At 50.8% G+C, this 140,115-nt stretch overlaps 4 protein-coding genes across 11 annotated transcripts; all 4 read left to right on the top strand.

Annotated features, from left to right (window-relative positions):
- Nucleotides 1-33,214: 33,214 nt before the first annotated feature.
- OAF (out at first homolog) lies at nt 33,215-52,161 on the top strand. The gene is made up of 4 exons (XM_090027357.1): nt 33,215-33,519; nt 49,025-49,159; nt 49,639-49,819; nt 50,455-52,161. Exons 1-4 carry the CDS (start codon nt 33,301-33,303, stop codon nt 50,727-50,729), a joined length of 810 nt encoding a protein of 269 aa, XP_089883483.1. The 5' UTR covers nt 33,215-33,300; the 3' UTR covers nt 50,730-52,161.
- Nucleotides 52,162-54,366: 2,205 nt separating this feature from the next.
- On the top strand, nt 54,367-107,748 carry POU2F3 (POU class 2 homeobox 3). Of its 2 annotated transcripts, XM_090027146.1 has the most exons (14): nt 54,367-54,583; nt 63,233-63,286; nt 64,071-64,139; nt 75,479-75,513; nt 87,555-87,659; nt 90,362-90,464; nt 94,741-94,823; nt 95,738-95,920; nt 97,294-97,435; nt 98,061-98,197; nt 99,151-99,312; nt 103,388-103,454; nt 104,291-104,423; nt 105,495-107,748. In XM_090027146.1, the coding sequence occupies exons 1-14, from the start codon at nt 54,367-54,369 to the stop codon at nt 105,532-105,534; spliced, it is 1,530 nt and encodes a 509-aa protein (XP_089883272.1). In that variant the 3' UTR covers nt 105,535-107,748. The 2 variants fall into 2 exon arrangements, with proteins under 2 accessions (XP_089883272.1, XP_089883271.1); XM_090027145.1 differs by lacking the exon at nt 54,367-54,583 and having other exon boundaries at nt 63,249-63,286.
- A 10,892-nt stretch (nt 107,749-118,640) lies between these two features.
- Nucleotides 118,641-122,171, top strand: LOC149853471 (TLC domain-containing protein 5-like). The gene is made up of 3 exons (XM_090027609.1): nt 118,641-118,845; nt 120,656-120,855; nt 121,625-122,171. The coding sequence occupies exons 1-3, from the start codon at nt 118,817-118,819 to the stop codon at nt 122,158-122,160; spliced, it is 765 nt and encodes a 254-aa protein (XP_089883735.1). The 5' UTR covers nt 118,641-118,816; the 3' UTR covers nt 122,161-122,171.
- Nucleotides 122,172-122,274: 103 nt separating this feature from the next.
- On the top strand, nt 122,275-134,764 carry TLCD5 (TLC domain containing 5). 7 transcript variants are annotated; one of them, XM_090027605.1, is made up of 4 exons: nt 126,060-126,243; nt 127,489-127,593; nt 130,139-130,341; nt 131,228-134,764. In XM_090027605.1, exons 3-4 carry the CDS (start codon nt 130,143-130,145, stop codon nt 131,764-131,766), a joined length of 738 nt encoding a protein of 245 aa, XP_089883731.1. In that variant the 5' UTR covers nt 126,060-126,243; nt 127,489-127,593; nt 130,139-130,142; the 3' UTR covers nt 131,767-134,764. The 7 variants fall into 7 exon arrangements, with proteins under 7 accessions (XP_089883728.1, XP_089883731.1, XP_089883734.1 ...); XM_090027603.1 differs by having other exon boundaries at nt 126,224-126,316; XM_090027602.1 differs by lacking the exons at nt 126,060-126,243; nt 127,489-127,593 and adding an exon at nt 122,275-122,899.
- Nucleotides 134,765-140,115: the final 5,351 nt, after the last annotated feature.

The raw sequence follows: 140,115 nt of genomic DNA, 5'->3' as shown, positions 1-140,115 counted from the left end.
GGTTGCTTTTCTCCTCTTTCATTTTTCCAATTTGGATTTTGCGGTGCTCGCTCTCATTCGGCAGCAAACTCTTTGTGGCTGTTCATACTGCGGCAGGACCTAGAAACACCCATCCTGGGCCCAAAACCACGTGTGCTAAGTGCTGTCCAAATGCATGCATGCAGGGTTGCTTTTTTATTTTGTTTCCATAAGGGACATGTTTCTTAGGGACATGCATTTTTAGTTACTGTTTGTATAAAAGAAAAAAAAAACCCATGGGGAGCCAGACCAGTGACAGATCAGTCTGGTTTAAACTGAAGGGAATGAAAAGAGTTGACAAACTCCCAGGCTGCCTTAGAGCTAGCTCTCCTCCCCAGAGCAGATTTGCAGACACCAAGGCCAGATAAAGGCAGTGGGAGGCTGGGTGCCAGTCTAATCCATAAGCCCCTGGCCTGGGTCTTTTAACAACTCAGTGGCAAAGTTCACCAACTTGGGCTACTCATTGCCTCTTGTGCATTAGTCATTAGACAAGCTCCCCATACACCCGTGTCTCTGAAGCACCTAGTGCAGCCTCTGAGCTGTGAATCCCATTCAGGAAACCTAATATACAGATTACAGAGCTATCCCCAACACAATTAGGGAGTATATAAACCAGGCACTGATGATCAATGACTGCTTTTCTGAGATCCGTGGCACAGTGTCTACTTCTGCACTACTGCTCAGAGAACAAGTCCAGAGGCCTTATTTTGCCTTCCCTCCATCGGCGTCAACTGGGAGTGAATTACTCTGGCATGGGACGTGTGTGAGGAGTACTCGGCTTAGTGTGTTTCTATCTAAATGTTTAGTGAGCTGTGAATTACTTTAAAGTATATCTGACCTCTACAATCTGCAGCAAGTCAAGGGCAAAAAAGCCATGCTTGTTTAAAATTTACCGTAGCTCCTGGCAAGAGGCAGCTAGAAAAGGAAAGGAAAACTTAATTGTCTGTGCAAGGGGCATGTTCAGTGTCACTTGCTTAGCTTTGGTAACAGGTGAGTTTGCAAGGTGAGGGGGAGGCAGCAGGGGAATGTAAAGGAAGGGGTGGAGGTTTGTAGTCTGGGAGGTGGGGGAAGGGGAGAGTATTTGATCCCCGGGGTCTCCTCACTTAGTGATGCTAAGTGTCCAGTGGGGCATAAGAGTTTGGCCTGCTGCTCCATTGCCAGTGTTTCTAGCAGTAGCACTTGGGATCTGGCTTGCACCCGTTGGGACAAGTTATGCCCTTTGGGACAATGGTGCAAATACCCTTTAATAAAAAGGACAATGCCCTCTATTAAATGAACTGCAGTTAATGTAGAGGCTGCATCAAGCATGCTTCTCTCGGCAGTGCTGGGACATTGCAGCTGATGACTGGAAATTGTTCCTCGTCACCTTGCAGCAAAGAAGGATTAGCTCTTGAGCAGGGTGGGTTGGAGCCTTGTGGGTTAGTTGTCCAAAGGTGGACAACTAATTAAACTGCCTGACGATGATGGGAGACAGGGCGGTGGTTTCCTGTCCTCCCAATGGGAAACCACGAAGCACAAAAGTGGCAGGGTTTGTTGCACATACAAGGATGGGAGGCTGAACAATTCACCCCCAAAGCCCTCTGGTTTTTTTCTCTAGGTGTGAAAGGAAGGCATGGGGGGATCGGTTGGCCACAGATGAGACGGGAGATTTGTTCTTCCGATGGAGCTGGAAGAAGGAGCTCCTGAGTTTGGTACCAGACTATATAATGGGGCAAGGAGAGGACTGAGGAGGCATCACAGCAAACCACCTACCCCCGCTTTTCCCCATGATCTCTGGCCTGGTATTAAGGGGTGCTCTATCCCCACTCTGTCCCACGCCCGTGCCAGGCTCCAGTGCTGTCAGCAGAAGGCTGATGTCTCTCTCTCTGCACAGAGGAAACAAATGGGCCAACTCACTAATTAAATCAGGGAGTGAAGACAAGCGAAGCTGATGACATGGGCTGTGATTCATGGCACAAGAAGCCAGGAAGGAGAAGTGAAGTGGGGACAGCGTGAATCAGAGCTTGAGAGGTGGCTGCCAAGAGGGGGAGCGATGGTCGGGAGAGAACGGGGGACAGGTCAGAGACCGCAAGAAGGGCAAAGAGAAGTGGGGGGAGCCCTTCATGGGACTCCCTAATGCCCGCGGGATGCTACGCCGTCCTCCTAGGCACGCTCAGCCACCGGCTGGCTTCCCTGCCGGAGCGTCCGTCCTTGGCCAGCCGCACCCCTGGCAGCCACCCCCCTCCCTGGCTCCTGCTTTCAGAGGCAGAAGAGTGTGGCTGTCCCCTCCCTGAGCTGTCAGGGCCTGGGCAAGGAGGAAGCAGCCCACCCCCGTGGGTGTGGGGAGGGCTCAGAGAGGCGCTGTTGCCCGCCTTCGAGCAGTGGGTGGGGAGCGGAGGCAGGAGGTGCCCAGCCCCGCCGGTGCCTCGGGAGCGCAGGCTCCAACAGGCTGATGGAGACTCCCTTCCCCACCCGCCTGACTTCCTCTCCTGCTGCTTGCCAGCCCTTGGCACAGCGGCTGGACCTGCCCCTGCCCTCCAGGCTCGGCAGTGCTGAAGAAGCAGAGCCAGGCTCCTGATAGCACTCAGTAACCCAGAGTGGCCCTGCGAGGCCAGTGGGTCCCTCCACATCTCTGCTTCACTTGCCTTGGGACGCCCAGGGTGGCCCATCAGTGTCCTGGAAGCCACTGCCCCACGGTGCCATGGCGACGCCCTTGCATAGCGCAGCCCCCAGGCGCGCTGGCCCCGCTGCCCTGCTCCGCTACAGCATGGCCTGGCGATAGGGATGGGGGTGGAGACGAGGGCAGCGGCTGGAAATCCTGCATGAGAGGCTTTGCGAAATGGGGCCGCGGCGCACAGTAAGCAGCTGTGAGCTCAGCTCTTGCGACTCATTGTTCTGTGAAGTTTTCAGCCGTCAAAGCCCCTGGGAAGTGAAATGGGGAAAACATGTTGGAACAAGGGCACTTATTCACTGTGTGACAGAGCAAGACAAGCATCCAGCCTCACGCTCTTGGGGCTGGGTGTTTTACCCTCCCCGTTCTCCTACCAAATGTCTGAGTGCAGCAAAAGTGGCAGAGCTGGGGAGGGAGGCAAAGGGAGATGGGAAAGCCGGGGGAGAAAACCAGGAAGAGAGGGAAGGCGCAGCCAAGTGATGATAGGAGGCCAGAGGACGGACCCCATGGGCCTGGTGACTCCCCAGGGTGTAGATCAGGAGTGGCTGAGCTCAAGTCAGTGGCATTATGCTGGGGTAAAGGCGAGATCAGAAGTGGACCCTGCATGTGCCCGTGTGAACACTACAGCCAGCTCCCTCGCTCAGGCTAGCACCAGGGATGGGTCTGGGCCCTTGTCCACAGGGGCCTTCTAGGTACCACCGGCTTTGCGCAGCCAAAGAGAAGCTCCCTGGCTCTCCTGATGCCTACAGGCCGGGAAGGTGCTCGGTCTTCCCTGTGGAGCTCTCTCTCGCATGGGGCCACGGTAATTATCTGCTCACCAGATGCACGCCAGCATGTTGGTGCAGCTGAGTCCATTAGGTCCAACACATCCATTGATAGAGAACTGTTCTTCAGTGGTCGAGGAGCTCCCAGCATCAATGCTGTAGCCTAGCCAAGAAGAGATGGTCATGCTGATGCCTTCTGGCTTTAAATGCATAGGAGCCAGACCTCCTGGGTTCTGCAGTCATTTGTGATGGTCTTGTTGTATGTCCCGAGGCAAACTCCTTCCTCTCTTTGTGCCTCAGTTTCTCTAGCTGGAAAATAGGAAGGATAATTCCTTCCTTGCTTGCAGAGATGCCATATGCCCCACTGTTCCTCTAGCACTTTCCAACCAATGCACAAAGCACGCTTAATCTGTGTTGGCTAGTGGAGATGGACCACACACCTCCACCTTCAGCTTCTCTACTCCGAGCTGCATCTCTCCTCCCTACGCGCTGACCAGGAGGAGGGGTTCAGCTGGGAGGGGGCCCAGGATGCAGATGCATCTCCATTGGGAGCCCAAGGCTGCACAATGGGACAAATGCCCCTTAATAAAAAGGGCAATGCCCTTTTACTAAATGAATTGCAATCAACTTAGAAGCCGTGTCAAGTCTGAACCCAGCTCAGCATAGCGTCGCGGGCCTGCCTGACACCGGGAGAGAAGGTGAGGGGAAGAGCGCATAAGAAGGACCAATGCCCTAAAATGAGCAGAGGTGTGGGTGTGCCCTTGTTGGCCATCGCTCCCTACTGCCATCCTGGGCCCCCTCCTAGCTGAGCCCCTGCCCCTGGTCAGTGCAGAGGGAGGAGAGATGCATCTCAGAGCAGAGGAGCTGGAGGTGGGAGGCGTGCGGTCCGACTCTCGCTGGTCACAGCCTGGCGTTCCCAGCTATGGCACGCGGAGACGGGGCTGGAAGCCTGGGTGCAAACACTGGGGACGAGGCAACAGGCTCTCCTCTGGTGTTGTATCCTCCATGTGATTTGGAGACCGCGTGGTGACTTTGCCCTGCTTTGTGCACGCGACTCTATCCCAGCTGTGGAGCAGGAGGGAGGACATGCCTGGCTGGACGCAGCGTGTCCCGGCAGGAGCAGGGAGAGAGCTGTTCAGGTGAGTGGCAGGGGTGGTAGCAGAGGGGCACTGCTGGCAGAGCCAGGCTTCCTGCGCCTCTCGCCCCAGGGCCTCTGGCACCCGCTTCTCCCTGCAGCTCGCCTCCCTGCTCCCCTCGCCTGCTGCGAGTAGGGACAAAGCAGCGAATACAGCGCCGCCACCCCCGTGTGCCTGCCTCGGCTGGGATTTACAGAGCAGGCCCCTCGCTCTGCTCAGAGCACGGGAATCAATGCTCTGCCCCAGAAATCACCCCAAATCCAGCACCAGCAACCTCCCCATAGGGGCCGGTGAACCAGGCATCCCCCACAGCTTTGGGGGCAGTTCACAGTGGCAGCACGAGGGGCTCTCGCTCCCCGTGGTAGACGGGGCATCCCTCACAACAGGATCGTGGCATCTCTGAGTCCCAGGCGTGTGAAAGTGCCTGGCCCCCTACACTCCCTGTGCAATGGGCACTGCAGGGGAGGTGGTGGGGAAGAGGGCTTGGGTGAGGATCTCAAAGAGGACAAGAGCACCGGAGAAATGTCAAGAAACGTGGGACAGGGCGGCCACTGCTCCATCTTCCCTGCAGCCCCTTCCCTGCTCTGCATGCACCGGAAAGGCAACGGAGGGTGTCTGGGTCTCTCTGCTCACGTGGCCTGGGTGAGGCCTGGGCCTCCCACAGGGAACAGGCACCTGGGATTGCCCAGAGCAGCCGCTAGGTGTCCCCCGTGGCCCACGGGAGGGCTGCGCCTGGTGCTGTTCAGAACTGGACGTGCAAAACTTGCTGCTGGGAGGAGGCGGGGGGGTTGCTGCTTTCCCCAGGCATAGGCTGGCTGCCTCCCCCATGCCAGCACATGGGCAGTGCCCGGAGGGGATGGGCTTTGCATAGTTTCACCATGCTGGGACATGGCACGCAGCTCGGCTCAGTGTCCTGGCCGGGATGCAATGTGCCACGCCCCTGGTGGGCTGGCTACAGGGATGTCCGGGGGCCTGGGGGTTTCCTTTCTTCTGTAGCCCTGAGCAGAGTCATTGCTTCAGTCCCTGCCTTTGCAAAGGGCTCCTTCTCAGCATTACTCCTTCTCAGTTCCTGGATGTGCCAGATGGAGTCACTAGAAGTCTTCTTTTCTCCCCTTCTGCCACCAGCAAGCAAGGCAAGCAGCAGCATTTCCCATGCCTGTGCTAGGATGGCCCCCGCCTGATCCTGTGAAACCTGCTACAGAAACTTTATTGGCGCAGTTCATGAGCAGCAGAGCTAAGGATCAAATACCATGACCTTTAGCATGTCTCTGTATCCAGCAAGCACTGAATATTTCCCAAATATCCCAGGAGAGGCTCAGCCCCAGCCACACCAGCTCGATTGCAAACCATCTTATCAGATGCTGGCTGTCGAGAGCAACGCTCCCGAAGGCCGTTCCTTCCCTCCGGAGGCTGGCTCTGTGAAGGGACAGGGGAGCAAGGTTGGGGTTCGAGCAGGGAAGGAAGCCAGCAGAGTCCCCTCTCCCCAAGCCTTGCACACGTGCATTTGCTTCTGCGGGGGGGGTTGTTACTTGGGGTGGGGCAGCACTTCATTGCTGCTTTGAGGAGTTTCTAGCCTGGAGTTTGGTCAGGATAATTGTTTGCACAAGAGCAGGTTAATTTTTACATCCCGGGTTGTCAGACAGGTGGTTTTGTTCAGGGGGTGGCAGCCTGGCTCGTGCAAGTCCCGTTGCCAGCACACTGGGGCACTGGCTCAGGTCATGCTGAGAAGAGCACCCAATAAATGGCTACGGGTTACAGTACTGTCTCCTCCAACTTTTGTGCTGTGTTCTGTGTCCCCCCTAGCCTCACAGAGAGCCATTACCTGATATCTGTTTTTCCAGCCTAACCAGCCTTCCAGAGTCCTTGGTATCACCACTGCTTTGCTGCTCCTGTCTAAGGGAGGGGGCAGACAGGGATAAAATCACATAAATGAGCTGCCCAGCTGGCGTCTACGTTCCTGTGCACCAGTTCCAAAAGTCTGTCCAGTTCCTTCTCTCGTTACACCCTCTGCTTGACGGTCCATGCAGCCTGGCTTTGGGATACCGTGCGTCTCTAGCCCAAGGCTGTGTTGATTTATTCTGCAGCCTGCCTTCGATTGCTTTCTCACATGGGTTTGCTACCCGCCTGGCTCCTGCTGTGCTTGCTTTTCTCCCTCCCTGAACTCGTATTTCACAGAGATTTTTCCTTCTCGGTATAAATAATGCCACGTATGGCTGCAAACAGGGTGTTCTGCCAGCCGGGCTCGTCCTGACGCAAGCCAGAGCTAAACTCGGCCATTACTCAGGGATCTGGTGTGGCCCCCAGCTAAAGGAGCAATGCCTGAAAGATGCCTGGGAGGAAAAGCAGAGGGGCCAGGGGGACTTTAAAGGGGGTTTCAAATGCAGTATGAAGAAAGAAAAAATCACCTCTAGCCTGTTTCTTGAGCTACAGGGGTGCAAACCCATGCTGCAGTGGTATAAGCTGCGTGCCCCCGTATGAGTGGGTGTAGTGAGTTAGCGGTGCATTGCGCCCGCATTAGTTGTCCAGTTTGCCCAGGGCTAGGTGAGCCCTCATCAACAGTGACCAAATGCAATATTAAAGAGCAAGATCAGACAATTGTAGAAAATGAGGAAGGGACCTCAGGAAGTTGCATCTGGTCCAACCCCCTGCTTAAAGCAGGACCGTCCCCAACTAGATCATCCCAGCCATGGTGTTGCCTATCCAGGTCTTCAAAACCTCCAAGGATGGAAACTTCATCACCCCTCTGGGTGGCCTGTTCCACTGTTTTACTACCCTCCTTGTGAGAGAGCTCTCTTCCCATTTACCAGTGAACTGTAATTTTCTACCAGGGGTGGCTGGTTTTTAGCTACTTAGTCAGACACTAGATAACCCAAGGAACAGAACGAGACCAGTCTCCAGTGCCTTTTTGTCCTGAGTCTGGTGGGACTCTTCACTGTGTGGACCCACACAGCAAACTGCAATATGCCATGCTTTGCTGCTTACGGTGGTTTGAACTGATAATGCAAAGCAGCTTTTACCCATCAACGCTGAGGGTGGCCCAGCCACTGGACCTCGAGCAGATGGGACATACTACCCGACATATTGCAAACATAGTCCTGGAGGTCTTGGCCCCAAGTCAGCCCTGTAGGATTGATCAGTACCCATTAAAATGCACAACCCCCCTTTCTTCTATGGAAGAGAGAAGCTGCATATCCTATGGGGGTGAAGGAAGGCAGAGCTAAGCAGTGCACACAGAGAAAGGCTTGCACCTCATCAGCCAGGAGCCTGGGGCGGGGGAGTTGGTCAGGACCACCTGACATGGATGTATATTGATACTAGGAGCCCAAACAACAGGATGGAGGAACTAGAATGACTCTTGTGGGGTATTAACGGGGTAACAGAGATGTGGTGGATTAGCCATCATGACTAGAAAGACGAGAATGGAGGTGAAGGCCTTGGGGTAGCATTGTACTTTCATGATGTGATGCCCAGGGCAAAAATGCAAAGGGTGAGCAGGGATACAACATGTCTGAATGCAAATTGCCTGGGAAAAGGATGGACTTCCAGTTCTGGAGTTTGCTCTAGGCTCCAGGTCGGCCGTGGTGTGGACAGCGATCTCTGGATGCCGCTCGAGAGAGAGATGCTCCCGGGAAACGTGCCATGATGGGAGACTTGAACTTCCCATGGGCAGATGAGAAAACAAAACCCGCTAGCAATCAGTACAGCCAAGATATTCCTGGATGCATTAGAGCTGACAAGATTTCTTCACCAAATAGTCACAGAACCAACAATAGTTGATGCTATTTTGGGATTTGGTTCCAGTAAGCCATGAGGCCCTTGCAGCCGAGCAGCTCATAGAAAACAGCCTAAACATGAGCGCTCCTGAGGGGATTCAGTTGAAATGGCAGAATAAACACAAATTGGAGAATAGGATTCTCAGTTTCGTAAGGGGAAACTTTGATCTCGGTATTGAAGCCGGTTGGACTGAGGAGCTCAGGGGCTGCAATGTGGAGGAGGCTTGGAGTTTCTTATTTCATATCCTGAGTAAGGGGCCAAGGGCTCCGGATCTGACTAGCCACCTTCAGAAGAGTATGAAGAGTAAGGAGGAGGCCTGAGGAGCATGCAAAAAGGACCGATCTGCAACGAAGGCTTTGCTTGAGAGAGAGAGAAGTGTAGGGATAAAGTGAGACCTGATGCAAGGGTTAGATCTTGCACGGGGTAATAACACAAACAGCAGAAGGACATGGCAAGCCCAAGCCCACCAGCAAGGACTTCCAACAAAGCTGTTAGGCAGGGTGTAGTCTCCTCGCTGAGTGGCACACAACAAATCTAACACCTATATTTAAGAACAGGTGGGGAGGAGAGAGGAGTAGCTTAGACAACCACAGGGCCATGAGTCTGACCCCTACACACGCACAAGGCTTTAGAATAAAATTCAAAGCATAATTAAGGAAATAGAGGTAAATGGAAAAAATGCACTGTGAGTTTACCAAGGCTATATTACATGCGATGGCTTTCTTTGGTAGGATACTGTTTTTCTAGCTCCAGCAATACGCAGCAGGTCTCCTTTAGATGGACTCCAGTGAAGTCCGCCTAAAGGATTAGTGATGTAAACTGTCCATGAGTTCACTTGAGAATAAAATTTGAAACATAATTAAGGAAATGGGGGTAAATGCCAACTGCACGAATTGTAAGATGGGGAACGAACTGTCCAAATGAACGGCGATAACTGGCAGTTGAAGGGGAAGTATTGGGCTGGAGGAAGGTTCGAGCATTGGTTGGGGACCAATCTGTCTTTCCTATCTGCGTTATTGGCCTTGGCATAAAAAGTAAGAGTGGGTTCATGTTAGTGGTGTTGGCTAATAAAGCAAAGCTGAGAGGCCCCGTCAATGCCAACGAGGCTGAGGTATTTAGCAGGGACAACTGGATGACCTGGAGGGCTGCAGTAATGGAAATGGGATGAATGTCGAGAATGCAGCATGCCGGGCCATGCACCTAGGGGCAAAGGAAACCTGGCTAGTGTCAGGATGGAGCCCGACCTCTTTCTGAAAGGGGCGGTGGAGTGGCCTTCAATAGACGAGGACTAGACTTGACCCAGCCTCATGTTGCTGGTGGATGGAGTCAGGACTCCTGGGTTCCTGTCCAGGCTCCACCACCGAACTGCTGTTGCAGAGATGCAAGTAGGGATAGCCAGTGTGTAATGTAGCTAATAATCAGACCCTTTCCTATCTATGACTGTGGCCAGGTAGGTTTTTCCCTTGAGCTTTCCCTGTACTTGTTCCCAGCTCACGGACTCAGCCGTGTGCTCGCTGTATGGCTCCCTTCACCGGAGCTGTAGATTAGGGTAGGGATGGGGCTGGTAATTTAGTTCTTATCGGTATGGCAGGTCAGAGCGGTGGGGGAAAGGGGACAGTATTGGCTGCTGAGGTTGAAGTACGGTTCAGTGGTCAGAGATCTACAGAGACTACACCTGTAGGTGCAGTTTCAGGATGGGAGCAAGATGCCTGGGCTCTCCCCCACGGATGTGTTTTGTGGCTTGGGCAACCTGTGCCCCCTCAGTTTCCCTGTTAGGCTAACCATGTTGATCTCCCAGGGGGATTGTGAGGATTTGGGATGTGCAGACAATCGGGGTTAGAGTGGTGCCAGGCATCATTAAGGTATTAATTATTGCATGCTCCTCCTATCCAGCCTTGACACACGCTCACTCCATCTCTTCTTCGCGATGCCGCAGCCTGCTCCGGTACCTGACCCTCCACTTATTCCTCCCTTTCCATTCACTCGGGCAAAGTGTTGTTTGCTGGGGCGACGGGGTGCTGTGTCCCCAAGCCTTGCACTATCAACATTGTGGGAACCATCTAACTCTTAGGAAGGGAGGCATGTGGGAAAGGGAAGGGGAGTGAGAGGCAATAACAGGGAGGGGAAGAGAGTGACCTTCCCCAAGTGGGAGAGCTGGAAACGCTCTCCTGCGTCTGCCCTTACCCCTGCATCCGGGACTGTTCCTCCAGCCCCGGCCCCTCGGCTCCCGCAAGGACAGGGCAAGTAAGAGGAGAGGTGAGGAGATGCAGGAGCTCTTGCCAAACAGCTGAGATGTGAAATCCCCAGAACTTGCTGTCAGCAGTTTTCTCTTCCCCTCGCATTTTACTGCTTGCCTGTAGGGTTTTTGGGGCCTGGTGGCAAGTTAGAGCGTGGGATGGAGCAGGGAGAAAGCTGGGGGGGAGGAAATGAAAGCAGCGTGCAGGGGAAGGGAAGTCTTGTGGCCAGAGACTTCCAGGAGCTCTGCAGAAACATCAGGGCTCAGAGGCATGGGAGGCTTACAAAGCATTCCCTGAGAGCCCTTGTTTGCCAGGGCTTGCTTCTCTCTCGGCCCGGGCTGCTGGGGACACAGAGCTTCTTCCGAACATGCTCCAGCTGTCAGGGAGGAGCTAGACTAGGGCTGGGTTTTGCCCAAATGCAGGGGTTGACCTTGACCGGTGTCATGGAGAGGAGCACAGACACCTGCGCTGGCCATGCAGAACCAGGAGGGCTGGCTTTGGAGACATCCCTGCGGTGTAGGGAATGGGGTGGGCGGCTGCAGGAGAAGCCAGGCAGCCCCGGTCATTCCAGGACCTAGTTCAGTGTTGCTGCCTCTGCCAGCTCCCTGTCTCAGGGATAGTCCCCAGGTCCTTCCCCATTCAACAGGTAGGGAAACAGAGGCATGGAAGGGTTAAGTGAGTTGACCAAAGACCTTCAAGGAAGCAGTGTCAAGCCGGGATAAGCTTTTCCCCTCAGCCCTGCCCTGCCCCCCACACTCTCGGCCACTTCTCTGGCCTGTTTTCTGCCCCAGGTGTGTTGCGAGGTCTGTGTGCAATGCCCCATGCAAGGCTGCCTCTGGGGGGGGTAGGGGTCTTAGGGAGGTCACTTCTTTGTGACCATCATCTTCCTCCTTTTATGAGATGCCGGCCTCTTTCATCTGCCAGGCTCCATTTCCTGCCCGGCAGGGCTCTGGCTTGTTAGTGCTCCTTGGAGCAATTCCCTTTGAACTCAGCTGGAATTAACATCTCCATGGCAATGGGAGCAGGGCTTTGTCTGGGGCAACCTGCCTTCACCACCAGCCAGAGGTCGGGGGAGAGCAAGGGGATAAGGCACCGTCCTGGCCGACACCACTGCCTCCAAGCGGAGAAATGCCCGTGCATGACCGGAGTCAGCGGGAGGGGAATTAGGTCTTCACGAACCCTGCTCTGGCACGAGGACGGTTCGGGGGCGAGAAGGGGGTTCAGTCTTTGCAGCCACCGTTGAGCAGAGGGCTGCAGCTGCGGGAGTCCCTCGGAGCCCCCCTGTGCCACCCCAGTGCAGGGTGCAGATCTCTTCCCAGCCCCCTCCGTCGTCTCCGGGCTTCCCAATCGGGGGACGTCGCCCCCCTTCCTGACCAGTCCCGTACGTGACCTTTCCAGCTATGCTAACAACGCGCCACCCCGGGTGATGCCAGGCCCCGGGATAAAGGCCCCCTTCATCCCTCCCCGCCGCTCTCCCACTCCCGGCTGGGCCCAGCCAGCCCCGCGCTGTCGCTTGCTCACAATGTGGCTTGTTTTCTTGGGGATGGAGGCAGCGCCTGGCATCCAGGCCTGTAGGTGGGGAGGGCAGGCCTTCGCGGGGCTTCGGGGAGATCAAATCCCAGCTTCTTTCTGATGGGTGAATTTTATAAAGGCCACTTCCCTTCCTCCTCCTCTGTTCAGTTCCCTGTTTCTAAACTTGCGGGCAGGGAGCTGTCCCCCCCCCCACCCCCATGCATGCACACTCGCTCCTAGGATGCAGACACAGAGGGCAAGAGCAGAGTCAGGAGCAGCTGGGCACTGGCTCATAGCCGGCTGGAAAGCAGAGGTCTCGTGTGGGTGTAGTACTGCAGTCAAGGTCTTGGCAGCTGCCTTCCCCATGCAGGGGCCAAGCTCCTTCCTATGCGCCCTGCTCTGGGGAGTTGCATGACAGTGGAGGGGAGAGACGCGGGTCCGCTGGCACGGACGTGGCATGTGTAGGGGGAGAGCTGGGTTTTGGAGGCAGTCGTGCTCCTCTGGTTCCCCCCTCGGCCTCCTGGCCCTGCTCCACCCCCAGCCACTGTAGCTGGCTCGCAGCAGGCCCTGCTCATTCTCTGTTAATGAGAAACTCCTGCACTTTGTGCCTTGAAACGGAGCCATGTTCCCCACGTGACTGTGAGGAAGGGCCCAGCTGGGGCTGCCTGGAGAGAGCAAGGCAGCTGACGATGTTGGCGCAAGCCTGGGTACCAGGGCAGGATGCCTAGCCCCCCACCCCCCCACCCCAGCCAGGGGACCCGCAGCTTGCTTTGCAACGTCCCTGCTGACCCGCCTGACTCAGCCACTCCTACGCTGTCTGGTGCCCTTCCCTTGACAGCAGGGAGTGGAAATTCACCCCCATCTCCCACTGCCGTGACTGGGACGCACATGGCTGGGTCCTTGCTGTGTACCCATCCTGGCAGCCTGGGGGGTGGGCTACGAATCATATCGGGGGGGGTCCCTGGGGTTGTGCCATTCTTGTGGCAAGGCCTCCCCCCAGCAGACAGGATGTGGCTGTGGTTTAAGCCTGAGAGTCAGGGGGTCGTCACTGAGAGCGGGACGGGACTGTGGCATGGAAACGCATCCGTGCCGTGCAGAGGGCTGCAAGCCCCGAGCTGGGGGGGATTTCTGCAGCCTGGCCGCGTGGCTCAGAAGCACCAGTCCCTGGCTCTCGGCTTCTTGCCCCATTTCCCAGGGTCTCGCTGGGGCAGTGAGCAGTAGCTGCCCGGCAGTCCCCGGTGCAGCGCAGGGTGGGGGGTATCCCAGGTGTCCAGCACCTCTGTAAACTAAGCTTTTTACTGGGTTGTAAAAACCTGCTCCCTCTGGGCGCTGAAGTCCTGCCTTGCCTTCACGTGGCCCCTTCGCCTGCGCCATCAGACCTGGACTCTTTGACCCCTATCCCCTTGCACCCAGGGGCCAAGTCACCCCATGCTGTGAGCCTCCGCCCCTCAGTAACGTGGGGACATTAGCAAAAGCCCCCTCAGTGTCTCCCCTCTTTCTCAGCCTGTTTTGGTCTCCTGCAGTCTCCCTAGGTGAACAGGGCATAGCTCCATTGGCCCAGGCCTGGGAAGGGTCCCATTAGGTGCAAGGTGTGCCACACCGTAAAAAACACGGGGCCCTCCTGAACCTGGCTTTGGTGGGGGCAGCCCTCCGAGAGAGCCCCTAGCAGAGGGAGCCTTGGGCAGGATGCAGCGCACTGACTGTCAAGTGTCGCTATGAGGGGCGCTTGGTCTTTCCCTTCCCTCCTCCCCTCTCCCGGGGAAGAGAGCAGAACAGGAAACTCTCAGCCAGCTGGGATGTTTCGCTGGAATCTGTGGCGCTGACCTGAAATCCACAGCTGGGCTTAATAAAGCAGGGCCCTGGAGACCCCGCTGCAGCCGCTCTGGTGTTGCGGCGCTCACAGAGGAGTGGCAGGAGTTTAGGGAGGATGTGGGGAGCCCTCAGGATGAAAGAACTGGAGGCGCTGGGGAGACCCCATGTGAAACACCCCATCCTGCGGAAGAATGAGAAGGAAAAGATCCCCCTGAAATCCTGGCCCAGCTCCGAGCTGGTGACTGCCATGCATTTTAACCGCGGCCCGTGGCCTGGGAGGGAGCAGGGAAGCTACCTGGCATTGGGCTTCCTCCGCTGGCACGGTGCCCCCTCTCATCATCAGTCCTGCCCGCGCGCTGGCTTTGCAGGCCTGCGCGACGAAGGGGTCTTTGAACCCGTCTCCGCAATGCCACATCAGCAGCGTGCTCGGGCCGCTAACGTGACCTTAATGAGGAACAGATTGTCTCCTGGAGGGGTGCCAGCTCCCCTGCACAGGGACAGGGAAACCTTGAACTCGGACAGAGCTGGGAATGGGAAGGCGAGACGCCCCGTGGGACTGGGCGCAGGCGGGAGAGGGGGCAGGCAGGGCCGGGGCGGGCTGAGCAAGCACGCAGGGTCAACCAGAAGGGTTAATTCTCACTCTCTCATCTCCAGCTAGCTGGATTGCTGCAAGACTGGTAACAGAAGCTAGCCCAGACCTGTGATCAATCCACAGAGCAAGCATAGAGGCTGGACCAGCTCTGCCCCTCCCTCTGCTGTTAACCCTGCAACAGCTGGACTATGAGCCATGTCAAAGGCTGCTCCCATCCTCCTGACACTAGTAGAAACCAACAGTGACCCCACCATGGGCAAGAATCCCCACCCTCGATTGCTCTGTCCTTTCCCAGGGGTGTATGGTTGAGGCTGCCTTTATCCTCCCAGTTCAGTGGGGTTGCAAAGCAGCCTGCCAGTCCCCAAGATAAGACAGAGTATCCAAGAGGCTGCTCTAATGTGCACCCTGCTCTCATGGCCCCTTACAGATGCTGGGAAACAGCGGACTGTTGTAGTGCCCTGAAGCTGGACACCCTTCCTTTTCCTCCACCTGCCCCCTGTACTTCAGCTGGGAACAGGGCTGATGTAGCACCCTTATACCAAGTAGCACCTTCATACCTAGCAGGGCAGCTGTCCGCAGGAGGGATATACTCAGGGGTCTGTTCCCATGTTTTAAGACAGGGGTGTTGGTATTGCAGGATCTGCAGTACCCACATAGGTAAAACACTAGGCACTTGAACTTAACTTGAAACACGTGCCTTAACTTGTCATTTAAATGATATGCTCGTGCCTGGCATGGCCTGCCTGGGTTCTTAGTCCAAATGTGGCTTGGTTTTCTTCTCATCTTCTGCCCATGAGTTACTTTGCCCTCTGGATTTGTGCGTGTGTGTTTCTCTGGACTTTTTCCCTATAAAACCCCAAAAGTCCAAAGAAAAAGGAAGCTGTGATGCGTTTGTGGCCAACAAGCATTTCTTTCAGATGTTCGGTTATTTTATTTGCCAACCCTCAACTTCTGAATAAAAGCAGGCTCCGTTCCACAGAAACGCTCTTTCTGTCTAAGAACATAAAGAAGCAAGGTCTCGAGGCAAATCCCCCCCGGATCTCCCCCCTCCGTGGTCTTTGAGGTCTCATTGTCAGGGTGCTTACCTTAATAGACAAACTAAGGGCTATGCAGGGAAAATAGATCATTGTGGAGTGACCTTTACCAAGACACCTCCCCCCCGGGGATGCTCTTTTGGATTGAAATGGCTTGTATTCTGGAATAACCCCTGTGCTCTGGAAACACACCTAGAATAAGGGGAGTTTCAGTCCAAAACAGAGCATCTGTAATCCCTGGAGCCTTTGTCTCATCCTTTCCAGTCCACTTCCCCCTTCAGACAAGCCCAAATGGTTCCCCTCTCCACTTAATCCTGTTCTTTATAAATAAATGGATCCATTTTAACGGGTCCCCTCCCAGGTCTGCACCTTTTCCACTCCAGCTCCTGGGAATGGGCCCTACTGAAGTCACGGGAATTACTCCCGTGAGTCCAGCCTACAATTGGCCCATGAAGGCCAGGCCTCTTCAGCTACATCTGATTGCCCTTCCTTTCTTAGCATGGTTCTCAGTCCCCCATGCCAAGCTATACTTGCTTCATCTGATCCCATTATATCCGTGCTTCCAGCTCCCGAATCAGGTGTTTGACCGCTTGTGCTAGGACCCTGCTGCACTAGATGCTGCACAAACACAGAACAGAAAGACAGCTCCTGCCTTAAGCTGTAGTTTGAGCCAGGTCCTGTTAGACGAAGGTCACAGCAGGTCCCAGAGCAAGAGATCAGCCCCAGGTAAAGGTGCAGCCCGTATGAACTTCCTTCTAACGGTGTTGTCGGGTCCCCCATCTCTGCCCCTAACCAGAGCTTCCCACCCTCTCTTAATCCTACCACCTCCTTCACATGCTTGAATTAAAACTCCCAGGGTTTGATCTGCCTGCACATTGATGCCCTAGAGCCAGGCTTCCCATGCCCAACCTCTAAGGCCAGCAAGATCCAGGCTTCATCCCCTCTAAGAGGTGAAGATGTGCATCGCACACATGACTTTCCTATGTTTGCTTGCTGCTGGTATGAGTGGGTGGTCATCATTGTTTCACAAGTAGCCAGGCCTACCATGGTAACTTCCCCGTTTGGCCATTGCTGTCTGCTTGGAAAGGATGACTCCGTGGCCAGGATGCCTGCCTGCATGTATGTGAATCGCCCTGTGGGTGCGAAGTTGGATATTAGGAAAAACTTTCTCAGCAGGAGGGTGGTGAAGCTCTGGAACAAGTTACCTAGAGAAGTGGTGGAGTCTCCATCCTTGAAGGTTTTTAAGGCCTGGCTTGACAAAGCCTTGGTTGGGATGATGTAGTTGGGGCTGGTCCTGCTTTGAGCAGGGGGTTGGACTAGATGTGACCTCCTGAGGTCCCTCCCAACCCTCATTTTATAAGATTTTATGAATATTAGCAGAGAAGAGGGTAGCCAGTTCCCACGTGTTCAAGGTGAGTTGTGCTTAGCAGATCATGGGAGATACCAAAATCTGCTGCTTACCATGACCTGAGGATGGCTGTCTTGCATTCAAAAGCTTGCCTAACTTTATCCCAACTACAGGGTTGGTCCAATAAAAGATATCACCCTAAGAAGTCCTTGTCTCTTAGCAGATCAAATGCTCTTAATAAAGCAGGGCAGGCGTGGCACTGCCTGGTAATATAGCATGCATCGTGTCCCTCCTGGGAGCATCTGAGCATTGCCTAAGGATGGAGCCCAGCTTCTGGAGGCAGAGACTGTTATCTGGAGACGAGATGGAGGAGCAAATGGTACATGCTTGGTGGGGGGGCTGCTCTATAGATGAGTGTTGTTGATCTCCAGGATTTATTTTGTATGTACCAATGTTTGTGTGGCAGCTGCACGTGGATCTATGTTGTGTGCACCTTTGTGCCATGCACAGTGCACCACATCTCTTGCTGTAGCTCTCTGCGCACACGTGGGTCACAGCAGTCCCTGTGAGCATGCTTTTGTGCCTTTCTCTTTGCAACCAAGAGGCTCCAGATCCTCGCATGCTCCAGTTCCCTAGTTTAGCCCTGCTTGGCTCCGGCACGGACCTATGTGCCTGCTCTGTGCCTGGGCAATCAGCAGACCTCCCAGAATTTTTCCAGGGGAAACAGTTAGAAATGTGTAAGTCGCTGCACAGTGGAGGGGTTTGTACTGGAGCATCAGCGCACTGACTGCAAACACAGGGCTGTGACTCTCAGCAAACAGGCTGAGCCGTCTGGGGCTTTGGGAGGGCCTAGCACAGTGTGTTAGCGCAGAACACATGGAGTAGCTGCAAGCAGTCCCAATAGGGCCCTCCTTAAAGAAACCCTAATCCCACTTTAGTCAACTGAAAACCTTTTAATGAGGGCGTAAAGGGGGAGCTTCTGGCTCTAGCGCTTCATTTGCTGATTATATCCCAGTGACTGTTTCAGCGTCTGTCTCTAAGCCTGTACACAGCTCCCCTGGTGAAACCTGGATAAGAAGCAGCTTGGCTGTGAATTTTGCTAGACGCAAGGGGCTGAAGCCAGATCTCAGCTGCACCGGGGTAAATCTACAGGGCCCAGATTCGGACGGTCCTGTCTGCAGTGACTAGCGCTACACCCAGCTGAGGGTTGCATTGATTTCAAGACTCCTTAATGTGGACAGAAAGATGCTATGCCGTGTGGGTACGGGTATGGGAATGAAGCCCGTAGTAGTAACTCTGCTGACTTGTGGTTTATGCTCCACTGTAATGAAGAGTGAAGGTGAGCCTTGTAGTGGTGTTTAAGTGCTTGGGAAAGTTATTTGCAGCCACAGGATAGGAACATAGGAGGCCTTGACTGAAGATCTGGGGGTTGGGGGGGTCTCAGGTCCTGGCTAATTCGATGTGTAGCTCTGGGCCACGTTTTCGCAAGTCCTCACTCGTCTTGTCCAGTTTGTGCCTGTTGCCCAGACTCCAACATGCCTGATTTAGGAGGCACCATCCACCCCGACGGCCCGCTTGGCTTCAGTTGGCATTGCGAGGGCCCAGCAGCTTTGACAGCCGTGTACCTGGCGTTTCCAAACAGGCGCCCAAACACGGAGTCTCAACGGGAATGCTTTGGAGAAAGTTGCCTCCCCATCAGAGCTGGGGAAACCAAAGCAACGGCCATGGGAGGATCCAGGATTTGGAAAAGGGGATGCAGATGCTGTGGTGCATCGTCACATATAAGAGAATACGCATTTTGCTTTTCCTTCAGCTAAAAAGAAATTAGAAGCTCGACTAATATACTAGTGGCTGAGGGCTATATTATTCAGTACAAGATCCAAGAAAAAAAAATGTAACTTCATTAGGATCTACATTCATTTGTCAGATCGTGTAAAACAACGCAACAAACTAAGCAAAAATAATCCAAAGATGCTGTTTCTTCAGTCCTGTTGTCGTTAGAATTAAAAGTTCATCACCTTCAGATGCGTAACACAAAATCTAGCCACCTTCGTGGGCATCTTGACAGCTCATCCAGTGCTTCACTGAAAGGTATTTCCACAGCTGAGTTGATGTTCACCTAAATGAATGTTTCTATGCCTGAATTAATATTTTAAACTAAAATTAAAAACAGTCTGCGGGGCTGTGAAATGGGAGCTGCATCAAGAGGACCTGCTAACAAGACAGCAGAGTTGCAGAGGGATGGTTTAAACAGTGGGACGTCAAGACCATTTGAAAAAGGAGAGAGGGTCGAACACCTATGAAATGAAGAGTTTAGTAAGAATCAGGTAGATGACAATGAGCCACAGTCAAGAGCCCCCCTCAGTGCTGCCTGAATAGAAATGCTCCTGCTGCTGCTTGCACTGCCTGGCAGCTGGTTTTAAAATTTGGGTGGAACAGGTATCAAAGGAGGGGGGTGCAACTGCACCACTGCGCACCCCTGGCAACAGCTATATATGCCACATGGGTGTGAGGTTTAGTTATGATTCTCAAGGAGCTGTAAAGACAGATGAGAGAGTACAGATGGGAACATGGCCCTGTGGACATGATATGAGTAAATGTTACAGGTTCAGTCTTAACGGGCGCATTGGAGTTGATGAAGACGGCAAATCAGATTCCCAAATCTGATACAAGTGTTCTGCAAAAGGGCTGAAAACCTTGTCAGCAAATTGTGCACGTAAAGATACTGTGGTTTCTTCTGGGCTGTTTTGCGTAGGGTTGGGTGTTGGACCAGTCAAATAATATTCGGTCAATTGACCGGCCAAATATCAGTCAAAAATGGTAAAAAATGGTCGATACAGTCAAATATTAAACGGAAAAAGCACACATTTTCCATTAAAAAACGAGAAAAAAAATCATATTTCTGTCAAAAAAAACAAAAAAAACCTGCAAAAATATATATTCACTCCCCCCTACAATTGCCATAATTTTTAACTGGTCAAAAAACATTCAGTCAATTGATGGGTTTGCCAACCCTAGTTTTATGACCTGGATTTCTGTGTTGGTCCTGAGAAATCTTCAGGAAATGGGTATTAAATAGAAGATTTATATTCAAACTGTTGCATGTTTTCAAAAGGGAGCCAGTTCTCAGCTACGGGGAGATGTTGCAATTACAACTATAACACGTATGGCCCCCTCTCTGACAGTCGGATAGTTCCCTGGAGGGAAGGGCTTGTTTTCCTAGTTAATCCCTGCAAAATAAAATTCCTCAGATTATTTGTAAGAAAACCTGACTTTGGGGCAGTTCTGAACACAGCCGTTCAGTCTTTCTGAAAGCCGTTCTTTTTAAATAAGCGATGACTCAATTCTGTCGTTATTTATTCGTTCGTAGGGTGGCACTTCGAGTCATGGGTCCCCGTGGTGTTAGGTGCTGTACAAGCCTGGCACAGCAGCTGATGAAGTGAGCTTGGGGTCACTTCAAGCCTATATATCTCAGACTGAATTAGACTAGAAGATGCATCTCTACCCTGCTTTCAAATACAGTGGTAGCACATGCTTCAAGGAGGCTGCGTTTTAAAAGCAGCTTTAAGTCCTTTTTTAAATACATAGGGGGCATCTTCTCTGTGTGTATGAGGCACCCTCCCAGTGAGGGCTCTTTGGCCAGTGTTAAATGCCTAGAAGTGCAGCTTTTAAGAAAATAGTAGGGAATTAAACTTTCTTTCTATGAATAAAGTTGAGGAAAGGAAAATTTCCACCTGAACTCAACGGTGGCTGCAAAGACAGAACCCCCTTCTCGCCCCCGAACCGTCCTCGTGCCAGAGCAGGGTTCGTGAAGACCTAATTCCCCTCCCGCTGACTCCGGTCATGCACGGCAGATAGGTAGCAGAGCTGGGAGTAAAACCAGAGTCCATAACCATTGAGCACACTGCCTCCCTGCATGCTAACGGTCTGCAAGTAGTGGCTTTCTCACAGCAGTGGGTACACCCACAACAGAAGTGTCCATCTATTGATAAGTGCATGTCTCTACTTCAGCCTGCAGTGCAGCACAGAGCTCCATGTTGCCACAGCTAGATTGCCACCAGTCACCTACCTGGCTAGTTTAAAGCTAGCTTCAGTACCTTTGAGCTTACTCCGTGCTTTACAGTGCATGACAGGAGGCGTGGCAAGGTTTTACAAACTATGAAATGGTACAGAGAAAGTAGATCGGGATTTATTGTGTGCTATCTCTCACCATACAAGAACAGGGGTCACAAATGAAACAAGTAGGTAGTAAGTTTAAAAGGAAGGTGTTTTTTTTTTTTTCCATACAGCGGGTCATTAATGTGTGGAACTCATTGGCACGAGATGATGATGAAGCTGACAGTTTAGCCAGCTTCAGAAAGGGATTGGACATATTTTTGGAGGAAAGGGGCATGATTAGGTGTTGAAAGCGGGTATTAGGGATACAGTCAGAGCTTCCAAGACCTTAAACGCTGGACACTGCAAGTGATAGAGAAACGGTGGGAAAACTCCCGGTGAGACGCTGCTCACTCTCCCCTTCAGCATCTTCTCTCTGCCACTGTGACAGGAGACTGAGCAAGACGGACCCAGAGACTGACCCAGTAAATGGCAGTTCTTATGTTAAAAAATGTGTGAATTGAGATGCGGACCCCTTTGAATGGTAAGTGCAGCTATTCACATATTTTAATTGATCATAGTCATCTTGTAAAGATTCCTTAGACACAGGCTGCAGACCGTAGGGGTCCACGGACCACAGGTTACAAACCGCTATTCTAAGAACATGATGATGCTCATTGCCGGAGGCGCATGTGAATTCAGACGTGTGCAAATATCACAAGGGACAGAAGTCAGTGTACATTGAACTCTGCACAACCCGGATCAATCTATTAGATTTAATTTAGCTCCTCTACAACATGCACAAGCACCAAGGCTGGAGCTTTCTCCCATGTACCCATTTAATCAGTTGTCCCCTGAGAGGTTACATTGTGAGTGTAAATAGAGATTGCTGGTCACCTGACGGTCTCAGGATAAGAATTGCTCTAAATGGCACTGTTCTCCTCCTGTACCATTAAGCTTAGCTGCTGTGTACCCCATGCAGATTAAATGAGCCTGAATGATGCAGTCTCATGTCCAGGGAGCCTTCCTGACCCCTCTTGCTAATGCCCTACAGGATGACAGCTGATTAACCTGTCTGTAGTCTTCCTAGCTGCAGGTGTTATCACTGCAAATAAACCCATCCAACCCCTTGTTTCCAGCACTTGGCATCCTTTTGCCCAGGCTTCTTTTCCAAACATCCATTTTTATAAATCACTTTGGTTTTATATTGCTTTTTGTTATATTTTTATTGCTTGACTTAGTCTTCAGATGGCTTTCATTATCCCTATATATATTGCTTTGAAGTTATTTATGGTGCTTGCATTGCATTTGCATTACTTCCCTCAGACGGGTATCATTTTGCCTGGATTTACAGTGTATTACTTACTGAGATTTATATCACTTTAATTAGATTTATATCCTCTTAGACTGCAAGGGTTTCACTTAGATTTATACTGTTTCTTCTGTTAGGCTTGTTGTGCTGGGAAAATGTATGCCCATTTTTGTTAAATGGTTATTGTTTAACTTAGCAATGCTATTGCTTTAGTTAGTTGTGTTCATCTACAATTGGAGGTCTCCAGCAAGTGCTCCCTGGCTTTCCATGACTCTCCAGCGCAACTCTGCTCATTTCAGTCGGTGAAATGAGAAGATCATTGACTCCTCTGTGCTCAGTGATGAGAGCAGTGACTTGGGCATCTCAGCTTCTGGGACTCAATTTGCAAAGAGGACTGCACTGAGTTGCCTCTTGAGGCATTTGGGTCCGAGATACAGGTTTTCAAAACCCCAGCTCAGCTACCAGCTAACCTAAAAGCACCTAGCTTTCCTCCACTAAAGGCTGGTAGGCATCTGTGGTTGTCCCTACGTCCCAACAGCGCTGAGTTGCCTGGCACCTAAGCCCTGGCAGAAATTTGTAAGTGTTTTTTTTTGGCCTGCAGGGGTGCTTGGAGCACACGTACCCCTAGAAAAAGGCAGCTAGGAAGAAATGGTGCCGGTTCTCCCAGAGGATACAGAGTTCAAATCCTTCCTCTTGCCTGATTAAATGCAGATCTCCTACAGCCAAGAGGATGCCCTAATTCCCAGGCTATAGAGTCTGGGCATCTCTGGCTCAAGTTGCCATTGTTCCACATGGTAGAAATAATTAATTATTGATTGGAGAAGGGCCTGGAGCTTGACTGTCCCACTGGCTTTCTCTCCCTAGGACCCAATGGATATATAATTTTTATAAAAAGTGGAACAGCTTTCACAGGAGAGTAAGAGCCAGCCAACAACCAGAATGGATAAGGCTTGGGGTGCCTATAAGAGTCAACTGTAGCCCTGAGATCACGACAAAAAATAATCTCTTCATAATGAGATGCTGAGTTCTACCGTTCTCTCAGGTCCTTTTATAGATCTTGCTTCCCAGGACTGATGCGTGTGAGTTTGAACAGGGCTGGGGTTTTTCCCTTCCAGGATTACAGTGTGTTTGTTCAGAGTGGGAGTATCTGCCATCACACAGACGGGCACCAACTGGGACTCAGGAAGGACAAAGAGAAACAGATTTCACCTGTCTGGACTCGCTGTCTCTTTCTCTTTGCCCTGCAGGACTTGAGGTCTCTGAACCGTGATGCCATGGGGGAGGCAGGCGGCCAAATACCACGGCTAAACAGAAACCGTTGTTTGATAGTTAGATCCAGATGTGAAGAGAGGCGCGTGAGCGGCTGGAGTGGAATGGAAACCAGCTGGAGAAACAAAGCAAGAGAGCAGTCGCAGTGCAACAGTTGAAGCCGACATAGTTGCACCACTTGAAATCAGAATTTAGCCCGCTGAGCGTTAGCTGCATTCAGTCCCCAGAGCACATGTAAGCTTTGCCTCAGCATAGATCATGCTCCTATTCAAGCCCTATAGCTATTCAATTCAGCTAGGCTGTGCCCTCAAGTTAGCATCTGTCAGCATGACTTAGCTGCCTTTAACAATGCCATGCCACTTTACCCAGCTGCAAGTCTGGCTTCGCTGACTGGAGGGGAAACAGGACTATGGCCTTGTATCTCCTTTCTCGCCATCATGTGAGCAGCTTTATCACAGGCTTCACTTAGTGTCTCAATTAACCTGTGTTTAGTCGGGACCCGGGCATCTCAGAGAGGCCACACCTAGGACCTTTAGCTGCAGAGGCTTGAGCGCTACCCTCCTACAGCTAGAAAGCGTTTGTTTAATTACGCCCGGTCCATTGTGCCTCTCCACGCTTTGACTTCCTGCCTCAGAGAGGGTCAGTAAAGAGGTCAGAGATGCAGAGGACCGGGTGCTCAGAACCTCGTTGTTTGATATTGCCGAGCAAGCAGGGCACAGGAGCATCGGGGGATAGTGAATTTATTTCACTTAACAGAAGAATACTTGAACTCTGCTCCCCCCTGTAACGGTGGGGTTTCTATCAAAGGCTGGAGCAGCAAATTTTACCTGTGATCTTTATGCCCATCACCAATGCAAGCTTGGGACTAAGCCATCAATTTAAACAATGGGGTGTAAGGTCAGAGAGAGCCCAGCTCATGCTCTCCCCCCTGACCCTGATGGCTCCACAGTCCTGGAAGCATTTAACCAGGCTGGGGGCGGGAGGGTGTCAGAGAAACCCACCGATGCAACCCAGAGACAGGGCAAGGACACAGCCTGATCACAGCTGCACATCTGTGTTAGTCCAGGTTCACACCAGCATCTGGCTCCATACCTTTGTGTGAGGTTTTTAATGGGCAGCTTGTTAAAGTGTGGCTAAGAGGGAATGCGAGTCGCTAGCTCAAGCCTGCGCTCCTGGGACAGTGATTTCTTTGCCAGCGGCTCATGGGTTCAAGTCCAGGCCAGGCATCAGTGTTGCTGTTTGGCGGTTAATAGAAGCCGAATGGTGGTTCTTGCATAGTAAATGAAAGTTGATGTCCCAAGAGCTGGCCCCTGCACGGCAGTTTGTAGTTGGGAGTGAGCTTTCTCCTGGAGCCTTGCGGATCTGGGTGGAAGCATTTGCACATGGGGAATGTCCACAGCTGTCTCTGCTTAGTGGAGGCACTGAAAGCCTTCAGCCTCTGGTACTGCCCCTGCCACAACCCAACCCTCAATGTGGAGCTAGACAGGGGGGTTCTGGAGCACTGGAAGATGCTGGGCCTTTCTTCCCCTGGCCTGAATCTTCAGGATTGAGGAGAAAGAAGCCATCCCAAGGTGTGGGTAACCTGAAGTATACCTGTATGGTGCTCTCCACAGACAGGGCAGCAGAAGGAACCTAATGAGCCCAGAGCAGCGGAGCTAAACTCCTGGTAAATGCAAGGCAAGGTGCCCAGTGGAGGAGAAAGTGGGTGGTTCGAAATATGAGCTAACTGGGTTAGTCTGGGGGTGGGGGGGAGCGTTTCTCAAGAGGCTTAAGTGCTATAGCAGAAACAGTGTTTAAATACTGCTTCTGCTGGGGAGCTGAGAGGGTAGAGGAGCCAAGCGCTTGCAGCTGCTGCTGCTTCAGAAATGCTAAATCTGAAGTCACGATGCCCAAAGAGCGCCAGGGAAGCCCAAGTCTGGACAGCCCCCGTGCAACACAGTGGGCACGCTCCCCAGCTGCACCAGATGGCACAAGTGAATGGACCCATGTCTTCCCTGTGCTGGCTTTGGAAAAAGCCAAGCAGGAATATTTGCAAGAGACCTCCCCTCCTGCCTCCCTGTCTTAGTCAGGCATAATCTACCCCTAAACCTCTTGCTCGATGTGATTGTAATGGAAGAATGGATGTCTACCGTCACCTGGAGTTACAAGCCATCCATCTCCTTTATGCCTTAACAGAGCAAAAGCAATGTGACTGGCATACAGTTTATTAAGGACAGGCCAGTAAATTGGATGTAAAGAGTGAAGCAAATGCCAGTGGTATTTTTACCCTGCATCTGTTCTGGTGGTGGCTGCTAGAAGCATGGCTCTCATCAGCACCCTTCTAATAATCTATTTGGGTTGAAATGTGCAGTTTCCCTGCTTTCTGGGGGGGAAAAAAGCCTGAAGAGATAATGCCTGGCTGACGACTTAAGGACATAGGTCCTGGCTGTTTTCATTCTTCCTTAATGCTGTTTGCGAGCAGGGATAAAGCTTCTAAACTGAATACAAAATGGAACCGGTTCCTCCCCCATCTCGGTGTTCAGGCCATGTCCTGGAGCATGTGGCTTTGCTCTACTCAGTTCAATCACGAGAGAAGTGGAGGGTATTGGCGGGTTTCTCCATCCACACCCAGTTCCAAAGGTCCCTGTTTCAAATCCTGATTAACACCTGCCGGGAAGTTGGAGAAAGTTTCCAGCTGAGCCCTTGCACAAAGGTTTGGTCTGAGTCAGAGGGGAATTTGCCACTCGGTTGAGAGCCAGCACTTGTACTCTGTTGGGAAAGGGACTGAATAATCACATAGGTATTAGTGTCGGCTCTCCGCATGGGAGAGTTTCACCTTAATAGCTGGGCTTCCTGGCTGCTGCATGCAATTCCCAATCCACAGAGCGTGTGCTACTCTAATATTCCTTCTGAGCTGACCTATCTGTAGCTAAATTGTTGGCAGTGGGGAGGAATTGCCCATTTATCTATGCAGCCAGCAAAAGAGAGACCAAAACACCAAATGAAGGAGAAAGCAAAATGACTTTTTAAGCTTAAGACTAATAACATTTAAGTTGGTTTAATGAAAGATTTCAGATTCACCCAAAGAACCTGAGGGACTGTGGAGTCAGCACCCACACAGTCGGATGTGTCGCCAACCGGCTGGAGGGCCGCGCCAGTGGTGGACGGGTCTTATTGGGCCTGGAGGGATGTAGGCAGTGGGGTCCCCCAGGGCTCGGTCCTCGGGCCCGCACTGTTCAACATCTTCATCAGCGACTTGGACGAGGGGGTGAAAAGCATCTGTTCAAATTTGCTGATGGCACTAAGATGCGGGGGGACGTGGGCACACTGGAAGGGAGGAATAGGCTGCAATTGGACCTAGACCGGTTACAGGGGTGGGCAGATGAGAACAGCATAGGATTCAACACCGGCAAGTGCAAGGTGCTGCACCTGGGGAGGAAGAGCCAGCACCATACCTACAGGCTGGGGAACTCCCTTCTTGTCAGGGCAGAGGCAGAAAAGGATCTTGGAGTTGTCATTGATGCCAAGATGAACATGGGCCGGCAGTGTGGGGAGGCAGTCAGGAAGGCCAGCCGCACCTTGTCCTGCATCCACAGATGCATCTCGAGCAGGGCCAAGGAGGTGATCCTCCCCCTCTGTGCGGCACTGGTCAGGCCGCAGCTGGAGTACTGTGTACAGGTCTGGGCGCCGCACTTCAGGAGGGATGTGGACAGCATGGAGAGGGTCCAGAGGAGGCCACTCGCATGATCAGGGGCAGCAGGGCAGGCCCTACGAGGAGAGGCTACGGGACCTGAACCTGTTCAGCCTCCACAAGAGAAAGCTGAGGGGGGTCTAGTGGCCTGTTACAAACTAATCAGGGGGGATCAGCAGGCACTGGGGGAGTCCCTGTTCCCCCGAGCACCGCCAGGAGTGACCAGGAATAACGGTCACAAGCTGGCAGAGGGGAGATTAAGGCTAGATATCAGGAGGTGCGACTTCACGGTCAGGGCGGCTAGGGTCTGGACCCAACTTCCAAGAGAAGTGGTGCTGGCTCCTACCCTGGGGGTCTTTAAGAGGAGGCTTGATGTACACCTTGCCGGGGTCGTTTGACCCCAGCACTCTTTCCTGCCGTGGCAGGGGGTCGGACTTGATGATCTGCTCAGGTCCCTTCCGACCTGACCAACTATGAAACTATGAACTTTGTCTGCATATGTCCTTAAACCAACATGGCTACAACCTACGCGCCGGAAAAAGTAAAAGACACTTAAATGCACACCGGGGTTAGTTTCTTGGCCATTTTCTCATGACCTTGAGTTGCATGATTCAGCAGTCTGGGGTGGGTAACCAAAAGCAGTGAAGCACAAGGTTATAGCAGGTTCCTGCAGGACTCAGGTTAGCGCGGACCTGAAAGGAAAGGTGTGGTGCTGCCTCTGCCTGCAAAGGGCAGTCAACGCTTTGCAGCTGTACAGTCTGTTCACACAGATGAGCCGATTGGATTTAGGATGTGGGAGTGGGAATCACTTTCTTGCACACCTGAGGATGTGGGATGGGGATTGTTATGCAAATAGCTGGCTCTTCCAGAAGCAGAGATCTCCAACTTTCAGCAACAGGATGCTTGCCTTGTAACTCTGGCTGCTGAGTCAGAGGTGCTTTCCTAGAATAAGCAAAGCAATCACCAAGATCCTTCACTCTTTGCCTAGTAATAGTTGCAGCTGCTGCTTTGTCTTTTAAAATACTTTGGTTTTATGATCATTATGGGAAAATTGACCACAGAGTCTTACTGTAATATAATGTAAAACTAGGCGTGGACGGGAGGAACGTCAGACTGTAATGGCCTTGGGGATCCTGACTGAGCACTTACTTTAGGATGAGATTGAGAGGTGGGGGCCTGATTCTGATCTCCTGTAGACCAGAGAAATCCTTCCTTTTATGTGGGGGGGAAAGGGCATCAATTGAATCATAGAGAAATAGGGTTGGAAGAGACCTCTGTAGGTCATCTAGTCCAACCCCTTGCCTGGGGGTCCTGGAACGCAGAGGAAGTTGGCTGCAGTCACCTGTACACTGTGCTTCATTTAAGGATTTAGCCCCAGGACTGAAAGAAATGTTCTGCCCTTTCCCAGGGTCTGGGCTTTATCCAAACCATATTCCTTTGCCACAGGCACAGCCTGCACTTTGGTAGGGCTCCTTTCCCTTTTTCTCTGAGCATCTTATGCCTCCAAGAGCAGGCTTGAAATCTGCAGGTCTTCATCAGCTCAGGGCTGCATTAGAGGCCTTGCAACTGATGGCTTTTGGTCTTTTTTTTTCACCAGTTGTGTAGTGAGAGAGACTATACTTGCACTGCAAAATAAATGTAGGACCATAAAAACTCTCCTGTGCACATAAACAGGTCATGAATTTAATAACTCTTTGGTATCACAAGTGCTAAACACTGATGAGGCTGGCATCATATGCAATGCAGGTAAATGAATGATCTGCTACTTATACAAGTGAAGTAGTAGAAAGTTGGTTTGGAAAGTGAAAGCAGGGATGAAAGGTTACTTATAAGCTCTGTGCTTGTCTTGCTCTCCTGTTTGTTTCTGTTCCTGTCTTATCTGTTTAGATAAGTTCTTCCAGGCAGAGACCATCTCCTATATGGGTACGATGCCAGGATGCAGTGATTCTGTTACCTGCCTGATGTTAGTATGGTATGCAAAGAAATACTAATTGAAGTCTGTGGTGTTCTAGTGCTGCAGATAAGAAGGGATTTAAATCATATATATGCACACACAAGCACACTATATATAGTGTGTGTACCTATATGTGTGTATATATCTCTATATATGTATTATATTACAGATGTGTATATATGTGTGTGTGTGTATATAATGTCTGTGTATTATATTACATATATGTGTGTGCGTGTATTATGTTACATGTATATAGATAGATATACAAGTCATATAATAGTATATACTATAATATTAATGTTTTATACTAAAAATTGGCTAAAGGAATGTTAAAGTTGGACCGTCCAGGACTCAAAGTGATGCCCGAATTAAGGTGCAACCTTGATTGTAGTCCCTTTGTGCACATGCATTACAAGTCAGACTTTAATGACATGAACACATACAATTACTGCAAAAATTGTAGCCTGTGGAGCTATTGTGATGCCTACTGTGGGTCAGCAATAGGGACTGGACCTGTAGATCTGTAGCCCAGACTTCTGCTGCTAGGAGTAACAGTAAAAGGTAGCCGTGTTAGGCCGTTATCCTCTATACAGACTGGTCTTTGGAGCAAGGATAAGATGCGTGTGTTTGCTCCAAAGCACGGACACGTTGGAGTTGCTCCGTGATACAGCTGTGAGACGGTTTCGAAACGGGAATTCATATGTTTCCTGACCCTCCTTCTCAAAAATGGCTGAAGTATTAAATTCCCCCCCGCCCACCAATCATTGGCGGATAGCAAGCAGGGAGAGCAGCAGCCCAGACTTATTAAAGTCTGGCAAACTTGTAAGCAGCTGGAAACAGGGTCTTATGAGAACCATCAGGCAACCTGAACTATTAGTTCCCTCCTCGATTTTATCATTCAAGAAAGGGGGTTGCTACTCCCAGCCAGATCCTCAGGCGGTGTAAATCAACATGAGGGCCGTGGGACTCTGCCAGTTTACCCGGTGAGGAATTGGCTCAATGTTTCTAAGTTTGGTCCCACATGCTCCAAAGCTTTGTTTGTTCTTCTCCCTCCTCTTCCTAGCAGGGAGCCACAGGAAAGCTCCAGCTCCCTTCCCCCCCCCAACTAGTCCATTCGGATGCCCCTTGCTGGGATAACTGCTATAATTGCCCATTGTCTCTCTACCTCGTCAGCTTTCTGTCTCTTTTGAAATCTCAGCAAAAAAAATAGGCCTTTCCTCCCATGGCTGGGCCTCTCAATTACTCTCACTCTCTGCTGTCGTTCGCTCTTTTCTCCGGTTATCTGCCAGTGTTTGGAGGCGCCCCATTTTACAAGCCACGCGAGTGCAGTCAGGCTACAGGGTTTGCAGTGTAGCCTGCCCTTCCTGAGCCAGATTGCACCTCCCTGGTGTAAAATGGCATAGACCATGCCCTGTTGGCATCGTGACCAGCAGGCTAAGCCACCCCAGCAATTGGGGCATGTCAGAGCCATAGTCCTCTCCCTGGCTTCCCCCTGGCTGGGGGAGATGCTAGCAGGAAACTTTACTTTTATTGCAAAATATATGTATGCTAGCAGGAAACTTTTTTTTATTGCAGAGAATGTATATTATGGTAGCCAGCAGTGTTCCTCCTGCTTTGTGCTGAGGGTAGCACACAACCACCTAGTTTTGAGATCCCTCAGGGACATGTCAGCCAGCCTCACACATCTTCTCTCTCCTCCTCCTGCTTGGTTTCCTTCCCAGCCTTTGGCCTGACCACCCCACGGTTCTCGCAGGGGTCTTCCCTGCAGCTCCCAGCATGTCGAACAGCCTCCCAGTGTCTTTCCATGTCTGTGGACACTCCCTCTCTTTTCACATCTGAGCTGAATCAGGGGTTTTTGTTTTATTTAACTCCCCAGTCTGTGCCTCTTAATTTCTCTCCCCTCTGCTATTATTTTAGCTCTGCTATTGTACTGCAAATCGTTCCCAGGATACAGGTTGCCTGAACAATGTTATATGAAATTAGGGCCAAATCTCTTCCGCCTTTTGCATGCGAGTCGTCCTCGGGACTGCCACGGAGCTGTGAGAAAGCAAGGAGGCTCTCACCCTGCGGTTGCGTTGTGATCTGAGACTTCAGGGTTCCCCTGATGCTGTCCCCCCATGCCTGTTGTTGGAGCAGGTTGTTGTCTGGGGTAAGCCCCAGTCCTGCAGTCCATTTCCAGGCTGCTGCTTCTGTTTGCAAGGGGCCTCCTCTCCATGAGCACGAGCATCCTGCCCATCTGGAACCAATTGCCAGGCAGGCGGGTGGGACGCCTGGCAGAACTGGAGGCTTCGAGCATCACCGGGGCAGGGCTGGAGACCCAGAGCCAGCCTGGGGAGTGGGGTGCAGGCTTGGGCACTGGGCACCCTGGGGAGCAGATGCAGAGACTCTGTCGAGTGAACCAGAATCAGTGACACTTAGATCTCAGTTTGCTCCCTGGTTGACAGGGCCAGAAAAAAAATATGTATATATTTGGCAGAGTGTGGTTTATCATCATCAACCATCACTGTCGTTATCATCATCACCATCATAATTATTTATTACTATGTATTATTGTTGTGTTTTATTATCATTTCATCACCCTTATTGTGGATGTTATCATTTATTATTTATCATTATTTATCGCTATCATCATCATCTCTCCATCATTATGATGGTTATATATGATTATTTATTTATTATTAATTAATGCATTTATTCTTATTGCTCATCCCCATCACTGTCATTGTCCTGAGGGTGCATTTCTGGTTGGATGATGTTTAAGCCCAACTGTGCAACTGTGACTTGTTTATGGTCCCAGGCCAGGGGGACCCAGTCCTGGCTGCAAGAGAGGAGGAGGGTGTTAGAGTGTGTGAGATGGTGACAGCAAGGAGAGGGGTGTGTGTGTGTGTGTGTGTGTGTGTGTGTGTGTGTGTGTGTGCAGTGATAGCAAGGAGAGGATTGTGTGCAAGTGTGGATGGTGACAGCAAGGAGAGAATGATGTGTGTGCGCGTGTGCTAATAGCAAGGAAAGGATCGAGTATAGTGCCTGTTCATGACCTGGCAGGGGAAATACTATGCATCTGTGTCCGTAAAGTGCACCCGGGGAGAGCTGCTCTTCTGGCATGGTGCAGTACCCACCGAGGTGTAGCGGCTTGAAGCCCACTTTGTGGAAATGGGAGTCTCCTCCCTAGCTTGCTCGGAGGGCCTTATGGCTGAGGGCAAGTGAATCTTGGAGGCATCTGAACCCCAAGTCTCTGGGCTTGGGCCTGCAAGTAGGATGCCTGCCAAAGGTTTTGGGAACATCTGAAGCCCCGGCGGGGGGCGGAGGATGTTTGCTGGTAGCAGGGCCACGGATGGGTCTGGACTCTCGGATTTTGAATTAGTTTTGGCTAATTTGGCCTGGGATACATCAACAAATTAAAAGAGAAAAGGGGGTGTGTGTGGATGGTGACAAGGAGAGGATAATGAGTGTGAGTGCATGTGCGTGTGTACTGATAGCAAGAAGAGGTTAATGAGTGTGACAGTGTGAGAGAGTGTGTGTGGATGGTGACAGCAAGAAGAGGATAGTGTGTGTGTGTGTGCTGATAGGAAGAAGAGGATAAAGAGTGTGACCGTGTGCGCGTGAGAGAGAGAGAGAGGGAGAGTGTGTGTGTGTATGGTGACAGCAAAGAGAAGATGCGTGAGCATATGTGTGTGGTGCTAGCAAGGAGAGGATGAGAGTGAGCATGTGTGACAGCAAGGACAATGTGTAAGCGTGTGTGAGCTTGATAGCAAGCAGAGTGTTTGTGAGCGCGCGCGCGCGCGCGTGTGTGTGGATGGTGACAGACAGGAGAGGATAGTGTGTTTGTGAGCATGGGTGCGTGAGTGCGCATGCACACGTGTGCGCGGACGGGGGCGGCAAGGAGACATGCGTGTGCGTGGCAGCACGGCCAGAGTAGCGTGTGAGCATACGCGAGTAAGCGAGCGTGTGTGCGCGCGGGCTTGCGGCGGTTCCCGCACGCCCGGCGGGGCGGGGCCGCGGCCGGGGGCGGGGGCGGGGCCGCGGCCGGGGGCGGGGCCGGGAAGTTGGCGGGCGGCGGCGGCGGCGGCGGCGGCGGCGGGACGAGGTGAGGCGAGGCGCGGCGCGGCGCGGCGCCGGCCCGGGGATGCCCGCCGCGGGCTGCGGGCTGCTGCTGCCGCCGCTGCTGCTGCTGCTGCTGCTGCCCGGCCCCGCGGCGCCGGCGGAGCTGCGGGTGCGGGTGCGGCTGCCCGACGGGCAGGTGACGGAGGAGAGCCTGCAGGCGGACAGCGGCGCCGACTGCATCGGCCTGGAGCTGCGCAAGGGCGACGGCACCCTGCTCTCCCTCACCGCCGACTTCCGACGGGTAGGGCCGGCTCGCGGGGGAGCGTCCGCCGGGGGGGTGTGCGGGAGGGGGCGGCTCTGGGCTTGTGGAGTCCGCCTTCGTTCCCGAGCCGCCCTCCATCGCCTCTGCCTCCGAGCCAGGGCTTCTCACTCCCGCGCCCCCCGACAGCTCTCTAGAGGCAGGTGTGTCAGGTGTCGCTGTCCCAGCGGAGGGCTGGAGTGCCGCCACCCTGGACAGACGGTGGCCTGGGTCCTGTTAGCGTAGCCGCGGCAGCAGGTCTTGTCCAGGAACCGGAGTGGTACCTGGGCCTTCACCCCCGCTGAGCTCAGTCCTGCCTCAGCTCAGCTGCTCTCGCTACCGGAGTTGCAGACACAGCAGCGACTGTCGTGTGCCCTGCCCCCGGGGCGCGGGGACGGCGGTGACTGTCGTGTGCCCTGCCCCCGGGGCGCGGGGACGGCGGTGACTGTCGTGTGCCCTGCCCCCAGGCCCAGGGACAGGGACTGACTGTCATGTACCCTGCCCCCGGGGCGCGGGGACAGCGGTGACTCTCGTGTACCCTGCCCCCGGGGCGCGGGGACGGCGGTGACTGTCGTGTGCCATGCCCCCGGGGCGCGGGGACGGCGGTGACTGTTGTGTGCCCTGCCCCCAGGCCCAGGGACAGGACTGACTGTCGTGTACCCTGCCCCCGGGGCGCGGGGACGGCGGTGACTGTCGTGTGCCCTGCCCCCGGGGCGCGGGGACGGCGGTGACTGTCGTGTGCCCTGCCCCCGGGGCGCGGGGATGGCGGTGACTGTCGTGTGCCCTGCCCCCGGGGCGCGGGGATGGCGGTGACTGTCGTGTGCCCTGCCCCCGGGGCGCGGGGATGGCGGTGACTGTCGTGTGCCCTGCCCCCAGGCCCAGGGACAGGGACTGACTGTCATGTACCCTGCCCCCGGGGCGCGGGGACGGCAGTGACTGTCGTGTGCCCTGCCCCCAGGCCCAGGGACAGGACTGACTGTCATGTACCCTGCCCCCGGGGCGCGGGGACAGCGGTGACTCTCGTGTACCCTGCCCCCGGGGCGCGGGGACGGCGGTGACTGTCGTGTGCCATGCCCCCGGGGCGCGGGGACGGCGGTGACTGTCGTGTGCCATGCCCCCGGGGCGCGGGGACGGCGGTGACTGTCGTGTGCCATGCCCCCAGGCCCAGGGACAGGACTGACTGTCGTGTGCCCTGCCCCCGGGGTGCGGGGACGGCGGTGACTGTCGTGTGCCCTGCCCCCGGGGCGCGGGGACGGCGGTGACTGTCGTGTGCCATGCCCCCAGGCCCAGGGACAGGACTGACTGTCGTGTGCCCTGCCCCCGGGGCGCGGGGACGGCGGTGACTGTCGTGTGCCCTGCCCCCGGGGCGCGGGGACAGGACTGACTGTCGTGTGCCATGCCCCCGGGCCCAGGGACAGGGAAGGCACTTGGTCTAGTCAGGGATGTGTTGGTGCCCTCAGAGTAGTACCCCTGGGCACACGTAAGTCTGTGGCTGGGAAGTAACAGGTCCTGCAATCTCTGCCTTTGGGGCTCGGTTGGCTCTGTCGTTTAGGGGTAATGCATGGTGGAGACGCAGCCTCCCTTCTGTTCACAAGGCACAACCTGGCCAAGACGGGCTCCTTCCCCTTTCTCTGTGTGGCAATCCCGGTGTCCCATGGCTGCATCCGTCCCCTGTGGGATTAGCCGCTGCCTCTCATCCCTGTGGCACGGATGTTGAAGGGATGGGCGCTGAGTTGGGAGCAGGGTCTGGGCGATCACCTCTGGGATCGAGGGAAGATGTCCAGTCTCCATGACGGAAAATCCTTCACTTCTCATCCCAACCCCTTTGGGTGTAAAGTGGTTCATCTGCCAGGAAGATGAATGGCTCCTGGGGACTGGAGGCGGAGGGGGCAGCGGTGGCCAGTGGAATTTGCTGGCATCTGCCAGGCCTGTGTGGATGCGGCGAGTTTTCCATTGCAGTTGAGCCTCGGGAGAGCCCGATTCTCTCTGCTCTGTGTGTGGCACGGCTGTTGTTACAGCTTTCCGTCCCAGCCCTGTTTACTCGCATGGACTTGACTGCTTCCAAGCAAAAGGAGGTAAAAGCCCAAGAAGCCTCTTCGGTAGAGGCGGTAACTTTTATTAGACCAACTGAATAGTTGCACAGAAGTTGTTCTTTGCGAGCTTTCAGACACGCACATCCTTCTTCAGGCAAAAAAAAGAACTTGCAAATGGTCAGAGAAATTAAAGAGGGTCAGAGATCTCTCGGGTATGAAAAGAGTCGAGAAGCAGATGGAGATTGTGCCCAGACCTGCTGCAAGCCATGGAGCCCTGCAGCCGATCCGCCTGGGTAGTCCTGGCCTCTGCCCAGTGTGCCCGTCATGGCCAAGGCTTTCTTAACCCTCTCCCAGTTGGTTACAGGCCCCTTCTGTCTCTCCAGTTGCCCCAGCTCAGCCACTGGCCTCTTGGTCCAGTTCTTCAAAGGATACCACTATACTTTCTCCCTCTCAAGCTGTTCCAAGTTAAGCCACCTACTGCCAGGGGCTATAAGGCCAAAATCCCCTCTTGTCCCTAAAGATGGTCTTCTCAGATCGAGGCTGGAGCAAGTGGGCAGGGGGACAAGGGAGGGAGGGAAGTTCACAGATTTTCTTCCCTTGCTGCGCAGAGAAAACTTCACTTGACAGAGCAGGCAACCCAGCACCTCTCCTTCAGCACCAGCCAGCGTTAGAGTAACTCTCATGTCAACGAAGTACCAAAATACTCCCTGCTCGGAGGAAATTGGAGTGCAAAGGCGGATGCAGAGAGAAAGGGAAGCCCAGAGGAGGGAATAAAAATCTGTCTTGGCTCCAAATTATGTCGGCACAAGCGTTTGCCAAGGAAAACCCGAGCGCTTCTCGGCGCCTCTACCCAAGCTCTGGGGGCGCTGCTGATGCTGGGTTGCGAACTAGGGACGTGCAGATGCTGCCGTCCTCCTGTCGACCCCCGAGGATTTGCACTCGAGGCTTGTTCTGCAGAGCTGAGGCCTGCGTGTGCTTGCGGGGAGGAGAGCAGTTACTCCGGAGGTCTCCTTCAGGTTCCGCTTTGCTTCTAAAGCATCAAATCCAAGAGGCTCAAAAAGTCCTCTCCATGTGGGAATGCCCTGACGTAGACATCGCTGTTAGGCACCGTTGACTGCGCAACGCCTGTTTCTTGCTACAGCAGCTCGGGGCTTGCAGGGGGGCAGTTGTTTGGTTTAATGACTTTGCTGGAACGTAGTTAAAGGAAAACCAGAGAAACATAAAGGCCCGTGAGGTAGACTTTAAAGTGCGGCAAGGGAACGAGGAGTGCGAGCTGCATCCTGGCTCGGGACCCTGTTCAGACCCGGCCTCCTGGCTTCGCCCAGGCATTACTGTGTTGAACTCCGTTCTGCTCCGGCACTCTGCTCCGTGCCACTGCCCAGTGTCCCTCCTCCTTAAGGGCAGAGGTCTCTGGGCTCTTCGCCTCTGGAAACGCAGCTGGAGGTGTTTATCCGGGTTTCTCAGGCTACTCCTGTGGTCATGCTGTGGCCAGGACGCCAGCTTCCTGCACAAATGATTTGTCCAGCTCCTTGGCATGAACTGGGGAGGCTTAGCTCTGAGGCAGAGGCTTTTTTTGCCCCTCTGAAGGGAGAGGGCTGCTGAGCGGTACAATAAAGAGGAAAGACGATCCAGGCCTGAGGTGGTGAGCCGGGGGCTTTGGGGAGCGCTGTTCAATTCCCAGCCTCGCTCTGTCCTTCCTGCAGTGCCTTGGGACCTCGTGGCCCTCTGTAGCTCTAGGCTCGGGGTAGGTACACTTCTTTCCCTGCCGTTGGAGCTGGCTGAGTCACTAGCCTTTGTGAACTAGGGCCTGGTTGCCTCCGTTTCCCCATCTGCAAACGGGAATAATAAAAGTGACCTCCATGCCCTAATGTGCATTAAAATCTCCTGAGGAAAGCGGTAGGCAAGAGGTAGTGGCGTCATTACCAGGCTGGTCTTGGTGGTGGGGTCAGGGCATGGGAGTGCCTCCTCCATAGGCTGCCTCTCCCCTCAGGACCCTCAAAACAAGGCATGACTCTGCGTGGGAAAGACCCGTGCTGGGGGCCGCGGCAGGCAATCTAATTTAGGATCAGGCACATTAGTGATGTTGACACGAAACCCGTTTGTTAAATGGTCTGTTTCCCTGTGTTACTTGGCTGGAATTCACCCCATGGCAGAGGGGCCAGCCCGAGGCTTGTGCTCCACTTAATTGCACTTGAGCTCTGTTTTCAAGGACTGGAGTGGAGCTCGAGTGGTGCCTACAGCCTTGCGCTGGCCCTCTCTGCGGGGTGGGGCTGCTCTCACCCAAGGCGAGCTGGAACTGCCAAAGGACTTAAAAAAAAAAAAATCCCCTGCCTGTCTCGCCACTGCCATGTGCCACTTGCATTTCATCCGTTTCGGAGCAGAATCCAGACCCTGATGCCCAGTGACGCTCGGGAGACCCCCGCTCCAAGAGCAGCACATGGTGAGCAGCTGGGGAAGAGCGCTCCGCATGCCAGCAGTGCTGGCGGAGCTGCCTGTCAGCTGCAGCATCAGGGAGTTAGAGCAGCCCTGGGGCAGCTGCGACTTATCTGGGGATGTGCCCTCCACAGAGCATCCCAGAGCGTGGGAGGTGGAAAGATGTTATCACTCGTGTTCCCACGCTGCCTTCTGACTGCAGTGAGCTTCGCCCTCCAGGTCTGCGGAGCGGCTGGATCGGGCTTTGGGGCTTTCTGGCTGCAGCACTCACTTGCTGGGGATACTGAGGAAGTGCCTACCCCGTTCTGTGCCTCAGTTTCCCCTGCCATAAAAAGCATTACCAGCCTCTGTAAACCACTGTACGAGCTCTGGGTGTAAAGTCCTTTTAAATCCAAAGGGTATCTTCCCTGCCTGGGGTGTTCAGTGCTGGATCCGAGTTCAGAGATTAGCACCCCTCCTTTTGTTGTGTTGGAAAGTAATATTAGGTTTATGTTTCTCTTTTGTTTTATCAAACGGCTGTTTGCTGTTTTACCAACCAAAAAAAAGAAAAGAAACCAAACCACTCCTCTCTCCATATTGTTGAATCTAAACTCTTTGGCAGGCTCTTTGCAATAAAGACTGCATTCCCACCCTCTGGCCGGCAAGCGGGGTGGGTGGTTAATACCCAAGTAGACATAAGTGATTTATTTTTCTTATAATTACTGAGAAAAAAAAATTGTGTGTGGGGCTGGGTGCAGAGAGGGCCAAATACTTACTTAACCCGTGTGGTGCCAGTAGCTTCAGCATGTTGCATTGCTGCTAAAAGAGCTGCTGCTGTTTATGCTGGGGTTGAACATGGAGGCCTCAGCACCAGGGATCCCCTGTGTAAATGGGGAATAGCTGATGCATGTACTGTATCTGGAAACCCAGACTGCCAGGATTGAGGGGAGGGTCTGTCTCCCTTTGGGAATGTCAGAAGGGACATGGCTAAGGCTGCTGGCATTTTGAAGTGTGTTGAGTCAAAAGCCAGTTTCCAGCCAAATGGAGGTATGTTATCCTGTCTGCCCGCTGCTAGGTTCTTGCACCTACCTCAGAAGGCGCTGGCCCTAGTTGGAGATGAGATCCTGAGCTAGACATGGCTCGGGTCAGATCTGGTCTGGCGAGTCTGGTGTTCTTCCTGGACATGTGGACACCCATGCCCAGGTGAAAGATGGAGCAGTTAGGCAGCTGCACGCCAGGACTTGGGCATCTGCTGCTCCCTTGCTCCCCTACAACTGCAAACAGCAAGCCTGTGAAGAGGGGGAATGAACAGAACTGCTCTAATCCCTAGTGTATGTGCCTGCCTGCTCCCCGTCCCTTTGGAAGCACTGAGCTATAATTGCCTGTGTCCCAGGCTGTGACTGGCAGCCACTCTGAAGGATTGCCCGTTTTTTTTGTCTTGCACACTCCCAGGACATTTGTGCACAAAGCTCTCTGCAGTTGGCTTCTTCACAGGTGGGATTTCAGCAGCACAAACCAAGAAACTGGGCAGTGCCATCCCAGGGTGTGCTTTTCAAAGGTTTCCTCTCAGTGCCCTAAGACTGTGTGGTAGGACAGATGAACCAACTCCCTGCGAGTTACTGGGAGATAATAGAAGGCTTTTTAACTCTCTCCACAGGAGGAAATCGAGTGATTTAGTAGAGATAATCAGGAGCTCTGGAAACCCAGACTAAGTTCTCCACAGGGCTCCCTCTGATATTGCATTTGCCAACATTTAATTTTGCATTATTGAAGTGTGTATTTTCTGGACATTTGAAGTTTTTGAAGGGGGGCGCTGTATTAGACTATTGAGTTGTCTGTTCCCATGTAGAGCGATTCCACTCGAGAACGCTGTGGTTTTAATGGATCTGATCTTTCCATGGTCAAGGATTGTTTGGGTACCTTGGTATGCGATGCTTGGTGTTGACCTGATGAGCTGAGCACAGGATTTGCAAGCTAGGACTCCTGAGTTTCGAGTCCTGGCTTTGCTGCTGTCTCGTTGTACAGCCACGAGCAAGTCACTTGGACTCCAGTTGCAGAAGCAGCTGTTGATTTCCACCCCCACCCACCACTTGAAGGCTTAGCAGGAGGTGGTACAAGGCTGATTTTTTTTTTCGAGGGGTGTTGAGTGTCTACAGCTTTCATCAATGCTATTTGGAGTTCTGGGTGCCTGGCACCTCAAATGGGTGGGCACCAAGGATCTCGCACCAAGCACCAAAAGTTACTTGAAAAAGAGGACTTGCATTCCCTCTCCCAAAATGTCCTTCTCCACAAAGCACTAACATTGTTTCCAGTGCCTCACAAGAGCATCGTGGTGAGCCTGCCTTCATGGTGCATAAAACGATCTGAAAACCTAAAGCTCTGCGTAAGTGCTCAGCATTATTTATTTATTCACCCATGCCAAGAGCTCTGAAGCAATAATCCAACTTTCCATAACAAACAAGGGCTTTGTACAGCTCAGTTACTCCATTTCCATTTGGAGGATGTGATGGATGGAAAATATCCCTTTAACACAGCACCAGCCCAAATCTGCTTTTGCATCAATCTTAGATACGTAAAGAACTGGAAGGGACCACCAGGACCAGCAAGTCCAATCTCCTGCAATCTGTATCACCTGCATAATGGATGTTAAGTTCAGTAAGATCCAGAAGAACATCCTGTCTGGCCCCACCAGGCACAAAGTACCCCGGTCATATAGAAAACGTAGGGTTTCTAGTCCAGAAAAACCCAAGGCTTCAGTCTATACTGTACCAAGGGAAGAGAGCAAGAGAAACCCAGGGCTCACCAGTTCCTCGGGCCTTGCAGTGGAAGGGAATTTGTTAGGTAAAGGATGCCCAGATGTAGCATCATCTGGCCTTCATTGCTGCTGTGATCCAAGCGTCTTGATCCTGGAGTTTTGGGGCATACGGGGAGAAGTTGTTGGCAGAATTCAGTAGGACAGAGGATTATAAGAGGGGAAAAGGGTCGCCCCAAGTGACATCATGGTGCTGACAGGACCCGTGCTCAGAGACAGCAACTGGCTGCACTTGGGCAGCTGGGCCTGTTGTTGCTGAAGCACTCTTTGCCCCCCTTTGTTCCCCCCCCTTAAGAGGTTTCTTACAGAAAGCCACATCTCGGCAACCCCAAGTACCCTGGATCCCAGAGGACACCTGGCGCAGCAGGAAACAGGAGCCAGGTCCCTCATGGGCGCCCTAACCATTGAACATCCCACCCTCCTCCTCCACATGTGCAAGCTCCCACCCCTTCCACCTCCACCGCTGAGCGGGAGCTGACTGCGCGCCTCCAAGGACAAAATTCAGGGCCTTGACGGCAGCCGCGTCCTTGAAGGAAGGCGCCTAGCAGGCGGGCCGAGGTGGGAGTTGGCAGTGAACTAGCGCTTCCCTCCAAGATTTATTTTCTTGGGAACTGGTTTATTCCACTCAACATGGAAGCGAGAGTGAGACCACACATGATCTTCATTCCCCACTGGGAAAGGCCTAAAAACAGAGGCTGAATTGCCCTCTTGTTCTAAAACACGGGCCCAGCAGGAGTCGGAGGCGGCCGGCATGGGACACGAGGACGTTGAATTCTTTCCCAGGACGGTTCCTCTACGCTCCAAGTCCCCTAGGTCTGCAGATGTGAGCCCCTGGCCCTGGGCGGAGCCGGGTGCCCTGAATTCGTCCCTCTCCCAAGAGAGGAGGGTAGGATGCGGTTTTGCCCCGGCAGTCAGAGAGGTGCTGCAGAACGGCCTGTTCCTCCTCTCCGCCAGGCAACGTGAAGCCAAAAGCTGAACAATAGCTGCAACTGTACTCGCTGCACAAATGTGGGTCAGGGCCCCGTTTGCCAACATCCTCTTGAAGGGTTAATGCAAAGTCCCCGTGCTGCTGAGGCTCAGAGGTCGCGCCAGGGCTTGTTCTGTGCTGGGAAGCGGTACAGAAATCCCAGCTCCTTCGTTGGTTTGGCCAAGAACCCGCTCGGCACTGACTCGCCTTGCTGCTTCCGGCAGGACCGACTGACTCTTGGTGGGATGAGCTTGGATTCCCACCTCCCCCTTATGAGATGATGGGCAGAGAAGTTGAGGAAGGGCTGGGGAAGAAAAGAGGGATTCTGGGCAAGTTTCGGCACCTTGGCCATGTCGAAAGCCGCCATTGCTTGCACTTCTACCGGGCATGCCTTAAGGCACATAAATCTTGATCTGTTTATTGTGTTGAAAAGGATGGGCAAATCCTTAAACTGACATTGGAAGCAGCCTGGAAACCAGTGGAGGAGCTTGGATGTCAGTGTGATGAGCTCACCCTGGAGAAGGTGGGCAGACACGTTGCATCCCAGCTAGAGTCTGTGCATTGCTCCCTCATGCACGGTGAGGTCCAGTAACCCAATGTGGAGGCAGCAGGAGCCTGGATTCTGTGGCCAAGTCCTTCCCTCCGGAGGAAAAACCAAAGTTTCCAAACTAGGTGGCATTTCTGGAGCCGGCACTTCTTGGCCATCCACCCTGAGAGAGGAGTTGGGCAGGATCCCGTGGCTCCCCACCACTTGGATGAATAGGACTGGCAATGGGAGTGGAGGCAGCATCTTGGCCAGCTCTTGCAAGCGCCTCCTCTTCCCTGCCATCATCGTCTTGAGCCAGCCACTTGCCTTCCAGAGCTCATTTCCTTTAGGCAACCGGACAGCAGAGTCGTGGTTGCGTTAGTTGGGAATGAGCTGCAGAACCAGCAAGCTGCGGGCAGCCAAACTGTGGCCTGTTTCAAATAAAGCTCTGACTTTACTGTTTTAACAGCCCATGCAGTTCATTGGGGAAGCCCCTCTTCTCCCTTCTTCCTCTCCTGCAAAGTTTCCCCTTACCCCTCTTCTGCAGTCCTGTTTCTTCCACCCCTGTGTCTGTTTCCCATCTAAGGACCCCTTTCATGAAGATCCTAGCGGGGATCCATCCGTGAGGCCCTCCACCTTCGCGGGCTCCAGCCCTGTGGAGTCCTCAGCCCATAAATCACTGAGCGCACGGAGCCGGGTAGATAAATATTTAGATTGGCCCAGCCACAGCGCCAGGTCGGTTGTTCTGGTGTGACGGGAATGAGCCTGGAGCAGAGGAAATAGAGGTAAGATGCACACAGAGAAATGCAAGAGCAGCTTCAGAGGAGCCTGGGAGCGAGTGATGGAGGAGGGTGAGGCAGGATCTGGACTCCCGACCAGGAGGGATTGATCTTAGCACTGCAGCCAGCTGGGTGGAAAGTTGCAAAAGCTGATACCATGCGCACGTGACCCTGTCCTGGGGTGCATTTGCCCCCTTTGAGGCCATGGGGACTAAGTCTGGCTAGTATCTAATCCAGGCTGCTAAAATGCAGTCCCCCCAACCTGCTTCCTGGGATTCGCGGCTGAACTGGGTACGTGCCACTGACTTGAAACCTACAGCTCCCCGTTCCAGCAGGTTAGGTGAAATTGCATGTTTCTCACTGAACTTGGCAGTGCAGCTCTTAAACGCAGAGAAGCATGTGCCCGCTCTCAGAGGTGCCCATGCATGCTTGCATAACCGCCACGGCAGGGCTAATCACGGGGCTTTAATCACCAGTGCTGACTTATGAGCTCCTGCCACTTCGGCACAATGCTCCCGTTTGTCAGGCCGCAGCAGTGGGAACCAGCCGCTAGGAGGAGGTGGCCGTGTGAGCACGTAGACTTCTGCTCTTCCTCGATATCTTCGTATTGCTGCAAAACTTGCTTCCAGACGGAGAACGTTTTCTGATCCCTTGCACGCGGACAGTAGAGCCTTCGGATCGACTGTCTGGTGAAAAATGTGGATTTCCACTTCTTTTTGGTTTGTTTGTTTTTTAAAGGCTGAGGATTTGAAGCGATTTAAAATGAAGCGTTTTGAATGGAAGTACCGAGCCTGGCGGAGCGGAGGAACAGGCTGTTTTGCAGTTTGATCGTCTGATACTTGCTCAGCCTTGTAACACCACAGGAAGCACAGCGAAGACTTCGGATCAAAACCAGCTGGCGTAAACTGATGTGGCTGCATTGGAGGTTTGGGCTGCTCCAAAGGTGCCACATTTAAGCAAGACCTTCTTTAGGAAAGCTATGAGAAATGGTCGGTTTCCTAAATATTCCTGTGAATATATCATTACCTCCCTCTCCTTCCTGCCTCCCACCCAGTCAAATTGAAATTATTGACCATGTTTTTCTTCTCTGCAGTTTCCACCCCCCGTTCTTGAACTGTTTCACTTGGACCCTCTTGCTTGTCATTCCAGGCTCGTGGAGGAAAGATTGTTGCTGCCTCGGCTAAGGGGTCGATTTTTAATTTTGAAAAACATGGTTTCAAGTGGCACTGCAGAAGAACCAAAAGCCCCCAGCAGCCTTTAGCTCCTGGCGAGCCTGTAAAGCAGTTCTGAGCTGCTTCAGGCCTATCCCCCAGGCCTGCTGGGTTGCTAACCAAGCCCGTAGACTGAAGACAATGACGGGGTCTGTAGGCGAAAGCAATAGGATACGTCCTCCTTCTTCCCTACTCCTCTGGCTCATTTTTCACTTAATAAGATGCATCCAGCAAAATCCCTGCTCTGGCCATGGGAAAGAATCGCATCCCAATCTGCAGCTGTTCTTTCAGCTCTCCAGATGTGCCCCAAATTCCACAGCCTTTGTTTTCTGTACGTGGGAGGGAGGACGGTGAGTAAGCTGCAGGGACGTATGCTCTAACGTAGATGATGTTCCTTGAGAGGACGCCGCTCAGAGCCTTGCAGAAAGGAAGCCAGAGTTTTGCTGTAGGTGGAAAGGAGGGTCTCATCCCAAACCACGTGGGACCGGTCAGAGGTCTGCTGTAGGAGGGAAGTCCTAAAAGTGGGGAAGTCTTCTCCATAGCTTGGCATGACTCCTGCTGGCTAACACGCTGACCTATGGCTTCTGCCCGCTCCCCCACGGACGTCACTTTTCACCGCGGTGCTCTTGGGTGGACTCCAAAGGAAGTAACAGGATTTCATGCCTCTGCTGGGGAAATGCTCCCTCCGTGACACCGTGAGTCATGGGGTAAGTGAGCATAGCCCTTGTGAATGATGCCAAATGAAGCGTCCAGGGGAATGTGGGCAGAGAGTCTCAGAACAGATGCAGCAAAGAAAACATCCATGTGAGATTTCTGTCCCTTTTCCTCGCACAGCGGCCTGCCAATATGTCTCTACCTTGACCTGGAATAACCTCCTCTTCCACGTTTGCTCCCTGCGGAGGTGTCAGATACTGTCCAGAGCACGGGAGGCTTTCTGCAAATGCTCGCAGCGGGGCTGCCAGCATCTCACACAAGCCACCAAGCCGCTCCAGGCTGTACGCTAGCAGCCTGAGCTGCATTTACTCTGGTGGTCCAGCCATGAAATGTTCCTCTGTCTCCGAGAACTAGTCCTGTCCCTGGGACTGTAAACCTTGGATTTTTCTTTAAAATGGCGACCCTTTTCTCCCCTTGCACCTCCTTCTCAGGAGTTTATTCGGTCCCCACACACCCCAACCCCCAGTTCCTTACTGGAGTTTGTCACTCCCCCGAGATGTGGAGGATGTGAAACACAAGAGCCACATCCTCCTGTCACGCCAGCATGGTGACAATGAAGTCAGTAGAGCTTTTGCTGCTTAATGTAGGCCCAGGGAGCTTTTTCTTTTGTTTGCAGGGCAATGCCTTCTTTTTTTTTCTTCTTGTGAATCCTCCCTGGAGTAACTAGTTTCCCAAGCTGGGCTTTGACTTCATAGCTGGCTGCCAGCACTCAGTGATCAGCATGGGTCCCTTTTAGCCTGAAAGTATTCATTTCATCCCCGCTTTGCCATCCGTCCAGTGCAGAAATAAGCTACTTGTTGCTGGCCTGCTGCTGCCCAAATTGTGAGAGAGAAGGCATCTTCATAAAATCAAGAGAGCAGCTTTCCTGCAATGATAGCTGAAGAGCTGAGCTTTGCAATGCTTGTGAAAAGTTTTGGCTGCGGACTGAGAGCTGCAAAGGAGAGGAAGAGAAGAGCTGCCGTTTGTTAGCAACTTGCAGATGAGGTGAAGATTTACAATGTCATCCTGCCCCGTGATATTTTTAGTTAATGATGGCTGGAAGCTGTGACCAGGGCTATGATTACAATGCAAAGATAGCAACTTGGAGGAAAAAGGTGCTTCTCAGCTTGCACATAGTGTGAAGGAGCAGGATACGGTTTCAGATGCATTCGTCCTTCCACCAGCTAGTCCTGGAAGGAACGGCTGTCTGCCCACGGGACTGAGCAGAGCATGGATGTGTCGGTAGGGAATTGGTGGGACACATGGCTGGGGGCACTCCTGGGCAATGAGGAATCCTGGAGCGGCGATGGCAAGGGTGGAGGAAGTTTCTTACCTGTCTTGCCGAGCTTGACAGAGCATGGCACACTGAAACATCCCCGTCTGCAGTAAGGATGTGAGCTGACATCCCTGGGCCTTGTGAGGAGGATCTTCCAGTCTTTACTGGGCTTTTGCCGGTCCCACTTGGTGTTTTCTCCATGGCACATCTTCACAGGAAGCAAACTCTTTGCGTCTCAAGTTCCTCGGGCAGCCCAAACCGAATCTCCTCCTGGTTGCAGCTACTCTGTGGGGAAGCTCCAGAGAAAAGAGATCATTGTCTGCTCAGAGGGATCAAAAGGTGGATAGTGGGTGTGCTGTGTCACCTGCCTACTCTGTCTTTCTCCCTCCTTGGGTTTACTGCCAAGGGAAACGGCAGTGCAGATTTCCAGCAATAAGGGGAGAATCTCAGCCCGATGGAGAGATGCTTTTAGATGGTGACTGTATTTGGGAAGGCATGAGCTTTACTATCGCAATCTTAGGGGCAAATTTTAATCTCATGGCCTCCGTTAAACTGAGTTACGTCTGCGGTGAGTGCACTGAACTAACTTGGAGTGCTTTCTTCCAGCTACGCAGCGTAGTCCACGAGAGCAGAATTTGGCCATCCCTTTAGTGTCACGACAGTTGCTAAATGATGAGGTCGTGATTTGCCGGGGGAAGTGGGCTAATTAATCCCCGGGCTCAGGGGAATGGCGGCCCTAACTCAGGCAGGATGGCAAACCTGTGGGAAGTGTCGAGATGCACTAGCTGGGGTGTGGAGGTCTTGGAGATCACAAAGCAATATGCACAGGGTTAAAACCACAGCCAAACAGCAAATACTCTTTTCAGCAGGTGTTCTTCACCCTGAAGAGGGTCCCATGCCTTTGTTTTCTATGCCTAGTTCTGCTCAGGGGTGATTTATTCAGGCTAACTTTGTTTGATTTGCCTACTGTAATCCTGCTGCTCAAGGTGTTAGTAGAGGCTTTGAGTTCCTGACTTTTCAAAGCGACACCAGCGTGATAGGTCTGGAAGAGCTGTGGGGCCAGCAGGGCTCGGCTGTGTCTCGGTGACCCTGCAAGAATCCTACACCCCCTGCTTGGAGGGTTTGTGTCACAGGAGCAATGCGGGACTTCTTCTCAGCACATGCCAACAAAGCTGTCTCCTCCCTATTGCTTTCCTCCATCAGTGGAAAAAAACAATCATCTGAAATGCCCCGTCTGAGATTGGGGTCTGCTGTGATGGATGAGCAGCTCTGGAATGGCAGGGCCGCAGTGTCTGTAAATGGAGCGTGTCCCTGTGACTCATGCTCCTCTTTTACCCTCCTCCAAGTATGACCGGGAGCTGGACTCTTCCCTGTGAACCATTTGTACCATCGCAATATCGCTTCCACAGCACATGTGTCCGGTTGGTCTCTTTTCCATTTTCCACTGACTCAGATCTCTTTCCCCCTCCCACCCTGTCCTTACCCGACACAGTCACTGCTCTCTAGATTTGTCCCGTTTCCCCTGAGGACCTTGTCGTTGCGGTCAGCTCTGAATGCGTCAGCCCAGTCCCTGTGCTCCAGCGGACACATCCCGATCTAGCTCGGGATGGAGAAGCGGAGTGGGGTGTCCTGCCACATGCAGCACAGATGGAGGATGTGTCGTGGGAGGGTGCCCAAGCCTGGCACTGATAGATGAGCAATGAGGCATCCTGTCATAGGTTCAGTAGGGTTCACTCGATGGGATGATGGGTGCAGCATGGGCAGTCGAGGGCAGGAATGGAGGCATCCCACCCTGGTGCTGGGTAACTCTGTGCTTCGTTTTCAAACAGTCTCTTTCCTTTCACTCATTCCGTCTTTCACATGCACTCATGTGTCCTTCCGGTCACACTTCGGGGTTTCCCGGCATAGGACGGGCTGTGTTACAATAACAGGAAACATTAGACCCAAAGATAGCGCTGTTAACAACTCATTGCATTGGAAGGGGCCAGAGGAGTTGGTGATCTGAAGTTTTGTGTGCATGCTGGAAGGAGAAGCACCTGCAAGCAGCTCCTGACCCGTTTCCCCTTCAAGAGTCAAGCCCTGGCATTGTTCTCCACGGTGGTTTGGGCACTGGGTGCAGGGGGTGACCCTCTTGAAGGGAGACGGGGTTGCGGGGAGAGCTTATGCCATGTCAGGGGCGAAAGCACATGGGCCCACCCAACATAGGAACTCTTGAGGTGGCTCCCTACTGCAGGAAAAAATGTAGGGTCCTTGTTTTATAGGAGATCACCCCTCCCTGGAGGCAGAAACAAGAAACCCCGTGGAGTCAGGGTTCATCCTTGGCCAAAGACCAAAACCAGCAAGGCACAACTGGGGGCATGTCTCCCCTCCTCTGAGTAGCACTCTGTCCCCTGTGTTGTGGGATGGAGGTTTTCCACAACCTGGGCTTAAGGTTTCATACGGGTCGTTTCTCCATGTTGCCCATGCCTGGGTGGGTCCTCTGGTCATGAGAATCGAGCCTCTGATTCCTGGTCCTGGTCCTGACTCCTGGCCTCTGACTCCTGGTCCTGAAGGCAGGAGGTTTTGTTGCTTGAGCAGAAGGATCCGCTGGTGTTCCTCAGGCTGGAGCAGGTGCAGGTGTCAGCCTCCCTGAGCCCCTTTGAGGTGGGGTGACACATGGCAGAGTGGTTCAGGGATGCCGGCGGGCTTTATGGGGGACGGGCGGGTGTGCGTTTCTCCGCGCTGCCTCTCTGAGGCCGAAGACCATGGGCTGCGGGACCGTGATAACCTGTGCTCTCCCTGTGTTTTGTTTTTGGTCAGGAGGTGAAGATTTTCCGTGCCCTGATCCTGGGGGAGCTGGAGAGGGGCCAGAGCCAGTTCCAGGCACTCTGCTTTGTCACGAGGCTCCACCGCAACGAGATCATCCCCAGCGAGTCCATGGCCAAGCTGCGGCAGGTGAGGGGCAGCCCCACAAGACCATTTAGTGCTTGAGCCCACTGATCTCCTGGCCATCCAGAGCAGAGGGCTTTCCTGGGGGGCTTCATGCACTCCAGCCCCCTTCAGGCATCTGGCTGAGTTTCAGGTGAACCAGACCTGCCTGTTACCTGCCTCTGCTCCAGGCAGGCAGCATGGCCACGCTCACGAAGGCTCGGACTCCAGCCGTCCATGGGCCCATCCCAAATCTCCAACACTTCAGCAGCAGCTGGACATTGCACAGAAGTTGTCTTGTCAGCACTGTGCAGGGTCTGTCCTGCTCAGGTTAGGAGACCGCATGGGATCCCAGGATGAGGCAGTCTAGATGCACGCCTTCTGGTGGTGTGCCACTGCGATGTCTCTTGGGGAAAGGATGGAGCAGATAGACCTGATTCTTCCTCACCGACTAAGAAGCTTTGCCACTGCTGCGGGAATTCACTCAGTGCTTTTCCCCTCCCCAGAAAAACCCCAAAACGGTGCGGCAAGCAGAGGAGGTCCGTGGGCTGGAGCACCTCAGCATGGATGTGGCTGTCAACTTCAGCAAAGGGGCCCAGCTGAGCCCTCACATCCACAACGTCTGCTCCGAGGCCCAGGAGGCTATTTACACCCGGGAAGAAGATGTTAAGTTTTGGCTGGAGAAAGGTGAGACTCTCCCCCCCTGCACGGGCAGCTCTGATACTGCCAGTAGGTCTGCAAGGCCTGATGGACTCTCCCTCTGGGGCTTTCAGGGAATAGGCTGGGTCACAAAGCATCAGCCTCACATGCTATGTAGATACCCCATGTGTATGGCAACACCTGCCTCGGGTGCCAGTCTCCCTCCCAGCCACATTTAAGCTTGTGCCCATTGCCTGGCATTGAGTGGCTACTTCAGTTTTGACATGTGGAGCCAGCTAAAGTGGTGGCTGTTGCAATAGGAGACACGTGTCCAGCATGAACCAGGCAGAGCCCTGCAATTTGTTCCACAGAGGGACAGACTGGCACACACAGCTGTCAGCCACTTCTCACCCAGGCTGAACCTGAACCAAGTAATTGAGGGAGGAAAAGGCTAGTAGCTTGTCCCCAAGTCACTTGAGCCTTGTCTATACTTACCTGTCACCCCCCAGCAGAAGACAGCAGCCACCAGAGTGCATGGCATGTAGGCACCCTCTGTTTTTCCAGCAAATGTGGAGTCCTGCCCTCTACTGGGAAGCTGCTAGAGGTCCCCAGGGTCCTTGGGAGCAGAGCTTGTCCCTCGATGCTGTGGTCTGGAGCACTGTTCTGCCTCTCTTCTTCTGCAGGCGTGGACGGCTCCATGTTCGAGGTCCTGCCGCAGTCGGCCGACCTGCCCGACCTGCAGCGCTGCAAGCTGTGCTCGGACCGCTGGAAGCCCTGCATCTGCAGCTACTCGCTGAGCATCGAGTGGTACCCCTGCATGCTCAAGTATTGCCGGAGCCGGGACGCCAGTGGTAAAGTCTCCTCCTACAAGTGCGGCATTCGCAGCTGCCAGAAGGGCTACACCTTTGACTATTACGTGCCGCAGAAGCAGCTGTGCCTCTGGGATGAAGAAACCTAGCAAAGCTCATTTGGGCTGTGTCTTTTCAGCCTCCTGCCCTCGCTCCATGACTCCGGGCTGTGTGCCGGGGCTGACTGCCCGGAGGGGGAGAGGGCTCGTGGAAGTGCTTGGACCATGGAGGCTCTGTGTGCTTCTTTTCTTCCCGTTCCCTGGGACCCCCTCAGGCTGCCTCATACTGTGAAAACAGGCTTAGCTTCTGCGTCTTAGCACAGCGCTGCCCAGAGCCAAGAGCATCACTCACCAGGGACAGTTTGAGGGTGAGTCTTTCCTGCCCAAGTGCAGGGGGGCTGGACCCGATGATCTGTAAGGTCCCTTCCAGCCCCCAACATCTATGAAACTACGAAGGGGAACGGCTGTGCTTACTGGTGCCAGCCCAGAGCCTCTTCAAGGGGAAGGGAAGCCATCTCAGCTGTCATTTCAGCAGCCAAAATATGAGCAGAGGACAGGGCAGCTCCGGACCTGTCCCCTGTCCCTTTCCTACAGGCTCCCAGCCCCACCACGGCAGCACTTGCCACTGGTGGGGCCACGGACCTGGTGGGAAATCCCCCAAGTGAGGAAGGTGCAAGGGCCCGAAAGCGGGCGGCCTGCTGCGCTCAGCCACAGCACCCGACTGCGTGCCAGCTTCTTCCCTGGCTGGCAGAGGGGGAAAGCTTAGACACCAGGAGGCGCCCCCGGCCCCTTGAAGAAAGGGACTTTAACGAGTCTCTGGTTTGGCTTGTTCTTAAGACCCAGCTGAGCTGGGGTTAAGGCTCCAGTCCCGTGGACTATCCTGTTAAGAAAGAGCTGTCCACACATTACTATCCATTGCCTCCAGAGCTGTGGTTGACAATCCCCGACTGGGTCTGCACCAGCGCTTTGGAGATCTGCTGAGGGCAGGGGACTGCCATGCAGTACTCCTGGGTTTTATTTCCAACCCTGCTGCTGATCTGCTAGGTGAGCGTAGCTAAATCCCACCACTTCACTGTGCCTCAGTTTCCCCATCTGTAAAATGGGGGCGATGATGACGGCTTTCCTTTATAAAGCCCTAGGAGGGCCTCCAAAGATAAGCTATGATTGACAGCTGTCATTACTGCATTCCTCTGTCTTAGGGGTTGGAGCTGAAGCGGGGTGAGTGGGGTTAGGGCTACCGCAGTCCTCGTAGACCCACACAGTCCAGAGCAGCTGCGATTTGTAACCCCAGCCCCTCTGGCTCCATACCCTCTTTCTTGTGCCTTTTGCCCAAACTTGGGCATTTTGGACAAAAAAAGATAATTTCCAGGTTTTTCTTCTTTTAATTTGCTGACAGAACCATTTTTGTAGGGACCTCATTGGGGGAAGGGTGGGGAGAGGCTGCATTTTAATATGGCAACATGAAGTAAAACCAAGACTAAACTTGAAAGATTTTTTAAAAGCAAAGTATTTATCATTTTTAAGGTAAATAAATGGATTTTTTTTGAAGCAGATCTAGCATCAAGCGTCTCCATAAAACTCACAGCCCCATTCTTTTGCTGGTTCCTTTCAATCTGGTGAGGTTTTTATCCTGGTTACAATCCAGGGTCACATCCAGGATGGGATTGTAGCCTGGTCTTATTTGTGGGGTCAGCGCTGCTGGGGCAGGGCACCGGTGACTCGAATGCGCTGTCTAACACAGCTCTGCTGTTGAAATATGTGGGGTCATAGAGGGCATTTTAACCACAGGGCAGTGAACTCAGCAGTCTCTGAAGTTATTTTAGTTATTCCAGCCCGAAGACTGGAAGAAGGCCAATGTGGTGCCGATCTTCAAGAAAGGGAGGAGAGTGGATCCGGCTAACTACAGGCCCATTAGCCTGACTTCTATCCTGGGGAAGATCTTAGAAAAGTTTATTAAGGAGGCCATCCTTGAGGGACTGGCCCAGGCTAACATCCTAAGGGACAGTCAGCACGGGTTTGTTGCGGGTAGGTCTTGTTTGACCAATCTCATTTCCTTCTATGACCAGGTGACCTATCACCTGGACAAGAGAGAAGAGATAGATGTCATATATCTTGACTTCAAAAAAGCTTTTGATCTGGTATCCCATGATCACCTCTTGGCCAAACTGGCCGGTTGTGGCCTTGGCTCCACCACGATCCGCTGGCTGGGAAACTGGCTTCGTGGTCGGACCCAGAGGGTTGTGATTGATGGCAGTCACTCATCGTGGTGCCCTGTGACCAGTGGGGTCCCTCAAGGCTCTGTCCTGGGACCCATCCTGTTCAACATCTTCATTAACGATGTGGACATTGGAGTCAGGAGTGGACTGGCCAAGTTCGCCGATGACACCAAACTTTGGGGCAAAGCATCCACGCCAGAAGACAGGCGGGTGATCCAGGCTGACCTGGACAAGCTCAGCAAATGGGCAGACGAGAACCTGATGGTGTTTAACACCGAAAAATGCAAGGTTCTCCACCTTGGGAGGAAAAACCTGCAGCACCCTTATAGGCTCGGCAGTGCTACGTTGGTTAGCACTACAGAAGAAAGAGACTTGGGGGTCATCATTGACCACAAAATGAACATGAGCCTGCAATGCGATGCTGCGGCTAGTAAAGCGACCAAAATGCTGGCGTGCATCCATAGATGCTTCTCGAGCAAATCCCGGGACGTCATTCTCCCCTTGTGCTCGGCCTTGGTGAGGCCGCAGCTGGAGTACTGCGTCCAATTTTGGGCTCCACAATTCAAAAAGGATGTGGAGACGCTTGAGAGAGTCCAGAGGAGAGCCACGCGCATGATCAGAGGTCAGGAAAACAGATCTTACGATGACAGGCTGAGAGCCACGGGACTCTTTAGCCTGGAAAAGCGCGGGCTCAGGGGTGATCTGATGGCCACCTATAAGTTTATCAGGAGTGACCACCAGGATCTGGGGGGACGTCTGTTCACCAGAGCGCCCCAAGGGATGACGAGGTCGAACGGTCACAAACTCCTGCAAGACCGTTTCAGGCTGGACATAAGGAAGAATTTCTTTCCTGTCCGAGCCCCCAAGGTCTGGGACAGTCTGCCAGCGGAGGTGGTTCAAGCACCTACATTGAACACCTTCAAGAGTAAATTGGATGCTTATCTTGCTGGGATCCTATGACCCCAGCTGACTTCCTGCCCCTGGGGTGGGGGGCTGGACTCAATGATCTCCCGAGGTCCCTTCCAGCCCAAATGTCTATGAAATCTATGAAATTTTCCCTGTGTGGGGGTGCTGGGATGTCTCTTTTTAGGGTTATATCCTCCTCCCAACCAGGGCAGTGCTGCAGCTATGGCCTATGAGGACATAACTACTTGCTCTGCAGCAGGGTGGCTGTATTTCCAAGGCTCCTAGCATACCTCTCATGTAAGTGCATGGTCCCCATCAAGGCATCTGTCTGCTGCCATCCTTCCACCTGCCTGGCTTGTCTACACACCTGGCTGCTCTCCCCCATGATTAGAGGCCGCATGCTCTCAGCCCTCTCCAGGCTGATGGATGATGCACAGCTGGGAAACATCCTGGGCCACTGCGGGGGGAGAGGCCGAGAAACCACCCAGCACAGAAAGGTAAGCTCAGCCCGTCCCGAGAGACTTAGCAAGATCCCAACATCCTGGCCCCAACCATGGGCATCCTCCTTCACTACCTCCCCAGGAGGCTGCAGTGGCTTGGGCTCTGGGATTGCTCTCAAGCAGTCGATGACATTGCCAACACCTGTGCTGAGGTGTCCACTTTGCTTTCCAAGCCTGCTTTCTTGCAGCATGTTCCGGCTGGAAATCAGTGGGCTTTCCTGGATTTACAACATACCTTTTATGAACCAGGGAAATTCCCCTGGACCCACACATGGCCTTCAACATGCATCCAAAGATGGTCAGCATTTCCAGTCTCCAGTGTTGTTCCAGAGGTCGGACTGGGGTAGGTCTCTTGACTCTGGGCCTGGGAATCATGTTAGCACACCTAGCAGTGCTAACAAACCCCTTTAGGATGCGTGGCACCCCACAGCATCCTAACAGATCTCAAAGGGACCGCGGCGCTGTCCTAGTCTGCCCAAGACTAGATCTCTGCTGCGTGTGCTTCTGCCACGTTCCACGAGAGGGCATAGCTGGGTTGTGTTGCCACCGCACTCGCATTGCTCTGCACTTGGAAAAGCAGGCAGACCTCTGTGCCCTGGACTCTCCTTAGGTGGGCAGCAAGGTTGCAACAGCAATTTTCCCAATAAAGACATTTCAGTGAATGTAATGTGTAGCCAACCCCCACGCACTGCAGGTTTTAACTTCCCAAGCCATCCACCACTTTGCGGGATCTCTCATTATTCCCCTGCACTCCCCCTTGCAAAAAAGCAACAAAAAGCAAATCCAAGCTTGTGTCCAGCAGACGAATAAAACTCATTTGTCACAACATTTCTTTCCAAAGCCCTGTAAAACCCACCTGTGCAAACAATCCTATTGAAAGGCAACTATTTGCAGGTGCAGCGGGGGACACAAATTGGCACCCAGCAAGCGGGGGAAGGAAGTTTTGGCTGTGAGCAATGGTATAAATACTCGCTGTAGAGAAAAGCATTAGTGGATCTTTATTGTGTGTGCCGAGCTGACGCGGCAGCTTGTGCGCTGAGGTTCTAGCTGGAAGGCGGCTGTCTGTAAATCAAGCTTTATCCCCCAAGGTTTATTGTTCTCCAAAGAAGGAATGGATGTTGGCAGATGGAGAGTACACAGTGATGAGTATGGATGGGTCATTCATTGATGTCACTGCAAAAGAGCTGCTGATTTCTGGCAGCGGTATCTTCAGTAAATCGAGAGCTGACTGTCTCCAGGACAGTGTGAAAGCTAATCTGTCTCGGGGTGGAAAGATGGTTTTATGTTAATACAGAAAAGGATTCCCTTGAAGGTGTAAGTCACTCCTGCACGGTCTTAACATCTACCAGCATTTTTTTTTTGTAGAAAGCTTTTATTAGGGCCACAGGAGGATGATAAACTAGTGCATGTGTTACAACGAGGCTGTAAACTAGTGTCCAAAACCACGTTGCATTAGCGAAAATCAAGACGCTACCAGAAGGTCGTAAGCAGAGCCCGGAGGAGGTGACGGTGACCTTGCTGTCCTCCTGGCACCGTGGTTTTGGTTTGGGTGTTACGAGGTGCGTTGGGGATGTTCTTGCCAGCTATTTTGAGCAGATGGTTGGGAGACTGGACTCGCTGACTCAGGAGGACCCTGGCAGCCCGGGGTGCTGAAAAGGGGCTCCTCTTCCCTGCTGTGACACTTTGAAGCGGAAGGTGCTGAGCACCACAGTTGCGTGGAAATCAATGGGCACTACAGGGGCTCTTAACTTCCTCACCTCCAGTTTGGGCCACTGAAGCAGGGGCACCCAACCTCACTTGCCTTCTTGTTGCATTTACTGAGAGCAAGAACGCCAGACAGGTGTGATCCTGACCATCCGCTTGAGTCTATTCATGTATCCTGCATGTATAGCTCCACGTAGCCCAAAGCTGGATTAAGCAGGGAATCTCATTTGAAGAGGGCTGCAATAGGGCACCCCAGGCCCTGAGCATCTCAGATGAGCCTTATTTTAGGCATAGCATTTATTTCCATAGCTGCAGCTAACTAAACTTTGTAGGGGATGCATTTTTCCTCAGTCGCGGCAATTGTATTTAGAGCAGTTAATAACAAGGGGCCTGGTCTTCGCAGCTGGGTCCATGCGGCCACCCCCCCGTGCCTGCACGCAGTCTTCCAGGAGCCCACGCGACTGCAGGGAATCGTTCCAGCCCTGTGATCGGGGCCAGGAGAGGTTTTGCAAAGGGTGAACCTTAACAGTCTTTTAACATTCAGCTGAACAAAAATTGTCATCAATACGGATCGATTTTTCTCTCTCTTGCCAAATGCCCGTTTCTCCCCTGGGCTCCCAAGCTGCATTTCAGCTCCGTGATTAAACTCTCCAGTCCTTGGTGAATTCCCCAGCCCTCTCGCTGCATGGTCCTTCCAGCCTTTGCAGAGTGAGCAGTCCACGAGGTGGCATTGTGTCCCAGCCTATCGGGCCCCCGGAGAGGAGGGAGGTGGTGCGGCGGCTGCAGCTCTGAGCTAGGGAAAGTGGTGAAGGCGGATGTCTGTCACCCAGGCGGCTGGTCTGCTGGCAGCCGAGGGGCTCGCATGTCTCAGGCGAGGGAATCGGGTGCGTTGCACACTGCTGGGCATCACGTGCATGTGGAAAAGCCCCCAGTTGGTGTGTCTGTGTGAGCACCCATCCCTTGGGGGTAAGCATCCCTTATGGCTCCCAGCCAGAGCTGCAGCCCCCATGCTTGTAGAGGCCCCCAGTCCGGCCAGGGTAATCATTGCACCCACCAAGAGAGCAGGCATATCTTGCAGCGCAGCCCCTGAAAACAAGGCCACATCTGGGCCCTATGTCACCACAGCCTGGAAAATCTCTCCTGAGAAGTCCCCACCCTGGTGACTTCTCCGTGTCCCACTTCTCCACTCTGCTCTGCTCCTGATTTCTACCCTTGGGTTTTTCCTCCTTCCTTGTGCTCCCACGGGAGCTTCCTGCCTGCCCCCGGACTCTTCCCTGCTCTCTCCCTGCTTCCCAACCCCATGATTTTGGGGTGCCTTTGACACTGGGCAGAGTGATCCCGCCTGGCCCTGGGGGAAAACCTGCCTTTCCAGGAAGGAAGAGCAGTCTCTGGGAAAAGGCATGTGCTGGTGAGCGTGGGTTCAGAGACGGATGTGTGACAGCTTGTACCTGGCATTAACGCTCGTAAACAATTTCGGGGGAGATTCCCGGCAGCATGGAGACCTGGGGAGGTCAGAGCCTACACAGCTGCCTGGGAACAAACTTGTCTCTGTTACTGTCCGGCATTATCCAGTGCAGACCCCCTTGGGCAGGGTGGGTGTGGGGGAATCGCAGGGGGCTATAGGAAGGAGTGCGCCCTGAACCCTGCATAGAGGGACCCTGTAAGTCCCTGGCACCTCAGCTTGGAGATCTGGTCCGAGCGTGAGGGAGACGATGGTCCAGGAGGGGGGTCTCCCGTGAGGAGCTGACAGCAGGGGCTGATCTTCTCCATGCTGGCACCCGTAGCAGTGAGCGAGTACCGCGACTGGAAGTCGAGGAGAGGAAGGACAGACCAGCCGAGCGTAGGCCAGAAGTCCCCGTGCCCTGCCCCTGTAACGCGAGTCACGTCACCGCCGTGTGCCCAGCTTGCCCCCGCTGCACAAGCGGTGTCATTTGCTGAGAGCCCGTGTCCACGTAACCACCCAGGCCCGTGGACTGCCCTGGGGACTCTGGGACCAACTTCCACGCAAAGTGGTGCTGGCTCCTACCCTGGGGGTCTTTAAGACGAGGCTTGACATCCACCTTGCCGGGGTCGTTTGGCCCCAGTACTCTTTCCTGCCGTGGCAGGGGGTCGGACTTGATGATCTGCTCAGGCCCCTTCCGACCCGACCAGCTTTGAAACTATTTTCTGGGCCCTCTCTCAGACTGCAAGCTCCCTCCCTGCGCTGGAGCTCAGTGGTTTCCCTGGGGCCTGCCCAGGCAGGTGTCTCAGCCTCCTTTATCTGTGCTGCGGCGGGCGGGAGCCCGGTGCATTTCCTACAGGGGACGATTAGGATCTAGGACTCGCCGTGCACCAAGTTTTGGCAGAGCCCCGTCTCGCGGGCTTGGCAGCAGGCAGGCAGGCAGGTGCTGTGGGGTGTGGGCGCCTCGCTGAGGCTGCCTCCCCTCCCTCTCCCACCCCACCCCCTTTTAATGCTGCAGGGACTCAACCCTCCCAGAGTTACTAATATGCAAATCTCTCCATTTTGCATGGGCCATGTGCCAGGCTCCCAGCAGCGGGACAGTGCCAACGTGGGGGCGCGGCCGCCTCCATCCGCAGCGTGCTCACCTGGCCCAGCGGGACGGAGGCAATGCAGCTGCCCCTGCTCTTGGAGCTGACCTGAGCCCTGCTGACGAGGTGGTGCTGCGGTGGGGACGGCCAAGCTGGCAGCCCCTCGGGCAGGTCTGGGGCTGGCAGCAGGAAGCTGGGCACGCTGTGGATTCCCTTCCCCTTGCAGGATGGTGAATCTGGAGTCCATGCACACAGGTAAAGGGAGAGAGGGCTTGGCTGGGGTCCAGCAGGCAGCAGAGGGCTGCAGGTCGGGTAGGGGATGGGGAAAGGGACCCGATCCCTACTCCAACCCCACCACATGACTTCGGTAGCTGCTGCCAATTCCACGAGGCTTCCTGCCTGCCTGGGCAGGGGTTTCTGCAGGAGACGGGGGCATGTTCAGCAGCTTTTAGGGGACGCTGGAAGCTTTAGAGCTAGAGCTGAAGAGACAGAGGAGGACTGCTGGGGCACAGGAGGGAAAGCAGTCAGCAGGAGAATGGGGGTTTTCGGGGGAATGAGAGACGTGGGGCTAGCAGGGAGTTTTGGGCAGAAGTATGTCTGGTTGGTTACCTCCAGTTGCCACCTCATCCATAAGCCCAGCTGCACACGAGCAGCTAAGGGCAGGGTGGGGGCATGGGACAGGCAGCTGGAGCAGAAGGCACCATCTCCCTTGGGTGAACGAGCTCTGCGTGTGCACAGGGCTCGGGATAGGGATGGGATGTGGGGAGCTAGAACTTGTATTAGTCCCAGGAAAGAGAAGCCCCTGGTAAATGCCCTAAATCATGGCAAGAGGTATGGGGATGTGCACCAGTGTGTGCTTCTGTGCCAAGGTATAAGGGTCTTCATGTGTTCATGGCATACATTAGCGTCCCCACATGGCTTGTATATGCTCGTGGGTACTTTCAGCTCACTGTTTACTGCCAGCTGGTCTGCATGGAGCTAGTGTGTGTGTGAGTGTACATGCTGTGTGACTGTAGCTGGCTTTGTGAGATTACCGAGGCTTTTCCTAAGTCCCAGAAGAGATCTTGCCTCCTCTGCCACTCTCTACTCCTGTTAATCAAGGCCTGGGAGCTGCTAGCTGCTTAGGTAAAAGCAATCTGCTGCCAGCTATGAACTGTCATAGCCCTAGAATTGGTCCCTGACACTTTACCTACCGAGACCTCGCTTTGAGGTCCTGCCTTTCTCCAGAACAGCTGGTGAGGACGCAGAGCCCCTCTTCTCATTATAGACCGCACTGGGTCCTGGTGCATGTTAGCTTATGGCTTAGCTCCTTGGGCCCAGGCCCTGGCTGGTGACGGAGAGGAGCCAGTTCCAGGCTTTCTTGGTATTACTTGGAAACATTAAGACTTAACACTTTGAAGTCCTTTGCGGGTACAGGTCAGCAGAGCTCACCAGCATCATGGATTTACCGCAGCTGAAAATCTGACCCACAGTCAGTGGGTGCTGTTAACAACTGTTAAAAGTACAGTTTTGATGCAAAAATCCCCCCCCCCCACATTCAGGAACAGTAAAGCAAAGAATTAAGTGTTTTAAAAATAAAACCTGCAGAACCCATGAACAACATCCTTGCCTCCGTCACTGCAGCAACCCAGGACTGGAAATACTGCAGGTAACACCAAATGGTGCAGGAGTGAAACCAACTGATTTGGTTTGATTTCATTGTCCAAGCTGAGTGTCTGCACCAACTTCCGTACCAGTGTAACCACACCAAATCAACTGAAATTCCCCTCCCAGAGGCACTTGGCCTCTTACATTTAAACGATCACTTGCAATGGAAAATATGACCTGCTTTTAAAATACCTGCATTTTCTAGGGTGTTAAATGGAAGCTTGCAAAATTCCTCATTTGCCCACCTCACTGGCTAAGTTCTGGTGCTGAGCCCAGGTAGGACCCTTGGACTTCAGGGAGTATTCAGCACCTCTGCAAATCATCCCAGTGTACCTGAGATATCTTAACACCTGGTGGAAATTTCAAGGCACCTACAACCCAGTGAAATCCAATAGATGATGTTTGAAAATCTCAGCCACCATGATTATTTTTCCATTAATATTCCCCCTTTAAAGGTGCATAACTTTTTCAGTGTTAAAACCATTCCCAATAAAGTAATGCGAAGGAATTTTTTCCCCTGACATTTTTGTGCCAGCAAAAACCCTAGTATAGGTGCAGATGTACTGGCAAAAAGTGCTTTACTGGAAGAGATTTTTTTCATGCAAAGAAATATCCTAATTTGGAGGTACAGTTGTGGGGAAGGGAAGGTTTCTATGTCTAGCAATACCAGCAAACCTTCACTAGTTCAGGCTGGGTCAGCATCTCACCAAAGGTGACAACCTTTAAGTTAGGGCATTGCAGCTTCAAAGGGCTTTAAACTAGATTTGAAGCACTCTTTTCCTTAGTGCTTTTTATCAGCCTGCTTATTCACTGTGAATCTCCTGCTTAGGAAAGCTGCATCATAAACGCACAGCCATAAGATTATGAATTTAAATGGACTTCCACGCCAGTAGCAGACGCTGTGCGGACGAATTGATTGTTTGTTGCAAGCATATTGATGTGTCTGTGTTTTATCATCTGAGCTCCCTGCCACATATTTATCGATGGGACGCTTAAGGTGTCAGTAAACAGCCATTCTCTCTAGCATGGGGCAGCATTGCCTCTCCTTCGCCAGCTGTACCTGGGTTTCTCTCCTGCTTGCTCTTGAGCACCCTTTGGAGGATGTCAGCTACGTTATTGCCAGCTCAGGACCCAGCCTATACCCAGACCCACACCCAAATCATGAGCTTGACTCAATGATCGGGTGATTTTTTTTCTTAAAAAAGAATAAAAATGGGGCTTGTTTCATTCATCTTCCTTGTGTTTAAGGCATCGCATCTCATGTTTTCAATTTTCTTCTAAACAATGTACCTTAGCTCTATAAAAGCTAAGGTCCTCACATAATCCCCTGACTCTGGGAGCTGCAGCTTTAACAAAAATGCCAAAATATCCCAAGACTTGCAGTACAAGCCCTGAGATCGCCGCTGTAACTTCCTGTTGCAGCCAACAGAAATGCACTTATTTGAGGGGCTCACTAGGGGCTGAGGAGCTGATCCTTTGCTCATGCAGATGTAAATCAGAAGCATCTCTGAAGCTAATCAACTGGAAAAGAGCTCCTTTCAGGTCCGACATGGAGCTGAAAGAGGTCAGAACTGCAGCCTAGATGTTTCAGTGGCCATTAGGTATCACAGACCTTCTGGGGGGTATAGGAGTCTGAACAGAGCGGGGCGGGGGGCAACCAAGAAAGCACCCAGTACCACTGTTGTATATATTTGTGTTGGGGAGGAGGCTGTGCGAGTCCAAGGTATGTGAATTAAGAGGCACTGTAGTCTATTAACTAAGGCATTGAGCTTTTTTTTTGTATCTCTGCCACTGACATGCTCGATGACCTTAGGAAAATCATTTTGCCATTCCCTCCGCCTGTGTTTCCCCTCCTGCTTCTACTGCCATGCCTACTGCAAACTCTTTAAAGTAGCAATTGTCTCTTATTAGGTGTCTCAGGCCCTGTTTGCCTGAGTGCTGCATAGGTATTGCTAGTTCACACCTTTCTCATTGAAACGCTTCTTTTTGTGAAAATGGACACTTTCATGGCAAACAGACGTTTTTATATACACCTTTCTTGACTTTTCATTGTAAAACCCACGCCCAAATACAGTTGTGTTTGTTTGGGGTTTTTTTTCTTTTTTAAGTAAACCTCAAAAATCATTGGGGAGATTTTTTTAAAATAAAAAATACAGCTTTGGTTTGTTCTTCTAAACGTGTTGCATGGAACCAAAGAACCATTTCTCAAATGGAGGTCCCAGACTTAATCTCGGTTATGATCTCTTACTACCATATTTAGACATATTACTTCTATGGTTGTGGTTATGGTTGTGGCTTATTACTGCTGTTAGTGCTATTACTATTAATATTGTTTTTATTAATGTGCAACAGTGATGCCAGAAGCTTCACCCAAGATGCAAGCCCAGATGTAGTTTTGTTAGGGAAGAAACCACTTTTTCTCATTTCAAGTTTTAGATCAATGGGGGAAATGTCTGAAAACCTGCAGAATATTTTATTTTTGGCCACTCCCGCATAAAAATGAAACCTTTCTTTTTGCTTTGAAACTTTTTGTTAAAAACATACTAGTACCATCACCCCTCCCCTCCCAGCAAACACGAGCTTTGAAAAGGGCACTTTCCATCCAAAGAATAAAAGTTTTCACTGAAAGTTTCCAAGCAGTTCTAGTATGAGGGTTGAGAGGGAGGTAACCAGGGAAGCAATAGTCATGTCTGTTTGCTGTGGGGAAATTATTAAAGGGGGCTGTGGAAAACAAAATGTTTGCAGGTGATGTCTCTTTAAGGAGGTGTCCACCTGTCTCTTATTTTTAGGCAAAACCACAGCATATGCTCTTGGTGCTTGCACATTGCAGTATTATTACCTGATGCAAATCAAGCTGCTTTCTCAATGGGGATTGGTTGCTAGACGCCTATGCAAATTAGACAGCTTGTTATCTCTCCCCTCACCCCACCCTGCAATGAGATTGGAAAGAGTTAAAGTTTGCACACACATGGGAAGGGGGAAGAGGGTGCCTGTATGAATTTGAATATTATACTCTTCTTCCTTTAATTTTTTGCTTTGCTGCTTTAACAAGTGGACAAAGTGTGCTGAGGGTTAGTGCAAAGTTGACTGAGTTCCCACCCCTTTCTTCCAGCTGTCCCCAAGGGAGACTGTGGCCCCAGGCAAGGTGGCAGCTGTCACTTCAAGGGTAAGCATTTAATTTATTGACAAAAAGGGTGGAGGCAAGAAATGCTGGCGGGACATGGCAGACCTGCGTGTGGTGTGGCTGAGCTTGGGGCATCGCTTGGCATTGGGTGGACTGCTCCACGACGGTGGAGGTTCAAGGATGCATGTGTGTGAGATGGATGAGGGCAGAGGTAGATGGAGAGCAGAGAGCAAAGAGGCTGAAAGATGCCAGTTGATACTGAGGTGTTACTGATGAGAGAGCGCGAGACCTGTTTCATGTTATTCCCTCTCTGGAGGTACCCCCTTTCTGGTCTCTCCCAGCCCCTCTAGGGACTTCATTGTTCATCCTGTACAGCACCAAGCACACTGCGACTGCTGAACTGTCCAGGAGAGAGAGGGGCTGCTTCACTCCTAAAATAGGCAGGAGTAGCAGCTGGACCCCAAAGCCATGATGGCAAGCCTCTTCCTTCATTCAAGATCCCAATCTAATAGACCCCGGGGAGCGGTCAGTGAGACCAGGGGAGATGCCCCACTTGCTAAATATCCACCACAATGAATGATGCAGAAGGTGAGAGAGCCACAGTGGATCGAGAAGGGGACGAGAGCGAGGGAGAGAGCAACAGGAGGGGAAACGCATCCTCGGAGCTGATGAATATTCTAGTGACTGGATGTGGGGGAATCAGGAATTTGAAAGTCTGATGGAGTATTATAATTATGCATTCATTTGTGCTGTTTAGTGGAAGCCACATGTGCCTGTTGCCTGGGACTGTGACCTGTTATTAAAATCAGTTGTGCCTTCTTTTCAGAGATCAAGATGAGCGGCAATGTGGCAGATTCCACAGAAGCGCGGAGCGAAGCCGACCAAGTGGAGCCAGGTGAGAGCTCGCCCTCCCTCGCTCCTGTCCCAGGACTCGGGGCCTTGGGGGGACCCGGAGCAGGGGGAGGGAGGGGGTCGTGGTTGCTGGAAGTTGCTGTCTATGGTGCATGAGACACAGCTAGCCAGCTTGTGCGTGGGTCCAGATGCTGCGCTTGGGTCGAGCAGAGCTCACCTCTCAATCAGAAGGAAAGACCCTTTCTATTAATCACCTCTAGTCTCAGTAATGTTCGTTGTGGTCAAGCCTTTAAACTGATGAATGTGCTGCCAGGAGGATGAATGCCATCGGCGTGCATGTGGTCCATCTCGCCTTGCACAGGTGGCTTCTTATTGTATGCAGGGTCCAATTCAGCAGTCTTCACTCGGACAAAACTCCCAGAGGCAAATCTCTCCTTGGGGATTACAAACAGGGCTGGAAGGGGCCCCTTGAGGCCAGGACCCTTCTGTGGCAGGCAACCACCTGGTATAATCCCATTTTTAAACTTACTGGGATTCATTTGAAAACAACTAGGCATCTTGCTCCACTTCTCAGATGGGAACGCTCCTCCAGGAGCCGGTTAGATGCCTCTTTCCACTAACCAGCCCAGTCAATGGGCTGAAGTCAGTGGTGTTAAAACAGCAATTAACCTGCCGCTCATTTTGCTCCAGCTTTCCCTGAATGGGAAAGGCTAATGAGCAGGGCCTTTCACTTGATTCTTTCGTTCCAGGTTTAACATAGATCTGTGCGGCACTAAATTCAGCCAGAACAGTGGGAGGGGGCCTAAAAACGCCACCTGTTTCAACTGTGTATTTTACAGTGTTAAGACAGATTCCCTTAGACAAACAGGCTTTGAATCTCAGCCTTGGGACCCAGTTTGAAAGGGGCTCCATTCCCATTCAGGCACATAAATAATGAGCAGAACTTCAAGCACCCACCGGTTCGTGTTATAATATTTACAGCCAGACTTTCCAGAGACCCCCTGGTGCAGCCCATGTGCAGGGAGCTCATGGAAAAAAAGTGTAGAAGAATCTCTTTGCTGATAGTCCCCAGGCCGGCAAAGAGATGTGTTGCATCAAAGCAGCACTGCACATGAAATGATTTCACTGTGAGCAAAACGTCATCATGAAAAAGATTTAGAGCAGATGAGAACAGCCCAGTGCAGCCAAATAACTTCAATATAGACTCACAGGACTCAGGTTTTAATAGGATGTGAGCTAATCTTCGATGTGGACCATAGTCTGTGAAGGATTATTGTCTCTACACGAGGGCAGGGTAATAGCCCAACTGTATTGATATCAGGAGCAAAACTCCCATTGACTTCAGTGCGGGCAAGATTTTACTACAGGTTGTGCGGACTTGGGTAGATTTTGAGTGCTCTCCACCCACAGGACCAGACCTTCAGACCGGCCCAGCACCCGCCATGCTGAGCAACTCTGAAAATCTGACCGTTTGTTTTGGTGTCTGAGCAGGCGTTGGACTCTTCTGAACGTCTAGCCCTACGCGGCCTGCAACATTAGTGCTTATTGACTTCAAATCATTTCAAGGCTGGTTGAGAACGCTAGCTTGCTACATGAGTTGAGTGGTGTTTCTTGCCTCAGCTCTTGACTAATCTAGTTATTTTCCTCTGTTACGCTTGAGTAACCGCGGAGTATTTCAGCTGAAGTCAGTGGTGTGTGCAACTCGTGAAGCCAAGGCCACAATTGAAGCCCATTAGATAATATGCATTTATTTTAAAATAAGCTTGCCAGCTAGTCTTCCTAGCAAGCATGGGGAGAGGGGGAAAAAAAATCTTTCAGCCAGGAGTGGAAAGTTAATGCAGAGAAGCGAATTGAATGGGTGAAAATCATGAATGGGTATGCACAGCAGTAGTCGCTCTGCTCTACCAGCCTGGAATTCGTGCAAGGGACCCCAGACCTGTAGGTATCTTTTACTCAGTCGAGAAAGAAAGACTTCCCTGTGGACAGAAGCAGTGAACCTGCTGTTAATTCTTGGAGAATCATTTAACACAAGTTCGGCACGGGTGTCTGAGCCGCTCCAGACCTTCAGCGATGTTCCAACTAGCAATGGGCTGTGATGGGAGAAAGGGCAGATAGCGCAGTGAAATTCAAGCTGCTTGCTTTTGTTCCCAGGACCTTTGCCCCAGCTATAATAAGCGCTCCAGGCCGGCTCATACAAGCTGCTAAGAGCACTCAGCTGCCCTCCATGCAAGTGGAAAGTGAGGGTGCTGAGCCTTACAGGTCAGATCCTCAGCTCGGGTAAACTGGCACCAGTGGAATGATTTCAGCGTACGCCGGTCGGGATCTGTCCCTTTACGGGGGTGGGGAATATCTTAATCCCAGTCTGTTAATTAATAAACACCCCTGCACATTGACTGAATTCCCTAGAAAGCTGTTTTATCTTTCCTGATTCCTGCTGTTAGGAGGATGTTTGTTGCAACTCTTAATAGTTATCTGTTTTGCTTACTAACTTCACCTGGGAATATTCCCTTCTGCATGGCTCGTTAATTGAGAGCTGGTTTCCTTCCATTTATAAGAGATCTAACGGATTGCAACAAACCAAACAACAGCTTCCTGGGAATTTGTTTCCCCTCCTGGGCAGTGTGTTATAAAACTTACAATATCAGAAAAAAGAATGGAAACTTACTTGGAGCAGCTTGACAAAAGTATTTTCATACCTAATGTGACCTACATGCCCTAAACAAATGCCTAAGTGGGTCAGATGCCTAGCACGCAATGCCTTTCCTATTAGATGCATCTATAGGCATCTAAATACCTCTGTAAATTGGGCCCCAAAATGAAGCTGGAGTCTTTGAAGGGTGGTATCAGCAATTAAATAAATATAGCCCCTGACCTGTCCGTGTAGTAACAGAACTGGGTGCAAATGGATAGCTCTTTGACCCCTAAAAAGGATAAGCTCAGAAATGGCGTTCATTGCGAAGTGTGTGAAATGGGCCGATCTTCCTATTTTTTTTTTATTAAACATTTTCATGAATGGCTTTTTATTTTCCCAAAAACCGTTCTTTTGGAAAAACTAAACTCCACTCAGATAAATTGATAACTAGTTTGGACATGGTTTCTTTAAAGCAAACAAACAAAAAAACAAAAAAAGAAAGAAAAAGGTGGGGAGGAGGAATGTAAAAAAACAAAATTAAGTGTGCACGACTTTCGTCTGGAAGGATACACAGCTTCAATGGTGTTGTCAGTTTATCAGGAAATACTTGGGTTTTGGAGGAAAACAGTCCTTTTTCCAAACAAAATATTCCCCTTCCAAATAATGTCTCCTGTTTTACCCTGCCTGTTCTCACTGCAAGTAGTAGGCACTTTTTATGCTGCAGGGTTGTTGGTTGTAGCTGTGTTGGTCCAAGGACATAAGAAGGGTGTTTGTGCCCAAAAGCTTGCAAAGAACAATTTTTGCAACTATTTAGTTGGAGTAATAAAAGCTATCACATTTACCCAAAGAACCTTATCTGCCTAGACACTTCTTAGATACTTACCTGCCCTATTAGTGTCATAGCTACTCTCACAGCCCCTCCCCAGGGCTGGGGCTGATGTCCAGAGGGGCTGAGTGACTTGCTCCTGGTGACTCAGGAAGCTGGGATGGAGCAGGGAACCCAACCCCAGCCTCCACCTTAAACCCTGGACCATCTTTCCATTCAAACCCTCCTTCTTGTCGTGTGGCTCACACCAGCAGGCTGCAATAGTTACTTCCAAAAGCTGTGCTCGCTGCTACGGGAGTTTCCTCTGCTTACTGATGGGCTAGGCTCCATGCTTGGTAGTGAACTCATTAAAGAAACTTGCACAAGCCACGACAGGAAACACAAGGCTGGCTTTTATGGGAATTGAGAGGGCATGGCACTGCAGCTTTACCCCTGGTCTCCAAGCCAGAAGGCAGAGCACTTCGCAGTTATCCAAGTCCTCTGCCTCTGAAACGATGCAACTAGGTGAGACTCCCCTTGCACTGTTTATTTGTCAGGCACTTTATTTTTGCCACATTATCTGATCAAAACAGGCTGCTTCCCTTTCGTTTCATCATAGCTCTCTCGAGTATGGAAAGAAGAGGGGGAAGGAAAAATGGGCAGTGGGGAAGTGCTTCCAGCCCAGGTGGCGGTGCCTGAATAGCCTCAGACCCCGGGAGCATCCTCCACCCCCACCCTGCTCTGTCCGGCGAAAGGGGAACTGGGGCGTCATGCAGGAGACTAACACAGAGCCTGGGCATCCTAGGGCAGAGAGAGCAATGCAGTGTATGCCAGGGCAGCCGTCTGGAGCCCAGGTCAGCACGGTCTGGGCCAGCGACGGTGTCGTGGGTATAGCACCAAATGTCAGCCACAATTCCTGGCTTCTTCCTGGCTCTACTGATGACTTGCTTACGGTACCAGGCTCATGCTTGAACCCGTGTTCATGTTTTGTCCACTACTGAGTCTTGTGAGGCACCTGGGAGGAGGTTCTCCTGATCGTGCTATCCAAGCTCCTGCCCACAGATGGACTTGTGGTGCCCAGCGGCTCGAAGAATTGAGCCCCTGAGAGTCGGTTCAGAAGCCTCTTTCCTTTGGGAACCAATTCCTTCCCCTGTTGTTCTCACGCTAACTTCTTCCTACATCCTTCAGCAGCTGCGAACTGGATGAGCAACTGCTGCCAGCACTGACACAAATGCCCAAGGTTTCCTGGTACCAGCAGCTCTTGATATGAAGCCTCTGCCATAGGACCTGCCAAACCAGGGCAGAGCTTCCTACACAGAAACGTCTCCCTTTCATCATGGCCAGGGTGAGGTCTCTGTTCAGACCTGGTTTTTGGAGGTGATGGTTCAGTCCCCAGCCGTGTCACCAGCTCCCTGTGTGACCTGGGGTGCACCCTTGCATCTCGCTGGGCCTCTGCTCCCCTCGGAGGCATTGATCCTTTCTCCCACCTCTGTGGACCTAGATTGTCAATTTGGAGTCTGTACAGCACCCAGCGCCAGAGCACCCCGATCTCTGTTGCGGCCTGTAGATGCTCCCAGCGTACAACTAGTCAAGCCTAGCCAAAAGCTACCAAATACATCCCTGAAACTAGTCAATGTTGGTCTTCAGCCAGTTGGCTCAGACGTGCATGAGGTGATGACCCATCCAGCTCTATGTCACTTTTGCAAATGATGGCCAGGGCGTAGTGCCCTAAAGCCATCCCTATCAAGTGACCATGCAGTGGTTCATGAGTGAAGTGGGTAGGTGGGTTTTCAGCCCGTGTCCCAGTGCACTAGTGCCAACATTGCACTATCAGCATAGATGAGAACAAGTGTTTCATGGCCAGCTCAGCAGAGGCCTAGGACTAAAACATCCAGGGGCACTAAACTGTGTTCTCCCCCCGCAGCCTGCTGTGCAAGCCCAGGCTGCAGCCCCGACTGCCTGCATCCTTTGGACATAGCAAGTCCTCCTACCTTGCCCTAAACTCCCCCCAAAGCCCTGACACGTTCTCTTGCCTCTCCCCTCCAGGCCTGGAAAGCAGCATGCACCATGCACAGGATCAGTCCCAGGGCAGCAGCAATGGGCATGGAAATAGGTGGTTGCTATGACGATTAGGCCATCTCTAGATTTGCATAAGTTTTATGATTTCCATAGAACAGCCACATCGAAGGCAGGAGAAATTTCCATATTCCCAACTTGGGAGTCAGTTGGTGGGGGGGAGGCAAGGAGAAGGGTAATTTGAAATTCAAATGAGGGTGATTAGGGCTTTTTACATCCTGCAGAGGGGAGAGGACAAAAGGGGGTGACAAAGGCTGGCTTGATGTGACTTAGGGCACGAGCAGAAGGGATAGGGCTGTTGCAAAGGGTGGAGCTGTGCACCTCTTCCCTGTGCTTCCCTGGAGCTGTGCACCCCTTCCCTGCGCTCGCCTCACCCAGCACCTGGCCCAGGTGAAAGCTTCCTCAGGCGAACTCCTTCAAGAGCACCTACTTTGAACACATTCAAGAGTAAATTGGATGCTTACCTTGCTGGGATCCTATGACCCCAGCTGACTTCCTGCCCTTCCGGCAGGGGGCTGGACTCGATGATCTCCCAAGGTCCCTTCCAGCCCTAATGTCTATGAAACCTATGAACAAGTGCTGCCCTGGGGAGGCTAGGGGGACCCTCTGGAACATGTCTAGGACCCCCACATTGTCCTCCATCCCTCTCCAACCCCATGTGGATCCCCTATAGAGAGCAGGCGAGAGCTAGAAGTGAGGACAAGAGTTCTCCAAGGCCAGCAAATTGCAGCAACTTGATTCAAATCAGCATTTAGCCTGCCCGGGGGAAGCCCCCAGCCCAGCTGCATTTAGCCTGAGGCAGGAGGGTCCACCATGGTCACATGGAGGGGGTTTAAATGCACCCCTCAGGCCAGTCTGTGGAAAACTGGCCCCACTGCTCAGTTGCTGAGTCTGGTTTACTCCATGATGTTACTATTATAATGAACCTTGAGCGTCCAGCCCAGCATCCTTGAGGATCCGGGTCCAGCCGTCCAAGGCTATTGAACGAACACACCTGGGCTTTAAGCTGCGGCTCAAAGCATCCCTAATCCTGTGGCTGTTGCTTTTCCCTCACCCCCACATCCTCCCTGTTTTGCTCCCCTGGCATGGTCCTCTCCTTAATGCTAAGGCTGGTGGAGGCATTGCTTTGCTGAACTTGCTGCTGCTTTCTGCTGCCCTGTGTCATCCAGCTTGAGGGCACCCAGGTTCCCAAAAGCAGCAGAGGGGAACAAAGAGGCCACTGCTGGTGCCCCTTTGAGTGCTAGCTCCTCTGTGACCTGATCACATACTAAGTTCATCTTGCTGGCTCTGGAAACCCTGGTTATGGCCTCCTCTCACTTCCATCAATAGCTGTGCTCGCTGTCTCTAGTCTGCGCTGTGCATAACTGATGGTCATATTCTTTCCCAAATCTCTGACCTGTCTACCCCAAGTGAAATGCATAAGCAAAGCGCTGCGTTACTTGAGGTCAAAGTTATTTGTAACAATAACTAAGATCCTTTTATTGTTTAAAATGGACTTTTCATATCACGTTTCATGGAAAAATGCCCCTTTTCAAGCAGCCTGGAGAGTTTGCTCATTTGTAACACCTCGTTCGCATGCCATGTGTAACTATAATGAATGTTGTTGGGTTTCTTTTTCATTCCTGGCTTCGGTGTGAGCATTGAACCTCATATGATATTTGACATGACAGAACTGGTAGGAGCGCATTCATGTCAATAGACAGTCAATTCATGTGAGCTAACCAATTTCCCACCTTTATTTTTCCCAAATGATATGTGTATGTGTAGAAACCCTCTGCCTACTGCTGGCTGCGTGTTGTACTGAGGACATTTTACTGGATAAATAATTGCAGTTGGCACACCTGAATGTCTGTCTGATATTCTTCCTTATTTCATAGTTTCATGAATTTGACATTGTTCCTCTTCCATGGTTCAACAACACAACACTAAATTCTCAAATGCCCCACATAGCAAATCTCCTCCCTGGGAAAATTCCCCAATGCCCTTTAATTTAACTCGCCTTCAGCTTCAGATAGCTCCCGAGAGCTGTCCAAATCCCTGTCACTTCTCTGTCCCAGCTCACTGTTAGTGGTAGGTTAAATGAAGGGGTTTGGGGTTATTGCTTCCCCTGGGGGCACCGCCAGCCTTGTCAGCAGGTTGTTTCTAATCAGACGGCTCGGCTCAGGGCAGGCCCCTGTGTAGACGACCGATGCATGTTCTTGGATGAGTTGCAAGGTGTTGAGATAGCTATAGCTGGTGATTTCCTAGCAGAGATAAGCATGCAGCCCACTCCGTTTCCTTCCTTCCCACATCGCGCTGTTTGTCGTAGAGTGCTCTCAGGAAGGAGATGCCCCGTAGGGTTGGGGCTGGCTGCGTAAAAACCATCTCATTCATTTTTGGCTTTTTGGTAGTAAACAAAATATTCCAGGCCAAAAAAAATCCGGCCGGAACTGTTTTGCTGTTCCCATCCCCAGAGAAACCTCCCCAGGCAAACTCGCACCAGAGCCTGTGCCAATATTATGCAAAGCAGCTGACAAGTGACTCAAGAGGAGGCTCAGAGCCTCCATCCAACATATTGCTGCAAGCCAGCCATGCTTATCACTGCCTGGTTCCTTCCAGCCCAAGCAGCATTACAGAGGGGAGCAGCCCAAAGCTGGGGAGAAAAGTGCTCTGGCCTCGAATCACTCTGTTTAAATACCAGGACTTTCCCATCTTGATGTGCATTGCTCTGGCCCATGGTGAAGAGGAGTCATGCAGGCAAATGTAGGCATCATTGGAAATAATGAGCTCTCCATTTAGAGCAGAGCTCCAGAATCTGGATGTTCAGGTTCCCTTTATATCAGGCAGGGCTCCAAGAGGCAGCCGCCCTGGTATTAGCAGAGCTGTGATGGGTTACCCAAGGATCTCGCCTTGTTTATATTTCTGGCCCTTTTATCAGCTGTCTCTCAGCAGGCCAGCTCTCACATGTGGATCCTCATTGTTTGCAAAGCCTGTTCCTCCAGTAAGAGAAATAAATAACCTGATGAGGAGTGCCATCAAAGATAAGGATATGGGTTTGTGTTAGATGTTCCTCTGGAAGTAGTTGACATCAGTAGAAACAGGATAGTTTTCTGCCTCACCCAAAACTTCCCATCAGTGCATGCCATAAAAAGCAGTCCTGGTCCCAGGGTGCAAATGGCCAAACACGTGGATTGAAATTAGGTAGTTGTCTAGATGCAGGTCTGCTTGTCGGCTGCTTTACTCAAAAGAGACTTAAGCATATGGTTCTTGCTGATGGTCTCAACAAGCGTCTTGTTCCTTTGGAAGATCACAGGTCAGATGTTTTGTGAAATGCAAACTCCCCTCCTGGTTAAAATGTGGTGCAGTGAAGGGATGGAGTCCCAGACCTGAAGGAGTAGCTGTCCTTGAAGGATAAAATCCAGCTAGATGCCATTGCCTGTGTGTGGAGGGAAGGTGGGAAGATGAGGATGCAAGAAGCAATCCATTGGCATGGGAATGTAATATGTGTAACAGCAGTTAAAGCCGGGGGCCAGTCTGCAAAGCTGTGATTTCTGTTAATTTGGACTGCAATTCCCAGAAACCCCAATGCTGGAGGGCAGAGGGAGGAGCAAGGGGAAAAGAAAGAGGAAGCTTGAGGCTAAGACCCTAACCCCTATGATTTTCTATATAAAAGTGAGAGCTCCCCCTCGCTTCTTGTGCTGGTTGCGGGGGCTGCAGGGCTGGCATGCCATTGCAGACGAACCCGTGCTTTGAGCTCTTTAAAGTCTGGGGTGGTTCTGATCTCATCTCACCATGACAGCCAAGGAGTGAAAATGTAGATCTAGGTTTGAATTGTGAGCGCCTGGAGTCAGGTTGGAAATTTGGAGTCCAGACCCATCCTCCAGAGAACCTAGAGATCTCCATGCAGACATTAATGGCATGCCATTACTGCAGGGCTCTAACTGAATGCATGGTGAGAGACCAGGGGTCCTATGTGCCTTCCACTCCTTTGAGACTCACACAGCTTTTGCTTTTATTTCCGTACATTTTCTCCTCCTCTGCAGCCTCCAGTTTCCACAAAGGGTCTTCCCTCCTGCTCCCACACAGGCTTCAAGGTAGAAACAAGAGGGTTTCTGGTGCATGATTTGGAGCTCCTTTCCATGGTTGTGTTCAGCCAGGCACAAAACCTGATGTCTAGTAATGCCATCAGTGTTCTGGTGGTTTTTAAGTGCATTTGCTGATCTATGGAGCTCGGAGACGGAAAGAAATGGGTTGTCCAACGGCTCCAGCAAGGAAAGATCTGGGTATATTTTCAAGGAGGAGATTGGTAAAGGACTTTGAAAGAAGAGCAGGCTGCATCTGGGGTATGGCAGGTTGGAGGAGATTGGATGGAAGATGGTGGAGAATAGAGAATGGAAAAAGGGCAAAGGGAGCACTTTGGAGAAGAGCTGCAGAGTGGGGGGGCAGAGGTATGGGATGAGATGAGAGCAGAGCTGTAAGACAGAGGTGAAGGGTTTTTTGTGTCCAGGGCTTTGAATTATATGTGGAAGGTGAAACAGGAGGGGGAACTGAAGGGAGTTCCTCTCCCCGCAGCCCTGGGGAACAACACCTTTATTTTACAGTGGGAGTCAACACAGGCAAGGCAGCAACAAGCGTGTCATGCAGCACGCCGTGGGGAGAGTTAACACTAGAAACCAGGAGTCCTGACTCCATGCTTGCTCACCACTAGGCCATATGCCTGCCCCCGTATCCATGGCTTTGCCAACAGGCCTACTTTTAAATCCCCAAACTGGTGGCATCTGGTGACCAAGGACCGTCAGAACATGTAGCGGCGAATTTACCTGCCTACGACATGTGCACGTGACAGAACTGTCCCGATAAAACTAAGCTTCCTAGAACAATTTGCCACGATCAAACTAAAATACATCAGAGGTGGTCTAAATTGCCACGCTCAAACAAAATTCGACACAGAAAAATACCATGCATGTGTACATGGTGATGCCTTTGTACTAGAGAAATGGTGGGTTTTTTTGGTCGCTCTTTGTCACATGTACGTGGTCAAATCATAACGGGTACAAGCGCCCTAAGAAGAGTAAAAGGCAACACGAAGGGGACTGGGCTGGGTTTGGAGAAGAGCAGAATTGGGGAATGAGATGAGGTGAATGTCTTGCGGGGGCTGTGTGACAGTGTGCGGGCCTGAAGCCAGTAGCAGTTTTGAGTACGGTGCACCTGGCTTTTTTTGATTAACTTGTGGGAGCAGGGGTGGCTATTTTTCTTCCCACGGGGATAAGTGAGGGGTGGTGCTGTATCTTGGACTGCAACCTGCTTATCTCCCTTAAATCGAGGGATTAATCTAATATTTTTAGCACAGTCCCTTGGCACCCTCCATTCGCTCTGATGCCCTGAGATTACACAAGCTCGTCCAAGGATGCCTTTCATCTGTTTGTTAGCGTCTCCCACAGTTCCTCTGCATGTTTCAGATGCAACATCTTCTTGCTTTCGCCTAAAAGCCACTATCCTCTTCTCCTTCTAGGACCTACCCTCGCTGAATTCCTCACAGGTAGTCCAGCCCAGATACATCGCCCACACATCACCCCAGAAGGATGCGTTTTATTTATTTCAATCAAGAGCTGGTCCCTTTGGAAACCAGCAAGTTGTGCAACAGCTGCTGTTGCACCCACGTGCACTAGTCTCATTGCTCCTATCTTCCCATCCTACTTCATGCTCCTGTCTGACATGCTCACTGGTGGCACCTCATGATGCACTGAACTGTAAGCTTGTCAGGGCAGGGAACATCTAATCACAGCTCTTCTATAGGGTCCAGTACAACAAGGCCCCACCAGGACCTTTAGGCACTAGAACAACGCTGATACTAGAAACACTGAGACCTTTTCTTGTTTTCTCATTGCAGGAACTGAGCACAATGGGCTGGACTTCAGCAGACAGGTAAGACCCATCCCCGATTATCAAATATTCCTCAACATCAGACCATTTGATTTCCTGACTTTGGTGTCCCAAAGAATTGCCGAGCGTGAATCCCGATGGCGGAGGCTGCATCTCTGCAGAAGGGCTTCAAGACCTTTCTGTTCCAAAGGTGCTTCTCTAAAACCCCCTGAACACAGGGGGCTTATTGCTCTGGGTATCAGGGGAAGAAAGGGAGAATGAAAACCCCACTCCAAGGCTCCACAGACATTTTAGTGTGTGTAGCACCATCACATGAAGCCTTGGAGCATGCAAGCCTGATCATTATGGGCTGACTCACATGTGAGTAAGTGAGGCGCAAGCTAAAGGGAAGGTCAAGCTTTAGGAGTGTTTGGGTCACGATCATACTTACCTGGTTGAAGAGCCTGAGTGGAGCCAGGTATTTGTGCATTTTTCTCCTATCCAACATACAGAGGAACAGGACATCAGATAAAAGCAAATGTTCTAGAAAGTCAGGATGGTAGATTCCCTTGGAGCTAGAAAACATCTGGGCCAGAGCCAGCTGTCACAGCTGTATTGGGACTCTGCAGTCCAGCTCTGAAGTGATGTTACTTTTTCCAGCTATGGGGGCCTCCTCTGTATCACTGATCACTTAGACATTTTAGAGACGGCACTGAAGACTCCCCCAGAAGCCGGAGTCCCAAGTCTGAATTCTCAAGGGAGGCAGGTGGACTCCACACCCCTTATGGAGTAGCACCCAGGTCTTTGCAGAGACTTCAGGAAATGGTTCGGGACAAAGTCCAAAGTGCACAGAGGCCAGTGGAGAGACTCCTATTGATATCAGAGAGCTTTGGGCCATACCTAGGTAGCTGGAAGGAGGAGGTCTAGAGGCAGATGTGCGAGGCGGAGGATTAGCAAGTTAGCTCTGGCTCTCCAATATAAAGTTGGGAATCAGAATGGCAGCAGAGGCTCTAACTTCCAGGGCTCTCATTCGGGTCCAAAGAGGACGTAGCGTTCAAGCCACAGTAAGCTTCACGTTCTTCACCATCTAGGGCCACAACCATTTGTAAACTCATCACACTGGTGGCACGTGGGCAGTTGTGGCCTTTCTTTCCTGGTAAAATCTCTGCTCCTCGGGGCTTGCCATGGTGGTTCCCACTTGATTGGTGTGATGGGCTCATCTCTGTCTGGCTTGCCCCCTCGGGGCCTGGGTGGATCATGCCTTCCCATCAACGGTGCCTTAACATGCTTGATTCATCTCCCAGATTCCTGGAAAACAGAGCTTACTACAAAGGGCCTTGTGTCTCCAGCTCTATGGCTTCCAGAGCCCACGGCAGGAAGCTTCTGCAAGCCAAAAGTGTAATCCAACCCTCGCATACTGGGTGATAAAAGGAAATTCCCTCAAGATAAAATAGACAGTGAAGGCACCTTGTCGTTATTTGTTGTGCATCTTCCCCATGGTGATACTGCCAAATTGCTAGGGTCAGCTCCTAGGCTGGGGCAAATCAAGGATGCGCCATTGTCCCACGTGCAGCAATGCTGATTTACGCCAGCTGAGGATTTGGCTCCAACTCTGTGTCTTGGAGTGAGTGCATCCTTATTCCCACATAGGGCCCTGTTGCCCGCGGCCCTGTTGCCCTTCAGCATACTGAGATCAGAATTTGTCCGGTAAAAGTGTCCGACCCTGGGCTCAGTGATCAGCTGGGGAGCATTTCTTGCAGTGTTGTAACGCTTCCATCACGTGCTTCCTTGGTTGGTTTCAGAGGGTTGGGGTTTTTTTGGTGGTTAAATCTTTCACCATTTTGTTTCAGGGTGGTTTTGTACTGTTCCACAAGAAAGAAAGAAATATCCATTTTCCCCCCAGGGAAAATATGTGCAGATAAACATATTTAAAAGTTATTTTTCAAACCTGATGGCTCCACTTCCTCAGGAAAGGGGTTTGCTTTGAACAGAATCAAACTTGTGAAAATGCAGCAAAGTTTTATGGAAGAGGGCTATGTTTCAAACGTAGGACAAGGGAAGGAAAAGGCTGACCCACCAGGTAGCTTTTTCCTTTTGGTTGCAAATCAAATATCTCCTCAAGCTGTCATTATTTGTATCATTATGGTATCATGCATCCATTTTTGTAGAGACAATGGGCCACTTATTATAGGGGCTATAGATCAAATCTGAGATCATATTTCGAATCCTCTCTCCAGGGAACCACATCATGGCTTTCAACTTGAAATATTTGGGAGGTGGATCCAGATCACTGCTCAAATTGTCCTAAAGTGGATTCTGTGATGGTTATGAACCAGCACAGAATTATTATTAAATATTATTAAACAATGCCATGGGAGTTATTGTTAAATATTTTAACCGATTCGTTCTAACCACTTGTTCAAGCCCATTTATTATTCGGCACATGTAGATGCTGCAGGTAGCACAGATTGGGCACAGATTTGGTCACATCCAGAGGTATAAAAACCCATGCTACAGACTGAGTGGTGAGGAAAATGCTTTTCTTAATACTGTGAATCCAGTACCAGACTCCAGAGAGGTCAGTAAGAGTTTGGGATGAAAGAAAGGAGTCACATTTGGGCTGCACAGCCATTTGAACTCTATAAGCGTGCACCGTCCAAATTAGGATTTGAAGATCACAGGTCCTGAAGGCCTCCCTTGCATTATTTCTATGGAGCTGGCAGTTTGGGGAACTAAGGGCCCTGAAAGCTAAGGAGATATGATGGGAGGGGACAGCTCTCAGCTTTGCTCTGACTCTTGTTAAGGATAAAATGTTAGTGACTTCCAGTGGAAGCAAAGATAGGCTGAGTGCTTTTGAGATTCCCACACGTAGCACAGAAAGCAAAGCCTCCTCCAGGGTACAATGTCTCCTGGGCCTAGGTCATGAAGATAGCCATTGTCACTTATCACCCACATAAAACCTCATCCCACTTTCTGCCCAATAAAGGCCCAAGCTTTTAAATAGCTTCATCGGCGAGGTCCATTCATGGCTGAATGCAGAGTGGTTTGAGCGCACGGTTCAGCTATCATAGGAACTTCGTTTCCAGAGGCGTTCAGTGAGATTTCCACTGGTTGCTTTCACAGGCAGGGCATGAGTTCTGCCATGGGCACAGCTAGCAGGAAAGGCCTCGGGGGCTGATTTTCTGGAGCATTTGTACTTCCTTGTTACTGACATGTCAGGAAGTGCCAGTTCTGTCTGAGGGCCTGGAACTCCCCGGTGATCATTAAATGCAATGAAGAATACTTTGTCCTTGCACAGCACCTACCACCTAAGAGCCTCAAGGCACTTTGCTACCTAATTTAACCCTACCATACCACTAAGAGGTAGGGAGCAATTATCCTCTTTTTACGGAGGGGGCAGCCAGGGCATGGAGAAAAGGCTGGCTTGATCTTGCAGAGGTGCTGATGTACCCAGGCCTTGGCTGAAACCAACAGACGGCTGCAGATGGGTGGTACTGGGTGTTATCAGGTATAAGAGGGAGCCTGTAGCACAGTTGCAGAATGGACTCTCTTCGTATGATCCGCCGTCTTAGCCTCCTTGAAGGTGCCAGTCCCTGTCTAAGCAGTGCATTGTTCGTAATATTTTGGATGCAAACCTCCCAGAAGATCAAGCTCCTAGATCCCTGCAGGGATCCGTTCCCATAACGTTTCTGTCTCTCCCAGTCACGTGGCCCCCTCAACGTTTCTTCAGCTCCTGTTAGACTCTCCCTGCAGGGATCAGTTTGGCTCAGGTTTCCTTCTGCCTCCAGATCTCTGTCCTGGTGCACCCTCACATCCTGCTCCCTCTCCCCGCCAGGCATCGGCTCAGATTGCACTCTCTTCCCACAGGTTGCCCTGAGGTACCAGCCTGTGTCCTGGTCTGGAGCTTCTTCCCTGGGGCTCCTTTGCAAAGACCCTCAAGGGATAGGGAACCAGCTGTGTTCCCCCATGAAATGAGCTGAGCACCGTTCAGAGCTTTCCTTCTTCACCAGTCCAAGGACATGGGACTGTTGGTGTCAGTTTTTCTCCTCCGATTAAATTCAGTGCATCCATGGGCAGCTCTGGCTTGCCAAGGCTACATCAAATCTACTGACCTTGTTCCTGACTTACGTTGTGCTGGAAATCCCACAGCCTCCCTAAATATCTATGCCAGTGCTTGAGTCTCCTTATAACTAAAACCTTTTTGCTGATGATCAGTCTATCCCCTCGCTGCAATTAAAGCCCATTCCTGCTTGTCCTGTTCCCAGCAGATATGGAGAAACAGTTTGTAACCTTCCTCTGAGCAGAAATCTTTTGCACCTTTAAAGGGTGTTACCGTGTCTCTTCTCTAGACTAAAGAAACCCAGATCTCTTAGCCTTCCATCAAAGGCTCTTTTCTAGACCTCCAGTCATACTTGTTGCTCTCCTTTAGACTCTCTGATTGACCTTTATCTTTCCTGAAGTACAGTCCCCAGAAATGGGCATGTACTTCCATCTGTGGCCTCATGCTTCCAGCTGAGGACCGTGTATCATCACCTGTTCCTAGGAATAATCCTGCCCCAAGCTCATGTTACAGGTGGACACAAAGGGCTCATCTGCTCTTGCAAAAGTTGCATAGGGTGAAGTTCTAGATATATTCAGCTTGTAAAATTTAAACTCCTTGTTTGAGCTCTGCCAGCTCAATTTTGCAACTGGTTTGTGGTCCAGGCACAGGGTTTTATGGGTTGCATCTCATCCAGCCTGACCAGGAATCCCTTTTCCTACCATAGCTGCTCCCAGTATAGATGCCCCATCCGCTGCCTGCCAGGTGCAAACCACCTGCTGAGGTTTTAGCAGCTACTCTGATCCTCTCATGAGGACCACTGGCCAGAACCGGGGCATTGGGAGGTGCTGTAATAAAAGGACAACTACTCTTTGGAAAAGGGTGTTGGATTTGTAACACAGATCGCGGGTGAGAGAATCGTGGAGCTGCAGTCAAGTGCTGGATGGCAGCCTTGCTAAGAGGTGATGTCTGCCCCATGGGCACTGGTATCACCAGCCAACCGCAGCTACTGTCCCCATGCCCGACTCCTGCTATCGGGCTACAATGAAGGCTTTTGGTCACTTTTCATTCTGTCCAGACCCTTAGTTTGCAGCCTCAGTCTTCCCCAAGAAAACTGCTGTTCCTGGGTATCTCTTAACCTTATCCTCCTATCTAGCCCAGTGATGCCATAGCATGCACAGGAGCCAGCTGTTTGGGAGCTGTTGGTACAGATAAGGACAAAAGTGAATGCCTTTCATTCACCTGCTGATGAATTTGCAGAGTTCATGCAAATACCTTGCTTGATATGTTCTCCAGTCATCCTTGAGTAAATAATTTCCAGGCTCATGGTAGGCAGGCCCTGGTGGTAGGGAGCTCTTTGAGGGACAGATCAGTTGTTTGTACAATAGGAGCTTTAGCATGCATAGCAGTTATCTGTGGGAAATTTAGCTTGCTTGGCCCTTGCTAAAAGCGCTGAATTGAAAGAACCAGAGCTCGCAGCAGTTGCTCTGCTGGCCCCGAATTAAAACCTCCTCACCACCAACAACAGGACTTTATGCTTCTCCAAAGCCCTTTTTAGTAACGCTCTAAGTATTTCCAGGAGCTCGGTTAATTAAAAGCTTTGTGACACCCCAAAAGGGTGGGGTGTTACACCCATTTGGCAGACGGGCAAGCCAATGCAATATGTGAGGGCGCTGATTTCCAAATGAGTCCCTTAATTTTTGGATGCCTGATGTGGGAGCTGCATTTTCAGCAGTGCCAAGAAGTGAGAGCTCCAGGTGAAATCAGCTGAGCAAGTACAACTTATGATCTGCCCAAGGCCACAGCAGGAGCGAGTGACAGAGTTGGAAGCAGGTCACAGGAGGAGTGGCTCCAAGGCTCCTGCCCCAGCTCCCTGCCGCCACAATGGAAGGAGAGAGAATGGGCAGGATAAAAGCTGATTGCTCTCTTAATTGTTTTGCTGGGATGTAGTTAACACAGTTGTCTGGCTGACATTCGCGGCCCAGTTCCTTCTGGCACCCGGGCAAGATTCCTCCAAACCAAAGCTGCCCCGAACCAATCAGGAAGCCCTGCAATCAGGACTGAGCCAGCCCCAGCCATGAGCGCTTGCTGATGCCAAGTTTAATTTCCTGCTAATGTGGGACATGGCGTGAGATGCCTTGCACCTGGTTCCCGTATCCACAGCTGCTGGGCAGGCACCATCTTGCCCGAACTAGGGACATCAAGGGCGTGCGAGGAGACTGCCCCAGCACATTAGGTGGTCCCTGCTATGTGCATCTGCCCACCCATGAGCACACAGGCCAGAGTGCAGTACAGAACAGCCACAGGATGCTCATCGTAGCCAGAAATGAAGAACTACCAGCTGCAAGACACTTGGAGAACATGATAGGATCAGTTCTGGTTGCGCTGAAATCACCGAGGCAGCTTTGCTCCAGACTGTCACGGGAGCAGGACTGAGTCATTTTGAGCATGCAGGATGGTGTTGAAGATGTTATACAGTCTAGAGTGGGAAAGCCCCACAGAATGGGTGATAAAGGAAGAGTCTGGGGCACAGCCCAGGAAGGGTGTGGGAGAAAAAAGCAGCAATGTGGGCAGAGGTGGGGTTCTGGACAGCTTTGAAGATGAGGAGACTAAATCTGATGGGAACAGGGAGAGGTAAAGAGAGGTGCTGCAGTGTGGAAAGGGAGAGGGGCCACCCAGGCAAGAGGGGATGAGGGGCATAGCTGCAGGATTACAGATGAGTGGGAAGCACAGGCTTCGTGGAAGAGCAGTGGGCTGCAAGGACCCCAAAGGGAACCAAACCTCAGCCTGTCCTGACTTCTGTGCATTTTCACATAAAGGTAATTCTGCTCCCACAGTGCCGAGTGCTTTTGAAATTCCCTCTCATATCTCTGCTATATACAGCACGTTGTAGTGAGGAGTTGCACTTCATTGCCACTAGGCTCCTCAGCTGGTTTGTGGATGCCTGCTAAGTCTTGCTCAGCATGTAGAATAGCACATGTAAAAAAGAGTAATTGCAAAGCCATTATCATCATTGCTGTCATCTATTATTTTTTTTATTATATCATTTGATTTCATAGTGCTAGATACTTCAGGGAAAACCCCATAAGGCAGGGCAGGCCAAAAGGCTGAGATTCGGGAAAGCCGGGTGGAATTCCTATTTCTGTCCCAAGCTTCCTGTGCAACAAAGCCTGGAGGGGCAACTTCACCACACCCTTACTCATATCAAGCTGCTCTTTTGCGAGGGATTTCAGCAAAACCATCTGTAAAGTAAAATGCTAATCACCATGACTATGGGACTTGGCTTCTGACCCATAAATGCTCTGTGCCTCAGTTTCCCATCTGTGAAATGGAGATAACAGCACAGCTTTGCCTTGGCAGGGAGTTGTGGTGCCAAAGCATCCATGATGGCTTGCTGCTCAGACACTGTTGGGCCAGATAAGAACTTGGATCAGTGGGGTAGATCTCCCTCAAAGAAGTGACCATCTAAATCTAAGCCGTGGTATTCACAGCACCCTGAGGTGGATCCCACCATCGTGTTTCCAGCTTAATGCATGGTATGTGCAAAATAACACACGGTTTTACTTGGAAGAGGTGGCAAAACTCTAGTCTGGGGAGCTGGAAGAAGCAGCCAGGATTTTTAGTGGTAAACCAATTGCTGAAGCCTTCATCTATGAAACCAAATACAAGTCTATCCCTGTCATGAGGGTGTTGAGATGGTGTCTGGATTGCGTAAGAAGTGTTAAGAAAGAGGAGGTGACTTGGTATAAAAAGGTGGAAAACCAACACGTGTTTCGTAGGACCCAGCGTGAGGTGCGTCCGGCAGGTACTGACCTGGCCTTCACCAGCATCCCACGGTCTTTGCTAGCGGCCTCACATGAGGCTGGGTTTTCATGGCTCACAGTCTGTCTTCAGGAAGTTTTGGGGTGATGAACCTTTGCCAAAGGTACGTGGATCAGTTACAAAACCCAGCATTTTTTTTTCCTTTTCCCTACTGGTAAGGAAGAATTTGTGCAGTAATTGCAGGCAGGTTAGGAGATGTTCTCTTCATCATCCCCCTGCTTGGGAAATGTTCCACACGGGTTACGCAAGCGAGCCGAACAGCTTTGATCATCTTCCACCACCCGCAATTTGTTTCTTGTTCGTTTGGTTTGCGTTTGGACCAGGGTTCGGTGAGAGCCCGCTGGACTGACCCCGCGAGCTCAGCGGATCCCCCCAGCCAACTAGCGAGGGGACTACCTTTAAATTGCTCTGCCCTTGCTTCTGCACGTGGAGCAGTTGCCTGAAGGCAACATATTGACAAGGTGGTGAGAACAACTGCATTCGATTTGCAGAAGCATGAAGTTCTCCCCAGCAATTGTCTGACGCACCACTTTGGTGTGTGCAGTGATGTCACCCTCTAGTGGATCACCAAGAAGAAAACAGATTGATGATCATCTGTCTCGAGAGATCCCCTTTAACTCAACCGGCAGATACCTGCAGAGCTCTAACCCACCTCCTGCTGTGTGCAATGTGGACCTGTTTGCAATAGGCATTTTGTTCCATCTCCTTCCAGGGGTCTCTACCCGGTAAGTACATCCTCAAGATGTCGCTATGCATTCTCCAAATGCACATCCCCCCCAAAACAATGGCATCATCTTCTTCAGTCCAGCACTGGAAGAGGAGATCTGCATTCCCCTGGTACACCCTGGTCCCCATCTGCCTTGATCTCTGCATAACAAATAAATCCCCAGCTCGCTCAATTTTATCATTGATTTCCTGATAAATGGAGCTCTTTTTAAAAAAAATAAAATTAAAAGTTGCAGCTCCTGAAAAAAAGTGACATAACCATCTCTTCCCTTGGTTTGGTGGGGGTTATTTTTAATGAAAGGCAAGTAACTAACCCTCAGAGTGGTGGAGAAAAGATTGCACACATGACTTAGGTGCACTCCCAACCGGCAAATAATCTGCCCCAACAAAGTTCATTACTTTAAAAAAAAATCATGCTTTTAAGCCAGTTCGTGATTTTTAGTGGCCTGGTTCGTGGTTCTTGAACATGTAGGCTGGGCAATGCCACAGTTTTCTCTGGAAGAACCAAGGATCATCATAAACATCCCAAACTTTGTGGCTTGGGACATTGCAGTAAAAACAAGGAGGTAGCCACAGGTGGGTGGGTGTAAATTTGAGCCTGATAGCAGTGAAGTAAAGCGCAACGGAGAAGTATGCGCTGGCTACACCCAAGCCCTCACCCACTTCACAAGAGAAGCCGGAGGATTCCAGGGACTGGGGAACAAGCCGTGAGAGACGTTGTTTATAAACCGAGAACCTGGGTTTTTGCCAAATGCACCTCTCATTCCCATGCTGTGTGGCACTGGGATGCAGCAACACACCCTTTTCGTCCTGGATCGCATCCAGATCTTTCCATCTGGCAGCTGTAAAAATTGATTTCAGTTTGGAAATGGCTTGCGCTTCTTCCACGCTCGAATCCTGTTGGGATCAGACGTGCGGCAGGAGAGGACACCTCGGTCGCGGAGAAGCTGGTTGCTTTTCTTCTTGTAAGCAGTTTGGATTGGAATTCCTCGGGGGCACACGTAACCCAGAGGTGTATGAGCACCTGGGCAATATCCTGGATTATCGATGGCAAGTAGGCGTAATCTGTGGCTTGGTTTGGTTTGGTTGGTTGGTTGTCGATGATTCTTCCAATGGGAAGTTCTCAGAGCATGTGAGAGAGTTTAAATGCAAGACGGCATGGTTTATTCCCAAGGCCTTTCATCTACTGACCACTGACTTAAACGCTGCCCACGATGGTGGTGACCCCAGCTGCTTACCATCTGGGCTGTAAATGAAATCCCCTTCCTGGGAGCTAGGAAAGGACTGGGATTCTCAGCAGATAAAACTCTCTTTGCAAGGAGCTAGTATTGCACAATTTTTCAGCAGCATAGGCGGCTCCAGTACGTAACTTTGGAGGGCCCCAATTCAGTTCCCTGTGCCCTGCACTTTTCTGGAGGCAGAGGTTAGTGCTTGCTTTGGCAACTTCCTTCACACTTTGGCTCTGAGACACACATCAGGCTCTTTCTTCCTCTGTCTTGTGGAGATTTGTTCTTTCATTGTTTCCGTCAACCCTCAGGAGAAGTCCTTTCAGCTGCAAATCCATGTCATGTGTGTCGCTTGCAGGAAAACCCCTGCTCCTTGTCTCCCTCGGCTAACAGGAGGTTTTACTTCCCACCATGTCCACAAGCCTCTCTTGACACTAGCAACAGAATCGGCTTTGTTTGTTCATCGATATTGGGTGCCAAAGCAAACTGCTGCAAGTACAAAGATCCAGCCCATTGGTTTCTAATAGAGACTTCGCAGCTGTATTTCAGAATAATTGGTCAGTAATATAGCTGAGGAGGGTGATCAGGGGCTGCCTTTAGGAAGGGCATGAACGTAGCCAGCTGCAAGTGGCCGCTAGACATGCCATCATTTTTGGCACTGCAGCTGCCCCGGCACAGACCTGCCTTGCTAGGCCTCTGCTGTTGGGCCTCTGTCCCTCTTTGTATATGGAGAGTTGTACAAATGAAGCCTGAAGTGGAAACTCCTCTGGTTTAGGGATAGACTAGACGCAGACTGGATGGTCAGAGGGAGCCCCAAATCCTAGCACCTTCCAACATGGGGACAGTCTGGAGCTGGGCTAGGCTTTTAGCTGCCTGCACCCATCTCTAGCTGAGATCTTTTAGCTGAGAGCTCGAGTCTTCCCTCTGCAGGGTGTAATCCTCTCCACTGAGCACATCTGATGTCAACCTGATACTGCACTTGAGCTTAGTTGAAGGTTTTTAAGAACTAAATTGCAAACTCACCAGGTGTCCCAAGCCAGAACCTACTCCTGCCTCCTCTCCTATTCCTTGCAGCCTCCTATGGCTCCCCACACCACAAGCCTGCTGCCCGTCCTATGGGACTACCTGCCTTAGCAATGAATTGTACCCAGTACAAAAAGATGCAATAGGTTATGCCTTGCTATGGAGCAGAAATGTTAACAGTTCATGTGGAGATCAGTGCATAAGGCAAGTGTTAAGGGCCAGTTTCAGTCTGTGGCCAATAAGGAATTTGGACGATTAGACATCCAGATGTTATAGTCTTAGGCCTGCCTTCTGCTTGAAAACGCCTTAGTAGGAACAGAACCAGAGGGTTATTCTAGACCTGTTTGTAAAACAGACTCTCTGGATGCCTTTGCCTTGCTTTGCCAAATTAGCTCTCCTGTCATCTTGAGTCACTGTGGTTAAAGGTGGGCAAGTAGCTTTGGTGGCTGGGCCAGTGCATCGTCAAAGCTAGGAGCTCCTCCTTCTCTCCTCTTGCCCTCCCTTTAGCAAAACCAGGAGGCCAGATGTAGTCAGTAAGGTAACAGAGTGGGGTTGTGACATTCCTAGAAAGTGAATTAGTGACTCTCCGGTTTGGGTGTACTTCTTGGTTTAATGCTTTGCCCTTCCGGGGCTTTTCTTCCAAGGTCCACACAAGGTTTTAAGGTAGTGATTCAGCAAAGATCTGAAGTGCACACTTAAACTTAAGTACCACTCAAGTCAGCCAGGCTTAAGCATTTCTTAGGTGCTATAATTACATGCCCTTAATTAAACACGTATCCTGGCTGTAGCTGTATTGGTCTAAAGGAAAAAGCAGTCAGGGCTCGTGGACAGATATCTTTTATTAGACCAACAAGATATTGTAAAAAAAAAAAAAAATGATTTAATTAATTCAGTTAAAGATTTTTTTTTTTTTTTGCAAAAATCTTGTTGGTCTAATAAAAGATATCACCTCTGTCCACAAGCCCTGATTGCTTAATTAAGCAAGCTTTTGTGCCCTTGCTTGTTAAGAAGGGCTATCTCCACATGACTGATGAGGAAGCAGAAATACAGAGGGGGAAAGTAACTTGTCCAAACTACAAATTGCTACAGAGTCAGGGATACAGCCTAGGAGCCCAAACCCACCTCATCTGTGATGAGCAGAGGGGATCTCCACCCCTGCCAGTCCAGGCTTCTCAACCTGCTAATGTCCTGAATCTCCCAGCTTCCTCTGGCTTCGTGTCATCCATATGCCCTCTGTGCTGATACAGCTCTTCTGCTCTCCATCGCAGATTAAAACTGAAGATCTCAGTGATTCCTTGCAGTCAACGATACCCCCCAGATCAGGTCCCTTTGTGCAAGGACCTTCCGTGATGCCTGGAAGCCAAATAGCAGGGGTAAGTGCCACAGCCTCTCTGAGAACTGCAGCAGTCCCTAGTGGCATGGGGCCTGGGGCATTCATTTGTCACAGCAGTCTAGCAGGAGCCCTGGCCAGTCCAAAGACACCTCTTGGAAACAAAAGTGGGGGAGGAGAGTGAAAAAAATGATGGCTTCGGAGCAAGGTGGCATAAATCAGATTCAATCTACTTGGCACAGGTCAGATTCTTCCCTGGGGTAGCTCCGTAGACGCATGCCAATCTACACCAGGGATGAAGTGCATTCCTTGGCAGAGGTTCTCAAAGGCATAAATAGCATGTAGGTGCCTGACTTGTGCTCATTAATGTCCAATCAGAATTAGATGCCCAGGTGCCAGCTGTGCCCTTGAAAACCTCCCTCTTAACTCTGCCCCTGAGATGTGTGGTCAGTTCATCCCTTTTGTGGTGCCCGGACCTCAAGACAGGGCTCAAGTGCCAGATTTTTAACAGTTTGTCGTGCTACGTGCTGAGCGCCTTTGAAAGTCTGGCCCCAGTGATAGGTGCTGAGCACTTGGGCGCAGACAGAAGCTGCATGTGTCAAGCAATCGGCCCCTTGAAAGCACTCTACATCCATGGCCTAATAGAAGAGCACAGCTGCAGGGTGCTTTAAAAGTCCCATATCACATGACAAATTAACCCTCATGACACGAGGATTCAGATGAAAGTGGTCCAAAGTGCAGCACCTTCATTAATTTCTGGCTGGTCAGGTAGCTGGGCTGATGCAGTGCGGCCCTGTCCCCAGTGCTGCCCGCACGATGGGAGGGTGGGAGAACCGAGGGGAAGGAGCTTGGGCTGGGGTTTGTGCAGCCAGTGCTAGAGTAGGGGGGCAGGTAGATTGGAAGCCCCTTGCCTGGGGGGGCTTCAAACCACCTGCTTCCACTCCAGCTCAGACTGGGCAAACCCCAGGCCAAGCTCCTTCCCCTCCCTTCTCCCCCCATGCAGACACCAGAGCTGGGATGAGGGGGAGAAGCCGCAGACACGCGGTTCCTCAGCTGGATAGGCTCCAAATGGAGCTCGATCCCCCACCCTCCTGACCCAACAGTCAACAACTATTGAGGCGGGAGCATTGGTCTAACTCATAGTGCTTTCTGTGAAGTGTCATGAGTTAGACTTGAAAGCTGCACATCTGTCAGCCCTTTACATGGAATTAACTGCTGGAGAGGCTTGTGCCGTTATGGAGGGGTGAACTGCACCTCCTGCCTGTAACATCATCCGACGCTGCTGTAATGGGCAGTGTTTAGCTACAAGGATTCTTGCTTCTTCTTATCCATGGGTGCATCTACACATGTAATTTATTCACAGCAATAAACTCTGGTGCCTATCGTGCTGAAGTGTGTTGCTCCTGGGCACCATGTTACAACATACACCCAGGACCACAGCACCTTGAGCCGGGTTGGAGCGGCCCCAGGTGGCAGAGGGCCCAGAGGGTCATCCTGCTAGCCTAGGGCTACTCCAACCCGGCTCACCGAGCTGCAGGGGGGCTGGCTGGGGCATGAGGGTGCTGCAGTGCAGGGACAGCCCCTACTTTGAAGCATCCGTGTGCCCCAGCCAGCCCCGCCAGCATCTACACGTGTGTTGCTGCACAGTAAATAATTCCACAGTAGACTAATACTTGTATTTACAAGTATTATCCTACAGCAGATTGTATTAGTTTACTGCAACCTAATAAGGCCACATGTGTAGATGTGGAGACTTTGCTGCAGAGCTAATTAGGCTGCTCCACAGTAAATGTCTCATGAAGACGCACCTCGCAAGCAATTTTTACTTCTCATGCGACATGTAGCCAGAATATCTGATGGTAGGGAGATGTATCCATCAGTCTGTGCTGCTCCTGCAGAGATGCTGGTCCAGCTGGGCTCTGCATTGTCTCTGGTTTTCCATGGAGTTGGTCAGGACGTGCAATGAGGCTGCTCCAGTGTGCTGTAATTATAACGCATTGGAGCAGACTCGATTAATTGATTCTCCTGGAGTGTGGCAATTACCATGCTCCAGCAGACTCCAGTATCTTGTGTCTCAGCATCCCCACGCTGAAAAATGGTGGCAGGGGTGCTTTAACTAAAGCGGTTCAACAAGCTTTACATAAAGCACACCCACCGCCACTTTTAAGTGCGGGGACGCTAATACACGAGATGCTTTGGGTGCTTGAATTAAAGCAGCTCTCGGAGCCACTCTGTTTAAAGTGCCCCCTCTCCTCACTCCTGGAGCATGTGTATAAATGTCCAAAGTAAGATTCCTGCATCTGCACAAATTTGGGGGGATGGGGGAGGGAGTTGACATTTTTCTTGGAGTTTTATACATTTTGTCAAAAGACCTGAAAGGCCTAAAACAGAATTCTGGAGGGAGCGAAGAGAAGGAGGCAACAACTGGCACCCCAGAGTTTTCAGCTGCAAAATTTCAGCTGCCCAAACCCCCAAATTTATGTATTCTTTGATGAGGAAAATGGGAGCATTTCCATGCAGACACCATTGTCCTCCATGCAGATGCTTTTTTTAGTTGTTGGGAGGAATAAAGCGTAGATGAGAAACACTAGAGCCACTCCATTTCTGGGGCTGTGAGGTGCATGTGTGACCTGTGTGCTGGGCTGAGACTTGAGAGAAGCAGGGAGGTGGCAGGTACCGCACGCAGCTGCAGGGAGTTGATGGCACATGTGAAGAAAAGACTCATCTCCTGCATTTCTCCTTCAGGACATGAATTCTCTCCACACCCTGCAGCAGCTGGTCCTTCTCCCTGGTCATGTGCAGTCGGTGCCTCAGTTCCTGCTCTCGCAGACCCAGGCTGGGCAACAAGGTAATAGCAGAGATCACTCGTTTAACACCAGCCCTTGACATGGGGGCAGTCGCGAGTACAATGCAAGAACCATGCCGTTCTCCTAGGACACTGGTCGCTCAGCAGCCGCACTCCACCACAGCCAGTGAAGTCACTGGGAGCAGGATCCGGTTCACTCTCATCTTCCTGCTGCTCCTGCTTGCCTGCCCTCTCACTTTCTGCCGGTCGGTTCCCCCACCCGGATGTGCCTGAAGCCACCCCCATGCAAAGCAGCTAGGAAGAACCAGCCAAAAATAAAACCCTGCCAAACTGAACCACCAGGTCTGATCCTCCTGCTCACTAGGCTTGTGCCCAGAGAGATGCTCCCACAGCTGTTTGCACGCTGCAATAGCTCCACCAAGGGGCTTCCCAGGGAAACCTCAGGCTTGCCTCTCAGCCATGTCTCTCCAGTTGCCATTGAAATTCAGAGCAGCCTCTGGTTGGGCTAGTCTGAAGCAGGATTACACTGAAAAACCCAGGAGTCTAATCCTTCTGCAGAACCCGCCTTGCCTGCATTGTATTAATATTGCAGCATTGCGTGGAAGAGCTGTCTTTGCTCTCTATAAATACGGCAGGGAAGTAAATACCAGAGAGGGAAAAGACTGATTTCCACTAAAGAACAATGTTAGTGGAAAAAGAAATGCAAACAGACTAGCCTGGAATAAATTGAGGGGGAAACTGAGAAGAAAGTTTTGCACCATCGCAGGAGCAGTGTTCCAGAACGGCTTAGCTTTAGGATGAAGCGGGCCAGTTTCTGAAAAGCGGGGTCGGATGTGGTAGCTTGTGATATCAAGGGCTGGATTTGATGATCCAGGAAATACCTTGTTGTCCTACACTCCTGTGTTTAGAGGGAATTGTTTTAAGGGAGTTTCTCAAACGATGAGAGGTCGGCACTCCCTGTGAGTTATGCTAATGTTGGTGCTGAACCTATAATCAAGCAAGCGCGGAGAGAGCTTCAGACCCCGCTTTCAGCCCCTCCTGCTTTCAGAAGGCCTCAAGGTCTCTCTGTATGGACACATTGCAGGATATGGGCCATAAAACATGCAACATTATAATAGCTCTGAATGAGCCTGGTAATGTAGTCACGTTGTCTGGAGACTCTAACCATCCCGGATGGTATTGATACTGTTGAGTGATGCATCAAAAAGGTTTTGATATACACTTAAGCATTTACCTATCAAATTAAGTGTCCCCAGCTGCTGAGGTGTGGCTAATCTATCATTAAAACCCTGGCTCTTGCTACCAATGTTCTCATCCGAAATGAGAAAAGCATCCTGCTGGAAAGACCTTCACTCCTGCCATGCAGACCCTCTGCCCGGTAGCCCTCCTCAGAGCCTGAACCTTGCAGTCCAGCAGCCCCAGGGCCAATCCTGAACCCCTCTTTCCCCCAAGACTCCCCAGTCATTGAAGCCCATCATTCCCAGAGCTGTACTCATACAGCACTTGGGTTTATACCTGGCACACATGTAGATGCAGACCTTGCAGGGCTCCTTCATGGTTTACATAGCACAGGAAATTCAGGTCCACCAACAAGAAGCAATGCCTGTACGCTGCTCCCTGCCTTTGTTTCTGCAACAGTCTTTACGGTCTTCGGGATCTGGTCACAGTCCTTGAGGGTGTCCAAGATTTGTTCTTCCCCTCTTCTTTTCCCTGCACGGCCTTGCCTTCTAGGTCTAGTCTCTTCTATAAGATGGCCGGTGAGACCCGTCTTTCTAAAGACCTCCAGCCCATTCATGAGGCAAGTTTTTTGGTCAACCACAGCCTCCCATCATATGTAGTTGAAGTCCAGACTTCAAAACCCGCTTTGCTCTAGCAGCAGCTAGCTTTTTGGACAAAGCATACTTACCTCTGACTAGAAAATCATCATGATTGAATGACTCTCTATTGTTAGTCCTGTAAGAAGGACTTCTTCTGACAGCACCTTTGTGCTTCATCTGAATCTGAAGGTCTTGTCCATCAAATAGAGGCAGAGAAAGAAAAAATTGGGTTCCAGCTTGACCTAGGTGCATGCAGAGAGCTCTTCATCTCAAATATATATATTTTTTAATCTACATTGATCTTTTCCTATGACCAGTCACAAAAACACCTGATATGAGGGACCATCAGCATGGCAAAATGGACCGTTATGATGCCCTAGCTGACCAGCTTCAAAAGATAGGCTACAGACTTTTACCCAGGGATCCCTGAAGCCAGCCCCTACTCCTTTCATTTGAGCAAGATACATTTCACAAAGACATTTGAGACTTGATTTTAAATAGTTCAAGAAATGGAGAAACCCTTGCAGCCTAAGAAAGTTGCTCCAATGAATAATTCTCTTCACTGTTAAAAGTGTGTACTTTATTTCTAGCTCAGATATGACATTCAGAACGACTCCAGTGTCAAAGGAAATCATTTTTTAAAGAGAAATATCAAGGTGAATAAATGCGATATGGCACATTCAGTTTAGAATAAAAGGATTGTTGAAATTTATTTTTGTTTAACAAAATTAATGTATTTTCTATAGGTTTCAGTTTGAAATCAATCCCAGGGATATAATTCTCTGTTGGGCTCCATAGAAATGATTTTAGAAAGGCTCCAAGCCCCCTCCAGAAAGGTTATAATTCTCTAATAAATTCTCTGGGTTTCAAAAGTAATGTCCCTAGAACTTTACTAAATTTTTGGCGAGCCATATCGCTTCGACCCTGGTTAAATCCTGTAGGATTTTTCCATCAGAGATATAGACATTCATCTGGCAATTTATCAGCTAAACAATTACATGGACCCCATAAATACCACTTTTTGTTAGTTTTATAGATTTTCCCCTTTCTTTCATCATTTTGGATTGTTTTATGTATTTGAGGAGAAATGCAATTTATTTGAAATACAGTAGAATAAAAAAGGAAAGAGTAAGGTAGCTTAAGATACACTTCATTAATGAAATTTATAACCTAAAGCTTCAGGGGGAATAACTATAGGATTTTGATTAAAAAAAACAATCTAATGGCTGCAAGTTGAAGTCTGTAAAGCTCATATTGGAAATAGGAAGCAAAATTGTAGTAGGGAATATAATTAACATTCAGAGAAGTATGATATATGCTCCTTTAGTCAGCACCCTTTAAATAAAAATGTGGTGGTTTTTTAAAAGCTCTGCTCTATTTCACCTCTGCTTTGGTGAGCTGGTTGCATGATTACTGGGTGAACTGTTTTACCTGTATTGTCATCATAATGGCTTTTTCTGGCTTTACAGCCTAGAAAAGGAGTCTCACTTCTGATTCACCAACTTGGATCCAACTAAATTGGCTATGACTGAAGGTCTGCTACATTCACACTAGAGCTACTCAAAACTTCCAGTCCAAACTTCGTTAGACAAAGCTGGCCTTTTGTCAAAGCCAAAGAATTCTGCAATTGTTTGAAATTCTCCATTTGGTCATCAAAAAAACCCAAAACGAAACAAAAAAGCCACTATACATTGTTTCAAAGTTTAATTTTATTTTTTTTCTCTGTTTTTTCCCTTGGCTACTGAAAACAACAGAAAGCTGTTCAGGATTTGATTTTCCTTCACCTTTTCTCCCCCTTTCCCTGCCCCAGCTTTGGTCGCTCGATAGCTTTTGAAGCAGATTTAAAAAAAAAAAAATTACCACGTGGGGAAAAAACAACTGAAAATGTGTGCACACGTGTGCTTACGTGATTGTCCTGCCTCTATTTGTAAATTATGTAGCATCCTGAATGTGCTGGAGGGTGTTTACACATCAAATATGATGATCATCTCCCTGCCCTACAGAGCTTCACAGAGGTGATTAATGGGCTATTTAACAGGCGGGGGACAGGAGATGTGAATAAGACAGGTGAGCAGTAATTGAGTCATGGTTTGCATATGCAATAACCCTTTCCCCTTCATCCCCTTCTGCCCAAGTGTTTGAACTGAAGACTTTCTGCACTAAAGCACAGACCTCAACCACTGCCTAGCCATGGTCGAGGAGTCAAGAACAGACAACTAGGACGAATCCAGAGCTGCCCACTCTGGAGCACCTCAGTAGGCTTGGGTGGGCAGGCTGTGTTCACTCCTGCCTTCCCTAGGACCCCCCCCCACACACACACTGACATGCTATGGATGGGCCATAAAGTTTCCCCATCCCCGCTGCACCCCATAAAGCATGCAGTGGATCCTCCCCTGTGGCTCCTGGTGATCTGGAGCCCAGCGGCTCTAAGCAGCGCAGCTCATTTTAGATGCTTACAGGGAGGCCCGTCTGATCTGGTCCATCTCTTTCTCTCTCATCAGCTCTGCAGCCAAGCCTTCTCTCCTACCAACAGCAGCAAAGCAGCCTCATCCTCTCGCAGCCTGGGCCCAGCCTCGCCTCGCAGGTAATTGCATCCCCACAACCTCAGCCAGGAGTAGAATTGAATTCACCCCACGGGCCACGTCACCAACTACCTGGGAGCCACAAATCCCCTTTTATGCCCTTCTCCCACTCCCAGCCCTTTCAAACTGTGCTGAAGCCTGGCATTACTCTGTTGCCCCTTTCCTCAGTGAGACCCTCTATTTCAAAAGCAACTACTAACTCCTCTTCCCCAAGATCCAAGGTGCTCACGGTGTGCCTGTGCAATCATGACTGCAGCCACTGCACCTGTGCTGGCCTCTGCTGCTCGTTCCCGTTGTGCCTTGTTGTCAGCCCTTCTTTTTCTTCACTGTTTTCTGCTGCCTGCCTCACCCAGGGGCAAAGCTGGGATCTTTACAATCCCCAAGGCATTTCCGGCCTGCATTGCCTTGGGCTGTGATGGTTGCTTGATTGCAAAAGTGGCTTTGGCTCATTCGTCCTTGTGGGTTCCAGGCACAGCAGTCTTCCACAGAGGGATTTCCATCTCACCTCCCCTGCTTCCCCTCATCCGAGGTCCCTAGGGTTTGGAAGGGAATTGGCTCCAATTGCCGTGTCAGATCCACCACAATATGGCTGTGGAGGAGCTCTGATTTCAGTGCCTGAACCTGCCCAGTGGGCCAAAAACTTCCGTAAGAATATGACAAACTCTCTAGGACTGCACTTCTCATGCCTCGCACAAATCAGTCACACATCAGTCAAGCAGAGCTGAGAGACCCTCTTCTTTTTCCATCCAGCCCTTTGCCTCTCACATGCACCTGTGAAGATCATCGTCCCCTCCACCAGCTTGCAGCCACCTCTGGTGGAGGAAGCAACAGCACATAACAGCATTAAGCAATGATGAGTGAAAGAGATGCAGACATTTGTTGAGGTTTTTTCTTATCATGCCTCTGTTGTTAACAGGCTGTGGGACGTTCGGGGCTCCCTGGGTCCTCAGTAGAAGCCCACCTGGACATGCCCCAGCACTTGCAGGTTGCAAAGCACTTGCCATCCTCAGCCGCATGCGAGGAACCTAGCGACCTGGAGGAGCTAGAAAAGTTTGCTAAGACTTTCAAGCAAAGGCGAATCAAGCTCGGGTTCACGCAGGTGAGGGTAACGAACAGAGGTCTCTTGGGGAAGGGCTTAGTATGAGATGGTTGAGGCTTGATACTGATGTTGAGGGGGAGAATTTGATACCGATGCACACACGAAAGGGAAGGGGAAGGGGTCAGCACAGATGTGGGGATGGTGAAAGGCATGGGTTTGAGATGGGCATGTTTCCTGGGAATACCACCTGCAGAGCACAGGGGGGAGCGGCTATAGAAAGGCCACAGCCTTTCTGAGGGTCAGTCTCCAGCTGTGGAAGAGACAGAGGGCTCTCAGGCAAGCGGGCTGAGGATCTGGAGGCATTGCCAATGGAGAAACGACCAAGCGTGAGCTGTGTGGCGGGTTCCTGCGTTGAGCCCCCCACCTCCGTGTGCCCGACCACCTCCCAGGCCCCGAGTGCCTCCCTGGGGCGTCTCGCGTCCGGCTGACCCCTTTCCTAGAGCACACTCGCTAGCCTGGGGGTAACGTGTGCTGCCACCACCCTGAGAAGGGACGGTCTCGGCCTCGTGTCCTCGGGGAAACACAGACCTAGTAGTCCTACGGGTACTCGACCCAGTACAGGCGCTTGGGGCACTTCCCCAAGTCGGGGGCCAAAAAGGCAGACCTGAGGGGTCTCTTAGGCATAATTTAGAGCCACCCCTCAATAAGTCTCCCACACCGGTCTCAAAGGAGAACTTTATTAATTACAGGGGGAAGGTGAAAATAGGGTACAAGATAGAGCAATATCATAGCAATCCCATCGAGCAAAACAGTCTGGCTGAGGTAGCCTTTTTGATCACGCATCTGAGTTACTGCCAGCTAGATATCTACCCAGATCTCGAGTAGCTTACTCACAAGCATCATCCCGAGGCTGTTGGAGATCCCCTCTGGAGACAGGCCGTTCCTCACTCATGAGTTATGGGGGACAGAGCCCGGTTCAGATGGTCAAGCTCCTCTCTAAGTCGGAGTCCCCCGCATGGCTGCTGCCCCCTCCTCCTGGGCAGTCTTAACTTATATAGCCCCTGTGACCTCATTCACCTGGTCCAATGGAGGCCAGCAAATGTTGGCTGTCGGCCAACCAATTTCAAATACATCACTAGTTGCCAGGCAGACTGCAGCCCACCAGGTAGATGCCCCTCACCCAGGTAGGTGATACCAGTCACGTAGGCAGAGGGAGCAGGTTTCCCCCTCCCTTGGGACTGTAGCCAGCTCAGGTGACCTAAAGAGAGAGGGTAAAGGTCCATCTCCTCTGCTGGGCCCACCTGAATCACATTGTCACCGAGCAGAGATTTTGGGGAAAAACAAAGGTGGCTTCCTGCCACAAGCTGATGCCAAGGGGGGAGGCTGTGAGTGGGTTTTCTCAGCTACTCTTTCAGTTCTGGCTGCCTTGGCAGGGTGACGTCGGACTGGCCATGGGGAAGCTGTACGGCAATGATTTCAGCCAGACCACCATTTCGCGCTTTGAGGCACTCAACCTGAGCTTTAAGAACATGTGCAAGCTCAAACCCCTGCTGGAGAAGTGGCTGAGCGATGCAGGTAGGCCACGCCATGCTGCTCTGGTATAATGGCCAGTGCAATCGGGGGCTGAATGGGGCCTCCGAAGATGAGAGCTAGAGCTGCAGCCACAGCTTGGGACAGTAGCACCACTTCTGTCCCCCGCGGCACAGTGGGAGACCTGAAACGCACTTGCTGGGGGTCACACTTGCTCTATTCCTGGTTCTGCCACTTACCAGGAAAGCTAGCTGGCTGCTCTGTGCTTCACTTGCTTCAGCTGCAACTATCTAGCCCTTTGGCAAAGTGCTCTGCGATATGTCAGTTTTAGGAGGAGCATGTCCTTTAGGATGTAAAGGGGGATCTCCGCTAGCGGCACACAGAAGTCTGCAGGGTGATAATCCCTCGGGGCTGCAAGCCGTTGGGGAACGTCATGGCCCGGTGTGCTTGACCAGCACCTTGCTCAGTCTGTGCACCGCAACACGAAGTGTTTCGGCAACGCGCGGTCTGATGCCAAGCTGGCGTGAAGCAGCACAGTTCCACTGTTGAAAACAGCTGAAAATTTGGCCCTCGAGGGAGCTTGTTGGGAGAGGGGATAAAAACCAAAACAAATATCTGTAATTCCAAGGGCAAAACCCTCGTGGACTCTCCCTTCTCCCCCTCTCCTCAGAATCTGCCCCGCTGGACTCCTCCATGAGCACCCCCAGCTCCTACCCCTTGGTGAGCGAGATGTTTGGGCGGAAAAGGAAGAAACGCACCAGCATCGAGACCAACATTCGCTCCACGCTGGAGAAGAGGTTTCAAGATGTGAGAGGAAAATCTTGGCGTGGGTTATGAACTGTATTCCCCAGCTGGAAATCCCTGCTGGCTCTTAGCTGCGCACCTGAGGCCTCCAAAAGGAGAAGGGAGGGAACCTGCTTTGGAAGGGAGAGGGGGTTTATTGCAGCTTGTAGTTGCATGGTATTTTAATTTTCCATGGGGAAAAAAATGACCTTTTGCTGAAAAATAGAAAGAGAATATTTCAGCTTGCACACACAGCTGCAGTGTCTCTGGGGTGCATTGGTCCATCTTCAGGAGATGGGTTTCCCTGGGCACGTCTACACATTCATTAATGTGTTATAGTTATTGCGCATTAAGTTTAGCACTTGGTTAACCAAGTACTCAATCAATGTGCAGTAACTCGCACCACTGCGCAGTAATGCTGGCACATGGGTTGTTAGTGATGCTTACTGCGCAGTAGTCTAATACTACTGCGCAGTAGCATATTAGCCTGGTTTTTCCCCAAAACACTTTTGCACAGTGTTATTAGGCTACTGCGCAGTTGGCGTCTCATGTAGACGCACCCCCGATCAGAATAGGTTCCCGCAGTGCACTGCTTTGTCCCCTCTGGCAGTCTTACAGCTGCCTTGTGACCTTGAAGGGGCTGGTCAAGTTGGGGAGCTCTGCCTCCAGCTGCATGCAAGACCATGGCAGCAATTCACAATTAGACTGTCTTGGTTCTCCAGCATTCAGATGCCCCAAAAAAGAAAAAAAAAACGATATTTTTGGTGGAAGGCAGGCACTTCTCACTTAGTCTGGTGGCTCAAACCCCATTTTTCATTGACAAATGTGTTCTGGTGGAACATTTTCCAACCAGCCCTCACTACTACCCTGGCCCAGTCCCATGTCTGATCCCGTTCGACTGATTCTCCCCCCTTGCTGGTGCTGCAACATCAGCTCGGCAAGGCTTTCTTTGTTAACCTAATGCCCTCTCTTAGCAGAACCCCAAGCCCAGCTCAGAGGAGATCTCCCTGATAGCAGAGCAGCTCTCCATGGAAAAGGAAGTGGTTCGGGTTTGGTTCTGTAACCGGCGCCAGAAGGAGAAGCGGATCAGCTGCCCAATGCCAACCCCCATTAAATCTCCCATCTACAACTCCAGACTGGTGAGATCCATTGGACCAAGGCATGGGGAGGGGGGTTCCCCGTTACTGTCTGTGAAGCAGGAAGTACCATAGAGTAGTAAGGAGATGGGTCTTCTTGCAGTGGAGATCATCTCTGAACTGTCCACAGTGCAGAGGGTGCCAGCACTGTGCAGTAGACTAGAAAAGGGAGCAAAGAACCTCACAGGTCACGGATGCCCATGGAACCAGTGGGCAGGGCTTCCTTCACTTTTAACCAAAAATACAGTGCTTCTCCCAGCGGGTGCTCCCTGGGGCATTGACCCAATTCGCTGGGCTGAGCACTGCCTGCTGAATCATCCCCTCCACTTCCTGCAGTGCAATATCTTCTCATCAGGGCTTCAATTTGGTACCAACACAAGGAAAACAGCGCCGTTCTCTGAGTCACCCCATCTCCTCCCATGCACGCCCCGAGGAAATGAGTAGGGAACTGGGTGGAGATGCTGTTAAGGCGGGTAGATTGAGCTGGTAGCCAGCACGCCAGCCTTGCACTGGTCACATAGCCTGGTCCTTCTCTGTGGAATATACACTTTTGTTCTCCTTTTCTTTGATTTTTAATCAAGCATCTCAGTGGGTGTAAATCAGCCTAGACTTATTCTCTGAGGGTCTGATCCCAAGCTTCGATCCCTTAATGTTGCACAGAAAAACTGTTAAATATTAGCGGAAGCTGGTTCTTGAAGGTGTGGACTGTCTCCACTCAGTAGGTTGACTCTTCTTCTTTCCTACGGCTGACTTGGAGCAACAATTATAAGTCCAGTTTAAGGTTAGTTAACCAGTCTAATGCTCTTGAGGAAAGGGAATGTACCTCTGCAATGTCACCATCACATTTGTATAGAGGGCAGGGTGTTGTTATGTGGTCCATAGTTTGATCAGGATTGCCACAGTCTGAAGCCTAGTGGTGTTGACTCTGGAGCCTAGTGATGGCCACTGTAATGTCAATGCTGGTCACCAGCTCACCTTAGGATATTTGAGATGAGGCAGTGAACTGCTCTGGGATACTGGGCTGAGTCTGGGATTCGGGACAAAACCTAAGTCCAATACTATCCCTTCTCCCCTTACCCTCCTGCAGAAAAAAGTGGTGAGAGTCAGAGGATTTACTGTCATGGAAGAAGAGAAAGGGCTGCATAGACGAAGGACATACTGGACTTGTTTTTACTAGGAAATAAGGCTGTAGTAGAGCACAACCCTGAAGAGTTGTATTATCTAATCTGGTGTTAAACATGACTTTGCAATCAGTTAAAATGGGGGGAAATCCTTTTTAACAATGACAGTTAGACCTAGATCAATCTACTGGGAAACATAGGGTTAAAAATGTCCAGCTCCCACCATCTCAAACCCAGCATGCAGCACACGGACCTCTGTCATGTTTTAATATGGTACTTAAATGACACTGCAGGGGCCTGCTCTCATCTCAATGGGCAATGGAGCATTAGGCTGCAAACTATAAAACAGGTTCAAGTGGCTCCTCTTTCTTTCTGCCCTGGTCCAAGAGAGCATTAAGGCCATGCTTAACTCAGCTGAATTCACTTGAGCAGGTGCTAAGGTCCTTTGCTAATTCTGGGAGCAAAAAGCCACATCCCTGAAACTACACGCACCTTTACAGACCGGTGTTGCAATCCCAAACTGGAGAGGTGGCTGTTCCTCCTCTGCGTGAACAAAGGTGCCAGGGGAGTGGTCTGCAGTCTCACTGCTTAACAAAAGTTGCCATCTTAACTGGGGTGCACTGAACATCAAAGGGCACCTGCCTGTTTTTCCACCCACGAGCATCAGGCAGGTGCTTGTCAAGGCAGGTCTGTAGCTTGCTGAGACTCTAATAGATGTGTTGAGTGTTTGGGGTGAACGCTGCTGCCGAAGCATCTGCAGACGTTCTTCCCATGAATAGTCTCTGAGATCATCATATGCTGCTGCTGTTTGTTGCCCAAAAGGCGTTTTTTTGTTGGCAAGAGTCACTGTGGACAGTGTCACCTCTATTCATGCAATGGGGTATGGATCCCTACAGCAGCGTGGGCATTGTGGGTAACAGCCTGCTGCTGGCTAACAGACTTGGCATAGTAGGAGCCTGGCTGCTGTATTGCAGGCACTGAGGGTTCATATGCTATAGGAGGGGAGGGTGTATCTGGGCATATTCATAAGGGATGCTTTCTGTCTTGAAATCAGGTGGTCTCCTGTTGGAGTGAGGTTTGGTGAAGTTTTCGCACAAAGGCCTTAGCTGTAGTACGATCTCATGAGCTATTCATCGTCCATTCTCAACAAGTTGCTGTGTGTACTTATTTAGATGTAAACAAATCAGAACCAGAGAGAAAGGCCTATTAGAAACCCAGACATCCCCTAATTAAAGAGGCAAAAAGACGAATTGGCAGCAAAATCAGCCAACAACAAGTTCTACAAAGAAGCAAAGTAAGAAGGGCTGCAAGGGAGGAGGCCAAGATCATACGAATAGTTTGAGTATCTCTGTTCATGTGAGTCCAACCTGAGGCCACTGGAAAGGCCCTGAGTGTCACAGGTCAGGGGCTCAACACCTTTGTAAATCTCGAGTCAAAACCGTGCATCTCCGTCTCTTTGCAGGTAAAATACAGTGAAACGGAGCCCCATTGCAGAAGAGTTTAATGGTGCAAAGTCTCATGTATCCACAGGCAGAAAAGTATGACTAGCATTGTCTAGTTACAGACGAGGGATAGCTCACCAGTTTTGGACTGCTCATTTCTTCTTGCTCTGCCAGGATCCTATGTGCTCAGAATCATTTACTATTTCAGGGGTGGGCACCCTGCACCATGGGTGCTGCAAGTGACATGGGCAGCAGATTAGGAAGGGCAGGGAGCAGAAAGCAGAGCAGCAGGTTGGGCAGGGAAAGGGAATAGGGGTGGCACTTGAGGAGGGAATGGGGCTAAAAAGGTTGCCCCCCTCCCCCGAACTAGTCAATGATCCAGCCATCTGGATACAACTGTTTAATATCGCTTATGACTTTCTTTGTTACAGATAAGACTCATACAGGACAGAGGAAAAACAAGAGCATGAACTGTGTTAAAATCCAGAACAAGAGGAATGATATGTTGTTATTCTAGATGCAATGGACTAGAACTAAAATATTAAACCTTGTTTTAGCGTGGACTGGTCCTGTGTGCATTAGCTGGTAGTTGAGGGCACTGACTTGTGACTCAGGAGCTATAGTTTGGTGTCCCTGCTCAGCCACTAATTCTCTGTAGTGAAGATGAGCAAATCACTTAATCTCACTGTGCCTCAGGGAGCTAATATACTTCCTTTCTGGATAACAGTGCTTGAGGATAACTTTATTAATGATCTCGAGGTGTCCAGACACAGCCGGGGTAGATGTCAGATGAGCACCATCACGGATTTTGCTGTTGCAGTTTGAAGCAAACGGATGGGATTTCGCAGGACCAGGGAATGTCTTTATAGCGCTTTGCATTCAAGCATTTTTGTTAAAAGGAAAAGCTAATTGGTCCTTGCTAGAGGTGTATGCAGCCTGTCACAGCCAGAGGCTGGGAGTCGCACTGATTAGGGGGTATTCTAGTTATGCCAGGAGAGGTGGTAAGAGTGCTTGTCCTCTAGAAAAAGGGCAGAACATTTCTCACGCTAAGTCAATTTAAAATAAACAAATCCTCCCCTAAGCTTTCCTCAGCCAGGCAAGCAATCACCCTAGTTAACACAGCAATGGCATATGCTCATGAACGAGGGGGGAGCTGCTCCCAGGGATGGCTGTTGGGAGAGGAGACACGGCTTGTGTATTTAGAAGTGCTCCACATACTGAGCACCCTGCCTTACAGACTGCAGATTGCACCCATTTGCGCTTGCACTATGGGAAGTGTGTGTGTGTGATACAACAGGATCAGGGCCTGCACATGTGCAATCCAGTGGCAAGGTGGGCTGTACCCTGTGTTACACAGGGAGTCATCCATATGAGTCTCAGCTCTACGTGGACGAGAGATCTGTATGGGGGCTTGCAGGATGCAAAGGGCTCCCCACGGGAAGAGGAAGGGAGCAGTGCTCCAGGATCTCTGTTCTTCCCAAGTCACTGATTGACTCAGTTTCTGTTCCCTTTCAGGTCTCTACCTCAGGGTCCCTGGGACCTCCCTCAGTCAACTCAGTCCACAGCACCATGCCAGGGGCAGGTAAGCCCAGCAGGTGGGAAGGTACCTCTCCCATTTCCTTCACGGGAACCACGCTCCCTTTCACTCTTTCCTCTGTCACTGCTGAGGACTTGGATTAGCTCCGAGAGCTGCCTGGGCTCCAGCACCCTCACGCCATATGAGATGGGCCATTGGTCTGGCCCTGACTGGTTGCTCAGTGTGGCCAAGTTCGAGGTCAAAGACAGCAAAGGGTAAAATCTGCATCCTCCCTCTGGCCAACCTGAGGACAGTCCCCTTGCTGGAATAGCTTTTCCTGTGAGATCCCAAGCAGATATTTATGGCTGACCGAGGCAGAATCCTGTAATCAAATGACCCTCATATTTGGGGGGTGTTGGCCCTGGATCTACAAGTCCAAGCCAATCCCTGTTGGTGTGATGTGCTCAAGAACAAGACTTATCTGCTCCAGCTTGGGGTTCGTTGCAATTCCTTCCTTGCCCGTTCTTTTACTTCCTTCGCTGTCTTCCCCTCTTGCCATTCTCTCATTCCCCTGCCCCATTTATGCCTCCTACGGTTACCATAAGGCTTTGGACTGGAAACACATGCTCTGGCCTGGGGGTCTGTGGAGGAGAACGCTGATGTTTCTGGGGCTGGCAGATCTCATGCTGAAGGAACCGTCTGCTCCAGCAGCCCTGCTCCATCATGGGGAGGATGCCCCCTAAGCCCCGCTTGGCTGGCTGGGCACAGCCCAGGGCCAGGGTGCCAGATTAAACATGCCTGCTGGTGCAGTGAGCAAGGAATGAGGAAAAGGAGAGAAGAGGGAGGGAGGAGAGAACTACCCCCAAGACACAAACCTCATTCTGGCCTCTCCTGTTGCGCAGTAACATCGTCGTGCTCCCCTGGAAACTCCAGCCGGCCCTCCTCACCTGGCACAGTGCTCCATGCCAGTAGCCCCAGTGCATCCCAGAGCCACTCCAAACCTGCGATGAATTCATCCAGTTTCAACTCTTCTGGGTAAGGCAACACGGAGCACCAGGTTCGCTCCCTGGTAATGTCCAGGCATGATGGGATCAGAGCCTGGAGAACATTCAGGGCTTAAATAGAGCACTGCAGCGCTGGAAACTGCAGCAAAACTCAAGCTAAGTGTTGCGGGGTGGTTTCCTTCTCATTCTGGGAAGTGGCTATTTACTGCTTCAAAAAGCTGCATTTGCTTTGAAATTTCATGGTAGTGAAAATTCCTAGAATCATAGAAAAGTAGGTTTGGAAGAGACCTCAGCAGTTCATGCAGTCCAGCCCCTCGCTCAGAGCAGGACCAGCCGCAGATATATCACCCCAGACAAGGGTTTGTCTAGCCAGGTCTTAAAAACTGCCAAGGATGGAGACTCTACTACCTGTCTGGGTAACTTGTTCCAGTGCTTTACTACCCTCCTAGTGAGCAACTGTTTCCTAATATCTAACCTAGACTTCCCTTGATGCAACTTGAGCCCATTGCTCCTTGTTCTGTCACCTGTCATCACTGTGAACAGTCCAGCTCCAATGAAGCTCATATGAATTACCTGAATTCAGCATGTAAAAGGATATAGAGTGTAGCCATGGTGCTTGCTTCTTCCTCCAGGGACAAGGACGCTTTGTTTTGCTGGGTTTCCTGGTTAGACTCCGTCCTTTAATTCCAGCTTCCCCCACCAGAGCCAACCCAGCACACACACAGGAATAATCCTGCAGCAGCAGGTAAAGCAGGGAGGAGGAATAATTTCCCCTGTCAAATCTAGCCCGGCCTCAGAGATCCCAGAAGCTCTGAGCCACCCGACAGATCCAAATCTCTAGTCGTTCTGCAGGGGATGTTTCATGCCGTGCCCACCTGTAGTTCCTCTATTGCTTCTACCAACCAGCGTGGCTCATAGCATCGGTGATGCCAAGGAACCAGGAAATAAACTAAGAGCAGCTGAGCGTTGCAGTGGCTGCTCTGCTTCCTCGGCTCCAGGGGATCGCGCCCTGATGCAGGCTGGCGAGCGAGATCAGTTCAGGCTGCAGGGGAAGGGGAAAACCGGGTTGTATCTGCATCTATTATGTTTTTCCTTTGTGCAGATCATGGTACCGATGGAATCAAACGACTTACCTCCACTGAGGCTGCTTCTCCATCCCACCGAAGGAGCTTTGAGGCCTGCCTGTGGACTGACTTCTCCAGAAGCAGTGATCTATGCAAGATTTGGCATTACAGTGCCTTCGAAGTGCAGCCGAACGAAGGTCTCATTCATGGGAGTCCAGAATTGCCGAACTGTTAAGAGACTCGAACTGTGGATGAACCTCCCGTGGGGACCTGGACACCAGCGGTGAAATGTAACGCACTTCCAGGCATTAATTAAGAAAAGGCCCCTTGCTTTGCTCTGTCAGCACCAACACTGTCCACTGCCTGCAAATATCTACAGTAGCTTGGTACTGCCGACAGTAGTTCATCAGAGTTGCCATATCGTGACCACCCCTCTGCATACTCACTGCAGAGCACTGGGGTCCCTGATGCCAATCTGCCACACACATGCACACACACTACCCCAAAACCCCTGAACTGAGCCTAGGTCACCAAATTCATTTCACCAAAGACCTCTGTCTAGATGTGAGCTGTGGTGTCCTCACTGGCACTGTGCTGTACCGGCGCATCAATCCCTGTTTGCTTTGAATAACGCCCCCGCTCTGCTAATGTTTTGCTCTGCCTGTTTTGCACTGTAGAGCCAAGTGCCTCTCTCTCTTTTCCTTTAAAACAAAAAGCATATATCCCCTTTTAAAGGATGGTGTCCTTGTCACAGCTCAGACTTTATCTCACTGCTCTTTTAGCGACTGTTGCTTTTAAAAACCACAGGTGAACTCAGGCTCTGAGGCTACTCGGTCTCCTCTACAGCACAGCAATGCCCTGCCTGTATTTAAGCAAAACCTCATCATTAATCTGCTTTACAAAGCAATGCTGCAGGTCAGGGATAAACCTCAGGATTAACCCCCTCTGTGCCAGGATGCTGCAGTCCCTTTGCCCTGGGGAATGGGTCTCACTGCAGGCCCATCTCATCCTTCCAGACTATCGGGTTTCCACTTAGCCCATCTCCCTGCAGCCTGTATTGTTCCTGCCTGGACACCTTTACTTAGAGAACAGCTGACAGAGGCACTTACTCAGGCCAAATTTCCAAGATGGCTCAGTACCTTACATTGGCAAGATCTGTCCCTTATCCAGGGCGTGACTGGGAGCTGAGACCTTTTGAAGACCTAGCTCTCACTATGAGTGCCCCAGGGCTACAAATCCAGCCATGGGACCCTTATGACCTTGGTATCACATAGAGGAGAGCTTTCTTGAAGGGCAATGTGCAACAAAACTCTGAATTTTTACTGTAGAAAAGCCCCGGGGATTTATTTATTTTTTTTACAGGGAAGATTCCTTCCCTCCTGTACCTCAGGATGAGTTTTTTGAACATTAAAAATTCAGATTGTCTTCACCCTGCAAGAATGCACAGATATTTGGGAGGAACAGAGAGGAGAGCCACCACTGACAGTATGGGAGTGAAACCAGATCACTGCAATGAGTTTAGGGCCACCCAGGCTATAGTATCTGATTGCCGGCATTATGCAGGCCCAGGAACTTTCTGCATCAAGGCGAGATCTGGTGATTGAGCTAAAAAAATATTTTCTAGGGAAAGGCCTCCAGGCATCCCTAACAGATGTTGTTTCAGATACTCCCCCTGGCATCAGGTAGTAGTTTACAGGCAGGTGTCCTCAGTCATTCCACTCTAAAACTCTGAAGTATGGGTCCATTTTGCAAAGGTCCCTTCCTACTCAGCCGGTCAATTCCCTCCGTGTGATTCCCCATTGCCCTGCAGTCTGTGTGCAGTATTTGTGGCAGCCGGTGCAACGCACAGCCAGGCTGACTGTGTGGCATTTACAAGGGACTGCCCAGGGAGTCCCACCCTGTGTACGTGAGAGTAGTGTCTTCTTCCTCTGATGACAAAAATAACGCTGTCAACGCCACGACAGAACGGGACTCTGCTCTGGCTCATGCATCACCCACAGAAACACTCAAGCAGGTTTCCATTACTGCGCTGCTTTGCAATGCCACAAAAGATGCAGGGGAATAACTGAGGGCAGAATTACGCCCTGCTCATAAAGGGTGAGTTCGATGGAAAGCAGCCTGCCCTTCACATCGGCGGGCTGGGTGCATACAGCTTGGAGTGACAGCAGATGGGACAGGCCAACTCCACCTCTGCTTTCAGTGGAGGGAGTGTCTGGGTGGAAGTGAGAGCACAGGTTGGTTTATATATATATATATATTTTTTTTTATTTTTTTTTTTCCACATCTTTTAACTTAAATGTATTTGATGTTGAACTCAGAGCAGTGGAGCCAACACAGCTCACTAGCAGGCCACCTGCAGACATCTTTCATGCAGAAGCACAGTGTAGGGAACCAGGTTTACGTTAATCTAATTCATAGTGTGCAGCTAATCAAACTGCTCATGGACAGCCCTAGGGCTCTTGCCAGGATGCTCACAAACTGAGGAGCTGCTTCGTTAGACCTTGCCGTGCACTGTCAAAGCGGTAGGGAAAGAATTCACCTGCATTTTAGTGATGGTTTTAGCTTGTTTGAACTCTTCCCTTTCCCTGACTGTTTGTATTAAACAAAGACTGCAAATGCAACCTGGGCTCTGAATGGCTTATGTCTATTGATTCGGATGCAGCAGAAGTCAAGCAGATTTGAGACAGACTCAAGAAAACCTGGAGGGGTTAATCAAAATTTGCCAAACACATTCAGTGTCTGTGTGACTCATAGTATAATGAAAGGCAACAACAAGATTTTCTTGCAGCTGAGGCCAGTTGACCTACAGGTACTTTTAATCACGTGGCCAAAATCAGGTTAATTCAAATGAGGTAACAGCAGTGTTATTTTCTGCGTCCTTGCAGTGGGTTTGGCACTGTCCCATCTTTTCCAGACACTGTCTCTGCTCTTGAGAGAGGGGGAATCAGGGGAGAAAAGCAGCAATGTCTTCCCCAAACTCCTTCCCGAAGCTAAAGGGTGTGATAGGCAGGAAATACTGAGCGCTTCTATGGAAGACAAAGACCTTCTGTGGAGTTTAGTAGGATGCTCTAGTATCACTTGCTATGCTGGCTGGATGACTGGGTACCTTGGCACCTTGACATCAAAAGCATGTGGCCTCACCTGATGCCCTCACAAAGTCATTTGAGGAGAATACTCTGGGAAAAGTGAATTCTGGTTGGAAGGGAAATGGCATTGTAGCAGGGACACGCAGCAATGAGCTACCTGTACACCCTATTCCAGCAATAAACAGACACAACTATCACTAAGTTCATGTCCATGTCATTATTCCAAATCTGTTACATACCTACATTAACCCAGTGGTGAGTATAGCAGGACATCAGGTAACAGGCACAGCTAAGGAGGCTTTGTGCTGTCCTCAGCATCCGCAGAAAGCATCTAACTACATTCTCATCCCAGGTCCGCCACAACCGGGCGCAGGACTCTGGGCATGTGGCTGCGTTTGTTAGCAAAGAGGAGCAATACCGAAACACCTGGACGCAAGGAGAGAGTGAACTGATCCTCCAAAACAGAGCATAAATCTCCTTTCAGTGTCTGCAGGACACATGCAATCTGCTAAGCCCATGTGACTGTGTCTGCCCAAGAGCTGGCACCAGATTAATTAACCCTGTTTCAATGGCAAATTTAGTTAATCTGGTGTGAGTTCTGTGTATCAACAAGATCTTAGGAAAACCCTTCCTATCCCTGGGGAGCCAAGCCTCCCCAGGAGTCCCTAGGCGCTGGAAGAGGTGGTGCTGCAGGCGGGTCTGCCCACAGCCACGCGTGGGTGCGATCCAGCACAGGGCAGGGGAGCTTCTGTGCAGATCCCGGGTGAGGATCAGCCGTCCTCTGGGTTCAGAGGTCCTCCCACAGCTGGAGCAAGGCTCTGCCTCCCAAAGTGAGTCAGAGGAGGGGTCCCACAATGGGGGCTGCTGCCCTGCCCCTTGCACAGCTCTTGCACGCCTTTGGATGGTGGAAGTTTGCTGGGGCGGTGAGCAGCCTCCTGGGTACAGTATCGTGACCCCTTTACGAGGACAGCAGGCTCTGAGGTGCTGGTGCGGGTTTTGCCCGGTGGCCGCCTGGCTTGTGGCCCTTTGCTTTTGGAGGGCCTTGGAGGCAGCATTGCAGCTCAACCTTCATCTGAACCAGGCCCCGTGGGAGGGTATTTGGGCAGGCGGCCTTCCCGGGCTTCCCATATAGCCGCACTCTGCAGGACACGGCTGTTCAGCAAACAGGGCACAGCCCAAGACTGCTGCTGCCCCCAAGCCCAGGTCTCACGGACAGTCGGGGGGCCGGGGCACGGGCTGGGGGTCCAGACTGCCTTGTGGCTGGAAGCCTCTGAGCCCCCTCTTCTCTGCACCCCCTTGGCTGGGCTCACACAGGAGTAGGGACCCCGGAGCAGTCCCTGCTGGGCAGCTGGAGAAGACTGGTCCCTGCAGCCCGGCGGGACATGCCACGCGCCTTCACTCTCTCCAGGCAGCTCCTGCGGCCAGAAGCAGAGGCAGACCTCCCGGCCTCAAGCCAGATGTCGCCAGACTTGAGCACGGGCAGTTGGAACAAGTATCTGCATGTATGTGTGCTGGCATGAGTGTGCCCATGTGTGCAGGGAGAACCCCTAGGAGCGTGTCCGCCTTTCTGCTCTCCCATGGTCTCATCTGACTCGGGCCCTGGGGGTACCCTGGCCTAGGGAGCATGCTGTAACAGGCACCCTTCCTCTCCCTATGCTGGGACCTGGGTATGTGCTACAGAGACAGCTCAGGCTAGGCAGGGCTGAGAGATGCGGAGCTGTGCAGGGAAAGCTAGTTCTTGGAGTTGTATCCAGAGAAGGTTACTGGGTTTTTTGGAGATGCAGCATAGTCTATTGTTGCTGTAAGAGAGTAAAATAATATGTTGTCTTGGATTCACTGGTGACTGTGCAGGTCAGGGTAAGGGTCTCCCCAAGCCACACCATCCCTGATCTGGACTTACAGAGCTGGTAGCAGAGATCTGGAAAAATCAGGGATCAGTCAGCAACAGCCCTGACGTATCCCAGTTACTGCTGCCTCCCCCAGCCCCTGAACCCTTGTAGGAAGTGGGGAGGGGTGGTTCTGCCTGTGCCTAATTAACAACCTGGCCTCTCATCACTGGGAGAAGAAGTCTGGGGTTTCCCCCAAATCGGCAGCACGAAGAGGTTAGCAGAGGGAATGTGTGATCCTTGCAGGCAATGACAGTGTTAAATCTTGCTGTCAGCTCTGCTTCCCTGCTAATAGTGCTCCCTCTGGGGGTTGTGAGCAATCCCCTAACTAGTACTTGGTGGGGTGTTGCACGCGTCAGGGGGGTGCTGGCTTGCTGGGTTAAAGTTAGTATGGTCGTAGGCTAGCTTGTTTGGCTGCTCCATGTGGGATTCCTTCTTACTGGGGTGCACATGGGGGGCCTTGTCATGGCAGTGAGAGTGAAGGCTGGTGGTGCTGAGGACAGAGGTTTGATGCGACTGGGATGCCAGGGTTGTTTGGCCGCATCTCGGAGCTTATAAACAGTTTGGGAATTGAAACTGGTGGTGGGTTGTAGGTTGCTGAGAGAAGTGTGGGTGTTTTGGCCTTTAGCTTATGAAATATGGAATACTATTGCAGCTGCGCTTCTTCCTGCCCCCTCCTTATTGTATTAAACCCCGCTGTCTCCCCTCACTCTCCTGTTTGGTTTGTCACCTTCTCCCCCTTTGCCTTTTCCTTGCCCTCAGCTCCTGCCTCTTTGTCCTTCCTGGAGTTTCAGCCCAATTTCAACTCTCCCCTCTTTCAGTTTTGCTTGCGCTTGCCTCCTCTTCCCTCTCATTCCCTCCTCCTGCTGTGCTCCCCTACTGCTCTGGCATTGTCACCACACCTGTGCTTGCCTGCTCAAGTGTGCTTATGGAGTAGCTGTACTGAAACTTGCAGTGGTTCAAAAAAGGCTAAAAAAAAATGTTGTTCTTTTCTTCCCCTTTTTTGTAAGCTAGTCATTTTACACCATAGTAAGCAAATATGTTTAGGTGTTTTCCGGAGGGTTTTTTTTTTTTTGTACTTAGCCAGTAATTGCTTTGATTTCATAAATTCTTTGATTTGACAGTGCTATCCTCAACTTTTGTGAACCTCTTCCACGGGCTCGTACATCTCATTCTCTGTTTTAAAAAAAAAATGCACTGCTGCTTTCAAAAGCCATATAGTCACCCATGGAAATCCACCCTGCTACTGAAAGGTATGTAGCACCTTTTAATGGATTACACTATGATTGTAGGTCACACAAGCAGGATCACTGTTGCCTGAGAGAGCAGGCTTGGGCTTGTGTTGCTGCATCGCTCCATCTCTCTCTTCTTTTAGAGCCAGTCAGTGGTTACCCTGATTTCTTAAGCTGTGTGCCTCATATACATATATATAAATCTAAATTTATATATCTCTGGATATCTCTATACATCTCTATCTATCTGTATTTCTATCTCTATATATCTCCATCCCCAGATATCACCATCTCTATATATCTCTGTCTGTATCTCTATATATCTCTTATCTTTGTATAACTTGATCTGTATATCTCTAGGTCTGTAGAGCTCTATCTCTGTATATCTCCATCTCGGTATATCTCCAATTCTAAATAACTCCAGCTCCAAATATCTCTGGATATGTATATGTGCACCTCCATACATTTGCACCACTATATATATATTCATCTCTAAATATCTCCAGGTCTAAATGTCTCCAGCTCTGTATATGTCTGGCTCGGTATATTTGCATCTCCGTATAGCTCCAGCACTCTATATCCTTGGCTCTGTATATATGCACTCCCACATACCTCCAATTTCTAAAGATCTCCGGCTCTATTAATCTAAAGTTTTCAATATTTTCAGCACTAAATATGTCTGTTTCTGTATATCCTTAGCTCTAAATATCTCCAGCTTTGTATCTCTCCAGCTCTAAATATTTCTGGCTCTGTATATCTCCATCAACAGGGGGTCGGACTTGGTGATCTACTCAGGTCCCTTCTGACCCTAGAAACTATGAAATTATAGTAGTAGTAGTCCAGATCTCAGCCATGAACTTCATTTGAGCTGCTTCTACTTGCAGCTGCTGGGATCTGGCCACAAGTTGTTAGAACTGGCTTCTCCCTCTCTTCTTTCCCTCTGACTCTTGAGTAAGGCAGAGGAGAAGCTGACTTTGTATGTCTGGGAAAAGGCTTCCCTGAGAATTAGAGCGGACAAACAGGGCTATAGCATACAAAGGGGACACTATACTGTGGCATGGTTTAATCACCGGATTCTCTCAGGAATAACAAATGGTCGACACTGGCCTAGGAAACAACACTCCAACTGTTTAAAAACAACTGCGCTACAACAGCAACTGTATTTAAGCATTGCATGACCAACTGCAGAGACTGAACTTGAAGCACTTGCTACCTGCTTGGGCTGCCTGCTGCCAGTAGTCTTTAGCTGCATGGGTTTTTTTGTCGTACCGAGCCCTAGACCTGAATATAAGGTCCAAGTTATGTACTTTTTTCCTGAATATGGTGCAGCAGTCTCCGGCCCCTCCAATGCAGGATTAGTGCATGAGTATTTAAAGGATGTAGCCCTTCAGTTTGAACAAGTTGTAATAAAAAAAAATGGTAAACTGACCCATAGCAGCTAAAGTCCTACAGAATAGTATGGCCTTACCTTGAGACCATACTGAAAATAGCACAGCATATTTTAGAAAGAGAAATCCGTTCTAGGACTTCTAAAAATTGATTTACTGTCTTTTTTTCTGCCCACATGCATTCTCTTAAAGGGACACCATAAAGTGTTTCAAACCTAATTTTTAGGATGGGCATTAAAATTTCCCGGCAAAAATCTGACCCCAATAGAAGTATTTTCATACCTTTATAACACTTGAGACAAGAAATCAGATTTTGTTTGCATTTAAATATCCTTCTGGTAAGGGTTTTGCAACTTGAATAGTGCTGCACTGTGCGAGGGTACAGTAATCCGAGTGCAACTAATTCACCAGTCGGGGCTAGGGAGCTGCAAAGGTGAATAAATGGCATCTGTATGGAGAAGCCATGGTCATTAACTTCCCTGAGTGGGAACTGAACTCCAACATCATCGGGGCACTTTTTGGCAATCCCACCCCTAATATATTTTTTAGTAATGTGGCTGATTTTTATTACAAAGTTTTTAATAGATGACTTGGATTCTGACTGCTTCTCTTTATACTATATTAAAATGGCAGCTGGAACATTGAAAGGCATGGTCCTTCCTGTGGGTCATCCGTGTTTTGAGAAATGAATACACTTGATATGGATGAGTTATGAGCTGAATCTTACTAAACGCTTGAGGGCCTTCTCTTCCCATTCAGCTCTGCTGGAAGTGGAGGAAGCTCGGAAGTGGACGGAGCAGTTCTTTCTCACACTTTTATTTTATCATACTTAGTCCTGCCCAACTGATACACAGTTATAAACCCCCAAGGACAGCCAACTGACCTTTATCCATATACAACAACTTTGTTATTTTATGCATAATTAAGTTAGATAGCATATTTAAGTGATTTACCTAATTCATGTCTATTGGCTTCATGTAAACAAGTGAGCCAGTCCAGCTTGAGTAGCTGGTGGCTATTTGCAGACAAATTCCCATTCTACCCTCAAAATACTCTTATCTGAGAAGGGAGCCTGCAGGACAGCTAGTTGGAATTTTTTTAAGCAGAAAATTGTGGGGGGCGGGGGGGTTAAGCATAAAACATTAATTTTGCAGTTTTGCTGGAGAAACAAAACCACCTGCTTGAAAATCAGAAAAATTGTTGGTTTTCCATTTCTACCTGAACAGACCAGTCATGTTTGAAGGAAGCAAAGAATTTCCAGGGAAGGTTTTTTTTGTTCGGTCGCAAACCAAATTTTCCATTTGGAAAACAGATGTCTTTTGATAGAACCACTTGACCCTGCCCTGCTCCGCCCAGGATGTTTGTACCCTTGCATGCCACACAGCCAGCTCTGGAGGGCAGGGGTGGGGGCTCTTTCCAACTACAGCACAGTGGAGAGGTGATCAACTTTGAAGTGGGGGCCGATGGATCTGCTACGCCTTTTAGGGACCCGGTCCTTTGTGATGCTGAGGTACCACAATCTGGGAGCAAGATTATTTTCCCCATCCCCCAGAAACTTCCTTTGCTCACTGCCCTGCACCCACAACAATGCACTGAGTAGAGCTGTGGCCTTCAATGCATAAGGTTCTCTAGGCTCTTGCAACTACCTGTGAAGATCCAGTAGGCAAAATCTGAGAGGATGCTGAATGGTCAGAATAGGTGGGCTATTTTTTTTGAGAAAAGACATCGGGATTTTGGTTACTTCCCCCTGACTCGAAGCAGCAGCAATATTGGGGGCAGAAAACGGTAAGGTTGTGGGGCATGGTTCTGCAATCCAAAAGAGGCAACGACACCCATTGAGCCAGCAAAGCTGGCAATTGCTTTATGGCCCTGTTAAAAAGCCAACACATACAGGAGGCACTCGTCTAGGATGCTGGGAGCTGTAAGACCTACCCCTCCCTAAGATGCATGCCCTTATTAAATTAATTCTACTCCACTATGTAAAGGAAGTGCATCATAGGTTAGTAATTTAGTCTCAATGGGTGCATCTACATGTGTAATTAATTCACAGCAATAAGCTCTGGTGCATATCACACAGGAGTTTAGCGCTCCCAGGTACCACATTTGAACATACGCCCAGGACTGCAGCACATTGAGCCAGGTTGGAGCATCCCCAGCTGGCAGGGGGCCCAGGGGTCAGCCTGCTAGCCCAGGGCTGCTACAACCTGGCTCAGCGAGTTGTGGAAGGGCTGGCTGGGGCACGAGGGTGCTCCAGTGTGGGGGCTAGCTGGCAGGCAGCCCCTGCACTAAAGCACCCTCATGCCCCAGCCAGCCAGGTCAGCATCTACATGTGCAATGCTGTGCAGTAAAAAAATACAAGCAGTAATCTACTGAGGAGTTAATTAGCATTGCACATGTAGACACTGAGACATTTACTGCAAATCTAATTAGGCACCTGCAATCAATGTCTCTCAGGCAAACACTGCTTTATAATGTGTATTAAGGTTCCCCAATAAAAAGAGGCTTGTTCAGTCATCAGCCTGGGGCTCCCACCTGTGAAATGCAGGTAGCAATCCTTCCTTTCACTGCCCCATGTCTTCTGCTCTGCTCCTCTTCCAGGGCAGAGGCTGCCTCTGGCTGTGTGTATGTGCAGGATGAATCTCAGCTGTAATAACAACCGTCTGCTTGGTATTAAGAGAAGGCTGACATCCATCTGGTCCCTGCCCTGAGAGCTAGAAGACAAATCGTCATCACGGGATTGAGTGGATTTCCCACCTGGGGGTGGGGAATGGCAAGGTGGAAAGGGAGGGAGTTGCACTACAGTCAGAGCTTCTAGAAGTGACATGATTTCCATGGCCTATTTTTGGTGCATTATTTGAAACCCCTTGAAGGGAATGCAATTTTCAAAGGCTCTGCTCTCTGCCGCTGATTTCTTGGGTTTCTCTGTACTTGTGAGTAGCAAACAGAAGAAGCAGCTCTGTAGAGGAGCTGGTGCATTTAAACTTGGGCTTCCTCTGTTTCCAACAGAGAAAGGCGCTAGGTTTTGTGCTGCTCACAACCATTCACGTTAGACCTGAAATACCAGTATGGGAGTGGGAGGGAGACTGAAGCTTCCTCCTCCCACGCACCCCGAGGGAGGCAGCCTCTCGGCTAACAAATTGTCATAGCTCCACCAAGACAAATGAGTGGTGGTGTTAGCTGAGTCTCCTCCCAGATCTGCCACCCTCTAAATGCTAGAACAGTTCGTGCTGCATTGCAAGAACTTGGAAAAGAGAAGCTACTGGTTTTGGTGTAAGTACATGAGAGAGACTGAAGGCTGCATTTGAGGACCCTTTTGGATTAAGACAGGAGCATCACTGCTTCTGTTCTGGTTATTTTCCCTGCAGAAGCCATCCCCTGGTGGGATTCGGTCCTTGTGTTCACCCATGTCCATTTAGAGGGTTTTCGCTGTAGCCAGGGGGAATTTCTCCATACTCATGACCCCTTATCTCACTCGGATCTCAAATTCCACAAGGTCTTGTTCCTGTTGACAGCAGCAGTCCAACCTGCTGGATGACATTGCCTGTGCCATATACCCAGCGCTCAGCTAGGATAAAGTAGCCTTGTCCAACTGAAATCAACTGGATTGTGCTGATTTGCAGCAGCCAGAGATCTGATGAGCCTCGTGTGTCTTTGGATATTCTAGGATCATCGAAGACAAGTTTCTTGGGGGCATGTTAAGCGGAGGCGCAGCACCCTTGCTTGCACCTCTATTCATTTGGATTTTCATAGATTTTGAGAGACCATTCTGATTACCAAGTATGACATCTTATGAATTTAACCCACTCATCCCTCCACTAAGCCCATGTGCAATAGCTGAGCTCTAGCATCCATTCGAGGAAGATGTCCAGCATCAATTTAAATGCCCACTGAAGGAGGATCAGGCAAACCCATAGGTAAATTATTCAGTGTAATGAGCCTCGTCAAAAAAATTGGGAGGTTCTGACAAGTTGCTTTGCATTTTCACCGACAAAACCATGATCAAAATCTGGCCCCAGACTAACAACACTGCTTGTGCTTCATGTCCACACATTTACGGTTCCATCAGTGCGTGAATTATTAAGGGTGTTCTCTGCGGTCTAGGAGGGAAAATCATAAAAGTACTGTAGGAAAAGGAAATCAATGTTTGTGTTCCGTATTTGATGCTATGAATATGGAAATACAGACAGATGTCTTGCTTTGATGGAGAATTGAATAACATTATTTCCATATTGCCGTTAGCATTTGTATTCTATTAGTGCTAGCGCCCCAGCTGAGAGCAAAGCTGTATTGTGCAAGGCACTGTACAAAACTGCACTGAGAGACAGCCTCTGTGCTGAGGAGCTTGCAATAGAAAACAGCTCAGATATATTGGGGGGAGTCAAGCTTCTGCTCAGGGAGGTGCTTTGCAACTTGTATTTTTATCTCTCTTTGCACTTCCGTGTTTGTCAGTGAATGAGCTCCGAGTCAGTACTGAACACTCATAATTAAAGGGCAGCCTTGTCTAAATTAGCTGACACTTTCAACTGTGAAAGATACGGTCTACTGAGTACTATAACATAGCTTCTTAAAAATACTTTAGTCTTCCTATCTGAGCTGGGAGGCCTTTCTCACTAACCCCAAAGCAAAAAGACTCGATGAAGGGAAATCAAACCAATGCATATACGTAGCTCTGATCACTATGATACTTAAAGTGTTTGTGTCGAGAGTGCTGTAGAGAGAGATTGCTAGTTGTGTGGTGTGATGTAGTCGTTAGCTTTCCCCTGCACTCCCTGCCCAGTTCTACCGTGAGATAATGTGTCCCCATAGAGGAAGGCTGTGGGGAATGGCCTGAGTGACCCCATGGCAGCAATGAGCTCCTCGCAGCCAGGGGCAAGCCAAGGGGGCAATGGGCAGTGTCCTGGGCCAGCGGCCAGCCAGTGCCTTTGTGCTGTGCGGGGAAAGGGCCAGGGTGCAGTTGAATCCAAGCATGGGAGGACTAGTGGCTGCCTCTGCAGGGCTGTAGCTGCCTCTCTCTCTACCTCCCCAGGTCTCCCCACCCTGAGCCCTGCAGCCTGGGGGAGATTGCCCCTTCCCCCTCCCTGCCTGCAGCTGTCCCAAATAGGGCAAACCCTCATGTGCACACTGGCCCTGCCCCACACTCCCAGGGCAGGGCAGGTGGAGGCTGCAGCCCGACTCCTTCCCAGCCCTTTTCACCTGCCCCGTGTGCCCACAGCAGGCTGCTGGGATGTACCATCAGGCCCTGGGCATATAGGAGCCACCTTTCCTCGGATCAGCATGGATAGGAGCAACTCCCTGCCCTGTCCTGCCCCAGGCTGTTCATATCTCAGAGGCGTTTGGCATCCAGAGCCCCTCTGCCTCTTGTGCACACCACCCTGGGGTAGTGACAAAATCTGGTCGAGTCTGCTCCAGAGAAAGCAGCCGCAGCTCTTGCCTCGCCCTTGCAGGTATCTGCTCTCCAGATCTCGCCCCAGAGGTTGGAGAACCTTCCTACCGCCTCATGCTTAGGTTTCCAGTCTCCTCCCCTTTCACCACCACCCACACGCCCCATCGCTGCCTGTGCCTCTTCTGTAGTTTGAGTAATCGTCGGATTAATGCAGTGCGGCGCGCCGGTTATCTCAGGCAGAACATGCAGGGCTCTTTCCCCTGAATTCTCCCTTCTGCACACCCAGGGCTCCAGTACGTCTCATGCCACATGCTAGCAGCATGTGTTATGTTTCCTCTTTGCAGCCGATTCATACAGAATAGGAGCCAGCTGTTGGTGCCAGCTAATGGACTGGGTCCTTTTTTTGCTCCCAAGGTGAGTGCCTGGGCTCTGGGGTTGTTCCTTGCCACGAAGTGGGGATGCTGCCAGATTGCCGTTTATCTTGCTGGTTCCCTGGGCTGCACCTCTGTTGTATCCATCTGTTGTCAGGGGTCTTGTGCACGGGGTGTATTGCACCGCGCAGTGTACTGCAGGGCAGAGGTGCTCTCACAGCACCTCTACAGTGACCCCACTGGATCCCTGCTGAGAAGCCCACCCTGCCCATGCTCTCCCATTCTGCAAACATCAAAGCTGGAAGTGAGGTGGTATAGCCAGCTGAATGCAGCCCAGAGCAGGTGCCAGGCAGCATGCCCAAGGTAGAGAGCCACAGAGCAGGACTTTGGGGTACACTCAGGACCATTTCTAGGGGGAGTCGGTGGGAAGGGCCTGCTTCACAGTGGCATTCTCAGGTGTACAATGGAGGAAGGGAACTTATAAACTCAAACTGAGCTACCTAAGGTGTTGGTAGCCAAATAGCTTCAATAGTACTGCCTTCTGTCTGGGCTAAGGAAGTAAGTACTCAAATAAATTAATGAATTTTCCAAATCGAGTGTTGCTCAGTTCACAAAAGTTATGGTGGGGTGCCCTGAGTCTAATGAGTGGTGCCCTGAGTCTAAGAAGGGGTGCCTTAGGTCTAGAAAGTTGAGAACCACTGATCTAGAAATACCTGCATGCTTTTGGGACTGGGATTGTGCCTTGGGGCTCTGGCTACCCTGCATTCCTCTAATAACATGATGGTAAAAGAGAGATCTCTCTCCCAGTGACAGGGGAGAACGCCTTTGGGTATATCATGCAAAAGGAAGTCCTAATATAATAAAGGACAGGTCATTAACATGTTCATTTGTTCTCTGTGTCTGCAGGGAGATGGGGCAAGAATTGCAATCAGGGAGATTTAAGGTGGATATGAGGAAGAACTTTCCAGCTATGAGAGTGGTTAAGCACTGGAACAGATTATAGGGGAGGTTGTACAGTCTTCATCAGTGGAGATTAAGGAGTGCAGGGTCAGACAAGCACTAGGCTGGGATGGTTTGATGGACGATCTTGCCTTGAGCAAGGGGTTGGACTAGACAACCTTGTAAGGTCCCTTGCAGGCATCGCTTGCTGTCATTCTGTGAACATAGGGTCATGGCTTTCACTTGAAGTCTCATGTTTATCCACTCAAATAGGTTATTGGGTGCTGGGATTTACTATTTACAAATATACTGAAGTTTTTAGTGACACACACAGTCTTGTGGAAATGCAAACATGCCTATGTGGGCCCAAAGGGTATGGGAGGATGATTCTGGGCAAGAGTAAGAGTCAGGGATGGATCTTACGTTATGAAGAGCTTGGGGAGATGAAACATTTATATCTGTGTGAAAACAAGCAAACAAAAAGGTCCAGGCAGATGCTGCAAGCCCCTAAAGTGGGGTAACTTTGCTGTATCAGTTGGAGAACTGACCCTAAAAGAATCTCGGGTAAAATGCCAGCAGTGTAAGTTATGTTGGTCTACCCTCAGGTTGCATTTTGCTAATGGCAAAATGGGCTTTTACCTGCTCCTCTGTGATCCCATGCTGAATTAGAGTAGGTAGCTGTGTGTTGTGTGCGCTACTCCTGATGGCCTTGTCCAGCTCTCCAGGCCCCAGCAGTATTTGTCTTCCACCTGGACTGTCACAGATACCTGTTGGTTCCTGTCCAAGAAGATCTACTTGTACATTAGGGATAGCTATTACAAATAGGGGTGGGGAGAAGCTGTCTTTTAAACAGGATTGCTTCACATGTAATCTCTCTCTCTCTTCCTCCCTTTTCCCTCCTCCCCCTGCCCCAGCATGATGCTTCCCATTATTCTCCAAGTGGCCTGCAGTCTGTCTGGCTGGCTCTTCCTCTATGCCATCTTCTGCTCCTGGAATGAGAATCGGTCTTATGAATGGAGCTGCCGCCTGGTCACTCTGTTGCATGGAGTGGTTGTCACCTTCCTCTCAGGTTACATCGTGCTAGTGGATGGCCCCTCACCTCTAACCCATGCAGGTATGTTTGGAGTTTTGCCCTGCCGAGACAGGGCAGTGGCTCTGCCTTCACTGGACCTGCAGTCAGTGTAGGAGGTGCTTTCTCCATTTCCTGCGGCACCCTCTTCCCCTGTCCTTCTTGAAACCCAGTACCCGGCCTTTCTTTCTAACCTTGTTGACTTCTCCCAAGCTTATTTGGTCTCTCATATCCCAGGTGGAATCTGCAGAGCCTGCATTTCTTTGATTGTTGACTCTTTCATCTGCTGAAATTCCCTGGGGTAGGACTTTTGCTCTCAGTTCCTTGTCCAAGTGCCATGATCACATGGGATAATTCTTCAAGAGTGAACACAACTCTTTGTCCACTCATATCACTAATGTGCAGTCCTTTCCTGGAGCCTCAGCAATAGGCAGGCCAGTGCATAGGAGTCAAACTGTGCCCCTTCCTTCAACTCCTGGTTGATACTGTGGTAGTTTATAAGGGCAATTAATGCACTGCTAGAACTTAGGGAGGATTCCCCATTACCCTCCTATGCAAAGAGTAAGGTAGGGCATGTTGGAGGTGTGGGGAGGATGGACAGCATTGCAGAGGTGCACTGTGACTGACTGGCAGCCCAGGCTGGGCCTTCATGGGGTCAGCAAACTGACCTACTGAGTACGTATCGTGTTCTTCTGGAGCTGAATAGCAAGCTAATGCTTTGGAGAAAGGGAAGAAATTATCTTAAAACACTCTCCACTCAATGCTGGCCAGAGGAATGTCCCTTCTCAGGCTAACATGCCTCTTTGTCTTCCAGGGTCACCAAACACACCCCTGCAAGTCTGCGCCTTCTCCATTGCCTTGGGCTACTTCATCTTCGATTTGAGTTGGTGCTTGTACTTCCAGACGGAGGGAATCCTCATGCTGGCCCATCACACGCTGAGCATCTGCGGCATGGCGATCGTGCTGGGGATCGGCCGGTCAGCCACTGAGGTCAATTCTGTTGTCTTCGTCAGTGAGATCACCAATCCATTGCTGCAGGCTCGCTGGTTCCTGCGGGAGACGGGCCGCTACCACAGTTGGCTGGGGGGCACGGTGGACTTCTTCTTTGTGCTCCTCTTTCTAGTGCTGCGGATTGGAGCGGGAGCCTGGATCATGTATGCTATGGTTACCTCACCGGAGCCCATGTGGCTACTCAAGGTTGGAGGCCTGGCCATGTACATAGTGTCTTTGGGGTTCATGGTTAAAATTTGCAGGTTTGCTAAGAGGAAAATGATGAAGAAGTACAATGCTTGGAAGAGCAAGGACACAGGTTTTCTCCCAACAGCTAATGGAGAGGTGACAGCTCATTAACCATGGAACCGAATGGGCCATGGGCCTAGCCTGAGTATAGGAGTCCTGGCTTGGGATGTCCAGTCCTGCAAGAAGGAAGACGTCTACATTAGCAGCCATGTGAGATGGACCATGCAGCACTGGCTGTGAACTGCTAGTCTTGGAAGAGAAGGACTCAGCTGGAGCTGTGGGAACGCAGAAAAAGCTAATGGAGGAAGAGCAAGTTCCTTGCCAGTCTGACCGAGTCCGGCACTAATATACTAAGTTCTCCTGTGCTGATCCTGTCTCTAAAAGATCAGTGGCACTAGAGCTCTTCAGTCTGCTTTGTGCAGTTGCACAGTCCCAGTGCCTTTTTTAACTCTTCTTCCTCAGAGCCAGTATTTTTTTTATCATGAGAGCCAGAAAGTCAGTACCTTGGGCATCTGTGAGCTTCATGGCTGTGACTCTGCAAAAGCCATTTCACATTTGCCTTCCTTTCCCAAGCTAGTTTATAGGATAATAAGAACCTCAATGTCCAGCATATGTTGGGCTTAGTGTTTTTAGAGAGCTCATTTTGGGACGGGAAGGACTCCTTCTGTGTGTTGTCCAGTAGCTGTTAATGAAATACCTCTTCCCTATTTTTCACCTTAGTTCAGTTATGCCTGCATCCTCATGCAAACAGATCCTGAACTTGTAGCAGCGCGAACATCAGTGATGTTGCTCTGGCATTGCACTAGCAAATGGAAATTGAAACAGTTCCTGTTGTCTTGATAAATTCCAGGTAGGGAAATGTTCACGTGATGTAATCCTGTTTATATTGTTGTCATTGCAAGACCAAGGATTGAAGGGGATGTGAAGAACAAACCCCTCTCTTTATATACATGCACACACGGTGCCCCAGTGGGAGATTGCCCCAGGAAAAGGTAATTATAGGACAATTTTGTCAGGGTGCCAGATCTGTTCTGCATATAGACAGCCTCCAGATATGTGTTCATGAGTGTTCCTCTCACATGAGACTGCCAAGTGACTGGTTCCAGAGGCAGCTGCTAAATGGTGGGGCGTTGTCTCTACATTTCAGTGCAATGTCGCTTGCATTACACAGGTCCTTGCGCCGTTGTACCCGAGGCCCCAGGAACACTTGTCTTTAATCTCACTGCCCTTGAGAGCATGTGTTCGATTTCCCTGGAACATCCATGGGTGGGTTAGTTTGGGCAGGTCAAATTTCTGTCCTGCTGTAGAACCTCTCCTGTTACAGCCAAAGAACAAGTTTCCACACCTTGGCTTTGGGTTGGTTGGTTATGTTGGCCCCTACCGAAAACCCCCCCCAAACCAACTCCATGTTTTATTCTTATAATCTTTTTTTTTTTAACTCTAACAGCAAATTAAAGATGTTTAACCTGTCAGGATGCTGCTTGGAGTGGAATCGAGGCTAAAATGAGCTCTTTCAAAGTCTGTGCTGTGGGTGCTTAAAAAAAAAAACTGTGTTGTTGCAGTGGGAACACAGCTTCTAGGTTGATCGAGGCTGCACAAACTAACTGGAGCCATGTGCCTGATGGCTTGTGGCAGCTTGGCTTCATGCTGTGGTTTGCCTGGTTCTCAGGGTAAACAGACTCCCAGGGGACTGGGACCCAGGGTAGTGAGGAATGGAGAATGTGATAGCGGTGTGGGGTTAATAGATAAAAAGGCAGGGCTGTGGCCGGGAGATAATCTTCGGGCAGCATAAGAAGCTGCTGAAGTGAAAAGAAAGGAGAATGGAATGAAGGGGGACTGGAAGAAAAAGCAAAGGATGAGGCAGCTTTGGGGCTGTTAGGTTGCACTCGTTAGGATCTCATGGCAGGTGCGAATACAAGCAGGCGCTTCACAGAAATGCATGTAAATGCAGATACAAAGGAGGTGGAGCCTTTGGCCTCCTGGGAAATTGCCAGGGCGGCCCTTGGTGATGTCAAGGCAGTGTGAGGCTGGACTAGCCTAAGGCATTAACTTCTACCTGAGTCACTGCTTTATCACAGGTGCTAGATTTGAGCTCTGTAATTAAATGCAAAAGAAAAAAACCCAACCTTTGTTTACTCATTTATTTATTTCAAGATTGCCTGTGCTTGGTCTCTGTAGGTCCAGGTGCATAGGATGAGACTTGATGGTCAGTCCTAAACTCACTTCTTGCTTCCCACTGGGAGTCAGATTTCAAGTGGTGAATGCTGCTGTACACGGGGGCAGGAGGGGGGGTCCTCTTGGAACATCAAACTGAGGTGGTCTTTGCTCTTTCTGGGCAAGAAAGATCAATGATCTCCTTCCTTGCTAAAGCCAAGGTCGTTTCCTGTGGCCTTGTCCAAAATCCCCTTGTTTTACTGTAGTTCTAGCTGCTATGCACTGGCTTGCTGCCATGTTCCACCCCAGACACGGTTGCATTAAATATTAAATAGTTGATAAAAATCCTTTTGGAAGAAAAGCACGTACATAAAGGAGCCGCACCTAATACAAAATAAAATCAGATGTAAGAAATAGCTCGGGCTCCCAGATCCAGCAGGAAACGCTACCTGAGAACAAAACTGCCACCGGAAGTTGTACATGCATTTGTCTGACACCTGCCAGTGTCCGACGCTCGGCTCTTAGCAGGAAAGCAGTATGCTAAAGCCTTTTGCTCGGTCCTCTTGTTTTAAAGTAACCGAAAACTCACAGTAATCAGGCCTCCGAAAAGAAGTGTTTTTTCTATCCATCCAATGGCTTATGGGATGGATCGAGATAATTTTGTGTTTAAAAAAAGAAATGACCAGCATCTTCTTAAGTAGTTGCTTGCAATTAAGAAGGGGAGGTACTGGAGTCCAGCAGTTCAACCGTTCACATTCCCAAGCCTATCTTGAATTTCTTGCAGATCTTGAATGTCAGAGTCTCGGTGCTTTGGTAAACCCAGTGACGGATCTCTGTGTGTCACAACTCCCGTCACAAGTGGTAATGCGATAGGAAGAAACGCTATTGCAAGAAGCAGCTCTGCCGGCAAGGGTGTGCCCATGCCTTTGCACCTGCATCTTGTGTAGGCACACATAGTGCTCGTGTGAGCATTCAGCTCTCCAGCCCCATTTGTGTCAGGCGTGCAGCTGGGGTTGGCTCAGGCTGCACAGTCCTCGTGGGAAGCTGAGGGAGTGGTTGGGTGGCTTTTGCTGCCGGTGCCGAGCTGTGCGCTAACGGGCCGGCAGCACCAGAACAGCTTGTCCTCAAAGCGGCTGCGGGTCCGCCTGGACCAGTCGCTGGCATTGCAACGTGGACAAATGCTGGGCTGATGTGGGGTGTCTGGATTCAGTTCCTGCCTCTAGCCTAGCCTCTCTCTCCGCAGCCTAGGACAAATCACTTGTTCTCACTGTGCCTTAGTTTTTCCCTCTGTAAATTGGGTATAGCGCTTGGTTTAGAGCAAGTCAAAGCTCCTTGTTTCTTCTGCACACGCTCCACTTGGTTCAGCCGGGACTTTCCATCTCGGGCAAGACTCCCCAGCGCGGCCTAATGCTGCTACTTCTGTTATGCGCACGGTCCGCACCCAGCTGTCAGCCTGGCCTTCACGCCATCGCTGCATCACGCGTGCTGACACATCCAGCTTGAGAAACCCTGGGCGGCGATCCCAAGCCCCGCACACCCCTGGCCTACTCTAGTCAGGGCTGAGGCACCCACGGGCAAAGCACGCGCTGCCTTGGAGGAGCAAGTCCCCTCTTGCCGGGCCGAAAAGGCGGCGTCCCAATCGCAGCAGCGTGGGCTTCGCGGGGCCTGGCCCTGGCGCCAGGTGGGGAGCTGGGCACGCGGTTCGGGGCGAGCCCGAGACAGGGGCCCTGGGTTTCATGAGGAAAAGCCTGAGGCGGGGGTCCCCACGCTGCGCCGCCAGGCAGGGAAGGGGCTGCCTCGCCCGGGGGCAAGTGGCGGCGCAGGGCGGCCTGGCCCGACGCGCAGCCCGGGGCGAGGCCTGCTGGGAAGCAGGGAAACGAGGCGCCTGGCTGGGGCAGGAGGCCGCTGGGGTGGAACAACGGGCCCCTGAGGCCCCGAGGCACGGCGGCCCCGCCCCGCCTTCCCCGCCGGCAGGTGGCCTCGCGCGGCTGCGGCTGCGGCTGCGCGGGCGGCGGCGGCGGCGGCCTGGAGCCGGGGCAGGTAACGGGGCGGCCGCGCTCCCCTCACCGGGCGCCGGGGACCCTCCTCCCCTCCTCCAGGCCCCGGGTTGCAGGTAGATTTCCCTCCAGGCCCCGGGGTTGCACGGGGACCCCCCCCCCCCCGCCTGGGTTGCATGCAGGCCCTTCCTCCAAGCGTCGGGGTTGCATAGGGACCCCCCACCCCTCCTCTAGGCCCCCCCCCCCACACACACACTTCCAGGTGAACCCCCCTTCCAGGCCCCCGGCTGTAGGGATGTGTCCCCTTCTCTCCAGAGGCCTGGGGCACGCCGGCAGCTCCCTCCAGACATGACCCTGACCCCTCCAGGCACATGGGGACCTCACGTCTGGCCTGGCAGGAGCTGGGGGGGACGCAAGGGTGTGGGGCATTGGGTGAGAAAAGGCCCCTGGGCACGACTGGTTGCTCCCTCCCTGCCCGGGGAAGAGATTTAAGGGGCCCCGGGCGCCTGCTGGCTGGCCCCTGGTACCGTGGTCCGTGCCTGGTTGGGTGCAGAGCACGTGGGTCCTGCGTGTGCAGCGCTATGCCCCCTTTCAGGCCTCCTCTCGGCCAGGACCAGCCACCCGGGCCTCAACTGTGCCAGGAGGAGAAGGGTTGTCCAGCTATTTCTGCAGAGGGAAGAGTCCCAGGGAGGATTTCCCAGGCTGTAGCATCCTGCCCAGCCGCCTTTCCCCGCTTGGTTCAGCCGCAGGCATGTAGGAAGCCAGTGAGCCTTGGCACCCAGGCTGGAAACAGGTTTGACAGGTCCCGGCTGGAAAAGCTGGAACTGCCTTCCTGTCTCTGCTCACCCCAGCCCTCCACGCTGCATCACACCCCTGGTCTCCGCCGTGGCTCCAACCTCCCACCCCACTCCCCCAGAAGAGAAACGGGCAGCTCAGTGCGGGGACCGATGGTGGCGGCTGCGCGGTGCTTAGGCCCAATGCAGAATGAACCAAAAGGTACCCAGAGGCAGCCGGGAGTGCCAGGGGCCTTGCTGTGATATGGTTCATTGCCAAGAAGACCCTTTTTTGGATGAGGCGCTAGGCTGGGACTCTAGCTCTGGATGAGGTGCTAGGCTGTAGGGTGGGCATAGCAGCAATTTCTGGGTCAGATTGCTCTCCTGTTATTTTAAACTCTGTGGGATCGGGATGTGTTAGTTTGGAGCAGGGTACAGTAGGACCCTTGAAGTACTTGCTATGTGACCGCAGCATTACAACAGAAGAGTGACCTGGTGGTTTAATTCTGTTGCAGGGGAGATCCCCCTTCTTCTCGGCCTTGAATGGCTTCCTGTAGATAGAGGGTGAAGGCCTGTCCCTTGCACTGTGGGCAGGCTGACTCCTGTGAGAGTCTCCAAAGGTGAGGGTCTCTGTATCCATGTCAGCTATCACAGCTTATGCCACCGATTGATTTCTTCTGTCATGTTATTGTTCATTCTCCCTTACCCAGCCCACTCGTACACATCTGTACTCTTGAGCCCCCAAATCAAAGCAGTTACCCAAAGCCTTGCCTCCTTTGCTCTTCCTGCATCCCTGTCTCCATTAAAACTGCGGGGTTCAGTGTATCCTGCTGTCTGTGTCAGCTCTGGTGGCACCTGCAATGGGACGAACAGGAATCTGGGGGCTTGTGGATGCTAAGCTGGCGTTGAGTCTTGTTTGCTGCATGCCTCTTCGTCAACCTTCCTAGCCTCAAGCAGGGATCCAGAATAATGGTCCCTAGCTCTCAGCCAGACCATTGGCCATGTTGATATTATAATGTTAGAAACACAGATCTCAATGCGCGTCAAAGCTTTCTGTGTAATACTTATTGAGCATGCAGAAATGCATATAAACAGACCTCAGCTTAGATTCCTGGAAGTAGCATTATAAGCATATAGGAAATGTAGATATTATGGCAATATAGCTCATAAACAACAGCAGGCACAAACAATTGCAGCATGTTAGTCCATAGACACTGTTGCACTGAAGTTTACACTTAGTGTTTGTAGCAGTTTGTCCAAGCCCTTACTGTTTGAAAGAGAGATTTTGCTTGTATCACAAGGGGGGACCTATAGAAATGATCAGGCTGGTAAGAGAAACTTACTCTTAAATTTCCTGCCTGAAGAGAAGTGCAGGCAGGTGATGCAGGCCCTGCTGAAGGAAATCACCTGGGCAATTTGACAGTTTAGGAGGGATTAGAGGAATTATCTAGCTCAGCAATATTTGCAACCCTTTTGCACCCCTGACTCATTAAAAGGCTGCAAAACTCACTCTGTGTCCCAGGATCTAGGGGTTGCAGAGGAGTTTTAGACCTTAATCATGGGATGAAATGATGTAAGTTTGGGAATGGTGCTGGAGACGGTTAAGCAGAGGCGTAAGGGGAGACTACTATTTATTATGCCATCTTTACTTGCTTTATCATTGCCTCATCCTTCTTAATACCCCGTGGTGTTTATTATCAGCCTGTTTCTATCATACACTTGGATTGTGAGCCGTCTGGGGGCAGGCTCTGTCCTCAGTTCCTTGTCTTTCCAGCCCCGTAGCACACTGGTGCTCTGCCTGGGGTCTCTTGACATTGTTGCGAGGGAAATTTGGGGTGGGGAGAGGAAAAGAGAGGGGCAGAGGTAAAATAAGTTCTTCGTTGATCTTCCCAGGGCACGCCATTGAGTTACATTGTCCCTTCTTATATTAGGAAAGGACAATGTTTTTTGTTTGCTGCTGCCCAGCAGTGTCCTCTGATCTTTGCATGTGGGGCTTTTAAAGTGTCTGTAAGAAAGTTTTTAAAGTTTTAAGCTGTCCCAGAAATGCCTTGGGGCCACAAAGCTGAACTGCAGTAGTGGTAGGAGGAAAATAAGGCTCAAGTCTAAGGCAGCAAAGGAGAACCTGGAGGTCTTTGGAGGAGATCTGGATCTAAATGAAGAGTTGGGAAGAGGAAGGGGACTGCTGCAGCTGGCAGGGACGGTGGAGAAGGCTGTCGTGGAGGAGATAGAAGATCCAGCACTGCTTGAACCAGCTGAGGTGGGGAGCAGAGAGGATTCATGTGAGGTGGTAGATTTTCAGAAGATAAGAAGCAGTTTTAGATTGGGGCCCTGGCATGAAGAAAGAGCCAGTTGCCAGAGATGTGGCAATATGCTCCAGTAAGCATTTGTGTGGGTGGTTTAGACGGAGATGATCCTGCCTTCAGCAGGGGGTTGGGACAGGACAACTTCCTGTGGTCCCTTCTAGCTCCATGTTTCTATGAGCCTTTTTGTCTGTGAGAAGGGAGGGCAGGGGCTGGAGGCCAGGTGGAGAAGCATGGAGGAGGCCCTGGGGAATACAGGGTGCAATGATCAAGCTGGAAGAAGATGACAGACACGGGCAAGGACTTGACATCCCCTGGCGATAGGCATCACAGGCTCTGCAGAGGCATCAGGATATTTGCTTAATGTTCCCAACTTTGTTGCATGCAGAATAGTTCATTCCTGCTCTTGAAAGAGCCATCAGGGCTAGGACTTAGCTTTCCAGGTGACCATCCCTCACCGTACTCTTCACCACATCACTCATACGCATCCCATGTGGTGGGCTGGCTTGTCTCCATGGGATCCGTGGTGGATCCTACAACTGAAAACCAAGGCCAAGGGGTGCACAGTCATTATGATGTGTACTCTAACCCAGCGTTTGGACTGATGTGTAAACAGCATGGCTCCAATGTAGGTGGGGAGGAGGGAAGGTGACACTAATAGGATTTTGATGCATGCCTCAGTCTAATGGCAGGGGATGCCTTTGGGGTGACTGGCTCTTGTAATCTGCTGGGTTAGAAAATAGGGTTGTGTACAGGCAGGAAGTTGATGTAATTTAGTGGGAACTGGCTATGTTGCAATGGAGCTGATCCCCTCTGCACTGGGCTACCTCATCTAATGTGCTTCCCTCTCTCCCCTGTCCTGCAGCAGGATGATCTCCTCCATACCCCTGCGCGTGGCCGGCAGCCTGGTGGCCTGGCTCTCCCTTTATGCCTGGTTCAGTCACCGGTACAAATGCCGTAGTTACGAGTGGAGCTGTCGCCTAGTCACGCTGACCCACGGTCTCCTCGCCACCTGCCTCTCTGCCTACATCGGTTTCATTGATGGCCCCTGGCCTTTGGCGCACCCAGGTATGTTACCAGCATTTGGCCCAGGTGACGCGTAGAAGCGCAAGTTGTCTTCTGGTCACCGAGACCCCTTCTCCCACAGTGGCTGTGTGCTCCTGGAGCTCGTCTCTAGGCCAGTGTAGTTGGTACGGGGGCAGGGGGGCACATCCAGCCTTCTGTCCTCATGTCTCCCATGTCACCTCATTCTTTTCTCTGCTCCAAGCCCCTTTGCAGTACAACTCCTCCACGTGAAATACCCTCCTCCAACCTCCACCTCCTTCCCTGGCTTTTGCTCAGTGACTGGCTTTAGCTGCTCCTGTACCAAAACAGCCTGGAGGGCTGTTTCACCCTCTGCCTTTGCCTCTATGGCCCGTTTGGGACTTCATAGAATGGAAGCCCATCTCCTGTTGAATCCCTCCCTCCTTCAGCCTGGTTGCTGGCTGCCCACCTCAGGCCACCCCTCTTCATTGCACTCCAGGAGAGATGGCCCAGAGCTACCTCCATGCTGTATGGAGGCGATCTCCGCACCATTAATATCCCCAGGGTCTGTCCTTGCCCAGCCCAGCTGAAGAGGCTTTAACTGAGTTGGGTCTAGAACTGCAGGTCTGATACCTGGCAAAGTACCCACCAGTGCATACAAGCTGGGGTTCTGACTGCTATGAACATGACAGACCCCAGAGCTGGGAGGCCCCTTGCAAGATGGAAGGGAAATTCATCCCTCACTATCTGCCTCCAGTATTGTATTTATGTGCCAAGGTCTCTGCGTTCTGCCTTCTAGCTTAGTAGTGGTAGCTATGATGACTTTTCCATCTTGCACTTGCCCATCAGGAAAAGACCCAACCCCTTGCCCACATCCTGCTGCTGGGTGTCTCTTTGCTTTACTGCACTGGTGGGTGTCTTTCCTTTTCAGGGTCGCCAAATACAACCCTCCAGGTCCATGTGCTGTGTCTCAGCCTCGGCTACTTCCTCTTCGACCTGGGCTGGTGTGTATACTTCCAGACAGAGGGTGCCCTCATGTTGGCCCATCACACGGTGAGCATCCTGGGCATCACCGTGTCTCTGGTGCTCGGCGAGTCGGCCACCGAGGTCAACGCTGTCATCTTCGGCAGTGAAATCACCAACCCGCTCTTGCAGGCCCGCTGGTTCCTGCGGGAGATGGGCTGCTATCACAGTTTCACGGGGGATGTGGTGGACTTCGTCTTTGTGCTCCTCTTCACAGGTGTTCGGATTGGGGTGGGGGCCTGGATGCTGTACTGTGAGCTCGCGTCTCCCAAGCCCCGATGGTTTATTAAAATGGGAGGTGTGATCATGTATGCCGTCTCCTGGATCTTCATGGTCAGCATCTGCCGTTTTGCCAGGAGGAAAACCATGAAGAAGTACCACACTTGGAGGAGCCGAAGGAGTGAAGAACTGCACTCAAAATCCAACGGGCATCTGAAGTGCCACTAGCCAGGCACCACAGTGGCCCCTCGAGGTCATGATCTGACAGGAAGAGCATTGAACCTGGCTCTGAAAGGCTGATCTCAGGAGATGGGCCAACCTGTGGTGGAGAGAACCGAGCCAAATCCATCCCTGCTGTAACTCTGTCAAGGCCTCTGGAGGGATGTCACGGAGGCAATGGGTCTGGGGCACTGGGACTGGAAGCACTTGGCTCAGTGCTGTTCTGTATGTGTGTAGACATATAGCAGGGTGTCGAGGAAGGGCTTAGTTTTCAGACACAAGCGGTTGCCAGTCCAGCAGCACAGGTGCAAATAGCAGTATTAGTGGTGAACTCCTTCAGCACTGAGCTCACCTTAAGGGCTGATAAGTAGCACTAGATCTCAGGGTCCAGTGTGCTGCCCAAGAGAGACACCTGGGGGGGCTCTGGCAGGGTGGGGTGACTAGGAGTCCTGGCTCCTCCACCTTCTCAGTTCTGAGTCACTAACCTCTTGCCCCACTTCTCTTCCCCTCTGAACTTGGGGTGATGAAGCTAATCTACCTGTAAAAAGCACTTTCAGATGCTAAGATGACAGGTGCTGTCTATTTATTTACTACCCGTGTGTTTCCTGAGGTGTCTGAGCCAGAGCATAAGTCCCAGCAGCAGGGCACTTGATGGACAATTTGTTTTTTCTTGGTTACTTTAAATTAATTTAATAACTTATATTTATTTTTGTCTCCTAGCAGGACCCAGAGACTCCTGTTAGAATCAGGGCTTGGCTGTGCTAGAAGCTGTTCAGATGCACTGATGCAAAGCGCTTACGGTGTCTCCTTCCCCACCTCACTTCTGGCAGTTTAGAAACAAAAAATAATGTGCAACCTGCTCCTGTTTCACAGAGATGGTCCATTCCACTGGCAGTCTGCAGAGCTGGGACCTGATCCTGATCTGGGTTCCCTGGGTGTAAATAGGGCATTGCCTTCAGTGGAGTCATCCTGGATCTGACCCAGCATCTTTGGAGCCACAACCAGGCTCTCCCTGTGGCTGTTAGACTGGGCTGCCCTGCAGATTGGACCAGGGGAAGGAATTTGTCAAAATGGGAACTTCTTACCCCAGGTTCTGCAGGAAGGTTTCCTTGTTGGGGGTTCTGCCCAGTCCACCCCATCCCCTCAGAAGAGGCAGTAAGCTGGCAATGAGGGCCCTTGTTGGGCTGCTGGTGTTCGAGTCTGGTCAGACGATGGACTTGAAACTGGGTTTCCTGCATCTCCAGTGATTGCGTTACAGGGAATCCGTGTCTGTCTCCCAGTCTGTCCTGCCAGAGCTGTTGTGCTAGTGTCACTCATTGGGCCAGAGAGAGAGTCTCTATAGTTGGATGCTTAGTGATGTGGGAGACCCAAGTCCAAATCCCTATTGCAGCAAGTCCACTTGGCATTTGCTGTAGCAGTAGAAAATGGGAGAGACCCTCCTTTATACAAGCAGCAGACTGATGGTGCTGCCCTGACAGGTGTGTGCCTGGGCTGACTTGCACAAAGTAAGCCCTTGGTCCTGGGCTGGTCCCTCGCATCTTGGGGTAGGGGCTACAACCACGATCAGCTGTTTTTTTCTGAGGACAAGTCACTGATTTATTGAAGGGGCCAGTTCATCCTGAGGTGGAACGGGTGAAAAAATTCCCCGAGGCTGCTAAAGCCATTTGAGGCAGGGATGGTGGTGCTGCACCCAGCCTGTGTGATTGGCTGCAGCATCTTCCTCTGCTTGTAGACGATTAGCACAAGGGGTTAGGAAGGTTGCCTGAGTTATGCTTCCAACTCTGTCTCCAGCTTTGGGCATGTTGTGTTACCTCTTTGCCTCAGTTTACCCATGTGTAAAACAGGGCTATTGACCTACCTCATGGGGTCTTCTCATTAGCAAAGCACTTTCCCCACCATTTGTTAAGGGCTTGTAGAATCAGTTGGGCAGCGCTGTTAAATGCACAGTGTTGTTACTGTGATTTGAGCCCTTCTCGCCATGGTATAAGATGTGGACTGGGATTAGAACTAAACTCTCTGACTTTGATATATTGCTTCTCAGCTTCTGGCTTACTCCGGGTATAGAAGTGCAGGTCATGAGATGCTACTGAACAGCGTGTGCAGGAAGGACCAGCTGCTGTGGGGAATGAGATATCCCTTGGGGCCAGTCCTACAGTATGCTTTGAGGCAGCATTTCCAGTTTGAAATGAAAAGGAAAGGCACCTCAGGAGAGGGAGGTGTTGGCCAGGTTAATCCAAAGTCTCCACCTTTTCCTGTGGTGGGCCGGATCCTGCAGAAGTCCCCTCAGAGTTTGTGGAGTTGACGTGCAGGGAGGGCTTTCTGCACAGTAGGCCCAGAAGACAGATGAGTCTGGCATCCTCTTAAGTGCAGTCCTCTAATCACAGGTCACCAAGGGTTCCCTGAGCAGACCTGATCCAATTTTCAAAGGCGCTTGTGTGCAGTCGCATGCACAAGTATTGCCATCACAGCTGGCAAGTAAGCTTGGGAGTGCAAGTGTAGTCCATGCAGGTGCCAGTTAGCTATGCCACTTACACGAGCTGTTGCTTGCTTAGAAATGTATATGCTTCCATGGCCACGGGGTTCGTTTCCTCGTGCTAATGAAAAGCCAAAGGAGATCTTGTTGCAGATTGCAGAGTTGCTGCTGAGAACATGAAACAAGGGTCCTGGAAGGAAAGGTGTCACTAACAATGGCTTTGGACACCGGGGCCAGCAAGCCTTCCTGAGACAAGGTGTCACGCTGGTGATGAGCACCAGTACAGATCAAGTCCAAGAGAACAAAAAGGTACGTTGCCAGTGGAGGTGGGGAGATGCCATCCTAAATTCTGTTCAGCCTGAGAGAGAACCCCTAATGTCTGCAAGCAGCAGGAAATGGGGAACTGTGGGACTCATTGAAAGGGGACCAAGGAATACTAACCTGCGTTGGAATTACTGTGTAATAATTATTAACGTTCCACCTGTGAATGGTGTAGATGCTTTGTATTACATTTTATAAAATAAAGATACTTTAACTATACAAGGGGCTTGGCCTCTCTTGGGTTGAATGCTGCTTCTTTTAAAAGGCAAATGCTGATTAGCAGGGGGACAGTACAGATTTCGGCGGGGGCAGGCAAGGCACTTGGAAGGAGCTGGGCTGCTTTGTGCTCTGCTGCTGACTTGCACTTCTCTGTACCTTTGTGGTTGACGTCAGAGCTCATTAGGGTCGCTGGCCAACTAGACAGGGCACACCTGTTGCATACCTTTTTAAACATTTTACAGGCAACACTCCTGCATTGTTAGGAATGGTGAAAGTCAGTCACAAGTCCCAGGCAAACCTGAATAGCTAAAAAAAAACATTTTCCCTTGTCTTCAATGCCCACAGTATCAGCAGGAGCTCTCCTGTCGTAGCCTGGAGATGGACCACTTACCCCATGTGTAGTCGCATATCAGCCTGAGGAGCTGCTATTTTGGAAAGTTACATCAGGCAAATAAGGTATCCAGGTTGTAGCCATATGGGTCTAGAGGAAAAAGCAATCGGGACTTGTAGTAGAGATGATATCTTTTATTAGACCAACAAGATTTTTGCAAAAAAAAAAAAATCTTTAATTGCAATCTTTCAGCCACAAACACCCTTCATCAGACATTGGAAAAAAGACTGTAAATAATGTTTTAGCATTTTCAGTGTGGTTCTGCATCTGGAAACAAGGGGTGGAGGCTGCCTCCTGGGACCAGCCAAGCTATCTGCAAGCCACTGGTGAGTGCACCCCAAACTGCCCTTTTAAGAATTGGTGCTGCAAGTCCTTCCAGCCTCTGTGAAGTTCTGCTTCAGAAGGTTCATCATGAAATAGGAGGCCAAGGAAAAGGTTCACAACAGTCTGCTATTAACTTCCGATTTGCATCACAGGGATGCAGAGCTACACCATGTACAGACGAGGACACTTGTTTCAGGTACTGTATGTAGAAGAAAAACATGGGTCCTACCCACTGACCCTATGGTCTAAGCCACCCAGGTGGGCAAGTACCTTTTTGTTAGGCAGCAAAATCAAGTCAGGAATCGAGATCTGGTACCAGACTCAGTATATTGACAGTGTAACTGGTGATACCTGCCAGCTCAGGAAGAAGACCAGGGCTCCAAAGCTACTGCCACCACCCACAGTATCATTGTCTGCCTCTGCTAGCGAAGAGGAAGACTCTGGTCCTCGCCGCACTCCAGCAGCATATGGGAGCTGCCGGGAAGATGCAAATTGCAATAGGTGCCATCTAAGTAGACGTGCACTTTGGAGGCCAAGGGACTGGATACTCGTAACTGAGTACTGTACAGCCCCTAGCCAGCTTTGCTGTATGGTAGTCCAGTCCCTAGAACTGGCCTGACTTACGCTGCAAGCTGTTTCAGACCTCATTCGAATCTGAAAGGTGTAGAGAAGCTTTAAACTTCTCCATCTGGGCTAGTGGTTCTGTGTAGCACCTCTTGAGAGACACGGTATGAGAGCTAGCCCTAAGTGGATTGGCAAACATGCAAGCACATGATGGATCCTCTCCCCACTGCCCCCAAATCACAGCTTGATCCTGGAATAATAATTACTATACACATCCTTCCCTTTCAGTTCTCCAGCTTTCTTTCCTAACCAGATCCCTTGCTTGGAAGTTAAGAGATTGGTATTTTATAATATTTGATGCTTTGTTGCCTTGCATCAGCAGCCCAGTTACTAGTGAAAAAGCATAAGGTTTTTAAGTCTTTGGAGTCTAGACTAATACCAGCGCTGTCAGCGGGTCTGTTTCTGGATGTGAAAGATGAGAGAGTGTTTTAAGCTTCGTGAAAGTCCTGAATGTGTTTCTGATTCTTCCAGACTTTGCAATTTTATTTCCAGCCAAGCAACACAAAGTCTGTTGCCATTTCCAATGAAGAGAGAGCAGGGAGCCGTCTGCTTTGGCCTGGTGTTACATGAGCAATTTCTGGGCAGGCAGGAGCTCTTTTGTGATTATCCCAAAATACTGGCACCTTTTTCCTCCCAAACCATATTGGTCAAATGTTCCGGTGAATTAGCTTTGGCCAAGGGGTTGCTCTGGATGGGCCCAGTCCTGCTTTTGATCTAGTAGCCACAGTTTGGGACCAGAAGTAAAGAGTTTCCAGAAGTGATTTGAGCAGGTCTGTATTTAAGGTGAACAAGAAATGCTTGAAAGGAAGAAAACATTTTCTATTTGAAATGAATTCAGGTGAAGAGAGAGTGTCAGTTTGTCACCTCCAGTTTCCCAAGTTACAGCTTTTGCAACTATTTTCCCCATGAAGCGGTGTTCAGACGAATCCTTCAGCCCATCTTGAAGTTCTTACACAGGATCAGAAACAACATTATTTTTCAGCTTTTCACTTTTTACCTCCCAACATCCCATAGCAAACCAACACACTCATCATCCCTTTCAGGAAGTTGATGCTAAAAGAAAGCAAAAAAGATGTTTGTACAGTACATGTGGACTTTTCTATAATATTTTGATGTTATGTCACTTTAGTAACGAAACCTTCCTAGTGGAGAAGCAGGTACCCTGGTACTACAGTGGTTGCATGGCTTATTCTTCTTTGGGTACCATTATACACCATTTTACCATATATCACTATTGGACTAATACAGTTTTATTTCTACTAGGGCTTAGTCAGCATTCCTGTGTCAGGAGAAATATTGCCTTCCTAACCAACACTGACTGACTGGTCAATACCAGCACATTGAAGGATGGACCAGTCCTGTGCGTGTCTCCAGAGTACAAAATAGTTGCCTTTTCTTTGCAGACAACATATCCCTTAAGCATTTAAAGGCATCACAGTTACACGTGCTGTAGAATCATAGAAAATTACGGTTGTAAGAGACCTCAAGGGGTCATCTAGTCCAACCGCCTGCTCAAAAGCAGGAGCATCCCCAACTAGATCCTCCCAGCCAAGGCTTCGTTTATATTGGTTTTAAAAACTTTCAAGGATGGAGAGTCTACCACTTCTCTGGGTAGCCTATTCCAGTACTTTACTACCTTTCGTCCTGAAAGAATTTTTTCTAATATCTAACCTCAATTTCCCCTGCTGCAGCTTGAGCCCATTGCTCCTTGTTCTGTCATCTGCCACCGGTGAGAACAGTTCAGCTCCATCCTCTTTCAGACCCCCCCCTTCAACCAGTTGAAGGCTGCTATTAAACGCCTGCTCGGCCTTCTCTTTTCCAAACTAGATAAACACAGTTCCCTCAGCCTCTTCTCATAAGTCACAGTGCAACCCTATTTTTTTTCTTGCTCAGATTATGAAAATAACCTTTGTGATGCCTGAGCAGCTCCAAAGGCAGGTGCTGCTCACATTATTGTGACGGAACAGCAGTAGCAAAGTGCCTGAGCATAGAGAAACTCCTGAGTTGTAGATGGCAAAGCAGTCCTGGCTTCAGGCCATCACACTGGAATCAACCTGCAACTATCTCAGAAGAGAAATCTCACCAAAAAGATCAAATTCCCAGCTGGCTGAAAAGGCTCTAACCCCAAGGAAGTTCCCTGGGATCAAAGACTATTATTGAACCAAGCCCCAGCCCAGGGCAGATTAGACAGTGCACAGGTGAGCTCAGTTTAATCCAAGCTCAGACAATTACCAAAATCAATAAGGCAGGAAGGTTTAAGATGTGCTAAGTCTGAGAGCAAAACCAGGCTTAACCCGTTCAGAGCACAGGGGGAAAGGGTCTGGCTGCATGGAAAGCCAGGCCTGATTTCATGTCAGCAGCAGTGTGGGGAGGCAGGAACCCACTGCTCCACGCCACAAAGCCAAGCTGCAGTAAGCATTTCCATTCCCAGTAAGGGGACTCACGCCTGCATTTTTAAATGTGATAAATGTGTGGGTTGGTAGGACCCAGCACTATGATTTGGGGGGAGCTGCTGGCTTGGCAGCAGGCAGTTTAATTATGATGGAGTCTTGCATTACAAAATGAAAACAGCTGAAGAGTTGTTGATAGATCCCTCTGCAAGTTGAAACAAATGGATTAACTTCACCTCCTCTGTGCTCTGTTTCAGATCATCCCATTACTTTCCCTTTGGCTGTAGTTCTGTAGGCCTGAGAGATGGCTGGGGTGACTTAACCATCAAGCCTGCCTGCCTCCCCTAGTCTCCATGGCACAGCAGCTTCAAACACCAGCAGCATTGGCTCAGCCCTTCATACTTCCTTGATGGAGAAATTAAGTTCTGTGCAGATTGATGTGTTGGAGTCTCTTGTGTAAGACGGTTTAAAAAAACCGCTGAGGCTGCAGCCTTAGCAATGATGGGCTGGTATGTTTTTTTGGTTGTTAAGTAATTCTACGTATGTTTTTTGAAGTCAGGGGTGTTTTCTGGTGGCTCTGGGCAGAATTTCCTCTGCAATCTCTCCTTCCCGACACCCGTCTCTTAGTGCAGGATGACAGATGGCTGTCCTCTTCCAAAGACAGCTGCATTTAACTAGCGCGCTACACAGTTTACAGAGCGTTTTGCAATGACAAGTGTAACACGATGCAGCATACTCTATTTAAGTGCATAGCCTCAGAACTGAAAAAAGCCTAAAGTGTACTTATTAGCTGCAAAAACAAGCTTTTTATAGTCCTGTTGCTTTGTTTCAGAGGGCCTTATGCCTTAAAATTGATAGGACTTGGCTGTTGGAGGCTGTCCTACAAGCCTTGATGGGTCCTCTTTGGTTTTGCTAAGTGTACAGTTAAAAGGAGTGTGATTACATTTCCAAGGGGACAGCAGGACCAAAGAGTTCCTATGTCCTTAAGTGGTTTAAGCACTTAACTGGCAGACTGTTGCTATGTAAACATTAGGCAAAAAACTGGGGCTAGGCTTCTGTTATGCAGTTAAGCAAATTATGTCACTGATCCAATATACTTGTAAGTGGAGTAGACTAGTGCATTTTATCCCCAGTGCTAAATCCATCACCTACAAGCATGAAGCATGGAAAGGCCCCAATTTCACAGTTTATTTCAGTTGCTCCTGAGAGTCCTCTCAGGTCCCCAAAGCACTTGCACTCGCTTTTGCTGCATGCAAAATGGAGATTAACAGATTTGAAGGTCAGAAGACATCTAGGTTCATCTAGCCTAAGACCCTCCCATGTAACGGGCCAAAGCACATCAAGTAGTGACTTCTGCTTCAGATCAAATCTTCCATTTAAGCTCTGACCTGTATTTTAGGATGATGTCTAGCTCTACCTTCAAGACAACAAGTGTTGGAGAATCCAGTACGTCTGCAGGGAAATTATCTCCATTAGTAAATGTGTTCTGAATGTGAGAAGGATTCTGCTTGAACAAAGATTCCCTATACAGTTACATTTCTTGCTCTGCTTTCACTTAGACTTGGGTTCAAGTTTGCATCCTGCAGTGAAATGCAGAAAGGAAGGGGTCTGAAACT

This window comes from Crocodylus siamensis, chromosome 14 (genome assembly GCF_052110815.1).
Source record: "Crocodylus siamensis isolate JL-2025a chromosome 14, ASM5211081v1, whole genome shotgun sequence".
Classification (NCBI taxonomy): Eukaryota; Metazoa; Chordata; order Crocodylia; family Crocodylidae; genus Crocodylus; species Crocodylus siamensis.
The sequence above is the reverse complement of the archived record's forward strand: the minus strand, read 5'-3'. Positions and strand labels throughout refer to the sequence as shown.

Coding starts and splice junctions, on each gene's coding strand:
- LOC149853471 (XM_090027609.1), top strand. CDS start 118,817: ATGGACTGGGTCCTTTTTTTGCTCCCAAG. Junction 118,846..120,655: donor GTCCTTTTTTTGCTCCCAAG/GTGAGTGCCTGG, acceptor CCCCTGCCCCAG/CATGATGCTTCCCATTATTC. Junction 120,856..121,624: donor CTCACCTCTAACCCATGCAG/GTATGTTTGGAG, acceptor TTTGTCTTCCAG/GGTCACCAAACACACCCCTG.
- POU2F3 (XM_090027146.1), top strand. CDS start 54,367: ATGACATTGCCAACACCTGTGCTGAGGTGTCCACTTTGCTTTCCAAGC. Junction 98,198..99,150: donor TGGAGAAGAGGTTTCAAGAT/GTGAGAGGAAAA, acceptor CTCTCTTAGCAG/AACCCCAAGCCCAGCTCAGA. Junction 103,455..104,290: donor CAGCACCATGCCAGGGGCAG/GTAAGCCCAGCA, acceptor CCTGTTGCGCAG/TAACATCGTCGTGCTCCCCT.
- OAF (XM_090027357.1), top strand. CDS start 33,301: ATGCCCGCCGCGGGCTGCGGGCTGCTGCTGCCGCCGCTGCTGCTGCTG. Junction 33,520..49,024: donor TCACCGCCGACTTCCGACGG/GTAGGGCCGGCT, acceptor GTTTTTGGTCAG/GAGGTGAAGATTTTCCGTGC. Junction 49,160..49,638: donor CCATGGCCAAGCTGCGGCAG/GTGAGGGGCAGC, acceptor TCCCCTCCCCAG/AAAAACCCCAAAACGGTGCG.
- TLCD5 (XM_090027602.1), top strand. CDS start 122,859: ATGGAAATTGAAACAGTTCCTGTTGTCTTGATAAATTCCAG. Junction 122,900..130,138: donor GTTGTCTTGATAAATTCCAG/GTAGGGAAATGT, acceptor CCTGTCCTGCAG/CAGGATGATCTCCTCCATAC. Junction 130,342..131,227: donor CTGGCCTTTGGCGCACCCAG/GTATGTTACCAG, acceptor TTTCCTTTTCAG/GGTCGCCAAATACAACCCTC.